The 144,179-nt window shown below is 41.8% G+C and overlaps 5 protein-coding genes across 6 annotated transcripts; 3 read left to right on the top strand and 2 right to left on the bottom strand.

Moving 5' to 3' along the window:
- The first annotated feature begins 59,423 nt into the window (after nt 1–59,423).
- Nucleotides 59,424–109,807, top strand: LOC134203591 (mannosyl-oligosaccharide alpha-1,2-mannosidase IA-like). Its single transcript, XM_062678470.1, is given in 8 exon segments — nt 59,424–59,681; nt 67,336–68,074; nt 97,871–98,269; nt 108,633–109,071; nt 109,138–109,421; nt 109,488–109,604; nt 109,659–109,740; nt 109,743–109,807. Coding segments are annotated over 7 exon segments (1,803 nt in total). The 5' UTR covers nt 59,424–59,681; nt 67,336–67,642; the 3' UTR covers nt 109,793–109,807.
- A 9,469-nt stretch (nt 109,808–119,276) lies between these two features.
- LOC134203597 (adenylate kinase isoenzyme 6 homolog) lies at nt 119,277–120,186 on the bottom strand. Its single transcript, XM_062678478.1, has 2 exons — nt 119,972–120,186; nt 119,277–119,866 (listed from the first exon to the last, which is right to left on the bottom strand). The coding sequence occupies exons 1-2, from the start codon at nt 119,997–119,999 to the stop codon at nt 119,367–119,369; spliced, it is 528 nt and encodes a 175-aa protein (XP_062534462.1). The 5' UTR covers nt 120,000–120,186; the 3' UTR covers nt 119,277–119,366.
- Nucleotides 120,187–120,641: 455 nt separating this feature from the next.
- LOC134203592 (26S proteasome regulatory subunit 8) lies at nt 120,642–122,255 on the top strand. Its single transcript, XM_062678472.1, has 3 exons — nt 120,642–120,815; nt 120,901–121,589; nt 121,650–122,255. The coding sequence occupies exons 1-3, from the start codon at nt 120,798–120,800 to the stop codon at nt 122,152–122,154; spliced, it is 1,212 nt and encodes a 403-aa protein (XP_062534456.1). The 5' UTR covers nt 120,642–120,797; the 3' UTR covers nt 122,155–122,255.
- Nucleotides 122,256–122,951: 696 nt separating this feature from the next.
- LOC134203598 (protein artemis-like) lies at nt 122,952–132,550 on the top strand. Of its 2 annotated transcripts, XM_062678480.1 has the most exons (3): nt 122,952–123,266; nt 123,321–124,325; nt 132,446–132,550. In XM_062678480.1, the coding sequence occupies exons 1-2, from the start codon at nt 122,957–122,959 to the stop codon at nt 124,322–124,324; spliced, it is 1,314 nt and encodes a 437-aa protein (XP_062534464.1). In that variant the 5' UTR covers nt 122,952–122,956; the 3' UTR covers nt 124,325; nt 132,446–132,550. The 2 variants fall into 2 exon arrangements, with proteins under 2 accessions (XP_062534464.1, XP_062534463.1); XM_062678479.1 differs by lacking the exon at nt 132,446–132,550 and having other exon boundaries at nt 123,321–124,409.
- Nucleotides 132,551–139,644: 7,094 nt separating this feature from the next.
- LOC134203599 (pyrimidine-specific ribonucleoside hydrolase RihA-like) lies at nt 139,645–141,237 on the bottom strand. Its single transcript, XM_062678481.1, has 4 exons — nt 141,004–141,237; nt 140,719–140,915; nt 140,198–140,644; nt 139,645–140,145 (listed from the first exon to the last, which is right to left on the bottom strand). The coding sequence occupies exons 1-4, from the start codon at nt 141,122–141,124 to the stop codon at nt 139,825–139,827; spliced, it is 1,086 nt and encodes a 361-aa protein (XP_062534465.1). The 5' UTR covers nt 141,125–141,237; the 3' UTR covers nt 139,645–139,824.
- Nucleotides 141,238–144,179: the final 2,942 nt, after the last annotated feature.

Genomic DNA, 144,179 nt, shown 5'->3' with positions numbered 1-144,179 from the left:
GAGGTTGTAAATTCTTTGATTACCGGTAAAAGTCAACGTTGATTTCAAGAACTTGCTTCGAGGAAATCCGAAAAATAATCGAAGAATTATAGTTAGATACAGTGAAGTATTGTAGTCCGGGAAGATATTTGTAGTTTAGTTTCACATATGATTCATCGTCCATTATTAATTTATTATGCACCCAGATTGTTTTCAAAAAATAGAGTCATACAGTTTTCGGGCCCATGGTTTCACACATGTGACTTTCAGATTCCGGTAGATTTCGAGCCCCAGTTGCTCCTTGGCACGCATCGCGTTCGACGTCGAGGTTCCAACTTTTTCGCCACATCTCGAATGGATGCCGATGTCTTTTGCTTATCTTTCCCTGATCTTTCTATTGATGATAGGACTTACGGGGACCTGATTTTCGGCCACTCATCGGCGCATCTTCAAATGTTCACTTTTCTTCATATTTTCTTATAGCAGTTCGTTCCACTCTGACACTCATATCCTCTTCATCAATTTTCTTAAGGAGAGTCCACTGACAAGCAACTAGAAAGTAGCACTTTTTTATGTTACAAGGTAGTGATTCGAGTCAATGTTCGGACCTCTGAAGGACCTTACATCTATAACATCCGAGAAATTTCGTCCGTCGACCAGCACGTGGTCTATCTGTGAGCAAGTTGCTCCACTCAGATGTTGCCAGGCGTGTTTGCGTATATTCTTACGTGCGAACTATGTAGGTACTGCTGATTGCCATCCCTCTAGCAGCAGTAAAGGTTACAAGTCGTAGACCATTACCGTTGGTAGCGGAATGAAGGCTTTCTGTACCAATGACAGGGCGAAAAAAAACTTTCTCTTCCGATCTACGCATTTGCATCCCCGATGGCAATTTTTACATCGTGTGTTGGGCACTCTCCGTAGGCCTTATCAAGGCTCTCATAGAACTCATCCCTCACGTCATCAGGCTTATCGTTCGTTGGGGCATAGATGCTGATCAGGCTATAGTTGAAGAATTTGCCCTTCATTCTCTTGAGCATGTTGATCCTCTGGCAGAATCTGAATTTGATGAATCAATCCTTCAAATCGGTACAAAACGCAATCTGCTTCTCTTGGAATCCGAACAGTTGCCAAGTCCTTTTCGGATCCGCTGTTTTGAGTTCTTTAGAAGCCGCTTTATGAATAAATCCTTTCGCTTAATATGCGAATTATTGCCGTATCACCAATATTCGCCAATCACCGAATCTTTTCGGTTACGTCGTTCTAGCCACTGTAAACACCAAACCGCCATGGAGTAAATGTTTGGGGGCTCGAAGCAGTCGAATTTCCACAAAATCCTGGTCTCGAAGCTTTCACCCGCACGATTGTTGTTTCCTGCAGTATCCGCTCCGCTCGATGTACATCATTTGACTCCGGTAACCGTGCGACCTCGACTCCAATACCTTTTATCGAAAAAAAAACTGTTTCACCAACCCCTGTGTACTGTCGTAATCTGAAAAAGTGACTTATGTGCCAAATTACAACAAACAAATTTTCCATTTTTCTGTTCTACGTCACTATTTCGCCTTCCATTGCAGACACAGAGATAATGATCCTGACCCCAAGGTGATTTACGATCTCCGCATCCACCAAGGTTTTAGCTGATCCATCGTTCAAAAATGCGTAGGTCGGAAAATGGATGGTTAGTGATTATGTTAGATCTAGCCGTCGTCGAATTGGAAATTCCTTTGGGCGTAACCAAGATTTCGATTAGGGGGGGGGGGGGCACATTTTTTAGGTCTTCTGAATCGTAGTTTTATAGTAGTTTTATAAACACATGGATATTAGTGCTTGGTACTTTTTCCTTCTAAGCTCCAAACACTTTGATACCAAATCCACAACCAACAGTAAAGGCTGAATCACAACAGCGCGTTGCGCGTCAGCGTTGAAGTCAGAGTTTTGTACTAAAACGCAATGCCAATAAACGTGACGCATTCACGCCCGGATTCTTCAGGAATGCCTCCAGCCATTTCTTCGACAATGTCTTCAGGAATTGCACCATCAATTTCGCCGGGAATTGACCGAAAATTCCACCATTATTTACTCCACGAAATCCTCCACGAATTCCACGGAATTTTTCAGCTAATTCTTTTGTGTTGTTTCTCATAAAAAATCTGAAAAATTGCACCGTAGAATTCCTAAGAATATTCCGTGGAAATTCCGCAGAAATTCCAATAAACATTACTAATAATTTCCAATAAACATTCCTAAGAATTTCGCGAAAAATCTTCGAACTTCCTTGTAAATTCCATATTTTTTTCCGTGAAAGTTTCGAATAATTTCTTGTGAAAATTTCAAAAAATTTCTCCAGGAATTACACCGAAAATTTATACAGAAATTATACCGAAAATAAATCCTCCAGGAGTTTCTTCGAAAATTCTTTCAGGAGTTCCTCCGGGAATTATTCCAGAAGCTCAACCGACAGATTCTCCAAGAATTCTTCCAGGATTTCCTCCGAGAATTATTCCGGTAGTACTATTGGCAGTTCCTACGGGGGCTCTCTGAAAATTCTTCCGGGAATTTCTACAGAATTTTCTCCGGGAATTATACAGAAATTTCTCCAGAAGCTCCTTCGAGAATTTCTCTGGGAGCTCCTCAAGGAATTCTCCGGGGGTTCCTCTGATGATGATGATGATGGTCCTGCTACATACCCCTACAAAGGTTTCAGCTAGACGAGATTTGTCTATAAGATGAATTCTCCAAGATTTTTTCCGAGAAGTGTTCTGGTAGATTCACTGGCAGTTCTTCCGGGGGTTCATTTAAACATTCTTCCGGGAGTTTCTTTAGAAATTCCTCCAGCAGTTCGACCAGTAACTCTTCCAGGAGATCATTCAGGCTTTTTTCGGGAAATCATTTAGGCTTTCTTCAGAAAATTTGCTGAAAATTCCTCCTGACGTTCTTCCGATAGTTTCTCTGGGAGTTCCTCCGGGAGGTCCTCTGAGAAATTTCCAGGAGTTTCTTCTGAAATTCCTCCGGGAGTTCTTACGGGAGCTCCTCCGGCAGTTCTTACGCGAATTCCTCTGGGAGATCCACCAGCAGTTTTATGAGCATTTCTCCGGGAGTTTCACCGGCAGTTCCTCCGGGTGTTCCTCTGAGAAGGAACTCCCGGAGTAATTTCTGGAGGAACTCCTCGACGAAGTTCTGTAGGAATTCCCGGAGAAATTATCAGAGGAATTTTCGGAAAAACTGCCGGAGGAACTTCTAGATGAATTTCTTGAAGAACTACAGGAAGAATTTCCGGAGGAAATACCCGAGGAACTCTCGTAAGAACTTCTGGATGAACTTCCGTAAGAATTCCAGGAGAAACTCCTGGAAAAAATCTTGAAGGACCTCTCGGAGGAACTCCCAAAGAAATTTTTCGAGGAACTTCTGAAGGAATTTATAGATAAATTCCCAAAGAAAGCCTAAATGAATTCCTGAATGAATTTTCGGAGGAACTACTAGAGGAACTCCCGGAGAAATTTTCAGAGGAACAGCCGATGGAATACCCGGAGTTGAACTTCTAGAGGAATTTCCGAAATCCCATTTCCCTTGAAATTCCTGCCAAATATCCTCAAAGAATCCTCTGTGAAGTTCCTGGAGGGATTACTAGAGGAACTTTTGGAAAAACTCCTGGAGGAGCTCCCAGAGGAACTCCCACAAGCAGCTCCGGAGGAATTCTCACAAGGTAGTACTGAACTAATTATTGGAGAAGCTCTTGAAGGAATTTCTGGAGAAATATCTGAAGGAATTCCCGAAAAAATATCAGGAGGAATTAATGCAGAAATTCCCAGATGAAATCCTGAAAATATTCCCAAATAAATTGCTGTTCTTTGTTTGTTATGAAGCATTTTCTGGAAGAATCCTAGGAAGATATCCTGGAGTAACTCTCTAATTAATTTCCGAATGAAATTCTGGAGTAAATTCCGAGTGAAGTGCGGAAAGAATTCTAGGACAATTTCGCGGAAAAAAATGCCGGAGACATTCCTGAAGTAATTCCTGGAGAAGTACCTGAAGGAATTCCCGGGAAAATACCGAGAATTTCCAGGGAAATACTTGGACTAATTCCTGAATTCCTTTCCTAAAGAAATTTCTGGAGGAATTCTTGAAGGATATTCTGAAGTAAATGCGGAAAGAATTCCAGAATGTAATCCTAGAGAATTTCGCTATTCAATTTATAGAGGTACTCCCGGAAAAATTCCTGGAAGTTATCCCGGAGAAATTTAAAGAAGAGTTCCTGGAGGAATGCCCGGAGCAGTTTCTAGAAGAATTTCCGAAGAAATTTCTTATAGATTAGCAGGTGAAATTATGGAGCAAAATTGGAGGATTTCCGTCATAAACTTCTGAAGAAACTTCTAGTGGAATTTTGGGAGAAAATTCCGTATGTATTCTTGGAGGAACTCTAAAATGCATTCCTGAAGGAAATTCCAGAGATTTTCCTGGAAGAATAGCCGAAGAAATGTCTAGAAGTAAAACTTGAAGAGAAGAAATGAAATCTTCAAGAAATTTCCTTATGAATTTCCTAAAAAAAAATAGTTGTGGGATTCTATATAAGGGGCGATTCAAATATGACGTCCACTACTTTTTGAGATTTCTAGACCCCCCTCCTTCCTCCGTTACGCTTTTTTGTATACCTAGTATATGTACTGTCACAAAATCTTAGACCCTCTTCCCCCCTAAAACCTGTGACATCATTGTTGAACGATCCCTAAAAAGAAATTACAATTACAGGAGAAGGATTTTCGAACGATTTAAAGAGGAATTTGTGGATAACTTTCTGGAGGAATTTAGAAGTTCCCAGGGGAGCTTGTAGAAGGATTAATAGGAGAATTCTTGAGCCCGAAATGTTTCGAGTTGTTTTGAACTGTCATATAGTATGGATCCTGGATATCCTTTTAAGTTTTTTGGGAATCTTTTGAATTTCAACCTCCTATTGCTGAATATGACTTTCGCAGGTATGCTCCGATAGGCACAAGTACGTTGGGCATAAATGCAGTCAAGAGTTGATCCGGGAGCTTACCCGGTAGAGGATATAAGTATATGTTGTCCCTTCTTTTGTGACTGTTCATGTAACAATGTTATTTAATATTTCTTTCGAAAAAAAAAATTTGGCTGATGTCATTTTCGAAGAATTGTTTTTTTCGTGGAAGTAGGGTAAATCACTACTTGGGCCTATGGACCCGGTTCCCGGCTCACTGCACAGAAAACTAATGATTTATACTGTTTGGAAGCCGTAGGTTTATGATTGACAATTTTTAAAAATTCTCCCATTTATTTTTCACAATACTCAATATTTTTTAATCACTTGTGTAACTCCTAATTGATCCAATTGTAGAAAATAAAAATGTAGATTTCAAAATTTCGCTCTCCGATGCCACACCACTGAGCCGAAGTGATTCTTTCCACTTTTACAAAACAGTATCATCAAATAAACACCTACCTGAAAATCGTCACAGTGCTCGATACAATCATTGCTTCAAGCTTTTAATCACCACACCATAATGCTAAACACACGCACTTTAATCTTATCACTAGAACATATCACTAGAACTTATATAAACACACTAGAATACATTTGAAAATGTATTCTCAAACCGAACAAAAATTCACCTCGGCCCAAGAACTTCTAGCCGCACCGTGTTGCCAAAAGGCCAGGATTATGAAATGGATCTTTCATCGTTAATAGGAAAACTGTCTAATACGTTAACGCTATCATGTTATTTATAATTCTCTCGATTTCAAAAGGTGAAAAAAATATTGTTTTTAAGTATGTGGAAGAAATTTGGATGAGTAAATATATCTTCTCGACCAAATAAAAATGATTATAAATAATACCATCTGGCATCTTGTTGTCGTGAAACGTGCATATTTTTGTTTACGTCGCATTTTCTACCGTCCCGAGAGAGAATGAGAGTAAAATGTTGAGAGATTGAGTGATATTTTGCTTAGGCCGGGAACTGGTTTTATGTATGCCGGAATGGCAATCGCTATGACTGAAATTAGTGCTGCACCTCGTTAATTTAAATCAAATAAAAGCTTTTTTGAACGATATTTAGCACGAATAGCTATTTTTTAAGCAGAAGTGAATCCCAATGCAGTATTATACAGACCACAAAATTCAGGAAAAGTTGCTTCCTGTCATACATATCAATTAAATAATGCAGTCGTACGCATGTTAGGCCGGGAATGGGGTAAGAAACCCTATTAAATATTCTCGGGAACTGAGATTATTTTCAGAGAAACTTTCAATTCTGGGAATTGTATTTCCTTTTCGCTCGAGGTCACCTAAACATTATCCTAATCTAACTCAAATCAAATCCAAACACAATGTTTGTACATCTGTTTTAGCGATTTGGAATGTGTTTTCCGGGTGTACTTGACAAGAGCAATAATCCACAAATAGGTCGCTTTAAAAGTTCGAATCGCGTGTAACAACACATCATTTGTAGCCATTGATTGCTTCATACTTCAGTTGAATTTAATGACCCGAAACCATTGGAACATTTTCAGAAGAGCTAAGTGGCCGGTTTCATTGGAGCAATTTTCAATCAGCACAATGTAGCAACATCAAGATACCCCGTCTAATCTGCCATCAGTGCCGAATGATATAATTGCACTAGCAACTGGCAAGTCGCGTGCAGTCCAGCAGTGTGGCTGATGATGTCGGCATTCTGATCTAACTCTACAGAGGTCCGGTCAAGTACCGGTCCATTGAGCAACTCAAGTTCGTGACAACGAAACGCCTACGCGCTCTTACCATTGCGAAACTTTCAACGTGACAACAAACTAAGTCAACCTAATAGTCATTCACTCGTGAATCATCAATCTCTCAACGTGGAGACGACGGGATGGCGGTACCCCTACTTCCCGTTTCTATGCTGGAAAAGTTCGTGACTTGTACCGCTTACCACACTTAAAAGTTATCCAATTAGTGCGCTTCTTTTAGCATTTTACATCTCGTTGGCGCTAGCAACAACCAAAATAGGCGATCAAGGTTAGATGTGTTTGTCAACTTCTATGTAAAGGAAGGAAAATTACCTGAATTAATTCACCTAAGGCGAAATGGTGATTCTTGCTATGTCTTAAATTGCGTTCAACTGGTAACTTCATTCATACACAATTCTAATTGTAGACAAGTGTAAATTCAATTGCCGGATTCATACAGATATTTTCGAAATAAGGAAAGACGTCAAATATCATTACTAATTAGTTTACTTTGAATAAGCATGTTTCATTTCAATAACTTCTAACTATAATTGATGAATCCACCTGATCATTCCTCTATCCTTCCCTTTGTATTTGTCATATGGTGAGTGATAGTTATTTCATCGGTTGGATGTCCGGTATTCTAAAAATGTGCCCCGCGCTTAAAGATAATAGGGGTATTCACTAAATAGCGTACGTTGCTACGTATCTGTTTATACAAATGTTTCATAGGCGATTTGAAATATGTCCCTTGTGATTGTGTATGAAACATTTCAATAATCAGATACGCAGCTGCTTACGCTGTTAAGTGAATACCTCTAATATCTAATAATATTATTAACTATTCTCTCTTAATAGGAACTCAAACCGATTTACATTTCTTTCTTGGTTGAAACAAGAATAAAAACGTCTCACAAAGTAGGTTAAAACAATCTTCCGCCGAACGAACGCGCAAGAAATCGCATTCACTTTCTCCATAGTTACCTTCTTAGCAGCGGATCGATTGAAGCACGCTACATTATTGTCTTCTTCGTCGGCAGTACAGATATTGTGTTGCTAGTTGGCATGATTGGCGGTGTGGTGCGCCAAACTCGCGCGTGTGTCATGACGCATATACGATAAATAATAAATTCCTCCGATCGGCGTACTGCGCCGAGTACCGGAAAGTACTCCCCCAACCGGCCTGAAAGGAAAAATTACCGTTGGTTGCAGTTTATTTCGCGTTTGAGTACGAACTTGTTTGTACAAGCGACGATGAGGGCACGGGTGCGACTAGTGCGGCGGCGGCGGCATTTGGGTGAACAGACAAACGAGTGGAAGCAACATGAGCGCTTGATGGAGATGTAAACAAGCTGCAAATTGGCTGAGCTGTTTGAGTTGTTTTGGTCTGTTTCAATATTTCAATAGATGCTTTGTGCGCTGGAGCCCCGGTTCATGGAAATGTGGAGCAAACATGAATTTAATAGAGCAGTCTGATTGTTTGTCGTGTGTTTTTCATTAATCCAGTCTTGTTATATAAATCTGCATTTTTAGAAGGTCAAAGCGATAAAATCATAGAGACATCCATCAGGAGAAAATTAAAAATAGACCATCCTGCTTCTACAGTGGATTTCGTAAACAAACAAACAAGTGTTTGCCATTTTCTACGAGCCAACTTTGGCGATAACTTCGAAACACTACCATATTCAATCAAGCGTTTTCATGAAAATCGCCCGTCAGTTAGGCAACCCACCATACACAGTGTTCTTCGTGCGCTTTTCAAGCTGATGATGTTTGTCAACAGCACAGTTCACGATTCACACTTGGTTTGATAGCGGTAACGTGTTTGGAATTAACTCATTTCGCATTGTTTTATTTGCGGTCGCGACGCGACGTCTCTGTCCAGCAATAACCGGCCAAACCGGATGGACACGAACGATTCCGTGTTCGTTCGTAGGTACACTACTCTGTGTGACGGTCAAGGACTCTCGTATGATGATGAATGCATTTACATATTTTACGATGGCAACGATCATGGCTCATGGATCTGTTTAGAACGGAACCGTATCACCGGCATGACATTATGACATCAGTCTCTGCAATCCGACTTGCTAGTCATGCTATAGCTTTAATAAGCACTATAAATATAAATATAATGATTTGACTAAGCTTTGCATTTAGAGGAATGATAGTCTCAAGTGTATAGATAATTTATTGAAAAAAAAAACATATATGCAAATATGTTATCTCTCGATAAGGAAAGCACTCACAGCTTGTTATGAAGTGTATAGCAATAGTAAATACACTGAGAACTTTGTTCAAAAACTCGAACTAATATGCTGACCAATGGTGGCTGTAGATCGAGAATCCATCAAAACTACGCAGAGATATGGCCATTTCCGTAAAAACGGTCCCGGGAACATGATGAAATGATAACAGATCGGAATAATGCAAATATGAGTATCTAACTTCATGGCTTTGCGAGACGATGATTACAGAAACATTTCCAAAATGATAGTATCCACTGCCACCCTTATAGCAGGTTCCAAGGGCCTTCCTGGAAGAGCCGGTTTTGGCATCATCTGGAACCATGCATATATGGGTGTCAAAATTCATGTTTTCACAAGATGATGAATATAGGATCGTTATTAAAGATATATTTTGAGAACTATAAGACTCTCTGGCCAATTTGTAACAGGTTCCGGATGTTCTGCGAAATTGATTTTAATTCAGGGTGTATGGCCAGTCCCGTACGGTTTTCACGAAAATGGCCATATCTCTGTGTATACCTAATGGATTTTGGATCTGCAGCCAGCATTGGTCAGCATATTAGTTCTGCAAATTAGTTCTGGGGAAAGCAAAAAACAAGATGTCAGTAAACGTCACATAAAATGACAAGCAGAAGAAAAAAAATGGATTTTTAACATACCTTCGGAAAACCCGGAACATTTCCGGTGGCCAAGAACCTATCTCAGGTTTTGCATGGGGATAATATACTAGAATAGTTTCCGCGTCCGATAGTCTCAATCTCATCGAAATCGGATTTTTCCACGCAAAGTTATGCTGATTTGAACTTCGACAAAATTTTGCCTATCTCAGCCTTTTTGTCTAACCCCTGTATATTCGTTTTCTTCTTCAATTCACGGGGAAACATGTTATTATTACCCTTTTTTTTAAACCCTTTTCGTAATGCTGGGTAGACACCTATACGTGGTGTATTATGGGGTAAGATCTACCACGGTCATATTGCCATCTACGGGCAAATCCTGACCCAACGAATACCTTCCCAACATCCAACTCCTTGGTACTTATGAGGGTATCATTGTGTCGAGAGCCTCTCTTTGAGTATCACACCAACATTTCCTTCATCTCCCCTAGTTGCGGTACAGATGGGCGTAGTCAGGAGCAAAGCCTGAGAGCAAATTGATAACTTGTTTTAATGTTATGAAATCGCCGATTCTTCTTCTTCTTATTGGCATTACATCCCCACACTGGGACAGAGCCGCCTCGCAGCTTAGTGTTCATTAAGGTGGTTATACAACAAAGCCACAAATCGGCCATCTTGGAAACCACGTGCTTTTTCTAGTGATTTTTCAAGAGCACGAATTGAAAGAACAACAACGCCCATGGGGATCGCAACATCTGTAGATCGTTTGATTACTCATACTAAGCAATCGACTTTAACTTCAGCATTGTACAACAAATATTACGCTGGTTTTGAACTTTTGATAATAGGAGTAGAAAAACGTGTGGTGAATTTGAAATTCACCACATGGCTTGATTGTATAATCACCTTAAGGTGATTATAGAATAAAGCCCGTGGTGAATTTCAAATTCACCACACGTTTATCTACATACATTTCCAAAAGCTTAAATCTGGCGTAATAGATTTCGTACAGTGCCGAAACTCAAATTATGATTGTTCAGCATAACTAAGCAAACGTTCTACCATTATTTCAGCCCCATACGCGTTATGGTTCTTTCATCTCGTGCGCTTGAAAAAAATATTGGAAAAGCACGTGGTTTACAAAATGGCCGATTTCTGGTTTTATTCTATAATCACCTTAAGCACTTCCACAGTTATTAACTGCGAGGTTTCTAAGCCAGGTTACCATTTTGCATTCGTATATCATGAGGCTAGCACGATGATACTTTTATGCCCAGGGAAGTCGAGACAATTTCCAATCCGAAAATTACCTAGACCGGCACCGGGAATCGAACCCAGCCACCCTCAGCATGGTCTTGCTTTGTAGCTGCGCGTCTTACCGCACGGCTAAGGAGGGCCCCTCCGATTATGATTACCTAATTTGATATCGTTTTGGTCGTTACTCGTTACTGTGATTCCTGTTATCGATGAGAGCAAATCGAAAACTAATTTTGATATTGGTTTCCGATAACAAAATAAGTTCACAGTATGACATCAAAATCATGCAATTTATAAATCTACAGCAGAATGAAATCAAAATATGTAATCAATCATGATGATTCATATTTGAAAACAAATTATGATTTCAATTTGATGTGGGGCCCGCCTTAGCCGTGCGGTAAGACGCGCGGCTACAAAGCAAGATCATGCTGAGGGTGGCTGGGTTCGATTCCCGGTGCCAGTCTAGGCAGTTTTCGGATTGGAAATTGTCTCGACTTCCCTGGGCATAAAAGTATCATCGTACTAGCCTCTTGATATACGAATGCAAAAATGGTAACCTGGCTTAGAAACCTCGCAGTTAATAACTGTGGAAGTGTTTAATGAACACTAAGTTGCGAGGCGGCTCTGTCCCAGTGTGGGGATGTAATGGCAATAAGAAGAAGAAGAAGAAGAAGTCAAAATCAAAATATGTTTTCTATATGGTCTCATTATGTTTTACCTATTACTTTGCTCGGGTAGCAGTAATCCTCAAGCTTTTGTAATTTTTGTCGAATAAAATCAAGGACTACACCTACCTTGATTTATGATAGCAATCTGGAAAGAGATTTCAAAACATGACTATTACTAGTGTTCAATCTATGATGTATAACTTACAATGCTTCACTTTCATTTTTTTTACGTAGGACTTACGTCTTTCTTTACTATATAGGATGTCATCTAAATTTTCGAAAATCGAGAGCGTTACGCTGAAAGGGGAAGATTTCAAAAGTTACCATCGCCTTTACCTTTCGATGGATTTTGAAGATTTATACTGCTGTGAATCGCATATCTGCCCCATATTTGCATGGTTTCCATTCCATATGGGACAAATATGCGATTCACGGCAGTATATATCAATCAAAAATGTCAATTCAATATTATTAAAGATAAGCTATTGAAATTTTCAATTCTTGTCAAATCCAATTCAAATTTCATATATAACCAATACCGTGCATTCCTAACACGGACATCAGAATGCAGTATGCTACGGGCCTTTGGATCCACCGCAATATTTTGTTTGTGTATAATAGAAGCTGTACCAGCCGTGTGTGAGTCGATTCCAGTTTGTGACAGCAGCGCGTACGGACGTGCTTTTTTTGGTCGCGCATTTTTTCCTGTTTTTTTTCTCGCTTGTTCGCTGTGTTTACATTTTCGCTTCGTCGCGTTGACGTTATTTTCTCCCGGACCCGTCATGGTAGCTACCGCGGCCAATTCGGTCGCGAATAGAACGCGAAAGCGTCCATCGAAGGAGGTTGCTCCCAACGAGGGAAGTGAAAAGCTTCTCTTGAGCAAAAAGTACTCCTCGCTCAAGGATGGTGACGCCGGCAATCTGTTGGGTACCACGAAAAAACGGAAGAAGCAACAGCCTCTGTTCCACGATAAATCACCAGAGCGGAAGGAGAAGTGCCCGCCGATTTTCATGAAACGGGACCCGTCGGATCTTCGCCCAGGCCTCCAGAACTGATCGCCTGGGGCCTGAAGTGCAGCTTTCGACGTTGCGTCGAAGATGTGAAGCTAATGATCGAGGGAAGGTCTCACTTCGACAAGGTGCTGGAGTACCTGAATGCGAATTTTACACCCATGACGTTCCCGGCAGCAAACCCATCAAAGTCGTGTTGCGTGGCCTCGACGAAGTGGACGAAAAGGAGCTGGAGGCAGCTCTGGGGAAAAGTGGTCTGAAGCCGACCAACATTTACAAAATCCGCCGGCGTGACACTTCCCGGGCCTACCATGATCAGCTCTACCTGGTGCACCTGGAGCACATAACTACCACGATGAAGGACCTCAAGCAAATCAAGACCATCAACAGCACTGTCGTCGAGCGGTCAAAGTACAAGCCCGTGCATCGTGACGTCACGCAGTGCATGAACTGTCTCCGATTCGGCCATGGCACGCGGAACTGCTTCATGAACGCACGATGCACCCAGTGCAGCGGTGACAACGGCATCGACGAGTGCGAGCAAGTGGAAGAGGCTAACCCCAAGTTTGCCAACTGTGAGTAAAAGCATCGGACCACCACGAAGGCCTGCCCGAAACGCGCGGAGATCTGCGAAATCCGCAAGAAAGCTTCCACAAAAAATAGTCCAGCCCGATGCTCGCCCCAATTGCTTCCTGAGAATCCCGCTTCTCCGGCGGCCGATCCCGGTCGTTCAGCTGCTGCAACCGCAAAGATGACTCGCAGCTGCTGCTGCCTCGGTCCCACCGGAAGTCAAGCCAAGCAAAGAAACATCCAGCCCGTCCACCAGCGAGTGGTCGCCGCTCTCTCCCCAAGATTCCGCCAGTAGCGAGATGAGCACCCTCTACCCCGGAGGATTCCGCTTGGCTCTACACCCCGGAGCAGCTAACTCCGATATTCAGCCATTTGCGGCTCGGCTTCGAAGCTGCAAATCCCGGTTCGACCAGATTTACACTCTGGGCCTTTTCGTAATTGAAAATGGCTACTAGGTTGGGTCTGGTAAATTGGAATGCTTGCTCGCTCAAGAGCAAAATCGTCGAGCTCAGCTATTCCCTTCAGGAGAAGGAGATTAACGCGGCTTTCATCACCGAAACCCACCTGAAGCCCGAGGTAAGCGCAAAAATTCCGGGTTTTAGGCTGGTGAGGTTCGATCGAACAAGCTCCAGCGGGGGAGGAGTGGCAATCGCCTTGCGGTGCAACATCGCCTGCCGCCTGCTGCCGGATTTCAAGCTCAAAATCATCGAGGCTATTGGAGTGGAAGTCACCACATCCGTCGTAGTCGTCACGTTCATCGTGGCTTACTGTCCCACACAATCCAAAGGCGACGACGGCACGTCGGCCGAACTACGAAGGGATATAGTGAAGCTCACTCGGCGGCAGGGGCAGTTCATCATCGCTGGAGATCTGAATGCAGAGCACCAATCGTGGGAAAACACCGTCTCAAACCGGAACGGTCCAACAACGAGCAGGAAGACCACTACACCATCCTGAGCCCTGACAGCCCTACCTGGTTGACACGGTCCGGGGCCCATGCAACACTCGACATCTTCATCACGAACATGAACGCCGAACGGTCACGTCTTCCAGGAACTCAGCTCGGACCACTATCCGATGGTGGCGGAAGTTAAAACTTCGGTGAATCGGCACGAGCTAACCCGGCGAAACTACCACCAAGTCGACTAGGGTCGGTTTCAACGGTGCGTGGACGAGAACATCGATTACCAGCGGCATCCGGTGTCATCCGAAGACGTCAACGAGCAGCTCCACGCAATCCAGGAGGTCCGCGAGCAGAATGTACCAAATGCCCAGCATGTAAGCAACACCCTGACCATTGATGCACTCACCAAAGATTTAATCCGTCTACGAAATGTCACTCGCAGGCAGTACCAACGTACTGGGCTGCCTGCGCTTAAGACCCGGTGCAATCGCATGACTAAAATTATCCAAGCCAGAATGGTGGACCTCAGAAATAGTGATTTTTCCAGTAAGATCCGCGCTGCCCCAGAATGTGCTAATCCGAACTGGAAGTTGACCAAAATTCTAAAATCCAAGTCTCGGCCCATTCCACCTTTCATCCCACTAGACAACAATGACTCTAAGGATCGCTTGATAACTCCTGCAGAGAAGGCAGCCGAAATAGGTCGCCATTTCGTCAGCTCACACAATCTTGGACATCATCAGTTCACATGAAGCAGCCGTTAGCGAGCTTGCGAACAACACCCATCTGACTCCAAACGACTTTTCTGAGGAGTTAGAGATCTCAGCTGCCGAGCTGACGGCATATATCGGCCCCAGGCTTCGGCAGCGTCCTAAAACTCGAGCTCAAACACATGAGTGCTCCATTCTTTGAGCACCTTTCGCTGATCTTCAATCAGTGTATCGTCCTGGAAGTCTGCTCCCATCAGGAAGCCTGGGAAGGATCCTTCCTCTCCAAAAAGCTATCGTCCCATCAGTCTTCTCTCAGGGTTAACCAAGCTGTTTGAAAAAGCCATTTACCACTGTCTACTCGAGTCTGCCGAACAACATAACAGCTTGCGCGATGAGCATTTTGGTTTCCGACGTGGCCGGTCAACCGTACACCAGAAGGGAGAAACGCCTACTTTTAAAACAGGGATAACATTCACCTTTGAATTTATTCAGAGCAAACGCCTATTTTTAAACAATGGATCACTGGCGTTTCTAACCGATTGTGAGCTGCAGATGAGACTCAAGCAACCTATACCGTCATTCGTAACTATCGAAAAGGACATCTGCTTAGTGACTTAATCGAATCAACCTGGAACTTGTAGGAGTCCAGCTAACACAAAGTTGCATACGTTAGTTAGCATACGCGAAAAAGTATACAAGTGGTGGCGATATAGACGCATGTCTACATTTGATCACATGTAAAGTATACGTGTATGGCCTCCACTGTATACACTTATTCGCCCTGCTATACGATCTTGCTTTTGCTGAGCCAGTACACCCGCAGCAAAAATGCCAAAGATCAGGGAATGCAAGCATAGCGAAGAGCCTCCACATTAGGGTATCGCAAAAAAACAATATGTTCGAAAAGTCATGGTGTTCAAACCTAAAATGAAAGATTATCGCATCTGAACTAAAGAATTTCTGTAGAACAACCAAAAATTCTTAAAAATAGTTTAGCGGTTCCGACAGAAAGATCTTTGACAAAAGATGTTTTTTCGCACTTATTGTCCCAATATGCTACGGTACATTTCAAACCAGAATTATTCCACCAGCCAGCTTGCTTACTTTTGGTTTTGACGCCAAACAGCGAAACACGACGATGAATGTCCACAATATCTCATTTAAACCAGCGAAAGTCTACCTACCTACCTACTATCAGGAAACCTAGAATTATCAGGGATTTTTTTCTCACCAAGAAAAATCTTGGAATTGTCAGAGAAACTCTGACACAATCAGGGAAATATCAACAACCGGTGGTAATCTATATAGCATGAGTGAAACTCTTTCAAAGGGGCCCTCCTTAGCCGTGCGGTAAGACGCGCGGATACAAAGCAAGACCATGCTGAGGGTGACTGGGTTCGATTCCCGGTGCCAGTCTAGGCAATTTTCGGATTGGAAATTGTATCGACTTCCCTGGCCATAAAAGTATCATCGTGTTAGCCTCATGATATACGAATGCAAAAATGGTAACCTGGCTAAGAAACCTCGCAGTTAATAACTGTGGAAGTGCTTAATGAACACTAAGCTGCGAGGCGGCTTTGTCCCAGTGTGGGGATGTATTGCCAATAAGAAGAAGAAGAAGAAGAAACTCTTTCAAAATATGAAAATGATTCACAACTTTGCAGTGGCGTTTCCCTAACCTTAAGCTATTTGTGCACTGGGTTTAAATTAAAAGAATTGGTGTGCGGAAATGCATAGAATAACTAGATTTTGATTAGCATAAACGATTCTGATAATTTCATTTTACATCTTGAGCTGTAAAAATATCTAAAATTTTAATTTTTTTGTATCAGTGCGCTATTGTCCATAATAAATTCTTCGGCAATTCCATGGGAAATCATTAAAAAAGGAGGAAGGGTCGTTTAGGTGAAAATCATTCGGCGGAAAGCCATTTGGCCATATAACACGTTAAGTCGAAAGTCATCTACTCAAATTCCATTTGGCAGAAATGAACGAAACGGTTATTAGATCGAAAATGGTTTGGTTGAAAATTTCATTTGGCCAAAGCGTTTGCCCCAACAAGTCGTTTGACCGAATAAGTCATCTGGCCAAAAATGCCGTTCGGTTGAAATGGACGGAAATTTCATTTGGCTTAAAATGTGATTTGCCCAAATGGGTCCCACAGCTGAAATGTAATTAGCTGAACGGGTAATATGATCGAAAATGTCGACCCATTTGGCGAAATGACATTTTCGGTAGAATGGCTGTTCTGCCTATCGACCATTTCGGCTTTCTCGGCCAAAGTATTATTTTGGTAAACGACTTTTTCAACCAAATGACCAGTTCGACCAAACGGCATTTTTGGCTATGTCCATTCCGTCAAACGACATTTTTAGCCGGGTTTCGGCCAAACACCTTTTGGCCCTGTGGCCTCCGCCCTTCCCGTCGTTGGGCCGAAAGTCATTCACCGGAAAGCCATTTCTTCGAATGCCACTTGGCCGAATAACACATTAAGCCGAAGGTCATGGCGAATTTCATTTGCCGATGTTGGCAACACGGTCTTTCGCATTCAGATTGAAACGTCAACTTCAACTGCAGGAGCAGCAGAAACGTTACAATCGAGCGGAAAAGAAAAGTGCAAAATCATTGTTAGATGTGCCTTCAGTTTGCTTTCTAAATAATCCTAAGTTTTCACAAAAATATTCCTAATTTCTTATTATATTGAATTCGCTCTATTGTAAGTACCTAAATTGATTATTATATATACAATTTGTTACCCTATACACGTTAAAACTTGCAGTCAACATAAAATTGGAATAAGGCAAAGACAAAGGTGCTGTTTGAAAAAGATGGCGCCACAACATTTAGAGTAAAACGAATTTCCTTGTATGGACAAATCATCCGTTCTCATCAACTACGCATCGCATCAATATGAAAGCTAGATTAGATTTTTTGTACCTACGACTTGTTTTGCAGTTCTAAACAATAAAAGAGATTTCATTGTATCTCCATACTAAATTCTAGCTGTTTACTTTCGATTTCTTCAAGACTGTTCTCCCCCTCGTGTGTGTGGAAGGAACATTAAAAACTTACGATATCGAACAGCAGATGTCACTAGTGTATATGCAATATTACATTGATACAAATACGCAGCAACACCACCTGTCGCCTGATAATGGAAATATTGCAATTATACCATCAGGTGTAGTGGCTGTTGTTAAAATGTTTTGAAAGGGCCTCAAGCGGAATTTTTGCTAGAATGCAACTGACGATCTCCTATTACGTTAGAATACACTACAGCCTCAAATACAGCTATAAGAACTCGGATGAATTATATTCGAAGGACTGTTAAATGTAGGTAAACATTGTATTTGCATCTCAAACTGAACTAATTAAATTCGATTTTAGCTTAAAGCTAACTCCAACACAACACACGAGTTTGTCTCAAAGAGGTCCGAAAGTTTCATCTGGTCGCGTAGCAACAATCTTTAAGATTTAACAACACAACGATAATATCACAACACAATATCTTTCGGATGCTTCGATTTGCAAAAAAAGAGAGCTAACCGCGGTGGAGGTTGGTACTCGGATTCTGATGGCTTTTCCGCAATCGTGACCTTTAAGTGGCCTTGTTGTGTAGGGGTTATCACGCCTATCTAGAGAGTAGGAGGTTGAGGGTTCGAGTCTCTCCAAGACACGTGGATTCTTTTTCGCAAATTTCATATCAATTTGTCCATTTCGAAACATATGCTGTGCATATGCACAGCCAAGATATTTAACAAAAAAATGGTTTTCGTACGGCCGAGTTGCCGAATGATATGCAATTAATTAAATTTAAAAGTCGAAAGAAAAAGCTATGGTCAATTCTCATTTGTCTGAAGCGCAGTTAACGAATGTTTACAGCCAGAAAGAGATTAAGGTATAAGAATTCTCCAAACAATCGGGAATCCAACGTCCTTGTGTGATTTGCGAAACGGCGGGACATAAACCGAAAAAATGCAATCAGTTTAAGTCGAAATCTTTGGAGGCAAAGTGGTGTATGACACAAGATAAACACCTTTGTAGACGCTGCTTGTATCCGCATGGGAAATGGCCGTGTAAAGCACCGAACTGCGGTTTCGAAGGATGCCAGGAACGACACCATAGACTGCTACATCCAGCAAGGATGTTATCGATCATTTAGTAATTTGCGTTCGATCATTTAGTAGTTTGTCAATAACTCTTTCCAGAAGCGAAATTTCAAAATGTGTCGTATGGTGGACTTCTAGGGCGAAGGTTTTTCTTCAACTCTACATAATGGTTCGTTGTTTGAATTTCGTTACTAACGGAGTTAAAGCTATAGTTTTATTAGCTTAGACTAAATGATAACACAATTCCAATCATTTAGTTTAAATTACTACAACTAGCGTTAAACACCGTTAGTAGTTGAATTCTAACAACTAACTATTAGGAAGAGTTATAGAAAAACCTTCGCACTAGAAGTCCATCATACGACACATTTTGAAATTCCGCTTCTGGAAAAAGTTATTGACAAACTACTAAATGATCGAACGCAAATTACTAAATGATCGATAACATCCTTGACATCCAGGCGATCATCGAGTAGGCGCAGAATCAAACTCAATTCCAGTTTCTGGAATAATATCTGTACATCAACAGCATCATCGCATACTCTTCCGCATAATACCTGTTACACTTCATGCCAATGGACGCTCAATTAAAACTTTCGCCTTTTTGGATGGGGGTTCAGATGCAACGCTACTAGATCACTCTTTAGATCTCTTGACAGATTAGGGGTACAAGGACCAATTTCTCCGTTGTGTATGCAGTGGACAAATGGAATAAAACTTGTAGAAGAAGAATCACAACAGGTTCAACTGGATATTTCTGGATCGTCGAAAGGCAAGCATTTCACTCTGTGGAAAGTGCAAACCGTTAGTGAGCTAGAGCGTCCACAGCAGTCCGTCGATATTGAAGACCTCAAAACTAAATACCCCTACTTAAGTGGCTTACCGATCGAATGCTTCAAAGATGCAACAATAGGTATCCTTATTGGCTTGGACAACACAAGGCTATAGACAATTCTCAAATTACGAGAAGGTCGCGAACACGAACCAGTGGCGGCCAAGACCAGGCTAGGTTGGGTACTGTACGGCCGTTCCGGGAAAGATGAAATTTCTTCGCCCCAACGTGTTCTTCACATTGGAAGCCAAACACCAGACGACAAGTTTCACGAACTCGTTGAAAGCTTCTTTTCTATGGAAAGTGTGAGTGTTTCCGTTCAGCAGTTGCAGGAATCAGCAGACGATAAACGAGCGAAGGAGATTCAGCAGACGACCACAAAAAGAACGTCAACAGGTCAATTTGAAACCGGCCTTTTGTGGAAATTTGACAAGATTGAATTCCCCTGTAGCAGAAAGATGACCTAACGGAAACTTATGTCGTTTTCGTTTTTGTTTTTGTAGCTACACTTTTGCACCGAAAATGTTTGTTTTTTTTATTTTCGTGCTACACTGCCGCTAACCGCAAGTCGAGCACATCTGTGTATGGGCCTCCATATACAGATGTGCTCGACTTGCGGTTAGCGGCAGTACACCAGTGTAGCATTTTTCTTGCACTGGAACAAGCAGTGTAGCACCAGAAAAAATCATAGTGTGCTGCGTAGTGTAGTTTGTTGTCAAGTTTCTGCCGTTGTTATTGTTTTGTTTTTATGGTATCTATCAGGTATCCATAACAAACAAACCCAACTGCACTCATAACGTTCGTTTTTGCCGTGCAAAATGCTGCACTAAACGGTGTTGCTACTCCTCAAAAACGAAAACGACATTAAATGTTTAGAGAACCGTCTACTTCGATCACCAGATTTATATGCCAATGTCAGACAACCGATAGCCGAATACGTATCGAAAGAGTGCGCTCACAAGTGCGTTTTTACCACTAGGCCTAGTGGTGAACCCAAAAAATCCCAATAAAGTGCGGGTCGTATGGGATGCAGCTGCATCCGTACATGGAATATCGTTGAACTCCGTTCTTCTAAAAGGACCAGACCTGTTGACTTCGTTCCAAGCCGTTTTATTTCGCTACCGTCAGAAAAACATCGCCATCAGTGGCGATATAATGGAAATGTTCCATCAGGTCCAGATAATCCTTGAGGATAGGTCAGCTCAATGGTTTCTATGGTGAGATTACGTCGCCATATTTGGGGCAACCTGCTCACCAAGTTCAACGTAATTTACCAAAAATTTGAATGCAGAGGAGCATGCCGCAGAATTTCCAGCAGCTGCTACAGCGATTAAGGAGAACCATTATGTCGTCGACTATCTGGACAGCGTCAACACTATCGACGAAGCTGTGCAGTTGGCGTTAGTCGTCAAGAAGGTACACAAGAAAGGAGGATTTATGATCAGGCATTGGATGTCGAACTATCCAGAAGCACTGGAACGAATCGGAGAACAAAATACGGAGGCGATAAAATGTTTCACCATGCACAAAGGTAGCAACCTGGAACGAATACTTGGAATGGCCTGGCGGCCACAAGATAATGTGTTCGTATTCTCCCTGACACTTCGAGAAGATCTACAAGGCTTACTGGAACGCCAACTTTTAAGTCTTGTCATGAGGGTGTTCGATCCACTGGGATTGGTCGCACCATTTGTGATTCATGGAAAATCTATAGTACAAGATGTGTGGTGGTCGGGTATTGCTTGGGACCAGCTATCAGCTGATATTATGCCTCCATGGGAACAGTACATTACGCTTCTCGGAAGGTTAGAAAAGGTGCAGATATCCAGGTGCTACTTCCCAGGCTACGGGCAAAAGGCTTATGATTCGTTGGAATTACACGTGTTTGTAGATGCCAGTAGTACATCATATGCTGCCATGGGTTATTTTCGAATTGTGGATGAGGGCAAAATACAATGCAGTCTAGTTTCCGCAAAAACAAAAGTGGCACCGATTAAGCTTCTGTCCATTCCTAGGTTGAAGATCCAAGCAGCTGTTATAGGGACACGCCTCATAAAATCCATCGTAATGAATAGGGGTGGTGGAAATTCACGGCAAAATTTTCAAAATTTCGCGGCATCCAATTCAGAAAATCTGAAAATTCGCGACAATTTCGCGGTAAATTATATTTCGGCTCAAAAAATTAAAAAAAAGACAATCTAGATTACATATTTATATCAATTGTTGCGTTTATAAATTTCAAATTATTTTTTTATTATTTCTTTGCATTACTGGTCAAAAGCACTTGGTTGGCCATTTTTTTCCGTTTTGGCGCTTGATTAAATTGTACTGGCTGACACTACGTTCAGCATCTACCGAGTTTCCAGGAACAGACAGATATTTCACCGCTATTTTGAAGAGCTGAGGAAAGCGGTCTCGGTTTGCAAACCAAAACGTGAGTGGATCGGCATTTTCCTGTATTTCCGGTGCTACATTGTCTACATTGTACATTGCTGCCGATAGCTCATCCTGTATCATAGACTTGTTGGTTGCACATTCTGAAATTCCATCGAATCGGACCGATCGTAAAAACTTCAAACCCGGTTGGCTCACCATTCGACCAATTTCGGACTTTGCATTAAATTAATTTTCGAGACATTAAAAAATGCGTAGTTTGTCGAGTGGTATTGACTAGGTCAAGAAATCACTGAGGCAATAGAATGGAATATAATTATTGACGGAAAAGGTTAATTTCGCGGTTTTTCGCGAAAATGTTTAAATTTTGCGGCAGACATAAAATTTCGCGGATTTCGCGGCTTCCGCGAAATCGCGAATTCCCACCACCCCTAGAAATGAACCATACATTACCGATTCGTCGCAAAATCATGTGGAGCGATTCATCTACAGTTTTAAGCTGGCTACGAAGCGACCCGAGAAAGTACAAACAGTATGTGGCATTACTATGTCCCATTACTAAGATCCTGGATGAGACCAAGGTTGAAGATTGGAGTGCCATCAAGAATGAACGTAGCCGATGAAGCCGCTAAGTGGGGCCGTGGTCCGTGTTTCGAAGAAAATAGCAGGTGGTATAAAGGTCCTGAGTTCCTCTACCATCCTGAGCGCGACTGGCCACATGGGAGAGACTGACTGCTACTGCTGACTGTTTGTGTTGTGGTTTTGCAGCAAAATAAGGAAACCGAAAACTGAACTAATTAAATTCGATTTTAGCTTAAAGCTAACTCCAACAAAACACACAAGTTTGTCTCAAAAAGTTTCATCCGGTCGCGAAGCAACAGCCGACGTTTGTCCGAAATTGTTATTATGTCAAAACAAGTTGGCTGAAGTCAACATACAGCTGAGAGGAACATTAGGCCAAGCCGGTAGTTTGTCATTTGGCTGAAAATGCCGTATGGTAGAAATAATCTTTTGGCAAAAAGTGAAGTTTGGCTTTAAAATGTCCTTCCTGCCTAACATCCATTCGGACAAACGGCATTTTCGGCCTATTCCCTATACATACAGTTGCCGTTCAATAACTGCAACGCATTCTAGTCGTCAAACGGTAGTCAATCGACCTCAGATGCAATAAAAGTGTATCTAAATGTGCAGTGCAATGCAAAGTCTGACATCAGTTTGAAGTTTAGCGGTACGATAATTGAAAAACTGTTGCAACTATCGAATTACAGTTTAAAAGCATTGCAGTTATATGACTTGCAGTTATCGGAAGTCTACTGTATTCATTTTCGACCCATATAAATGACATATTTGGCTAAACGACTTTTTCGACACAACCAAAGGAACTGTTGGGCTGAACGACATTTTCGGCCGTACGTCCCTTCCTACCAAATGACATTTTCGGTCAAAATTTTTATTACAACCAGAAATTCTTTGGATTTCAACGGAAAATTCTTCGTAACTTCTGGAAGTTCGTCTAAGTTTTTATGAAGAGCTTTCCGAAATTAGAACTGAAAATTTTATGGAATTTTCAAGGAAATCATTAGTATTTTTAACAAAAACGTGGCGTCAAAAATCATACCTAAATTTCAAGACTAAAGACTCAAGAAGAAATAAATATGTGGGGCTGTAGTCTAGATAACAGGGCTACCTTGCCATTGAATTTGGAATCGAAGAATACAAAGCAAGCACCATAGTTCTTAACAAACTTGAAGTATCAAAGAAAACAATTCTAAATATTTGCGTTTCAGGTTCAAATCCGAGCCATATTGCTCTAAAATGATTCATTTCAATATAGCTAGGGTTTCATTATTCATTGCCGTGCGTGTAACGACCTCTACTGATACTGCATTATTGATAGTTGGGATTCCCCACTCATTCAGTTTCTAATTCACAGAGTGGTTTTTTGCTGCCTTCCTTTCGCTGTTCAAGAACCGGATATCAAATTGCTATTCAGATAAAAATTTGAAACCTCAATAATACGAAAACATGTTGTTTTGTAATGACATAAAAAAGCTTTAATTTGATTACTACGTTCTGGAAAACTTTGCCATTCCTATGAAAAGATCTTTTTAATATTGTTGATGTTGGCGGAAATAATGGAGCGACACTGCAGACAAATTCAACTGTAGGTAGTACAAAAGTGGAAAGGTTTTTTTTCCACTGATTGCCAATTTTTCACAATGTGAATTTAAAACGATCAAACCGTTCACCGGCCAATGATACCCGCATTTTCACGGTATATAAAACTGCCATTAAAATATAAACTTCCTTTCACAATGAAAGGGATGTTACTGACGGTCGGTCATCGGGCCGGGCTTCGGCTTCGACAACAATGGCGATTCCGTGGACCGCGACAACATGACAGACTGCGAAACGATCCATTTATTTATGAACCGGAAGATTTTTTTTTGTCTCGTTCAACATCGAAAAAGATTATCAACGTCATGAGTGAAGCGCATTCAATGCTTTCAATTAAATTCCGTGTGGATAATTGAGAGAAATGCGCTCGACCTCAACCCTGCGCAGCATGCTGCTGCTCCATCCAAAGCTTCACATGCTGCCACTCTCTGCCAGGCTGAACAATGTCAACAAATGGATGGAGCTATGCAGCGACGATGGTTTTCCGTGATCTGAAGTTGTTAGCAAACTTAATTGATAGGTTCCGGTTTTTTGCTAAACTGGTCGCACTCAATTTTCGTGTTTTATTGGTAGAGATTTGTTTTGGTATGGTGAATTAGAAGGGAGGCCTTGTGCAGGGCAAGCGAATCGCTGGGTTATGTGCGAGGTTTCAATCTTTGCTTCTTTTGCGGTGCTTATAGAAGGTCTGTAGCGTTGGTAGTCAACCGAATAAAGATAAAAATTGATCAACTGTCCGAAGATCATTTACAGATGTTTTCATGGTTGGTGAAGCGACGATTATTGCATTGGCTAAAACACATTCAATTGTTGTACAATCGATAAATAATGCACGTGTCAATCCTGCGCAATAATTGGAGTTTTGCCCTGTCATTGGAAAGTGAGTTGGTATTCCTTCATAAAGGGTGACATAATAAGTCTAGGGGTCACCGCTCACATTAATATACTATAGACAAAGTCGTAAGACCTTACATAAAGAAGTTTGTAATGTTTAGTTTTCTTTGTCTTGATTACATTGAATTCGCAATTCAGATATTTCAAGTTTTTCTTTAAAATGATGTTTCCGAAGAAAACGATGATAAACCTTGAATAAAATGGTTCTAGGGATCCCAAGTGAATAATATTGTGACAGAAATGGAAATATGCCTAAATACCTTACGAGAGCTGATAATTCTGTTGGAAAATGCTCAAAACCTAATCACTAAGATCTCCAATAAATTGAAATACTCTGCGTACACGATATTTGAAGGCACTCCAACAGAGTAATTTTATTAGTTGCAACCAGCTTATCATCTCCGCTTTGATAATACATCACCATTGAACACTGTAGAAATCATTAAACAACTATTATGTTTTTTTTTTCGCAGAATATGTTCTAGATTCTAATAATAATTCACCTTTTTTATTTCTTTACAGGTTTGTGATAAGCTGCTTTTTGATGTTCACAGTACATAATATTAGAAGGTAATTGTTAATGAAGCCTGATTTTCTATGCCCACTATTATTGCATGAGTATATTACTTGTGTGGCATGCACAATAGATACACTATGCCAGGGGAGTCGAATACGTTGCCCAGCCGAAAACACTCGGATTGACAATCCTACAATTTTACTCGCTAGGCTAACTGGAAAATATACACAGAAAGACCAAAATTTTGAGGTGAATTGGGCAGAAAAAGTGTTTAAATAAAAAGCCGTTTTGTTTGAAGCTTGACCTAGAACATTGAACTACACTAAACTTGTTTCGAAAACAACTTTCATCTACAAACGGCTTACTGCACAAATTAATCAAATAGCCAACGTGTTTTTCGACATCGAATCAGTCACGGCGACGGCACCAACCATACAGACAGGTTGATCGCCCGATGGCTTGGGATCATTCCTAGACGCCCCAAGTTTATGTCATCGCTGATAAATTTGGTGCATAATAGTGGAAAAAATACGAAAACTCGTCGGACCGGCAAAGTTAAACTAGGCCTGCCCGAAACGATTAATACTATTGATAGCTTTGAGTAAAATATAAAAAAAAACTAATAAAACTACATCAGAGAACTTGATTGGAAAGTTAACCCTTTCAAGGCGATTGGGTTATTAGGCTGACTTAGCTTAATTTACGTAAAGATAATTTACTGCGACGCACCATCCCCATCTAACTATGATCGTTTTATGATCGAACCACAAAATCGAACCCTTTTCTGCACTTTCAACTACTGGCAGTCCGTCACCATGGCATTATAATCTTTTGTCAGCGAAGTAATGCACACCAAAGAGGTCAACATTATTATCGCGTATACTCGAGCGACTACCCCTCTACAGCGTTTCCACTTAGAATGTCAACGACGCAAAACTGACAGAACAATGACTAGGATCGTGCCTGCTGTCGTGTGTTGGTACACACAGATTGTAGTTTTAATTGACCCTGATGCTGAGGAACAACATGCTTCGCTACAGAATCGTGTTAATTAGACATTGAGCGATGACCGTTAGCACAAGCTATGTTTCTGATTTTTCTTATGGTGATCGGCTTCATCAGTTGTTTCGATTTTTTTTCCACATGAGCTCAAAACCTTGAATATTGCAGACACATCTACGGCAGCTCTGGTTCGAGGACCAGCCTCTCGTTCCGAATATTTTCGGAAACCAGTTCTCCGGGCATATTCGCTTGGGCATTTGACTGTCGATTGCGTTATGAACGATTAGTACTTCCAAATGCGGAAGTGCAAAAACCGGTTCAGTGCGGTAGTAGAGCTGACGCATGGAGGAGGATGGTCACTGTCTGCCAACGTCTTCTAGCAAAAGAATACAAATGCATCATACGAGATTCGTTTGATTTGGTGAATCTAAGAACCTGAACTCTAGGATTTTTGGGACCGATATTTGATTTGGGCGTTGGTACATGATTTTATAAACAAAAATTCGAAGGTGATTTTTAGCAAACGTTTGTTTTCAAACCCTTCAAACCTTTTGGACAAAAGGTCGAAATGAGAAAAGGTCGAAGCAAAATAAGGTAGAAAAAATGACAGAAGGTTGCATGAACAGCAGGTTGGAAGAAATAACTGTGTCAAAGGTCGAAAGGACGAAAGATCGAAGAGACAAAAGTTCGACAGAACAAAAAAATCCAATAGATAGAAATTGGAGGTTTCATTCTATTAATCATTGACTGTTCTAACCAGGGTTGTAAATTTTCGGCAGCACTGGATGAAGGTGATGTTTTTTTATATCATGTTTTTATTTTCTTCCTGCTTTGAAATCAACATCACATTCCCGGAGAGGCAGAAAAGTAAACAACAGAACTCACATCACCCACTTCGCCGCGAAGATGAAATCTACCACAGCAAAATGTACACATTCACCCAGCAAATTGAAAAAATTCACCACGCGTTTAAATGGGCCACTCACAGTCATATGGTAAGGAGCGAACTGAGCAGCATGTCAGAGTGACTTGTGAGTGGCTGAATGCGAAATTGAAAGGTCGGTGTTGGAAATGATTTTTCGGCTGCACCCAGTCGCACTCACCACGGCGGCGAAGAAGGCGACTGCAGATTATACTGAGATCCATGTTTTTCACTGCATTGACTGTGAAATATTTCTACCCTGGTTCTAACAAGTTATGCCTTATATTTTAAAAAGGTGCTATTCTTTAGAGTTTACTTAACCCTCTAATACCAAAATTTCTGTTTCCGCTCAAAATCAATACCGTAATACCTCGATATAACGTAACTCCATTTTTATTTTTGTTACGTTATATCGAAGCAATTTTTTTTCCTTCATTTTTTTTTATCTTTTTGTTTTATAACGGAATAACCAAAAATCAATGTTATACACGTAGCAGGATGTTTCAACCTTTCTTATATATTTTTTTTTCAATCCTTTGTATTTTTTTTTGTTTTCTAATTTTCTGTATTTCATTGGTTATCACACATTTTTTTTATTTTTAATATTTTTCAGTTTTTAATATTTTCTTTTATTCTTAGAACAGCTGTTCTCAACCTGGGGTACTGGACCCAGGGGGTACCTCGGATAAAATTATCGGTATAGTTTTGATAATTGTGTAATTTATTTAATTATAAAACTTTTTATTGTACATAATATGCATTATTATTATTTATTCAGACTAAGGTCGGAGTGGCGTGTGTATATAAGAGTCTTCTCCATTTGGCTCGGTCCATGGCTACACGTCGCCAACCACGCAGTCTACGGAGGGTCCGCAAATCATTTTCCACCTGATCGATCCACCTAGCCCGCTGCGCACCTCGCCTTCTTGTGCCCGTCGGATCGTTGTCGAGAACGTTTTTCACCGGGTTACTGTCCGACATTCTGGCTACGTGCCCGGCCAACCGCAGTCGTCCGATTTTCGTGGTGTGAACGATGGATGGTTCTCCCAACAGCTGATGCAACTCGTGGTTCATTCGCCTCCTCCACGTACCGTCCGCCATCTGCACCCCACCATAGATGGTACGCAGCACTTTCCTTTCGAAAACTCCTAGTGCGCGTCCGTAGAGGACTACCGGTCTAATGGGCGTTTTGTAGATTGTCAGTTTGGTACGGCGGCGAACTCTATTCGATCGGAGCGTCTTACGGAGTCCAAAGTATGTACAATTTCCTGCCACTGTGCGTCTCCGAATTTCTCTGCTGGTATCATTTTCGGCAGTCACCAATGAGCCCAAGTACACAAATTCTTCTACCACCTCGATGTCGTCACCACCGATTCAAACTCGCGGTGGATGGCTCACATTGTGTTCTCTTGAACCTCTTCCTATCATATACTTCGTCTTCGACGTGTTGATGACTAGTCCGATCCGCTTGGCTTCCCTCTTAAGTCTGATGTAGGCTTCCGCCATCTTCTCAAAGTTATGTACCATAATATCTATGTCGTCGGTGAAGCCAAATGGCTGGACGGACTTATTGAAAATTGTACCATTCGTGTTAATCCTTGCTCTTCGTATTACCCCTTCCAAAGCTATGTTGAATAGCAGACACTACGCACATCACCCATCCGGAAATCCGTGTCCGTGCATTAGCACATTATCCAAAAATCCGTGTTCGTGCATTAGCTGCCATAGCTGGTCCCGATCGATTGTATCATATGCGGCTTTGAAGTCGATGAATAGATGATGTGTGGGCACGTTGTATTCGCGGCATTTCTGCAGTACTTGGCGAATGGCGAACACCTGGTCCGTGGTGGAGCGTTCGCCCATAAAACCCGCCTGGTACTGCCCCACGAACTCCCTTGCAGTTGGTGCTAGTCGACGGCATAAAATTTGGGAGAGTACCTTGTAGGCGGCATTCAGCAATGTGATTGCGCGGTAGTTGCTACGATCCAGCTTATCGCCCTTTTTGTAGATGGGACACACGACACCTTCCATCCACTCCTGCGGCAAAACTTCCTCCTCCCAAATCTTGGTAATGACCCAGTGCAGCGCTCTAGCCAGTGCCTCACCACCGTGTTTAAATAGCTCTCCTGGTAGTTGATCAACCCCAGGGGCTTTGTTGTTCTTCAGCCGGTCAATCTCCTCCTGGATTTCCTGGAGATCCGGAGCCGGTAAAATTATGTCCTGCGCGGGTTCTCCCAGGTCCATCACCATACCGCCATCTTCGTCTGCCACATCGCCATTCAGGTGTTCTTCGTAGTGCTGCCGCCACCTTTGGATCACCTCACACTCGTTCGTAAGAAGGTTCCAGTTTATGTCCTTGCACATATCAGGCTGTGGCACGTGGCCCTTACATGAACGGTTTAACTTCTCATAGAACTTTCGTGTGTTTTTAGCGCGGTACAGTTACTCCGTCTCTTCACGGTCTCGATCTTCCTGCTGGCGCTTTTTTCTCCGGAAAATCGAGTTTTGTCTGCCCCGCGCCTGTTTATATTGTGCCTCGTTCGCCCTCGTGCGGTGTTGCAGCAATCTCGCCCATGCTGCATTCTTCTCTTCTACTAACTGCTCACATTCGCCGTCATACCAGTCGTTTCTCTGATCCGGGGGCACCGTGCCAAGTGCAGCGGTTGCGGTGCTACCAATGGCGGATCGAATATCTCTCCAGCCATCTTCAAGAGATACTGCGCCTAGCTGCTCTTCCGTTGGGAGTGCCACTTCCAGCTGCTGCGCGTATTCTTGGGCTAGTCTACCGTCTTGTAGCCGCCCAATGTTAAGCCGCGGCGTCCGACTTCAACGCGTGTTGTACACCGTCGAGAGTTTTGAACGCAGGCATACTGCAACGAGGTAGTGGTCGGATTCAATATTCGCACTGCGGTAAGTGCGGACGTTCGTGATTGCGGAGAAGAATTTACCGTCGATTAGAACGTGGTCGATTTGATTTTCCGTTTCTAGGTTAGGTGATCTCCATGTGGTCTAGTGGATATTTTTGCGGGAAAAGAAGGTGCTTCGGGCTACCATTCCGCGGGAGGCTGCGAAGTTTATCCATCGTTGGCCGTTGTCATTCGATACGGTGTGCAGACTATCCGGTCCGATGACCGGTCTATACATTTCCTCCCTTCCTACCTGTGCATTCATGTCACCGATGACGATTTTGACGTCCCGCAGTGGGCATCCATCGTATGTCTGCTCCAGCTGTGCGTAGAACGCTTCTTGTGGGCAGTGTGCTTCGTGTGGGCAGTGCACGTTGATGATGCTATAGTTGAAGAAACGGCCTTTAATCCTCAGCTTGCACATCCTTGCGTTGATTGGCTGCCACCCAATCACGCGTTGGCGCATCTTACCCAGCACTATGAAGCCGGTTCTCAGCTCGTTGGTGGTGCCACAGCTTTGGTAGAAGGTAGCCGCTCGATGCTCGCTTTTCCACACTTTCTGTCCTGTCCAGCAAATCTCCTGCAGCGCCACGACGTCGAAGTTGCGGGGATGTAATTCATCGTAGATCATCCTGTCGCAACCTGCGAAACCTAGCGACTTGCAATTCCATGTTCCAAGCTTCCAATCGTGATCCTGTATTCGTCGCCTAGGTCTTTGCCGATTATATCGAGTCGCATTATCTCTTATATTATTCGTAATGATTGGTTTTCCAGGCGGCTTATTGGGCCTGCGCAAACCTCCTGTCTCGTCGGAGGGCCGTCGTGTCAGGGCTGTTTGTCATCCCACCTAACACCAGCCCATGATCGCATATTTGTAACAATCAACAAAAGTAGACATGGAAGAAATGGAACAATGAAGTTTATGATATGCATAAGTATGCAAATCTCAATGATTTTCTAAAAATTCCTAAAAAATGCACAAACACTTTTTCCAGATGGATTCTTTGGTCTACACATTTCCATTACTTGATATTTGAATGCAAACTAATTTCGAAAATGTTTGCACGCAGCACATGGCGTACCGACAATAAAGTTTTCTAGTGTTACAGTTATGCGGTCACTTTGCTCAATGTTACAAAACAACTTGGTAGTTTTTTCGAGTTTTTTGGAACAAACTTTCTTATTTCATCTGATCAGCTGGAAGAACAAGCAATTTGGAGATGATTCATGAGCTTATCTCAAAATCGACAAAAATGCAATTGTTACAAATAGCGTTATTTTGAATAATTTCTTGTACAATTTGTTGTCAGAAAAACAAATGAACTTCACACTCGGCACTCTGACAACTTCCAGAACTAGTTACATGGGCCTTCCCCAAGGTTCATGTTTAAGTCCCTTGCTTTATAATTTCTATGTCAAAGATATTGACAATTGTTTGGAAGGACAATGCACGCTGAGACAACTTGCAGATGATGCCGTGGTCTCTCTAAGAGGTCCATGTGCAGCTGTCTTGCAAGGACCATTGCAAAGTACCCTAGATAATCTGACTGTTTGGGCCAGACATTTAGGGATCGAGTTTTCACCGCAAAAAACTCAGTTGGTTGTGTTTACTAAGAAGCGGTACCCTGCTCAACTGAAACTAAAGCTGTTGAATGATGACATCAACCAACCTTTATCTTCTAAATACCTTGGGGTCGTGTTTGATTCCAAATGTACCTGGAAACTCCACATTGAGTATTTGATACAAAAATGCCGGAAAAGGATCAATTTTCTACGTTCTATCTCCGGAACATGGTGGGTGCTTACCGGAAGACCTCATCAAACTCTATAGAACGACTATTCTCTCTGTTTTAGAGTATGGCTTTTTCTGCTTCCTCTCAGCAGCTGATTGCCACCTGATCAAATTGGAACGAATTCAGTATCGTTGTTTGCGTATTGCCCTTGGCTGCATGCATTCAACGCATAACATGAGCCTGGAGGTGCTTGCTGGAGTCACTCCTTTAAAGCACCGTTACTGGGAGCTCTCGCTTAGAATACTCATCAAATGTGGAACAAGTAACACACTTGTTCTAGATAACTTCGATAATATGCTTGAACTAACTTGTCGTTCAAGATTCCTGAGAGTTTATCTCAACTACATATCATCAGATCTTTGTCTTCCGTGTTATAATCCCCTCGAGTTCACTTCACCAACGATAGTTCCTCGATTGTATACGATCTGTCCATGAAACATGCTATTCAAGGAATACCAGATCATCTTCGACAAATATCTATTCCCTCACTTTTTCTGAAAAATATTAACATGTCAATTGCAACAACAGATATTTCACTGATGGTTCTCGCATCAACGGATCCACTGGCATCGGTGTTTTCAATGTAACTTCAACCACCTTCCGAAAACATCAGGAACCGTGTTCGGTTCATGTTGCTGAGCTGGCAGCAATTAACTTCGCTTTGGGGATAATTTCCAATCAGCCCGTAGATCATTATTTCATCTTCTCGGATAGTCATAGCTTAGTTCTATCGAGGCCCTTCGGTCGATGAAACCTGTTAAGCACGCATCTTACTTTCTTACAAACATAAGAGAGCAGATCCGTGTTTTGGTCGAAAGATCATTCAAGATTACCTTTGTTTGGGTCCCTTCTCACTGCTCAATCTACGGCAATGAGAAGGCAGACTCGCTGGCAAAGGTGGGCACACAGGAAGGTGAGGTTTATGATAGACAATTCTCGAGTAACGAATTTTTTACCATTAGTCCGTCAGAGTACTCTTCAAAGTTGGCAAAGGAATTGGACACACAATGAACTCGGACGGTGGCTATTTTCCATAGTTCCAAAAGTTTCTGGGCGAGCGTGGTTCAGAGGTGAGGACTTAAGTCGAGGCTTCATTCGCGTGATGTCGAGACTTATGTCCAATCACTATTCACTAAACGCACATCTGTACAGAATAAACCTTGTCGATAGCAACTTATGTAGGTGCGGAGCCGGTTATGATGACATCGATCACGTAGTTTGGTTCTGCTCGGAAAATGACGCCTCCAGAGAGCGACTATTGGATACCCTAGTGGCCCGAGGTAAACAACCCTTCAGGGAAATTCGAGGTGTTTTGGGGGATCGTGATGCGGTCTATATGCAGGCCATTTATAGTTTCATTTGTGATTCTGACATCAAAATCTAATTTTTTTTTCTTCTGTCAAAGTTTTTTTTTTGTACTGTCTCTGTCTCTATGTTCCGTAGATCTCCGTTACTCAGGCCATCCGGAAGACGCTCCCAGTAGAACCAATCCTCGAGCACGACGACACGCCACATCGTTCCTTACGCCAAATGCCCGGATCAGCAGCCGAAATTCCTTGATTCCGAATCCTAAGCCTCGTCCATCCTTTAATATTGTAAACTAACCTCGAGTCACCACGAGTACGCTGGCTCTTATCCCTCTCTTACTAACTGAAAAAAATGACATTGATTGTATATATCACAAAGAAATATGGCTCCGTAAAGTGTTATACACGCCTGAGCCTACCAAATAAACGAACTTGGAAAAAAAAATAGCGATCATGGGCAGAACAGTAGTCGATGTGTCGCCAATGATTGATTCTCAAATTGTGGACTTTAAAGAAAACAAACAAAGAATTATCATTTAAATATAAACCTAACTAATGCCTGCTAAATGCGAACAGTTGCTTTAAATCTTCTGTTAAGCCTTATGCTTTCATGGTGGGAAGGAAAAGAATTAAAAATGTGAAAGTAAATGATTCGAATCAACATGCATTTTCAAACGATTCTTACTCGCCGGCGACTTTTTATAAATGGATAATTTAAATGTAAGATCATGTATAAGTGTTGATCAACACAGATTATTTTTAAAATTGTAGTTTTCTCGTCCCTGGTTCGGAAGCATGAAGGCCTTTTTCGAAAACCCCAGTAGCTCCAACCTCCAAGCCTCCTTCCAGCTACCGAGACGCTCGTAAACTTTCTTTTGAGATTCTCCAAAGCCTTCTTTTAAAAGGCTCAAAAGCCTCCTTTCAAGAGGTTCGGAAGCCTTTTTTCAAAAGGCTCAGAAGCCTCCTTTCAAGAGGTTCGGAAGCCTCCTTTCAATAGATACGGAAGCATCCTTTCAAGTAGTTTATGGAAAGTCTGATGAGTAAACTTAATTTGAATTGCAAAGTTTTACAGAATAATAAAGCTTTCTGACAACTTTTGGAGAGCCATATATTCCTTTAATTTTCAGGTCCGTTTTCCATATATCTTATGAGCTATCCTATTTTCATTTACAGTGAAAAAATTGGAGGTACCTCAACCCAAGCAGGAGCGACGACCTCGATAACAGAAATTGGTATGAACTGGCCTTGGGTCCTCCTTAGCCGTGCGGTAAGACGCGCGGCTTCAAAGCAAGACCATGCTGAGGGTGGCGATTCCCGGTGCCGGTCTAGGCAATTTTCGGATTGGAAATTGTCTCGACTTCCCTGGGCATAAAAGTATCATCGTGCTAGCCTCATGATATACAAATGCAAAAATGGTAACCTAGCTTAGAAACCTCGCAGTTAACAACTGTGGAAGTGCTTAATGAACACTAAGCTGCAAGGCGGCTCTGCCCCAGTGTGGGGATGTAATGCCAATAAGAAGAAGAAGTCTTGCATAAGAGGTAAAATACCAAAAAACAATACCAAAAACTTAAATGCAGAATACTTGAGGCGTAACATACTTAGGTATTTCTATACCATACGAATAATAATTGGTTATGCATTTGGTATTGAAATTCAATTTAATAACTGAGCATGTTATGGCTAAAGTATTGTGCATATTAGTTTTTGGTATTATTCCTTTGGTATTTTATCTCTTATGTAGGGCTAGTTCATAACAGAGTATGGTGTCAATAACTGAATTAGATATTATTGATTCAATTTCTCCTGCTCGGAAGTTAATATAAAAGTTCGAAGGAGAACCTCTCAAGATAAAGGTTGAGAACCGCTGTATTAGAATATTATTTTTACAATATTCTTTTAATATTAAGCCCTGGTTAGCTTTAGCTTAGACTGACTGTTTCCTATTTCTATCCTATTCTTCCCTTCCCTATTCCTATAATATTATCCACTATTACTATACATAGTGATGTAACCCTTTGAAAGACCGGGACGACACACACCTTGTTTAAAGGGCTCCGCGTCTTTGGGGATAAGTACTTCAAACATTATGGACGTAAGCATAACGGACGATAGGCATGATGTACGTTAGGTATAATGGACATTTGGCATAATTCTGGCTTCTTTATATCATAGGCTGTTCTTTGGGTCATTTTATGCCTAACGTTCATTATGCCTAACGTCCCTTATGCCTAGCGGGGTATACCCGTTTAAAATGCTGCCTGACGACTGGAATGGTCATACCTCAAGAACAAGATACTGCAGATTGCCAATTGAGGTTACTAGCTCTTGCAAAACAGAAAGCCAGCGGAAGAAGAACTATGCAAGTTGGAACCAAAACTGCTTTTCATTAATTTCGGAATGTCATCCAACTTCACTGAGCGCCTGATGTTTGACCTTTTCTGCCCCTGGCTTCTTTTCCCAGAATTCCGCAGTTGCCCTGGCTAAAATCGCGTGAACTTAGAGATTGTTGGCAGCTTCACATAGTACTCGGTCTGCTTGGTCAAGCAGGAACTCTGTTTCATTGTTCGGACAGAGTAGGTGCAGCCTTCCTGCGAATGGCCATATTGACATGGTTCCAAAAAAGAAGGACGCCTAGTCCCATGAAGGACGGCGATGGGTACGAGTGATAACTGCTGTAGGTAGGTGTCAGTATTTTCAACCGTTGCGATGGCGATAAAGATGTTTGTAATTTATTGAAAAAGAAATAAATGTTACAATTCATACACAATTTCCGGAAATTCCCTTTGTTGCTTCTCATCATCTGTTACCATCTGGTTCCGTGTCAGTTGGCCGACCGGATCACATGGCCTAAAGTGTCGTGTTCAGTCGAACACATGTTAAAACCAAACATTCGAATAAATCAAATACGTTGTTTGACAGAATAGGCTATTTTTAATCACTACCCTCTTGATTCGGTTCTGATTAGATAAAACCAACCACATTGTAATCCAAATAAGGTAGCAGAGCAACAGAGAGCACCCCAGGATAACATAATCATATCATGTTGTGTTACTGAGTTCAACAATTTTTCAATCAAAGGCAGTATAAACTTGATTCAGGATCAGGATGTTTTTAAATTAACTAAATTTTCCATCAAACTATAACTAATGCTGTTAGGAAGTTGTTAGAAAAAAATGTGTCAAAATACTCAAAACAATTTACCATAACTCAACTATTCCAACGGTTATTACAACTAGTATTCAAACTTGGACATCTTTTCTCTTTTGAATATCAGGCTGTACCTTAAACAGTCACAGCTTTTATTTGTTTATACAGAACGCATCTAGAATGGCTAGTTGTAACCTAAAAGTGAAATATTGTTGCTATTACTATATGTTGATTAGACTGGCCCAGATTATTATGGGGAGAAAAAAATGTTGTCGAATTCCACGGGGCACCCCCCAGAGTTGTGTCTTTGGGTGAGAAAATCAATCTCTGAAAATTTCAGCTAAATCGCTTGTTGCATAAGCTGGCGCATTTGATTTGAAGTTTGTATGGAGATTTCAGCCAAAATGTATAGGAAAATACAACTCCGTCACTCATTCGATCTGGAAATTGGTTATGGTTGCTCGATTGACCTCAGAATTGCAAAAACAGCAGTTGGTATGCTACAGAACAATTTCACAGAACATTGCATGATGATTAAATGAACTTTTATATAGTTTTCGGCTGATTTATTAGGAGCTGATTTGTGTATTTTTGGGTTTTTTGATCGAATCGCATCAGCCGAAACCTATATAAAAGTTCATTTAATCATCATACAATGTTCTGTGAAATTGTTCTGTAGCATACCAACTGCCGTTTTTGCAATTCTGAGGTCAATCGAGCAATCAGAACCAATTTCCAGATCGAATGAGTGACGGTGGTGTATTTTCCTATACATTTTGGCTGAAATCCCCATACAAACTTCAAATCAAATGCGCCAGCTTATGCAACAAGCGATTTAGCTGAAATTTTCAGAGATTGATTTTCTCACCCAAAGACACAATCCCGGGGGGTGCCCCGTGGAATTAGACAACTTTTTCATTCCTGGGCCAGTCTAATGTTGATACTTTCCACAGAATAAAATTCCGTCAAATTACTCTGTGACAAATAGAATTGTATTAGTTTATAATATCCTTTTATCTTTAGCATCTGTGACTTGGATTTTAATTAAATACAATAGTTTTTTTTTGTTTGGAACTTCTACAGACTAAAGACATAAAATTGTATTCCTCATGCTTTCTTACTTCACCGATTTTGATTGTTTGAATTCGATGATTCGAATAAATGATGAAATTGTTATTGCTGTTCCAGAGAAAGCTTTCCCTTTTCCGGTGCAATTTATAAACTACCGCAGCTGTCACTTCATACATTTTCTCCGTCGTTTCGCATGGCATACTACGATGACAACACCAAACATCTGCTTTTTGTTTCAGTGTTTCGAAGGTTTTCAAGCCTGCGGAAGAACTTTACGGAATCCGCAGAATGGAAAATTTTCAAAAGATCCGCAATATTATTTTTTTCTATCTATTTTTCTAATAGCTTCATTTATCAAATAACTCGAACGTTTTGAATGTTCAAATGTTTGTACTTAACCAACATAAAATGCCAAATTCCAAATTCCAAATTGAAAAGAAAATGGAATACAAATAGTTATGAAAAATGTTATTATGTTTGATACTGCCTTCCTTATTTTAATCTCATCTTTTCAGAATTCAAGAATTTTATTTTACAATTCTTGAACTCTTGAGCAATTCAAGATAAAGACTCAATGCTATGAACGCACTTGATACAATTTTAAAGAATCAGCAGCCATGATACTAAAAGGAACTTCCACAGCCACTGAAACCACGTGAACAAACGCAGCCTCCGAATCGGCCATAGTTCGGCATTGCGATCACGTCTCCATTGGAAGCAAAGAAGGATGCAGGATGAACTCTGGATGAACTAAATTGGTGAGCACGTTCCAGTTCTTTATTCTTTTTTTCTCTCAATGGTTCACCAAATAACGAATTCATAAAATATTCAGCTAAATACGTACAGAGCATTGTTTGTTGCTATTGCCGCGGATATTGTGGGAGTCCTATAGGTATCCGGTTCACGCTTTAGTTAGCAGCGGTGCCTCTTCTCGACCTTCTACTCCCTGAGTAGTTAGTACGAATAAGGGCGTCCTTGTTAAGTTTTGCTGTACTTGTTATGAACAACTAGTACATCCCATTCCCTACATTTTCTGAAGAAACCATTCTTGTCTTAGAAGCAGGGAATCAATATTCGAGCAACGCCTAACAATATACTCTTTGTCATCAACAGAGTTTGTTACTGACAAACGCACCTAGCGACAAACCTTTATAAGAACCCGAACACAATATGACAAGAATCATTTGCCTTGCATGCTCTGATATCTCCGAAAATACGCTGCTTATTTTGTAATCATTGTTCGATTCTCGAATATTTCCATAAAAGCAGAAACTATGATAACATAAAACCGAAATTTTCACTAGAAATAATGCAAAATAACGGGATGAAAAGTTAGCAACAAGATTGTCTTCTTTTTTGTTGCTGACAAAAATGTTCGGATCTTTGTCATTATTATCTCCGACAAAAACAAAGCTTTGTCACGTTGAAACTCCAGAGAATTTTCCTTGAAGATACCAATTATTTCCATAAAAATTCCATACAATATCTTGTTGAAATTTTGAAAAGCTCTTCGTAAAAACTAAGCGTGAAAATTTGCGAAGGAGTTCCCGTTGAAATTAAACAAAACTATAATTGAAATTTAATTTTTGAACAGAAAAGAGTCGTTCGGGAGAAAGTCACAATGCTGAAAGTTTTGTTAGGCCGAATATGTCGTTTAACCGAAAAGACTATTTGGTAGAAGCCTTCCCGAGCAAACCGATAACTTTTATTCAATGTTGTGAAATCATCGATTATGTTTACAATTTGATATCTTTTTGGTCGTTTTAATGGTTAAAATAACAAAACGTAATAGCAGAAATATCTTACTGTGACATTCAATCATTAACTATTCTTGCTGTCGATGAGAGCAAATCGAAAACTAATTTTGAAATTGGTTTCCGATAACAAAATAAGTACACAGTTTGATGTCATATCATTCAATTTACTAATCTACAGCAAAATGAGATCAAAATATGTAATCAATCATAATGATTTATACATATTTGAAAACGAATTATGACTCAATTTGATGTCAAAATCAAAATATGTTTTCTATATGATCTCATTGTGTTTTCAGACTTCATTTGGATATCTAGCCTAAAGTTATTTGGCCGAAAATGTCATTTGGTCGAACAGTTCCTTTGGCTAAAAATCATGAATATGTCCTTCGGCCGAAATAGTCGTTTGGTCGAAAGTGTTGTTCGGCTGAATTGGTCATTTTGGATATTTTCAAGACAATAACGGGAGAATCTTTTGATTTTCGCCTCAAATTTTTATGGAAAGAAGATAGTTATTCGAAAATAATTTTCAGATTTTCCACGGAAACTACTTTCAAGTATCGATAACTCTTTGGATTTATCAAGGAAAGTTGTTTGGTATTCACATGAGAATCTCTTCAGATTTTTCACGAGAAGTTGTTTCAACTTTCTATAGGAAAATGTTCGGAATATCCACGGAATGTTCCTATTGAGTTTTTGTTGAGTATTCTTTGAAATTCACACAGTAAATTGTAACTGGTAAAAGAGATGTTTTACGTTGACTTCCTCAATCTAGATTATATGAGACGATTAGTTTTTCTTATCCTTTATTAGAGTGATTTTTTCGCAGGGAGAAGTTCATCACTAAACGGCCTGTTTGGCATAGCCAACTTTAAGACATCGAAAAAATGCTCGGAATTTTTGAGGTTTTTTTTGGATTTCTTCAGAAAATTCTTTCTATTTTTGATTAGAAATTCTTGGTAAGTTCCATTGACCGAAAGCGACAGACGGCCGAACTGTCAATTTGGCCGAAAAAGCCGTTTGCCCTACCAGGTTGTCCGGCCGAAACGATTGTTGGCCAAAAATGCCATTTTGCAGAAATAGTTTTTTGACAGAATGGGCCATTTGGCCGAAAAAGTAATTTGATCCAACAATACAGCCAAATTTCTGATCCTCGTACTGAACGGGTAATATGATCAGAAATGGCCATTTGTTTGGCGAAATGGTCTTTTTGTCTATTGACAATTGAACAAAATTCCATGGCCTCTCTATTTTTAAGTCGATACTGGCCTTTAGGCCAAAATACATCTAACCAGATACCAATTAGCAAAACTAAACGTTTCACGGAAACTGTTATCAGGTCAAAACTGGTTTGACCGAAAATGTAGTTTGGCCGAAAGCAATGGCTGTGACAATGGCAAAATGAAAATGTTGGAAGACTTGTAAAAAGTTGTTTACCCTAACTATTTGAATGAATTTGCCGTTTGGATGGAAAAGCCGTTTGACCGAATATAGATATTTTACCAAAAATGCCGTTTGGTAAAAAATGTCATTCAGTAGTCGTTTGACAATTAGCCTTTTCAACGTAAATGTTATTAGTCCAAATCGATGGATGTTTTGGATTAAATTACCCGTTCAGTTATTGACATTTGGCCGTATAACCTGTTGGCCTAAACTATATTTTCGGACAAATATTCCATTCTGCCAAACGACCATTTCGGCCAAACAGCATTTTTGGGCTGATGACCTTTTCGGCCAAACGACCTATTAGGGCAAACGACTATTTGGACCGAATTACAAGTTCGGCCGTGTGTCGCTTTGCGGCCAATGGGATTTTCCAACAATTTCTTATGGACAATACATTAGTCGTTCGAGAACTGCAACATGTTTTCATTTCAGCTAGCCAATGGCGTTCGATAACTGCGACGCATTCAAGACGGCAAACAATTATCAGACGGCGTCAGAATAGAAGTGCACCTGATTGTTCAGCGCTATCCAGCTTTCCACGCTCGGTAATGGCGGCTTATCGGTGTATTGGCAGTCTAATGTTGCATGAAGAAGAAGAAGCAGAAAAGAAGATATTCGAAAAAAAAAACTGCACTGGGAAGCATACGTAGAAAATTTTGAAACTCTTTTTAAAAATTCTAGAAGCAATTTAATTAAATATGGTTAGCAGTACGGGGTCGGAAATTTCGTATATTGTATAAAAACCACATCATTTCGTATAAGAAATTTCCGACCCCGCACTGCTAACCGTTTTTAATATTACTTCCAGTTATCGAACGTCTAATGTACAAAGAATTTCCCGTAGAAACCCAATAATTTTAAATCAATTTTTCGTGGAGACATTTTGAACAATCCTCCGCGGAAATTCTAAAGAAGTTTCCGTTAAACTTACGAACAATTTCTCGTGAACATTCCAGAGATTTTTTCTTGAAAGTCTCCCGCGGAAATTCTTAAGAATTTACTTTTTTATTGTTGGCCATGCCAAGCTAGCCGTCTTTATTATTCTAGACTGAGAAAGCCAACGGTTAAACACCCATTCCACCAACCGCACTCTCCTACAATTATCAAGAATTTTCTGAGAATCTGCTGAAATACCAATCAATTTTATTTAGGAATTACAAAGACCTTCTCTTGGTACTTCCAAAGATTGTTCGAAAATATTCTCGAAATTATAAAAAAAAACTTATAGATTTTTCTTGAGAAGTTCATTAGATTTTTCATGCGAAATTCAAAAGATTTGAAAATCTTGAAATATCCCGAAACAATGCAAAAACAAATCTTAGAAAAACGTAATGGAAAAATCGCCACGGCGATGCACGCCGCCGCCGGCTAAAATGGCTTTCGGCGTGACGCCGAAAACGCCGCCGACCAAAATTATATCAAACGCCGCCGCCAACGAATATCGGACCAGCGCATACCTCTAGTTACAATGGGTTATAATTTTGTTTTGATTTTCTAGACCATCATTAGCTTAGTTTGAAGAGCTACGAATTGGTCGCTTTTTACACGGCTCTTTAAGGACCAGCCTCCCGGAATCCAAAACTAAATACACTAGCATTTCTAAAAGCACCCGATTAAAAACGGAAAACACGCACAACTGTCATTTTTATTATTCCACGCATGCTGCGACGCTTGAATGTTTAAAATGAGAAAAGGGCAGAGAAGTAAGGAGACTAAAGTGAGATATAAGCAGTGAGAAGTGGAACGTCTTACTGCAAGAAACGTGTTGTAAGAAGAAGATGTGAAAAATTATAAGTGAGATGTGAGACGTCGCATCTCTTATTCTTCAATTTTCACATCTTGTTTTTCACATCACACTTCTTACTTCTCATTTTTCATTTCTTTCCCTCACTTATCACAAGAGGGACGTCTCACTTCTCACTGTTCACATCTCTCTCCTGTCTGCTAACTTCTCATTCCTTGCCTTCTGGTTTGTCACTACTCACAATGTGATGGATTTTGATGGATTTTAACTATTCGTCGAAACGACATTCGTCCGGGTATTTCTAGCATAGCTTAATTGACCGCCCATTGTTGCTACTCCATTACTGTTCTTGCACAGAGAAGCAACAGATGTTTGCTCATCTTCAATGTTCAAGTACCGAGGATCTCAATTGTTTTGTCACACTGGCGCCTGCCACGTCAGCATTTAGATGTGTCAATGTGGGCAGGGATATGAAATAATGATACCGTCACTCGCCCACTGCAACCCGTGTATACCTCTGCACTTGTCATGAGTGCGGAAAATTGAAATTTTGGGATTACTGCTGCACTAGAAAATACTGCGAAAATGTTTTAAATTGAATATTGGGTTATTTCGAGTAGCTAGTGACTATTTTCTGTTGAAAGTATATTTGTTTATGTTTGCTTGCAAATGCCGCACCGAGAGATTGTAATTGTTTTATTGCAAGTTTTTAAAAATGTACGCCGAATACGATTGCTATGGTGGTAGGATGTCTTTTGGCCACAGTTTATCGCCTTAAAATGTCTCTGCATGATGCGTCAAAGCAGCGGAAGCCGGAAAGTGGACGTCCGTGCTTTGCACGTACGCAAAACGTGATCAAATCGACTCGTGGAATGGTTGCTCGCAACCTGGTGCGTTCCACCAGAAAACTTGCCTAGAAAGTCAAAATTTCTGATGTTCTCGAGAACGTGATGTTTGACTTGGTGGCGTCCAACGGTTTGAAACTGCCGCCTGTTTTCATTGATGTTTATCGCTATTTTAAAGGACCAAGTGATTCCAGGGGTGAAGGCCGAATTCTCCGAGGATCAAAACGTTGTCCTACAGGATGGAGTGCCGTGCCACACGTCCAATCGATCCAACAAGAACAACATGAAATTTGGTCGAAAGATTTGTGGTCCCTAGCAGTCCGGGTCTTAATCCGTTGGGTTATACGATTGGGGCGTATGTTGAAGCACAAGCCTGCAAACCATTGCACCCTTGTGTGAAGACCCTAACGTCAGCCATAACATGCACATGGCAGTCGATGTCGGAGGACTAGGTTCGAAAGGCGTGTTCTAGCTCCGGCGTCGTCTTGAGGATATCTTTTTCTGTATACATGAAAATGAATTTCTGTCTGTCTGACACGATTCATACCAAATCATGTCAGATTTGACTCATTCATTTGAGTCGTTGTATAATTTCTGTGTTTTCCGGTGCTGAAACCAAGGATTTAGAGACGAGCCAGTCCTGAACTGGAAGTCTCTGAAATAAAGAAAAAACAGGATTTTACGTTCTTGTTTGATTGCTATCGGCTTTGAAGAGACATGAAACTACCCTTATGAACTTTAATTTTACAGTATAATCGTTATAGTTCGCTAAAAGTGAACTATTTTTCGTATCATACTTTCCAATTTTCATTCGGTTTTGTTTTAAATATATACATTTTTTATCGGGAAAATTTTCAAAATACCGAGAGAAAACCGGGAAAAACTGGGGATTCGAAATCCAATATTTACTGACCACTCTGCAAATGCTAGTAATGGAGTAGTGGTTGATCATTTTCATGGGATAAAATGGTGGAGAAAAAATACTTTACTTAGAAAAAATCAGACTGATTATTTAGTTCCACCCAAAAAATATAATACTGAATATAATATGACTCAGGCTGAAAGTGAATCCCTCCTCGCACTGCTGATTACCGATGAGCCTTCCAGGGACATGGCATTGCCACCATTCTCATCGTGTGTTTCTAATCTTTGAAGCGCCAAGAAATGCACACCAAGAAGGTCAACGTCATTATCGCCTTACTGGTGCAACCCCCTGTTGAAGCGTTGACCACCAGCTTCGTCAAACGCTGCTGCACGGTGCCACTCAGTCAGATCAGAATGCATTGCTTACCGGAGCTGATAGAACCTCGTCTGAATATAGAATCATAATACATATCTGCTCTCGCGTGTCAAACACGTCCAGTTTTACTTGACCCTGATGCCGAGAAAGACCGCACGTCATTGCCGTCGCTAAAAATTGTGTTAATTAGGCATTGAGCACAGACCGCTAGCACCGGCTGTTTTGATAATATGTTTCGAAGGTAATCATCGTTTCGGTGTTCTTCCCCAGTTGATATCAAAACCTCGAAGATTGCCCAATCATCACAACCGCTCTGGTATGAGGGCCTGCCGTTTTGCAATGAGCAAACAGGTTAATCATGCTTTATGTGCTGAATAGGTTTCGTTTCGGCCGTCAAGTGAGTTATGAACGGTTTTGAGGAAAAATATTGTTTGTTTGAATCCGTCCGTGCCCATTTCGATGCGTCCGCCTATCGATAGCGGAAGAGCAGAAAACCGGTTCAGTGCTCTAGAAATTGTTACCTGTCGGCAGGCGCGCGGGGAACGATTATCGTTCTCTGCCGTCGTCGTGCCGAATTCACGTATTGCGGAAGTTAATTGGAGCAGATGATAAGCGTTGGATAGTTTGCGTTCTCTTCCTAAACTGTCAGCGGTTCTGTGAAGGTTTATTTAAATCGGACGACGGCGAGTTTCACCTTCAGGCGGCTTTTTCATTCCTCAGAATTTCTCGCTTGAGTACTGGTTAGTGATTACAAGAAAAGCTGATGTTATCAGCTGTCACGCTTTTGACACGTTGTGTAGACTTCCTTTGGAAAAATAATGGCAAGGCAAAATAATAAAACGATGTAACATGGAACGATTTCTGTATAACGGAATGCTTATTTATTTGATGATAAGAATGTTTGCAATGCTTGAATCAAACAACTTGACAGTATTGTAAAAATTCATTATTGAAATTTAGATATGAAGATATCTATTGTCTGACAACACATGGTATAACGAAACTATATGGCCATCATATTGTCTTAATATGCAAGTCGATATAAAATGCAATGTTATAATTTCCATAATATTTACACTCTAACATAAAAATCAGAACAGAATATGTTGGTGTTTGTATAATGTTTTTTTTTTGTTCTTAGCCACTTGATATGATAAGGTGGTACTTGTTCGCAAATACAATATTTTTAGATCCGAATTGACAGGCGATCGTATAAAAATAAACATTCCACTGATGCTTTAACATTGTCTTCCACAATAGTAATGGAATTTGCCGAGCTCACATGACGCTGCTGATATTGGGGTGTAGGTTTATCGCAGGGGCTGACCCGTAGCATCATGCGATGTGAAATCTGTGCGTTTGTTGTTCAGGAACTGCTTAGCCCAGAACAATGAATGGCACATGAACAAAGCCACAAAATGATCAACACTCGATTGATGATGACCTCTTGACGAACCAGCGATCAGTTAAAAAATACATGCCTATCCCCCCATGAGTTTTTACAAAAAAAAAGTAGCACATAGACTCTCTCACTAACTGGGCTTGATCGGTTTAAACTTAATCATACAAGTTGACCCAAAAAAACAGAATCGGTTAAAAATAACCCTCTAATGCCCTAGATCGTGTTTAGATGGGGTTATTTCAATTATTTTTGTAATTTTCAATTGTTCTGATTTCGAAATTTTTTTGATTTTGATCAATAACATAAACAAAATAAATTTCAAAATTCTACACATTTATAAAAAGAAATCTATAGAAGTGGAAAATTAAGTCCATTTTTGTGAAATATTTATAGTTTAGAATTTGTTTTTCACAACTAATCTATCAAAATAGTAGGCCACCATGAATGATATACCCAATTTCTCCAACTTTTTACACTGAAAATAAAAAATTAACTATAAAGATTTAAAAAATTCCAATAATTTAGCATTTAATAAGAATATTCAAATTCTCTATATATAGAATCAAAAATCATTAAATATGAAAAGGTACAAGAAATTATTTTGTTGGATAAATAACTGGAAAAAGAAAATTCTAAAAATTCAGAAGAGAACGAGGATTCCTCTGCATCTCCGTAAGCGCCACTGGAAAGGGATAGTTGGTAGTAATCTTCTATAGGAAGTCGCTTTGACAAGCAACTAAATAACTTAACTATTTCGTACGCAGTTATACGTCAAAGTACAAGCAGAACCAAGTATCTCGATGGATGCGCGATCGTTCGGCGTCCGATAGAAAAGACGAGCAAACGCGCATTCAAAACATGGTCGGGCGCGCAATGATTGATTTACTTTCCCACCGCACAAAACAGAACTAGTCGCCCGGATCTCGCGAAAGTTCTGCGTCCGCTACGAAACATGTTTGCACGTGCACTCGGATAGTGAATAAATACAAGCGAGTTTCGTCCCGAAAATGTTTGTCAGTGGTTTTATTGAAACCGACCAAATTTTGGAGCTTGAACAATTATGCTACGAAATTGGTCCTCGTGATGTACGCAAACTTGCGTTTGAGCTAACGGGGCCTTTTTCTCAGGATTGCAGAACCCATGTCAGCTGCTCGCCTGCAAGACTTCAACCAAGTTGTTGTTGACAAATGTTTCGCCCTCCTTGAAGAAACAGAAAGCCCACAAAATTTCCCCCGGAGCAGAATGTTCATTGTGGACGGAACATCAATTTGCACGGTAAGAATAAAACCACGGTTGACTTTGTATTTTTACTTAAGTTATGCAACGGAACAAACCAAGAAGTCACGGGTTCTGGCGCTGCGAGGTAAAAGGAAAGTTGGCGGAATAACATCAGCGGGACATAGGCCTGCTTCGCCACGTCAGCGAATGGAATTTTCGTCCCACCAATGCTTTTGCAAGAGTTCGAATGACGGGAGGCTTGAAGAAGGGCGCCTCATCGGGAACGTTATTTCATTGCAACAAAAGTGGATGGATGACGGCCCTTAACTTCGACAAATATTTCGATCACTTCAGCTCATTGAAACATGTCACGCAGGGCAGCAGGGACTATGTCCAAGGGCTTAACGACCTCTTTTCCAAGCGTCTGCGAGTAAGGGAGAACTGCCTAGGACGTGGTGGGGTCTAGAAGTGGGCTCTGCTAAATCCCTCCCAAAAAAAACCCAAGTATTGGTAAGCAGACTCTATCAAAGCGACTGTGTGCCGCTTACGAAGCACAAGCCCAGGGAGCGCCATCGGTACATCAGGGTTGATCCCAGTAAGATCCTGATTATGGTATATTGTATGTATGTTATTGAACTATGTTTTTGGATATTGCAATATTGTGAAGCGAGAGCTGGTAGTCTGGTTATTCTATTCTCTATTCTTTAGGCCGGGTGGCAACGACCTGAAACGGCGAATGGGCTACCGACCAGGCTGTCTTCCATCCCATAAAACCATATCGGGCCTTGTAGCACGCGGTACAATCTTGCCACTTAGCCGCCAACTGAGTGGGAGTAGGCTCAGATGCTCTTTCCTGACTAGCGCTGATCTGGCTCTGAACACGAAAGTGTTCATACCTGCATACCGCAAGGTATGTAAAGCTAACATTGGGATCGTGAAGGCGACTACACCAGCAGGATTCGATAGCAGCCGCAAGAGGACCTAATAGCGATGATTAAGTCAACTACAACTAAAACAACGCAGGATGGAGGAGTAGCGACTGGCAGCAACAAGAATCCTTTCGCTAAGCGCAGTGGTCTCGAGAGGTCACCCCAAAGGTCGTCGGGAGAAGGCGAAGGAGAAGGCCGTGGAGGATCAGAGGAGGTGTCGGTCGAAGTAAAAATGGACGGCCCTACCCTGACCAGAGTCATCAATTCGGTGATGACCAACCACGATGAACGCGGTGGCCAGACGATGGAGGTGATCACAGACGTGTCGGATGTGATCATGTCGTTTCTGGACAACCGCGTTAAGTACAGCAAGGACCTGAAACTTGCTGTACAGGAGCTCTGCGTCCTAGTAGTGAAAGCGAAGTCTGAGTGGAGGACCCTACTAGAGGGTAGTAAGAGTGCGGAGCGTGAAATCCGCAAGCTTACGGAGGAGCTGTAGCTGGCGGAACGCCAGGTGAAGAAGGTCATAGAGGTGGTTGAATCGAAGATTTGTCTCCTTGCCTAAGGAAAACGGCTGGCGGAGAGCTAGACCGAGGAACTCCGTAGGCGGATGGCCATTACCTGGGCGACTCCGAAGCTTAGTAAGGTTACGCAGGAGGCTGACCTGAAAGTAGCTACCGAGATGTCAGCGTTCCTAAGCGGGAAAGACGGGAGAGGGTCGAGCGGAATGCTGGCCCTACCAGGACGGAGCGACCAGTGCCTTTACCAGCGAGGACCACTGAAGCTCGAACCTCAAAAAGGCGAGGAGGAGTCGGCAGCAGGCCGCAAAGAGTGCGGCAGGTGGAACGGTGCGCACCACTGCTAAGAAAGGTAGAGCCCAAGAGAAGACGGATGCCCCTTTCAATGGCAGAGGCAAGGGCAAAAACAGAAGTTAGTGACTGACGATAAAAGCAACGCTGAAGTCTTGAAGGCCATGAGAGTTACCGATAAGCTCTCTGGCCTAGGAGGGGATGTCAACTGCATCTGAAGGACGTGGAAAGGCGAGATGATTTTCGTCTTGAAGCGGGATGCTGCTCAGAAGAGTTCTGAGTACAAAAAGTTGACGGAGGAGGTCCTGGGTGATGGGGTTCAAGCAGGGATTGAACTGACAAGTTTTCAGCGAATGATTTGGTTTGCAACATGAGAAACAAAGCTGTTTATCGGCAACAAATTGTCTTCGTTTCTCAAAAGTCATTTTTCTAAATTCCAAACAGGTCGATAATTTATGGTCTTTTCCACACTTCAGACACTTTCTTTGTCTTGCGTTATGGGAGTTCACTCTGTTTGGTTTATCATATGTTGTTGTTCTTTCGAAATAAAATCTATCATAGTTTGAGGAAAATCAAACTTCGGGTTTTTTAAAGCTAGAACATTTTGTAAAAGACCCGCGTATATTAATTCAATGTTACCAAATTGATCTTCTAGTCTTTCCTTAATTGAATCCACGTTACAAGAGTCTATGAGGAGTGCGTTCACTGAACGCAATGCTTCTCCTTTAAGATTCTTCTGTAGTCTGTTCAAATTTTCTAAATCTGAGAAATTTCCTTGCCTAGTTGTTTCGAGGAAAATTTGTTTGAATCTAGATCACACCCTGTAATTTCCGTCAATGTAAGGCTAGTCCATTAAAGACTGTCTTACCATGTGTCTTTCCACAGTGATGTTCCCTGTTTTTCCTATATTATTAACTTTGTCCACAATGGCAAAGTCGGCTTTAATTTTATCACATTTGAAACATGTCCATGGCTCTTCTGCTGTTGGACGATGTTTTAGATTAACATAGTGTAGGTGGAACCAGCGATCACAATCATCGCAGGCCACCATACAACCCTTGTCATCTTTGTTCTGGCAAAGACGACAATGCCCATTTTTGTTGATGGTAAATTTAAAATCCATCTTTTTATTCAAGGATATGCAAAACTGTCAACCAAATGTAATTTATATCGTTCCTGATCTGGATTAAACGTGTTTGAAAGGGTAATTAATTTGACTGATTAATAACTTCTTGATGAAAAAGAGAATTGACTTTTTAACTATCTATTGCTTCTTAGTTTATTATATTGCTTAGTTTATTTTACTTTGTCGTTACTTACTTTTGTCGCATCGACTTACGACCTCCGGGAAATAGTTGACCGTGACTGCACCAGCAGATGATGTTTCTCCAGATGATAGTTGGTCTGTACAGCCACCAGTTCCAGAATTTTCTCCACTCCGTCGATACTCGTTGCTCTGACCTCCGTAGACGCTGGTTATATCGTTTGGTGTTATGCAATTTTTAGCGAACTATGCGCAATCACTTTTTCACGATTTACAAAACAAGAGTCCTTTTCCGCCAGCTCCTTTCGAAATTTTGCACAAAACTCTTTTCGCGAATTACTTATCACGATTTTTTAAACAAGAGTTCTTTTCCGCGAACTACTTTCGCTTGAGTCTTTTCGTGAATTACTTTACTCGATTTCCAACTAGATTCTTTGCACTTATCGTGAATTACTTTATACGATTTTCAACTAGAGTCCTTTTCCGTGAACTCCTTTCGCAATTTTCCACAAAACTCTTTTCGCGAATTACTTTTTACGTTTTTAAAACAAGAGTCCTTCACACTTTTCGCGAACTACTTTTCACAATTTTCAATAGGAATCCCTTTTCTACTTTTCGTGAACTACTTTTCACGATTTTCTACAAGATTACTTTCACTTTTCGCGAAGTACTTTCTCGATTTTCAAAACAAGAATCCCTTTTCTACTTTTTGTGAACTACTTTTCACGATTTTCTACAAGATTCCTTTCACTTTTCGCGAAGTACTTTCACAATTTTTAACAGGAATCTTTCCACGCTTAACAAAGTCCTTCGCAAAGTTCTTCACGCGATTTTCACTATTTGGCTTGACGCCACACTAGAACAGTCAGATTTCAACTGACTGGAAGTTCACAACTCCTAGACGGCTTGTTAGAGAGCTACTTACTTCTCCTATCGTGGAGATATTTTTCGCTTACGAACTGTTAATGACCGTCCTCCAAAGGTTCCTCTCTGGAGCCACCAAAATGTTGACTCCACCGTTCGCCTAAAGCCTTGTATTCTGTTCCTCCGTGGATGACAAGGCCTTTCGAAGCTCCTGGGCCAACGTTTTGCCGCCGATGATCTTGAGTAGTTACTTGGTTTCCAAAGAAGAACACTTTCGCTACTGGACGGCCTTAGAATTGCTTTTAGCTACTTTTTTTCCAGTCAAGGAGAGAAGTTTTCACTAAAGCAATTATCACTGAACTTTATTTACCTTCACGATGTCGGGAGTTGTTCGGATTCAATTACGAGAACCCTGGAGTGAGTTTTGAACTTGATTTATTTCCAGGCAGTATGTACAATATGGGTCTGTCTTAATCCTACATGGTGTAACATCGATATGTATTTTAAATAATGGTTTTATTTCAGCTGGTAATTTTTCGAATCCCTTTCAATACCAGCTTTTTAGTCTATTTCCCTACTGTAATCTAAAAATAACACTATGGCCTCATAAGGGCTAAATTCTTATTACCATTTTCCTATTTGCTTATGGCGTTTCCAGATCAGGAGAAGAATGCAACACATTTGTAGAGCTTAACGTATCCTTGCTAAAGGATAAAGAGAGATGGATAATTTATGCACGCGTGTGTATGGCGTGGGCGTGTTTTTCTTATCTCATGCGCTGTCTTAAGCCAGTATCTGCTAAGCATAGAAAATGTTATGCAAAGGAGAAGGTTCGTTTTTCCTCTACCTTTCATTTCATTTTCTTAATAACTGCATCTGCATCTAGTCCGGACTAGAACGTGCCAGTTCGTTCTGATTTTCGTTTCTAAATAAATTATCTCGCGTCTACAAGTATATAAAATGATACTAGCGTTTCCCGCAATGAATATTAGACATAGAGCAATGTACCCTTAGACAAAGTTGTAGAGGGGAATCAGCGCTGAAGTCCGCCATACAACACTTTTCGGAATTCCGCTTCTGGAATAAGTTATTGGCTGAATACTAAATTATATAGAAATGATAAGTTCAATCCCTGGGTTCAAGTAAGAGCCTTATGCCCAATCTCGAATATCCAGTGCAAGAACCTGGATGCAGTGACCGAGGCCAAATACATGGTCGACGCACTGAGGGATCAGTGGAATGTCGAGATCCAGGAATTTGCGGTTCGGCTACGCAAAAGCTACGCGAAAATCAGGATGCCTCATTCCAAGTACCTCTGGCCGAGGCCAAGAAGGTAATGGATAAGGCTAAACTGAAAGTGGGTTGGTCAGTATGCCCGCTGAGCATAAGCCAATCGCTTCAGGCCTGCTTCAGGTGTCTTGGCAACGGTCACAAATCTTATGACTGTAAAGGCCCTGATGGCAAAGTAAGCTATGCCGTAGGTGTGGAGCGAAAAGCCCCCAAGCTCGCACAGACAACAGACACCTTACCGGTGTTCAGGCCTATCCGGGCTCTAGAAGGATCCAGACACGCAGGTAACACAGCTAACTAAACCTAAACCACTGCAAGGCGGCTCAATTGCTGTTACAACAGTCGGTTACTGAGTGTCAAGTTGATGTAGCCTTGCTGTCCAATCCATACCACATCCCTGCTGGAAACGGCAGTTGGATTGCGGACACGTCTCAGCAGGTATGGGAAAAATCGGTTCATTTAGCGCTAATCTTTCACTCACAATCGCAAATTAGGCAACTGTACACGAGCCCTTCCAAAATTTTCAATTTCGATTGTCTGCCGTTTAGCTTCAGTTAGTAACGAATCATGCCAAAAAACAAACAGACAAAATTCATCACCGAATCTTTCCCACAGATAGCAAACGATGCATAGCCGAGTATTTGTTTACATTCGGTTCGTAAACGAATGGAATCGCAATTGAGTGGTGAGTGAGGATTCGGCAGAAAGAATCAGGCCGCAAAACGAATCATTGAGTCTAAATTGAATCAATCTTCTGAGTCCAACTCAGTGTTTTCTGCTGCACTCACTACACATCGGTTCATTCTCATCTCTCGATTTCTTTTCGCACTATCTGTGGTTTCACTTATTCCTGCTGGGGGGCATTCAGTAGGTATGAATCGTTTGTTGGTTCGCTGATGGATAGGGATTTTAAATCGGTGTAGTTCGTGTGAGTGAGTAAGTTTTCCCATAGCTGTAGTCTCAGATGGTGGCTATCTGGACTTGCGGGCTGATACCCCATCCAAGAGATATTATCATCACCTGATGATGAGGATTTCGTCATAGCAAAGGTAAACATAACATTCCGTAAATTCCGTACCAGATCCTTAAACATGCTATTCTTGCTGATCCAGATATGTTCATGAGCTGCCTCCAGAGATGAATGGATGAAAGAAAGATCGCTGGAACTAGACTGGCCCAGGAAACACAAAGTTGTCGAATTTCACGGGGCACCCCCCAGGATTTCGTCTTTTGGTGAGAAAATCAATCTCTGAAAATTTCAGCTCAAACGCTTGTTGCATAAGCTGGCGCATTTGATTTAAAGTTTGTATGGAGATTTCAGTCAAAATATATAGGAAAATACACTTCCGATACTCAATTGATCTGGAAATTAGTTCTGATTGCTCGATTGAGCTCAGAATTGCAAAAAGGGCAGTTGGTATGTTACAGAACAATTCCACAGAACATTGTACGATGATTAAATAAAGGCCTTGCAGAATGTTGTATAATTTTATTTGTCAAGTACATTTGTTGTTGAAACGGAATTTAATTCACAAAAGTACATATTTTCATAGAAATTTGGTATCCCTCCTCGGCAAAGCTGAATTTCGGCTTCTCACTTTGTGAATAAAGTTTAAATTTTGTAAAATGGGCCTTGCAGAATGCATATAGGCTGTTGATTTTTTTTTTGGTACGTCACACTTAACTCATTTCACCGTATTCGGTAAATTTTACCGAAATCTCAACAGCAGAACTGTTCGGTAATTTATTTTACAGATTTTTTGTATTTTTTTCCATTGCTCAACTGTCAAAATTACCGAAAATCAGTTAAATTATTTACCGAACAGTTCTGCTGTTGAGATTTCGGTAAAATTTTACCGAATTCGGCGATTTATTTTAAGTGTGTACACTTGTTGTGAAAAACTGAATTTCGGTTTGTCACTTTGAGAATAAAGTTTGCATTTCATAGAATGGGCGCTGCAGAATGCATATGGGATGTTGAACTTTATTTAGCACAACTCATGTGCATTCTGCATGGCCCATTCTACAAAATTTAAACTTTATTCTCAAAGTGAAAAGCCGAAATTCAGCTTTGCCTATGTTAATAATATATTTTTAGAAAATAATGAGTAACGTTGCGGAACGGGTTTTCCAAAAAAAACATTGTTTTTACAGTAATTTTCATACAAGCTTCAAACTTCACGTACTCATGAGCATGCGCATGATGACCGTGCATTTCGTACACAGAAAAAAATCCATGGTAAGAGTTACTATTTCGTAGACTACGCCGTGTTCTTGAAACTACTATAAAATTTCAGTTAAATTAACTATAGTTTCAGAGAAATTTACCACTGATTCAGTTCATGTGACAACATTCCGCAAGGATCACAGTTGATTTTTACTGTGCGCATGGTAAAATCAAACGGGTTTGTTATCTGCTGAAAATCGTAGATGCGTATTCTTAAAATAACCCTTGAGCTCCCTTATTTTTTCTGTAAAGCCAATATCTAGATGAACAATTTTGCTGAAGAAAATGGTGGCCTAGTTCTCTTTTGTGATTTTATAGACAATCTAAAACGCTGGGCACTTATAACACTATTTTTTAACCTAGATTGTTTTAGGAATTGGAGTGTTTTTTTCTGGAACACTGCCACTTTTTTTTCATATCGCAGGAATCTCCTTAGTTCTAAGACCCTTTTATGAATTTAAAAAGCATTTTATTTAGAATTTCATGTTGATTTTTTAAATGCAAGCTTCTCTATGTCATATCCTTTTTCATGCGCACTACTAGAATTTTGTGCATTTAGAACATTTTGGTGCACTATTAATTTTTTCGATCATTAATTATTCAATGTCATAAAAACTAGGCTTCTTAAGCCTAAATTATTGCCTACATTTATTGCTTGAATTAATTTTAAATTCCAAGATCTTCTTGATTTTCAAGAATAATTATTCTGGAGTTGCAAGGGAAACCCTTCGGAATATTGATAAGAAATTCTTCGGAGTCTCCCCGGAAAATCTTTAGAATTTCAACGACATTTTTTTCCGAAATTCTGTGGAAAAGTTCCGAAAAATGTTAGAAATTTTGAAGAACTAGAAGAATCCGTAGAAGGTTCCGAAATGCATATTTACGATGAAAATTCCAAAAAACATCAAATTCCGAAGAATTTCCAGTGTAAATTAGAAAAAAATCCAGAATCTCTGAAGATTTATTTCAAAATCCTGAGCAACTTTAATGAATCTTCAAAGGAAATTCTTCTAAATTTGGATGGATTTTTTTTTTTCGTTTTCCAAAAGAAATTTTCAGCAGTTTTTTTTTTTAATTTCCAAAAGAAATTATTCGGAATATGCCAAAATATTTCCGATGGAAATTCCTAAGATTTTCCAGTAGAAGTTCATCTGGAACACCAATAATGATTTTCCCGAGGAAATTCCGATGTTTTTACAAGTGGAAATAATGAAAAAAATGTGCTTTTATAGTACTTGTAAAGGTTGTACTGTTGAAGCATTTCCAATAGGAATTCCTTAAAAAATTAAATCAAAATTTTAAAGATTTTCTGATGTGAAAATTCTTTGAACTTTCTAAATCATTTCATGTGCATCTTTCCATGATAAAGATTTAAAGCAATGTTTAGCTGAACCTACAAAGAAATCAAAATGACATTCCGAAGAAAAATGAATTCCCGATGACATTTTGAAATGATTTCTGGTTCAAATTAAAAAAACATGAACCTTGAGAATTCTAAAGTTTTATTCTTTAAAAATCCAAAGAATTTTTTGAAGATAATCCATAGACTCTTTTGTGGAAATTCTAAACAATGCCTCGAATAAAAAAATACTTGGAAAATTGAAAGAAAATGTGATATAATTCACAAAGAGCGTAAAAAAGTATTCCGAAAAATTTTCATTCCAAAATTGAAAAAAAAATCAACGAAAATATCAAAGTGTTCCATGTGGCATTGGCTCCATATTCCAACTGGAAGTTGGTCTGCTTTTCAACTTAGTATATTCTATTAGCATTTCCTCAGTTATAAATTAAAAGCTTTTATATTTATGCATATTTATATGCATATGCACAGCCAAGATATTAAACAAAAAAAAGCTTTTATATGCCAGCCATTGCACGATTATATATCTTGTGTAGCAAGTACGATGGATACACTATACCTAGGGTGTCGAGAATGTTTCCGACCCGAAAACATCCTAGACAGGAACGAGAATCGAGAGAATCGAACTCGTCATCTTCGGATTGGCAATCCTCGCAAGGCTAACTAAAATCTTCGAAAATCTTCTTTTGTAAATGAAGAAGAATTTCTGGTGAAGATTCGAAAGATCTTATCGAAGAAATTCATTAGAATGTAAAAAAATATGAAAATATGTACATTTTTTTCCACCGAAAATTATATGTATTTCCCACGGGACTGTTTTGAATATTCAGACAGAATTCACATGGAATTTTTTCCGGAGTTTTAAGGGAAATTTTTCGGAATTTACACTGGAGATGTTTTGTTTTTTTTTTTTCATTATCAATTTGTAGTGAAATTTCCAAGCAAAATTTTTCAGAGAGAATTGTTCAAAAACAAATTTGAATGCCAGCACTTCATACAATCCTGATAGTAATGTCAAAGTTTTTACAGGAAATTTCTTTACTTGATTTTTCCTGAATATCCACAAGAAATTCTTTTGAATTTTTCTTCTCAAGATTTTTTCTTGGATTATTGTAAAAACATGAACATTTTTCCAAATTGTAGCTGCAGTCCGCTGATGCAAAAGTGTCGGCAGCGTGATGCCAAAAACCATCTGCGGCGGATTTTTTTTTTTTTATATTTTTCCATTTTTCCTTTCCATTTTTTTTTGTGGAAATTGAGACTGAATGGCATCTTGTTTTTTCGTTTATTTTTGTATAGATATAGGATCTTAGGCTAAGATGGTCAAATACTGCAGATATGCATCGGCGTTGCGACCGACGCTGCGTTATCGATTTTTCTCGATGCACACCTACGTCTTATTAACGCTGAGTTGAAAAGACGCTACGTGGGCATCGGCCCTTAGATGCGCTTTGCGTTTAATGATTAAATCATTGAATTTTAATGATTTGTATTTTTTACACCGCTATTGTTATTCACCAAAAGTTTTTCGTGTAAAAAAAAACCACGTGGTTCGAGAGCAACACCCCCTCCCCCCATGTGGCTTATCGTGGTCATTTTCCAAACCCCTCCTCCCCCCATATATGACCACGTGGTTTCTGGACGGCCCCTAACGGCGCTGGCCATGTCCTCGCGATCTATCGAGAATGGGAAGGAATCGATGATGCAATCACTCGTCCACTGCAAGCCGAGAACACCTTTGCACTCGCCACGAGTTCATGCGGAATTTTGTTGGAATTTTAGGGTTAGGTTCTATGGCAGAGGTTCGTCTTGGTTAACGGCTTGCCTATGTGATAGTAATGAAAGAGTGATGTATATTCCAATATTCCAAAACAGTTACCTGTTAGAACTAGTCAAGTTTGTAAATATAGGCCCATTTTTAGAAATATATGAAAACTAGAAGGAAGTGAACGGGCCTGGTATTGAACCCACGACCTCCTGCGTATAAGGCAGACGTGGTGGCCATATGACCACCAAGCCTGTTTTACAATCTTCAAACTGCACGTGCGCAGTCAAATTACTATCAAATTAGCCGAAAATTTAGGAAGATTCTTAATACAGCAAATATTAGCGTTTAAGCGTAGAGGAGCAAAAAGTTCCAATTTAAATCACTTTAGTGACACACTTGCCCCAAACTTCACTATGTCGAAGAACAAGAACCATACAGAATTGAGTTGAATCGACTTATGTTTTCATTTTTATTTAAACCCACTATATCAGCATTCTACCCAATAGACCCGACGGTGGGACTTGATCTGACATTGCACGAAGCTATTGGAACCGTAGTGGTTTCAGCCGAAGGAGGTTAATCAACTTAGCTTTCTTGTACTTTGGATATGACACGAAGCAAACATATCGATGGTATAACAAACATATCGATGGTATAACATGCCCCATTGACCAGTGACAAACAGACGTAACACTTCCCATTTCAACATCGTTCGCATGTTTTTACGGAAATACAACTGTGCTGCGTTCAATCGCTTAGATCTGAATCTGATTAGTATACATGCTGCTGAATCTTCTCTGCTTTGATGCGTTTGGAAACAATACGCGTTCTGCGTATACGTCAAATGGGAATCAATAATAATCGACTGTATTGCTCGCGATTACGATAATAGATGACAGTTAGGTTTTCTGTAAATCGAGTGGCGATACATTTTGGAATTATTCATATGAAGAGTTACGTATGTTTGTCTGTGCCTACACTGAGATCAGCACATTTATTTCAAGGTGAAGATGATATCAAACACAGCTGCAATTCCTTATTCTTAAACCGCATTTCATTCTATTAAGAATGTTTTCAGAGAAGCTTAACACATCATTCTGCAATCAAAAATAATTTAAATTTTTGCTCGAAATGAAATCAAGCTGCTTCCAGACCGAATCAAATTGATCGCGTTCCGCGCGAATCAATTCTCCATATCATATGCAAACACATATCGCGCTTTATTCGCCATCACCGTGCATAGTAAGCAGTTCAAATATCACTAAGTCAACTTCGACTCACATATCGACCAATACCCACATGCATTTAGTAATAGTTCTTCGTGTGATTCGTGTTGCCGGCAAACGACATGTTTTGAGTTGTTGTTCCCCGTGGTGGGCCAATGGAAGAATGATCGCAGCGACGATCAGCTGAGCTTTGTCGTACGCCGCTCGTTTCGGCAGACAGGCAGCATGTTTCCTCCTTCTTTATTTCTCGCGGAGTCAGTCTTGGATCGATCGCGTATGGCAACGGGTCGTGTCGGCGTAGTGCGGGACCGTCCAGAACTATAGCCAGTGGCTCAGAACGAGTTCAATTCCCATATAGTAGGTAGTTGTTGCCTTCGAATCGAAGAAGCTGAAGCGAAAAAAAAAGCCAGCATAGCGAATCTCATTCGGGTCGTCTTGCGCGCGCCGGTCGATTGTGTGGATTGTCATTGGGAGCTGCCTCTCTGATCTGGAACGGGACGGAAACTTGTCTGCCCTATCATCGTAGTAGAGTTGAGTGACGGTTTAAGCACAGTGAGGTTGGAGATTCTGTTTTCAGAAAGGTCGACACCTGACCATGACAGTGCGTTCACCGGTTTCTGCCAGACCTCGATTCTATCGATCGAGCTTTAACGACCTGCCAACCGGTTTAGTGAACTCGCAACGCAATGTGCCGCACCGATGCAAATTAGCCGCAAATCATATGCTACACTGCAAAAACATAAAGCGAGTTGAGTTGGGTGTCGCGTGTGTGTGGTAACGGGACTGCGGTGCTGAAGTCCCTCCTATACTATGGGTTGGGTAGTCTGTCGAAAGTGAAACTGATTGTGCAATCAACCGCGTCGCGAAAGTTTCGTATCGCTGACTACTTGAAGAGCATAGTAGCACAAAGAAGACCGGAACGGAAGAATATGTTAAGCAGGCAATAAAAGCAAGCCTACTTTGGTTGAAGCGAAATCATAATAAAACGAGAAAACGGCCTACTTGACCGGCCAAATGGATGATGCTGATGATGATGATGTTGATTAATGATGTCGAGTCGACGGCGACACGACGATGAAGATTTCTTGCGTTTTGTGTTCGTCTACGGAGATCGTCTCAAACGGCATAAAGTGACCCATTTTTCCCTTAGTAGCCCTGAGAACTGACTACCGCAGTAGAGGTGCGGTGGCCGTCGTTCGTTTGAGTTATTGTTCAATTGTACTTAGTTGGCGCGAATTTGAACGCAGATATGGCACCCTGGTAGTTGAAAAAAAAAGTTGTTTACGTAGACGATGAAGGCGACCGTTTTGAGCTGACTAAGATAATAACAACAGGGTGCTAGAGTTCAAAATGAGACGTAAAACAACCGAAAGAGCGACTTATATTTTACGCTAATCAAGAGGACGGTTAGCACCGGCTATTAGTTTGAGTTGGAATTTAGCAGTCATGTGAAAGTTTCCAAGCTAATTGAGTCTACTGTCTACTGTAGGGTTCATTCGCATTAGCAACGTTCGATTTTGACACGGTTTAGTTTTGTGTTTTACTTACATGAGATGACAGACAGGTTGCCATGAATATTATCGATTGATTACAAATGATGTTTTGGATACGGATGGTTGCAAGTTTTTAGTATATTTTAGTATTTAAAAATATTTTTTTTATATATTTCGAATATTAATTTATTTTCGGGCCCCGAAAAACGGTTCCTCCATAAGTTCGGATCAATGTTGGAGCAGCAACCACTGATATATATGTAAGTCTTAATTAGGCTGAAAAAGATTTCTTAGGAAAATAATTGAGTGGGTTACCAGACGTTCGAGGTAAAATGATTTTTTGAATACGGAAGTTCTACGAGAAATTCTACCAGATGCACTAACGAAGTGTATGTATCGAGCAATGTCCATTCGAATGCAGACATATACTTTTTTTGTTGAAGCGTAGAAAAGAAGTTTCTTCAAAAATTGTCGAAAGGACCATCAGAGTAACTTCTTCTTCTCTTTCTTATTAGTAGGCTTCCGAGCCTCTTGGAAGGAGGCTTCCGAGCCTCTTGGAAGGAGACTTCCGAGCCTCTTGGAAGGAGGCTTCCGAGCCTCTTGGAAGGAGGCTTCCGAGCCTCTTGGAAGGAGGCTTCCGAGCCTCTTGGAAGGAGGCTTCCGAGCCTCTTGGAAGGAGGCTTCCGAGCCTCTTGGAAGGAGGCTTCCGAGCCTCTTGGAAGGAGGCTTCCAAGCCTCTTGGAAGTAGGCTTCCAAGCCTCTTGGAAGTAGGCTTCCAAGCCTCTTGGAAGTAGGCTTCCAAGCCTCTTGGAAGTAGGCTTCCAAGCCTCTTGGAAGTAGGCTTCCAAGCCTCTTGGAAGTAGGCTTCCAAGCCTCTTGGAAGTAGGCTTCCAAGCCTCTTGGAAGTAGGCTTCCAAGCCTCTTGGAAGTAAGCTTCCAAGCCTCTTGGAAGTAGGCTTCCAAGCCTCTTGGAAGTAGGCTTCCAAGCCTCTTGGAAGTAGGCTTCCAAGCCTCTTGGAAGTAGGCTTCGAAGCCTCTTGAAGCAGGCTTCAAGCCTCTTGGAAGTAGGCTTCCAAGCCTCTTGGAAGTAGGCTTCAAGCCTCTTGGAAATAGGCTTCCAAACCTCTTGGAAGAAGGCTTCCAAGCCTCTTGGAAGTAGGCTTCCAAGCCTCTTGGAAGTGGGTTTCAAGCTTCTTGGAAGTAGGGCTTGAGCCTCTTAGAAGGAGGCTTGAGGCCTCTTGGAAGGAGGCTCTGAGCCTCTTGGAAGGAGGCTTCCGAGCCTCTTGAAAGGAGGCCTGAGGCCTCTTGGAAGGAGGCTTGAGCCTCTTGGAAGGAGGCCTGAGCCTCTTGGAAGGAGGCTTCTGAGCCTCTTGGAAGGAGGCTCTGAGGCCTCTTGGAAGGAGGCTCTGAGGCCTCTTGGAAGGAGGCTTGAGCCTCTTAGAAGGAGGCTTGAGGCCTCTTGGAAGGAGGCTTCCGAGCCTCTTGGAAGGAGGCTTGAGGCCTCTTGGAAGGAGGCTTCTGAGCTGCTTGAAAGGAGGCTTCCGAGCCTCTTGAAAGGAGGCTTCCGAGCCTCTTGGAAGGAGACTTCCGAGGCCTTTTGGAAGGAGACTTCCGAGCCTCTTGGAAGGAGGCTTCCGAGCCTCTTAGAAGGAGGCTTCTGAGCCTCTTGGAAGGAGGTTTCCGAGCCTCTTGGAAGGAGGCTTCCGAGCCTCTTGGAAGGAGGCTTCCGAGCCTCTTGGAAGGAGGCTTCCGAGCCTCTTGGAAGGAGGCTTCCGAGCCTCTTGGAAGGAGGCTTCCGAGCCCCTTGGAAGGAGGCTTCCGAGCCCCTTGGAAGGAGGCTTCCGAGCCCCTTGGAAGGAGGCTTCCGAGCCCCTTGGAAGGAGGCTTCCGAGCCCCTTGGAAGGAGGCTTCCGAGCCCCTTGGAAGGAGGCTTCCGAGCCCCTTGGAAGGAGGCTTCCGAGCCCCTTGGAAGGAGGCTTCCGAGCCTCTTGGAAGGAGGCTTCCGAGCCTCTTGGAAGGAGGCTTCCAAGCCTCTTGGAAGGAGGCTTCCAAGCCTCTTTGAAGGAGGCTTCCGAGCCTCTTTGAAGGAAGCTTCCAAGCCTCTTGGAAGGAGGCTTCCGAGCCTCTTGGAAGGAGACTTCCGATCCTTTTGGAAGGAGGCTTCCCAGCCTCTTGGAAGGAGGCTTCCCAGCCTCTTGGAAGGAGGCTTCCCAGCCTCTTGGAAGGAGGCTTCCAAGCCTCTTTGAAGGAGGCTTCCAAGCCTCTTTGAAGGAGGCTTCCGAGCCTCTTTGAAGGAGGCTTCCAAGCCTCTTGGAAGGAGGCTTCCGAGCCTCTTTGAAGGAGGCTTCCAAGCCTCTTGGAAGGAGGCTTCCAAGCCTCTTGGAAGGAGGCTTCCAAGCCTCTTGGAAGGAGGCTTCCAAGCCTCTTGGAAGGAGGCTTCCAAGCTTCTTGGAAGGAGGCTTCCAAGCCTCTTGGAAGGAGGCTTCCAAGCCTCTTGGAAGGAGGCTTCCAAGCCTCTTGGAAGGAGGCTTCCAAGCCTCTTGGAAGGAGGCTTCCAAGCCTCTTGGAAGGAGGCTTCCAAGCCTCTTGGAAGGAGGCTTCCAAGCCTCTTGGAAGGAGGCTTCCAAGCCTCTTGGAAGGAGGCTTCCAAGCCTCTTGGAAGGAGGCTTCCAAGCCTCTTGGAAGGAGGCTTCCAAGCCTCTTGGAAGGAGGCTTCCAAGCCTCTTGGAAGGAGGCTTCCAAGTCTCTTGGAAGGAGGCTTCCAAGCCTCTTGGAAGGAGGCTTCCAAGCCTCTTGGAAGGAGGCTTCCAAGCCTCTTGGAAGGAGGCTTCCGAGTCTCTTGGAAACCATAGTTTCACAGAAACAGAGATTAATCGTAACCATATTCGAAAATAATTTTCAAAATATTCTGTAGTACTGCTGAAAATTTTACAGGCTTTCTAAAGAATTCAGAGTTGAATTCGAAGAAAAAAAAAAACTGAAGAAGACTAGAAGTTTCAAAAACCAAAAACCATTGCTGTGCGGCAGACATGAAGATTTTTATATAAAAGTAGATTTAAAAGCGAGCGGACGGCAATTTCTGTGGTGATATAAATCTCACGACCTACTTCACTTCATGCATAAGTAATATACTCCTCGTATTGATTATAGTGTACTACCCCTGATGGGGAAAGTAATAATACACTCATCTCATAATGGGTGTCGAGGATTTCAGTTAGATCCTTCGGGATTTCCTACAAGATTTCCCCCGTAGAAAACCCTGCGGGATTTTCTTCGTGTTTTCTTCTAGTAATTTCTACAGAAATGCCTTTGAAAAACTTTCCGTGTATTTCTTTGAAAATTTGGGAATTTCTCAAGGATTTTCTCAGGGTATTTTTGGTATTCTTCTGTGAATGTCTCCTGGATTCCCTCCGCGATATCTTCCAAGAATTACTTCGGAAATTTCTCCGCGGTTCCCTCCGGGATTGCACTATGGTCCAGGATACAGATTTACGCGGAAAGATGAATTTCACGCCAAAACTATATTTTTTAGAAAAAACTGTTGTTCTACAAAATTGTTCGAAATAGTAAGGCCATCATTATGGTTTTACCAAAAAATAGGGTGGCCAATCATATAAAAAAATCAGGTATTTTTTTTTTTATTTCTTGGAATATTGACATGTTATGTTCTACAAAGTTGTAGCGTAGCTCATTCCAATCAATTTTGCTAAAAAAACTTTTTCTGTAGCTCTTAAGTTGGCTGATTTAGAGCAATTTTACCTAATTGGATTAGGGTGTACCTCAAAAACATTATTTTGATCTAATTTTTTGTTTTAAATTTCTCGATAAAGTCGTCTTCAGGTGACTTTTAGAGCTCAAAAATGCAACTTTTGATGGGTAAATATGCACAATATCTTTTTCCGATCAAAAGTTATAATCGTTTTTCTGTCAAAATTACATTTTTTTCATAAGTTGATATCTCCGGTTAGGGCAGACCAAAAAAATATGTTTACACGGCATTTGAAAGATAAATTAATATTCTTTATTATGTCAAAAAATTGGGGATATGTTATTTTTTTATCTCAAGTTTTACCAATTTTACTAAAACCATGTTTTTTCAATTAAATTGATATAACTCGACAACGGAAAAAGATACAGACGATATTCTTATAGCAAAACACGCGTTATGAAAAGCCCCAAAAGTCTTCAGAAGATGACATTCGTGAGAAATGAAAAATAAAAAATCTACAGCTCTAACAATTTTTATAAGTTTTATCATTATCATCGTATTGCAAGATTTACGAGAAAAGATGCATTTTCGGTCTGAAGCATACTTTTAAGAAACAAAATTTGTTCTACAAAGTTATTCTGCATACTCGGGCCCTTATTATAGAGTTACCGAAAAATAGGGTGGGCCATTTTATAAAAATGTAAAATTTTCATTTTTTTTATTTTGCGGAATATTGACGTAAAATGTTCTACAAAGTTGTAGCGCAGCCTTTTCCAATCAACTTTGCTATATAATTTTTTTATGTAGCTCTTAAGCTCACTTGTTTAGAGTAATTTTATTTACCAGGATTAGGGTGTCCCTCAAAAAACAAGATTTATGATCTGCTCATTTCATTTTTTATTTTTCTAGGATGTCATCTTTTGAAGACTTTTGGGGCTTTTCATAACGCGTGTTTTGCTATAAGAATATCGTCTGTATCTTCTTCCGTTGTCGAGTTATATCAATTTATTTGAAAAAAACATGATTTTAGTAAACTTGGTGAAACTTGAGATAAAAAAATAACATATCCCCAATTTTTTGACATAATGAAGAATATTAATTTCTCTTTTAGATGCCGTGTAAACATATTTTTTTGGTCTGCCCTAACCGGAGATATCAACTTATGAAAAAAATGCAATTTTGACAGAAAAATGATTATAACTTTTGATCGGAAAAAGATATTGTGCATATTTATCCATCAAAAGTTGCATTTTTTTGAGCTCTAAATGTCACCTGAAGTAGACTTTTTCGAGAAATCTGAAACAAAAAAAGTAGATCAAAAATACTGTTTTTTTGAGGTACACCCTAATCCAATTAGGTAAAATTGCTCTAAATCAGCCAACTTAAGAGCTATAGAAAAAGTTTTTTTTAGCAAAATTGATTGGAATGAGCTGCGCTACAACTTTGTAGAACATAACATGTCTATATTCTGAGAAATAAAAAAAATATTTTCTAATTTTTTTTATATGATGGGCCACTCTATTTTTTGGTAGAACCATAATGATGGCCTTACTATTTCGAACAATTTTGTAGAACAACAGTTTTTTCTAAAAAATATAGTTTTGGCGTAAAATTCATCTTTCCGCGTAAATCTGTATCCTGGACCATAGTGGATTGTCACAGAAAATTCCATCTTTAATTCTTCCAGTAATTTCTACGGAAAGTCCTGCGAAACATCTTCCATGATTTCCTCTCAGTATTCTTACGCTTTTTTCCTCTAACCACACCTTACGTAGGGGCGGAAATGAAATATGTAGACAGGCAGACCCAGAGGCTGATGGCGGCGCAGCCTCAATAAAGAAATAAAAAAAAGCCGACCGAAATCTAACTTGGCAATAAGTTAAAACGATAGCTGAATAGTTAACAGGACAGAACAGAACAGCTCAGGATGGAGATTTTTCAAGTCGGCCCTTTGCACCACTGAGAGTGTACAGGTCCCATAAGTAAGGAAGTATTCTTTCGAGAATTCCTCGAAATTTATCCCAAAATTCTTGAAATTCTTCCAGGACTCCTCTGGAAATCACTCCGGAAAGTCCTCAGAAAATTGCTCCGGAAATTCCTCTGAGAATTCATCCTGAAAATCATTTTAAAAAAACATCTCTGAGAATTTTTAAATTGTTCACTAAACTTCACTTGGAACTCTACTGGAAAATGTCTTTAAAAATTTTCCGGAAATTCCTCAGAGCACTACTTTGGGAATTTCTACAGAAATTCCTTTTTGCATTTCGACGAAAATTTTTCTGAGAATCTCTACTGCAATAGAGATAATGTGAAATAATGTGACACTTCCTACGGAAATTCTTCTGAAAATATAACGGGGAGTTCTTTTGGTTATTCTTACGGGAACTCGTCTAAACATTTTTCTAGTTCATTAAAAAAAAAATGAATACTACGCAAGTTACCTCGCGTTTTTTCGAAAATAACTTCCTTCGAAAAACCTATTGGAAATTGATATATTTTATCCAGGAAGTTCTCCGGAAAGTTTACGAAAAGTTTCATACAGCATGTTATCGTTTGATTCCAAAATTTGAGAAGCTTTGGCCGAGGACAACACGCCTACGGTTCTAATTTGAAAAAAATTCTCAAACAAAAATTGTAATCATTATCGTCTGAGAATGATTCAGCACAACACTGGTTATAATACTGCTGACTTCTGACAACATAAGGACCGTAAATGTATCGAATCAATTAGACCCCTGTATCAATCAACTCTTAACTTCTGAATCCACGCAAATTTAATTATCATCACCGGCGCTGGTTGACGTTGTGCGTGACATGCAACTTTCGATACCCAAGGCATAAAAAAAGTGGTAGTGGACCTCGAAACTCCATTCCTGATCTCTGCTCTGTCAGTGGTGAATCGATGAACGTGAATCTCACTCGTCATCCAATTCTAAGGTCCCAACCTTGTCAGCATCATCATCATCATCGTCCAACACGCAGACACCACCAATTTAGACAAAACCGCCGCGCCGCGCCAGTAGCTGTGGACCGGATGTTTTATTGAGCGACGCTTGTTGTGCATTCTTCAGTGAATGTATGACACAGAGACAGCCAGCAGCAGCAGCAGCGTTGTCGTCCAGCAGTCAGCATCAGCAGCAGTGCGGTGTTGTCACCGCCAAAGAAGATTGAATTGAATTAAATTGAATTGGATAAGCGCAACGACGCAAGTGAAGATCTCAAAAACCAAAACAACAACAACAGTGCGGGAAGTGACGGGGCGAGTGGGGAATCGAGTGAGCTCAGTGCTATGGCACCGGCCTTGAGTGGGGTCGCGACAGCGCTGTTTGTGGTGGCCGTTACCGGTGTGACGCTCGTCGTTCACAAACGATCCAGCGACGATCGGGCAGCCGAGCGGTATCGGACGTACGACGACTACACAAAGTTCAATAGTTTTGTGGGTGGGGGTGCTGGAGGTGGTGCCGACAATTTAATTGTGGACGCGGACGAGTTCAGCAAAGGTGGTGGCGTTGGTGGCCGTGGGGGGCCATTCTACAGTTATCAGCACTGGTCCCGCCTAACCGTGGACTACGATGACGGGGAAGAATACAGCTGGCGGAGTCCGGCCTTCCAGAACGTGAGCTATCTGCCGGCGTACAATCGGTCGGCGAACTGGTTCCGAATAGAGGAGCAGAATGACGGCGCTGGCACGGATCATGATAAGCGAGACAGGGTTAAGCAGGTAAAGTTGATCAACCGAGTGATAGATGTGGGCATCACTGATGGACAGTCATACAGTCATAAATGTGATCCAATGCTCATGTTGATGTTTCGATCTTTTTCAGATGTGTTAGAAGAGCTAATATGTTGTTAAAATGATATAAAATAAAAAAGACATCATAAGCTTAAGTCGTTAAATCGTTATCATCAGAATCGAGAAATCAAGTTTATCGCCTGAAAACAAGGTTAATGTATTCATTTACATAGTCATTCATGAAACTAAACAATAAAATGTTTTAATCGAGAAGTTCGATCTACGATATAAATATAATGTGCGGTGTGTATTCAAATAAAAATGAAGCGTTGATGAAGGTCAAATCAACAATTTATGTTGCTCCTTGGATTTCTATTTTTATAGCTGGATTAGATCTACCTTGCTTGGAATTATTGGTTTGATCAGTAGCAGTTACAACTTGAAAAATGGCAACACCGATGTGTCTTCGTTGTAGGACTTTGTTTTTGTTGTTGAAATGTGAATTAATATAAAGTACATATCACTTGATAGTTGTGTGGATGGAAATGGAGGATTTCTTATTGTTCAAAATCAAATTCAATTAGGATGATCATCAGAGCCATGGAGCCAATAAAAAATCACACCTATTATCTATGTACAGGGGTTAGACAAAAAGGTTGAGATAGGCAAAATTTTGCGGAAGTTCAAGTCAGCATAACATTGCGTAGAATGATCCGATTTTGATGAAATTAGGACCATTGGACGCGGAAACTCTTCTAGTATACTATCTCTATGCAAAACCTGAGATTGGTCATCGGCCACCGGAGATGTTCCGGGTTTTCCGAGGGTACGTTCAAGATGCATTTTTTTCACTGCGTGTCATTTTATATGAAGTTTACTTTCATCTTGTTTTATGCTTTGTCCAGAAACTAGAACTAATATGCCGACCAATGGTGGCTGTAGATCGTGAGTCTATCAAAACTACGCAGAGATATGGCCATTTCCGTAAAAACGGTCCCGGGAACATGATGAAATGATAACAGATCGAAATAATGCAAATATGAGTATCTAACTTCATGGCTTTGCGAGACGATGATTACAGAAACATTTCCAAAATGATAGTGTCCACTGCCACCCTTATATCAGGTTCCAAGGGCCTTCCCGGAAGAGTCGGTTTTGGCACCATCTGGAACCATGCATAAATGGGTGTCAAAATTCATGTTTTCTCAAGACGATGAATATAGGATCTTTATTAAAGATATAGTTTGAGGACTTTAAGACTCTCTGGCCAATTTGTAACAGGTTCCGAATGTTCTGCGAAAGTGATATTTATTCAGGGTGTATGGCCAATCTCGTACCGTTTTCACGAAAATGGCCATATCTCTGCGAATACCTTATGGATTTTGGATTTGCAGCCAGCTTTGGTCAGCATATTAGTTCTAATTTCTGGAGAAAGCATAAAACAAGATGTCAGTAAACGTCACATAAAATGACAAGCAGAAAAAAAAATGGATTTTCAACATACTCTCGGAAAACCCGGAACATCTCCGGTGGCCAAGAACCTATCTCAAGTTTTGCATGGGGATAGTATACTAGAAGAGATTCCGCGTCCGATGGTCCCAATTTCATCGAAATCGGATTTATCTACGCAAAGTTATGCTGATTTGAACTTCGACAAAATTTTGCCTATCTCAACCTTTTTGTCTAACCCCTGTATACACAACACACATCTTTTCAGAAAGGTATTTTACATGCTGCTACGATAATGGGGTCTTCCTTAGCAGTGCGATAAATTGCGCGGCTGCAAAGCAAGACCATGCTGAAGGTGGCTGGGTTCGATTTCCGGTCCGGTATAGGGAATCTTTGGGTTGGAAGTGCTTAAAAATCTCGCAGTCAATAACTGTGGAAGTGCTCAATGAACACTAAGCTGGCGACAATGTCCCAATGGGGGATGTAATGGCAATACGGAAAAGAAGAGCTGCGATACCCGGATAAAAAATATCATTAAAATATCATAAATTTTATTGTTACAACACCATTTAAAACATAATTTTTACCATTGAATATAATGGAATTTTGACAATAAAATCACATGAGAAATAATGGTTTTCCACGATAAAATTAATGGTAAATGGGACTTTTACAATTAAAAAGGGGGGTTGTTATGTATCTTTACAATAAAAAAATCGAAAATTTTCCATACAAAATTCTGAGCAAAACAATTGATTTTACGGTTCTTCAATGGGATGATTTCGAGCGACAAAACAATAGAAAACATTGTGTTTTAAATGTTTCAATTACTGTTTCTATTGTTTTACAATAGAAATACAACAGGATTTAGAATACATTATACTCCAATATTACAATAAAAATACAATACAATTAATTGTTTTACAAATTATTTTATTTTCCTCCGGTTGTTTAGCATATCTTTAGACGAATCCAGCGCACTACTTTCAAAGTTAAGTGGGTTGCCTGTATCTGGAGAAAAATCCAACATTGGTTTAAAAAGCGTACTAACTTTGTTCCGAATAGACAATACATATAGATATAAACCTGTGAAAAATGTAAATTATAAAAGAATGTCAGTTTTATTAGGAAAAAAATACGTCGAGAAGAAAAGGGAAAATTACCTGCATCAGTTCTTATTATATCCCGTTGGTGAGATTGGCCAATGGTAGCCACTGAACGATCTTCAATCAGTGACCAGCAAGCAGCAGTATTTTATTTATCATAAGCTTCATTTCTGTAAAGGAACAAGGATACATGTTATCAGGCATGTCATCAGATATTATGATGATAAAATTTTCATTTATTTTTTGTTCGGGATGAACCACTGCGTTCATTATGTTTTCAATTGTTATTTCATCAATATAATAAATCCATGAAATATTCCAAAATTATATTAATTCAATAACATTAGACAGATTTCCAGATCATCCAAACCGAATACTTTTAAAAATTGTTTAGTTTTTGGATGAGCAATACTAAACATAAGCGAACAATAAAAATATAATAGAATATATCGGAAACATTTAAATATATTTATTTTAATGTACGCACAATAAAGATCTTTTACAACCGTGAACATTTTACAATAAGCATACAATAGTTTGTATTGTTTGCCATACAATCTATTGTATTTCAATGGGTTATGTCATACAAGTTACTGTAAATTTTTATCCTGGTAGTGACCTGATGAGAATTCATTCAATATACCAATTATCTTCCAAATAAAAAAAGTTAGATTTCAATAAGTCTGCTAGTAATATAATGGTGAGGATATCGGGACGATTCTGATCGGAATCCTTACAAGATTGTAAGCATCCCGCCCAGAAACATTAGAAAGTTCTGGTTTTATTTTCCAAGGAAAATGCTGAGAATTTGACAGGTATTTCAGTTACGAATTATAGTCAGATATTCATTCATTTTTGCCTTTCTCGTATACTAAGTATATTTTAGTCTACATCTAAACAGATAACACTGAATCAACAATTTGACGCCACATTACACGGTTCGAGGCCGCATCTCTCCATCCTCGAATACGCCCCATGCTCGCCAAGTCGTTTTGCACCTGGCCTGCCCATCTCGCTCGCTGCGCTCCACGCCGTCTCGCACATGCCGGATCGGAATCGAACACCATCTTTGCAGGGTTGCTGTCCGGCATTCTTGCAGCATGTCCTGCCCATCGTACCCGTCCAGCTTTAGCTACCTTCTGGATACTGGGTTCGCCGTAGAGTTGAGCGAGCTCGTGGTTCATTCTTCGCTGCCATGTCTAAGCACCCGTCTCTCGAATACTCCGAGTACTTGCAAGTCCTCTTCGAGCATTGTCCATGTTTCATGTCCGTAGAGGACAACCGGTCTTATTAACGTCTTGTTACATGACACATTTGGTGCGGTGGCGAATCTTTTTTGACCGCAGTTTCTTCTGGAGCCCGTAGTAGGCCCGACTTCCACAGATGATGCGCCTTCGTATTTCACGACTAACATTGTTATTAGCCTTTAGCAAGGATCCAAGGTAGACGAATTCCTCGACCACCTCAAAGGTATTCCCATCCATCGTAACACTGCCTCCTAGGCGGGCCCTGTCGCGTTTGGTTCCGCCCACTAGCATGTACTTTGTCTTCGATGCATTCACCACTGGTCCAACTTTTGTTGCTTCACGTTTCATGCGGGTGTACTGTTCTGTCAGCTTTGCAAATGTTCGGCCGACAATGTCCATGTCATCCGTGAAACAAATAAATTGACTGGATCTGTTGAAAATCGTACCCCGGCTGTTACACCCGGCTCTCCGCATGACACCTTCTAGAAATGTTGAACAACAGGCAAGAAAGTCCATCACCTTGTCTTAGTCCCCGGCGCAGATTTGAACGAACTGGAGTGTTCGCCCGAAATCTTCACACAGTTTTGCACACCATCCAGCGTTGCTTTGATCAGTCTGTTAAGCTTCCCAGGAAAGCTGTTCTCGTCTATAATTTTCCATAGCTCTACGCGGTCTATACTGTCGTATGCCGCCTTGAAATCAATGAACAGATGGTGCGTTGGGACCTGGTATTTGGCACTTTTGGAGGATTTGCCGTACAGTAAAGGTCTGGTCCGTTGTCAAGCGGCCGTCAACAAAGCCGGTTTGATAACTTCCCACGAATTCATTCACTACTGGTGACAAACGTCGGAAGATGGCGGAATTAAGGATGGTGATCGCTCGATGGATCATATAACCCCTTCCTTCCACTCCTCCGGTTTTCCAGTTTCCCAGATTCTAACTATAAATTTGTGCAGGCAAGTGGCTAGCTTTTCCGGGTCCATCTTAATGAGCTCAGCTCCGATACCATCCTTACCAGCTGCTTTATTGGTCTTTAGTTGTTGGATGGCATCCTTAACTTTCCTCAAGGTGGGGGCTGGTTGGCTTCCATTGTCCGCTGAACTGACGTAGTAATCTCCTCCGTTGCCTTGACTTTCACTGCCTGTACTCTCAGCGCAATTTAAATGTCCCTCGTAGTGCAGCTTCCACCTTTCGATCACCACACGTTCGTCCGTCAAGATGCTCCCATCCTTATCCCTGTACGTTTCGGGTCGCGGCACGAAGCCTTTGCGGGATGCGTTGAGCTTCTGATAGAAGTTGCGTGTTTCTTGAGAACGGCACAGCTGTTCCAACTCCTCGTACTCCGCTTCTTCCAAGCGGCGTTTCATTTTTCCTAAAAAGGCGGGTATGCTGTCTTCGCTTTCGTCCATAACGTTCCACGTTATGTCGGGTACCTTGCTGCAGCGCGACCGCCCGCGCTGCGTCCTTCTCCTCCAGAATCTGTCTGTACTCTTTGTCGAACCAATCTTTCCGTCGACTTCGTCCCAAATACCCGACGTTGTTCTCCGCTGCGTCGTTAACGGCTGCTTTGACTGTATTCCAGCAGACTGTATTCTGTATTCATCTTCCGGCAACGCTGCCTCGAGATACTGCGCGTATGCAGTGGCGACATCAGGTTGCTTCAGTCGCTCTAGGTCGTACCGCGGCTGTCGTCGGTACCGAACATTGTTAATGACGGATAGTTTTGGGCGCAGTTTAACCATCACCAGTGATAGTGATCAGAGTCGATGTTAGCGCCACGATATGTCCTGACGTCGATAATGTCAGGGAAGTGCCGTCCATCAATCAAAACGTGGTCGATTTGTGATTCTGTCTGCAGTGGTGATCTCCAGGTGTACCGATACGGAAGGCTGTGTTGGAAGTAGGTGCTGCGAATGGCCATATTCTTGGAGGTGGCGAAATCAATTAGTCGTAGGCCGTTTTCGTTCGTCAGCCGGTGAGCGCTGAACTTCCTAATAGTCGGTCTAAACTTCCAACAAAGCTCCTGCAGCGCTACGATGCCGAATGCCATAGTCCTTGAGCACATCGGCGAGTATTCGTGTGCTCCCGATGAAGTTGAGAGATTTGCATTTCCACGACCCGACTTTCCAATCGCTAGTCCCTTTTCGTCGCAGTGGTCTTCGCCGATGGTTCCGGTCCGTACTCTCTTGTTGATTGTTCGTTGTGTATGTTTTTTTAAATTTATAAATTTAATTTTTTTTTAATTTTATAAATTTATGTATAATTATTCTAGTGTAAAGCATGACAAAACATCATTTATTTTTTTAAATGGATTGGCCTTTCCACTTAACGTTTGAAACTATTTGAGGAACTATCCGGCTGTGTATTGTGAAAATGGTATTGCTGTAGTGATTATGAAAGCAACATGCCACCTACGCTTCGGAAGGCTTCTGAGACCAAGGAAATCTCCGAGGGTCCTAGAAAGAGATAATTAGCATTTCGTTGCAGCTTGTAGATCCCTGAAGAAGATGCTTGTTCGATATTTTCTTGAAAGTGACTCGAGTTTTGCCTGGAAACTCTATGGACCGTAATCGAGTATATCCAATTATGTTCGATTCCAGGCGCACATCTCAACAATCTCTCGTCATTCGTTGTTAACATCTTGTTTTATCACATGGTAATGATGTACAGGAGAAGTGTTTTAGATTATAGAACATAATTTGGTCGTAAACCAGCATAAGGGTGAAGCAGAGACTGGCATAAACAATAAAGTATGATGCTATAATAATATCAGGATGTGTATCAATAGTAAAAATAATCAAATCCATAAAAAATCTGTAGTCAAAGTAAAATAAGTCTCATTAGCTCAAAATAGATGAGGCAAAAATAAGAGATAGGTAACAAGCAATGAAAGACATAAAGGTTATAATTATTATTATCTTAATTGAAAAGATTTAAGCCCTGGACTGGCTTAAACCACGAGTGAATCACGAGATTCAAATATTTTTCGTTTGTTTCCAATCCACTTTGATCCACAATTCGCCTTTTTAAAGAGCAATATTTTTTTTTCATGAAATGGAGAATTTTTCAAACACGAATAGAACACTGCTGGGGGATACCAGCGAGTTTGTTCTATTTCACTCATGATTTGAAAAACGTTCAAAAATTTGCAATGAAACTGAATCATTGCTGATTTCATTCTTAGAAGCCTTAAAAAAATGAGCTTTAATTATTCAAAGAATTGGCTGAGACACTAAAACTTGATAAAATTTTTGACAGTAATTGTCGAGAAGTAGGAGGTTGAGGGTTCGAGTCATACCAAGACACGTGGATTCTTTTCCGCAAGTTTCATTTCAATTTGTCGATTTCGAGACATTTGCTGTGCATATGCGCAGCTAAGATATTTAACAAAAAATGTAATCGTCAACTCACTTTTAGAAGAAATTATGACTATTCACGTTTTTTTTAATCTTCAAAATTATATCGGGAATTTTTCAAAAATATCGGGAAAAAGTCGGGAAATATGCGGGAATTTTAAAATGTAAGTCAAGTGGTCACCCTGCCGGTAGACCATGGTGCACAGTTTCACTTAGAGTCCCTCGCTGGCACTCGGACGATGATCAGCCGCCCCTAACATAGAGAACAGACGCTATTGTGAGCCGATCCTGATATGGAGAACAAACGCTTAGCAGCATGAGCATGAGCATGATTGACCGCCCACGGTTGCTCCTCCGTTATTGCCAGGTCAGCTGTAGTTACACAGAGAACCAACAGATGAAGTTTGGGACTAACATCATCTTCAATGTGTAAGAACTGGTGACCCAAAAAATAAGCAATACCAGCGCCGGCCGTGTCCGAATGCAGGTCAATTAGGGAATGGGTAGGAAATTGTTGACGTGATACTCGCTTTGATAGAAGCCGACGAGTCATCTGCACTTCCACGAGAGATCACTGGGATGTTGGTTATATGGGGTAGGGAGTGTGGCAGGGTTCGTTTTGGTAAACGGTATGCCGTGTATAGCGTGTAGTTTGATCGATATTTTTTTAAAGGCCGCACAAAGCAGAACAAAATTCCGGTGATCGGCTGATCGTTCTGCTTACCGCACAAAGCAGAATAAAACTATGATGACCGGCCGATCGTTCTGCTTACTGAAGAAAACATGTCTAGACGCGATTTAAACTTTTACTATCTAATTTATTTACATACACGCACGAAGCAGAACAAAATTTCGGTTACCGGCCGATCGCTCTGCTTACCGCACAAAGCAGAACAAAATTTCGATGACCGGCCGATCGTTCTGATTACTGAAGAAAACACGTCTGGAAGCGATCTCAGATCTTTCTACGTACAATACAAAACACGAACAAATCTGCACTGAACTGATTGTTTCACTTTCCAATTTACTCGCCCACACAGCAGGATCAGATAACCGCGCGACCGTACTGCGTCCAAAACAAAATACGAACACACTTGCACTCTTCACGATTTATCAACTTATATTTATTGTTTATGACGCTCTTCAACAATATCTAAAAACTATTTCGATATTTGAATCATAAGTGTTGTAAATTTGCATAAAAAGATTAGCACGTAGTAGAAAACGACCAGAGTTGATAGGAAAGAATAGAAACGTAGATTTGTATATGAAGCAGAAATGATGAAAAATGATAACCATATGAATATGTTCTATGATAATTCAATAAATGAGCGACATTCATAACTACAGTTTAAATAGATCACAAGAGACAATGAGTGTGTGTGTGTTTCCATTCTATCTCCCACTGTCCGGCAGTGCTTTTATGGAAGAAACGTGTCTTCATCTATTTGTTGATATTTTTTCATATCCATAGATTAAAACATTTTTAGACCTGGAGATAGAAGGTGATAGCTACTGTGCAACCAATAACCCTTCAACAAGAAGCTACAGACCACATCTTGAGGTAATTTTCAGCACAGCAAGCCCCGCATAAATACTCTCAGATATCAAATCGATATATGCAAAGTATTTATACTTCCGGGATCTTAAATTTATATCAGTGATACATATCAATGATATTGTCGTGTGACTTGAGAACCTCTGATCACCTAAACCCAAAAACATAAACAAACCCAAACACCATCCAATACAAACCGATCAATGCACTCGAAAAGTGCAAGAGAATGAAATTACATCCATATGCGACAAGTGTGGCTCATCGCTAGTTGCTATCTATCCATCCTTCCTTGCCCCGCGTGAGGTCCGAGACCAAGCGCACTTGAATCGATAGGTGTCAAATTGCACAACCGGCTAGGCCCGAAAATGCACCAATTTTACTGACTCAGTATTGAACATTTTTGGTAGTCACTCCAGCTGTCTCATTCTATCATACATAGGCATTAAGATAATCAAATTGTGAAAACTCTATTTAAACCATTGAACGACAAAAATAAACACTCTTTTCAACCGAGAACTCTCTGGCAGTCATTCGGTCCGAACCGGAGGTTACTTTTCGAAGCCCTCCTTAGTTTGGATACCGACTCGATTAATAGAAAGCCTTCTCCAAAACGCCATGCGCGTTACAATATATATATCTTTGATCCTAGCACGTATTTAGTGAAATCAATTTAATATAATATAATTATGGAACGGACTCACCATTCTGTAGTTTGAACTATAAGTCATTCCGCTCTTTCAAATTTTTGTTTTTCAGTATTGAAGTTAAATGTTTCTTAATCAGCAAATCCATCGTAATAGTTTGTCCTTGAAACACTTGTAATGCAGTGCACTTCCCTGACTTCTGCCACAGGTCCCATTTCCTAGATTGCATGGGTAAACATTCTCGAGATTCTTGAATTTCCACGAATCTCCAATATATCTTAATCGTACAAATTTGATTGGATTTCACTTGAATGAAAATTAGAAGAATCAATATGAATACGAAATAATTTCCGATAAATGATCGAAATAATTTTCTACGGAAACTGAGATGGATTTCCGGAGGAAAACAGAAAAACTTTTGTGGAAATTCTGAAAAAGGTAGATAGTAAAATATATATTGGACAAACAGTGCCATATATTCCTAAAAACTCCTTATGGCTTTCCTTAAAATATATAGTATTTGTTTTCTCGTACAACAAAGTTAAAATTGAAAGGCTATCATTTCACCTGAGTACGAATCTTTTATATAAGTTTCGGAGACCCATAGTGTTATATATGAATCGACTCCGCTCGACGAGATAAGCACATGGCTGTCTGTCTGTGTGTATGTGTGTGCACAAAAGCTAAGAAAAACATTAGACAACTTTTCATGTAGTAAGCTTTAACCGATTTTCTCGCAACAAGTTACATTCGACAAAGGGAAAATTCTAGTTGATCACTATCGAATTTGGTAACGATCGACCGTTGCGTTTAGAAGTTATTAAGAAAATGGTACATCGAACCATATTGGTTCCATATAAGGTTGGTGTCTTGGCTAAATGCGAGAAAGGCAGTATCACTACTCGATGAATTAAATTGGGTTTTTTGTAAAATTTCCGCTATCGGTACGTCAGGGCATTCAAACAGCGCTGAATAAACTTAAACAGCAACTTTTGCAATACTCTTCTTCGGCTTTAGTTCTTTTTTTATCTTATCCACTTCGGTGTGGAACTTAATCTAGAATAAAAAAACACCTTAATAAAGCTTTTAAAAAAATCTTGTCCACTTTTCTGATGGGCAGCTCGTGTATTATTCTTAAAATTGACTGCGTAACTAGAAAAAATAATTTGGAAGAAAATTGACACATGAAACAAAAAAGTTTGATCGCACCGAAAATGGAAATCTGTAATACACAATTAGCAGAAAAGACTTGAATTTGAACAAAACATACAACAGTGATTTAGTTTCGTCATATTTGAATTCGAAAAGTTGAACTAACGGCATAATTTCATTAGAAAAAAAAAATCGGTTATTGTTCCACTACCGCCACCATAAAAGTTAGTGACTAGAAAAACTACCCTATGTATGAATCTACCCTATGTATGGATGCTAGGTTTTAAAATTTACATGTGGAAAAATTTATTACCAACTTTTTATAGTGGCTGGTGTGATTATGTTTATAAACATATAATTTCATAAAATGTTATTTTTCTGATGCTTCGTCAATAAATCCAAATTTTAGATGATACACATTTAGAACATGTGAGCTTGTCATCTCACAATGCCAAATGCTCGTAAGATACTTAGCATACAACTGAGCAGTAAATTTTATTTCCTTTTCAAAATATCTGTTTTTATATCGATAATGATTAAAAAGTTTGCACCAGAAGATCAATGACTTCCTTTATACATAATTGTAAAAATAAAAAATTATAAAAACTATAGTTTACGGACTTAGAGATTATAGCTAATAGATACTAAGTAATTGACGAAGAAATAAATAAATACAAATGATACTTAGCACAATCCTGACTCTGGAACAAGAACGAACTCGTAATCCTGAAACAGGAGCTTTTTCCTTCGTCTCCTTGTACACTACAATCCATATTCAACGAACAAAGCGTTCTTAGCAGGAAATCCTATGACAATTTTTCCAAAATCTCGTTTCATAATCTTCGATCTGAAAAATAGAAAAATTTGTCAAGTTTTGAAAAACACGTCTTCTGATATGGAGAACAAACGCTTAGTAAGATTTATACCTCCGGAGAATCGAATTTTTATTGTTGATGCCAAATGTTTTAGAAATGTATGAAACGTTGAGATCTTGTATTATCACGAAAAAAAGATTTAGAAAAAAAATGACTGGGAAGAAAATGTTTGGGATTTTTTTTTCGAAATAAAAAAAAAATTGTTGATGCCAAATGCCTTAGAAATGCATAAAATTTCGAGATATGGAGTTATTTTTTTTTAACTTTCGTTTATTTTGGAGGTTCAATTGCCGTGAAGTGTTACAGAGCCGAAATTATTTAACAATTCATTTCTTAAATTTTATACATAATGTTAGTTTTGGGGAACCGAAAGACTCGCGGTTTGGTCGAGGCTAGGGAATACAATAATATAATAGGAAAGGAAGGGAATTTAGGGTGCTTAAGTAATTACGATGCTGATGTTCACATAGTTGACATTCTTGGCGATGTTTCACATCTGTAACGGGACAAACTTTTTTTTTTTGGGAGACAACAATGAGAGGAAGACATACGAAAGGGGTTAACGACAGACATTGAAATATACAACAAGAGGAAGACATTCGATATGGGGTACGACAGACAAGGGGGTGGGGAGACTAAGATCACAATCTTACATCAGCAATTTTCACAAATTGGTGGACGAGGGACATGTTGGCGTTGTGCATGGAGAGCGCTGTCAATAACCAACTGAGATAGAAACTGGTACCGTCATATGGGGGGAAGATGATCATTGAGGTTTTGGTTACGTTTTTAAAATTAGTTAGAAGCTTCAAAAAATATGGATTCTTTGAGAAAGTTGACCTTAAAAAAGCCAAGGAATCGACTGAGACAATAAAACGAGATGCAATTTTTTACGGGAAATAATATAAAACTGCAATGGAATATAAAACTGCAATGGAATTTTTGAAGGTTTAGTTGTCTTGTATCGGAAAGACCCGATCATAATTTTGCCACGCCGATGACTAATCGCAATAAAAAAAATCAATCAACTTGAGTCGAGTCAATTGCGAAACACTGATGAAGACGGCCTAACAGTTGAGGTCGCAATACGTATCTGTAAAGCAATACAACGTGCTGGAATAAAATGGAATAGTATTAAACTTGTTTTATGACAATTCATGTTATTCCACCTTATTTTTAATTTCAAATTTACCTCAAGTGATATTATCTCTAAGTCGATGAAGTGACATATGTACATTGTCATGGTTGATTACTTTGAGAGTTTGAATGAGGCTTTATCTAGTAAAATAATACATAACTTGTTTACCTGGTTGTTGGAATTCGTCAATTCGTCTAAGCCAGGACTTCATTCTGTCGGGCACTTAAACTTGTAGGTGACTCGCAAAACATGTTTGTAGTAGTAGTAAAATTCTTCTTTATTTAAACATTTTTTTGTTCTACAATTATTTTTAACCATGTACATCGGCCGGCTTGGCCCTCCAACTTCAATTTTAAATATTATTATTATTAATTTTATGTTTTTTCTTAATTTTTAAAATATAATGTATCATGACGGCCTTCATGAAGCGCTAGTATGTTTTTTTAATTCGATAACCTAACTACTATGTACACTAATATTTACAATAAAAATTTGATAACCTAGATTGGAACTAGCGCCCTAATTGAAGCCTGATCCAAATGCAAGCAACGGACCCTAAACTTTTCTTTACACTCACCAAAGCGTTCATGTAAGGTTTTTATTCCGGCCAGACGGTGGACCTCGGATGTTCTTGTCCTGGGAGGGGTGTTGAGGATCATCCTCAGGAATTTGTTTTGGACCCGTTGAAGTTTGAGGTGGTGGGTTTTAGCGCAGCTCTCCCAGACCGGCATGCCATATTCGATCACAGGGAGGATGATTTGCTTGTAGACTGCAAGCTTATTTTTCAGGGACAATGACGACCGGCGGTTGACCAAAGGGTACATTAGTTACTACAAAACGTTACACTTTGTCACCGTTTTGTCAACCTGTTGCCTGAAAATAAGCTTGCTGTCGAGGGTCAAGCCAAGGTAGTCGGCCTCATTGGCCCATTCCACAGTCGTGCCATTGAGGATGATTTTACAGTCCCCAGGCGGAACATGTTTAGGGGATTTAGAGTGGGGGAAAATGATGACCTGGGTCTTCGCTGCGTTGATACAGATCTTTCAACTGGTGAGGTACTCTTTCAGGACATCCAGGCCTCGTTGGAGTTTTGCCACTAGCGCTCTGATCACTCTACCGTTGTAGACGATGGAGGTGTCATCTGCGAACAGAGACAGAATGCCGCCTTCTGGAGGTTCTGGCATGTCGGAGGTGAACAGATTGGAAAGCAGGGGCCCGAGGATGCTGCCCTGGGGGACGCCTGCGACGATGTTGTGCGCATTGGAACTCGCTCCGCTGATTGAGACCCGGAATGTCCTTGCCGACAGGTAATTGTTGATTATTTTCACCAGGTAGCTGGGAAGATTGTAGCGTTGTAGTTTGTACACCAGGCCATCATGCGTCAAGGTATTGTCAAATGCCTTCTCGACATCGAGTAAGGCCATGGCGGATGTTTTTGAGACAAACTTGTTCCGTCTGAGGACGTTGGTAACTCGAGTCAGTTGGTGTACAGTTGATCGACCGCGTCGGAAACCAAACTGTTCCTCGAGCAAGATGTTGAGATTTTCGGCAGACTCAAGTAACCGATGATGAATAGCTTTTTCGAATAGCTTGGATAACCCTGAGAGAAGGCTGATGGGACGATAATTTCTGGGGGATGAAGGATCCTTCCCAGGCTTCCGGATGGAGATGACTTTTGCTGACTTCCAGGACGATGGGAAGTAGCTGAGCCGGAGACACTGAGAACGGAGCACTCATGTGTTTGAGCTCAAGATTCAGGATGCTATCGAAGCCTGGGGCCTTAATGTTCTTCGTTGATTTGATATAGGCCGTCAATTCGCCAGCTGAGATCTCCAACTCATCCGAGAAGTCGTTGGGAATCAAATCGATGTTGTTAGCATGCTCGTTGACGGCTGCTTCGTGTGGGCTGCCGATGTTCTGCCCAAGATTGTGTGAGCTGACGAAGTGACGACCTATTTCAGCGACCTTCTCTGCAGGAGTTATCAAGCGATCCTTAGAGCCATTATTGTCTAATGGGATCAAAGGTGGAATGGGCCGAGGCTTGGATTTTAGTATTTTTTTCATTTTCCAGAACGGCTTAGCATAATCTGGGAGAGTGCGGATTTTATTTAAGAAATAGTTATTTTTGAGGTCCACCATTCTGGCCTGGATAATTTTTGTGATTCGATTGCAGCGTGCCTTAAGTTCAGGCAGTCCAGTACGCTGGAACTGCCTGCGAGTGACATTCCGCAATCGAATCAAATCTTTGGTGAGTGTATCGATGTTTAAGGAGTTGCTTACCTGCCGAGCCGTTGGTACATGTTGCTCCCGAGCCGCCGTGATCGCCTCCTCAATAGCGCAAAGCTGGCGGTCGATACTTTCCGGCGTCTCCGGACGCACCTCGTAATCGACGGTGTTATCGACGCACTGCTGGAACCGCTGCCAGTTCACTCGGTGGTAGTTTCGCCGTAACTGCTGGTGCCGATTGACCAAGGAGCAAAGTTCCGCCACCACCGGATAGTGATCCGAACTGAGCTCCTGGTAGACGACCGGCTGCGAGACGTGGTCACTCAGGTTTGTTATGTAGAGGTCGAGGGTTGCGTGGACACCGGACCGACTCAGTCGAATGGGGGAATCCGGGCTCAAGTTCGTGTAGTTGCCTTCCTCCATATCGTTGCTCCAGATGGTGGCGTTTCAATTGCCGCGACTGTTGCCCCAGGCTTGATGTTTGGCATTCAAGTCGCCGGCAATGATATACTGGCCTTGCCTCCGCGTCAGCTTGACGATGTCCCTCCGAAGGGCAGCCGATGATCCATCGCCGGCTTTGGCTTGCGTTGGAAAGTACGCCGCGATGAGCGCGATTGTGCCGACCGAAGTAGTGTTTTCGACACCGATGGCCTCGATAACACTGAGCTGGAAGCTTGGAAGCAGACGACAGTTGATGTTGTAGCGAAGAGCGATGGCCACACCGCCTCCCCTGGTCGGCCGGTCGAGTCGCACGATGCGGAAGTCCGGGATGTTGACGTTCACCTCCGGTTTTAGATGCGTTTCGGTGATGAACGCCACGTCTATTTCCTTCTCCTCAAGGAAATCCTTCAGCTCAATTATTTTGCTCTTGAGCGAGCAAACCGTCCAGTTGACCAGGCCCACCCTAGCAGCCATTTTCAATGATGAACATGCCAAGAGTGAAGACCTGGTCGAAGCGGGTTTTGCAGCTGCGTAGCCGAGTGGCGAGCTGCGCGAAGATCGGCATCAGTTGCTCCGGAGTGTACAGCGGAGCAGATTCTTCCGATGGGACGGCTTCGTTCTCCGACTGCCGACGGAACCCAGGAGGAGGGAGAGGGGACCATTTGCTGGTGGATGGTGCCGACGATGTTGGAGCTTGGACCGATGCATCTGCCGCTGCCAGTCGCTTGTGCGGCTGTAGCGGTGGGAGTATTGGAATCACACGACGGGGTGCCGGGATGGCTGGAAAGTTTACCTCGTTGATTACAGGAACACGGTTCTTCTTCGGAATGGTCCTGGTGGAAGCCTTCTTCCGGATTTCCAGGAACTCGGCTCGCTTTGGGCAGCCCTTTGTGGTGGCCCGATGTTTGTCGCCACAGTTGGCGCACTTGGGATCGGCCACCTCCATTTTGTCGCACTCGTCAGTCGGATGGGGTTCGCCACACTTGTTGCAGCGCGGCTTCATGCGGCAGTTCCTGGTGCCGTGCCCGAAATTGAAGCAGTTGGTGCATTGCGTAACATCGCGGTGCACTGGCCGATATCGCTCCCAGTCAACGACGGTGTCATTTATAACGCCAACCAGCTTCAGGTCCTTCCAGGTAGTGGAGCCGTGCTCCAGATGGATCAGGTTAAGCTGGTCGCGATATCTCCTCGCCTTGTCGTGACGAGCGATCTTGTGCACGGCCACTGGCTTCAGTCCGCAACTTTCAAGCTCTGCTTGGAGCTCTTCCTCCTTCATGTCGTGAAGTCCTCGCTGCAAAGCCTTGAGGTGCCGGGATGGCCATGAGTGTAGTACTCATACTTGTGTACCTCGAGGAACTCCACGACGGATTGATGATGGTCCTTGTTTGCCGGCATCATTTTCACGCCCTCGCTGCAGAGCCGAAAAGTACATTTCAGCCCCTTAACGATCAGCTGGCGAATTTTTGGGCGCAAATCCGGTGGATCGCCCTTGACAAACACGGGCGGGCACTTCTCCTTCCGCTCCGGTTGCACCTGCGGCAGCTGCGATTGCTGCTTCTTCCTCTTTTTCGGCGGATTGCCGGCGTCATCGAGCGGCAACGGCGAGAACACGTTGCTCTGCAAGAGCTGCTTGGAGGGGTTACCCGCACCTCCAAAGAGCAGTGAGCTTAGGCACTTTTCCAGCGCCCGAATCGGCCACCGAGTCTCCCATGACGGGTCCGGGAGAAAATAGCGCCAACGCGACGAAGAAACATGTTTGTTGTGGCACATAAGCTTTTGTAAGGGCCTGGAAACATGTCCAAAGCGCCTCCCAATTTTCATAGGATCTGGCATTGGTGTAGGTAATTCATTGCAGTTCAGGAATATCAAGTTTAGTAGTACAGTCATTATATTGACAATATTTACTTTTTAGTTATTAAAATCAACCAGGCCAGTTTTCTCTTTTTTTGGATTTGTGCTATTAGGACAGTTAATTTTTTTGGCTAAATTTAGCCAAATAATTAAATCCCCACTGTGAATGCTTTTCAAGTTTTTTTTTGTCTCGAGTACCTACTCTTCGGAAAAGTCTCTTCCCGCGATGGAAGTGTTTCTATCGACTGTATGCCAATGATGGTCTCCCCATATTTCCCCCAATCGATGTGCTTTATGAGGTCATATGAGAGGTCGATAAAATTGGAAATTAAAACTTCGATCGGCAAATGATCACTACCATGGGGATCTTGGACTACCTTCCAAGTACAGGCCAACGATAATGTGGTCGAACAAATGGAAAGATCTAGACGGCTATCTCTTGCTGGAGGAGCCACTCGTGTAACTTCTCCTATATCGAGGCGATACTTAGGTCTTTTCCTCGAATAGTCATCTGACATGCGACAGCTTCGGTGTCTGACATCGGAAAAAAAATCGACCTTATAGAAGGAGTGCTGTTTTTTTATCCATAAAAGCACCCCTCCATATGGATTTACCCGATCGCGGCGAATGATGTTAAAATCGGGAAAATGAAGGTTTACATCTGGTGTTATAGCCATGTTTCACATAAAGCAAAAACATCGCATTGTAATTTGTTAACTAAAAATTTAAAAATATCTAATTTTGGAAGAATACTTCAACAGTTCCACTCTAGAATCGAAATCATATGAGCCTTATCAACGTAATTAGTCATCGAAGCCGAAGGATACGAATGACTCGAGGTGGGGCATTTTTGAAGCTAGCTGCTTCAGGAGAGGAGTCAGAATAGGAAGAACAGTTTCGGCCATGGCCTGCACGAGGTCGGCAGTTTCGATGAAGTTGAGGATGAGCTTCACCATACCAGAAAGTGTGAACATTGGAGCGCTCGGAGGTAGTACTCGCTCTCAATTCTCTCTCTCTCTGTGCCAGAGACATCGAAAAATGGGGCATCTGGCAGGCCTGGTAGCGGGTCACTTTTTAGTGACTTGGTCACTTTTTTCGGGTCGGTCACTAAAAAGTCTCTTTTTTCGACCTTAAGTCACTAAAGTCACTTTTTCTCGGAAAAAGTCACTATTTTTAACTATTTTGAAGCTTTTGGCTATGTTCCGTGAGCATCGTCGTAAAATGAGAAAAAATGTTGAAAAAATTGAAACTTTATCCGTCGAAAGATGCTTTATTCAAGACGGACTTGAAATGACGAATTAAAAAAAAAATGACCACTTAGTACTTTTTGACCCGAACGCTGTTCGGAACTTCGTAACTCCAGATTCGCTGTGAATCTCGGTGTTGTCATTAGATTTTCAACAGCGATTAATTGAAGAGGTTTTGTGTTGCAGTTTATGATTGGGTATATAGTAATGAAAGGCAGGATGGGCACAGAGGATTGAGGGTCTCAATATATACACAAAGCCAATAGCTGACTCGGATGAGTTCTAAAAACCTCTTTCAAAAACTGTTAAACTCTACACTTTATTAATTGATAAAGTTTAGAGCTTAACAGTTTTTAAAAGAGATTTTAAACTGTTGAATATTCAGATTGATCTTTTTAATTTCAAATGCATATTTTCTGTTGTTTCGGAGAAAACATTAGTGAGCGAAGGCTTGCTCTAATATATTTACTGAGATTTCTGTCAAAGTTGCTGAAAATCACATATTGTAGGGTGCTGTCAATACGATACACCGCGCGGCTGTTGTAATGTTTCCAAAAGCGCATTTGCACAAGATTCCACGCGGCGTTTCACATTGGAAAGGAACAACCGCACCTTGGGAAACGCCGCAACGTTATCTCCCCATAAGAATCGAGTATACGGGTAGAGAAAAGCGCGGCGCGTCGTTTCCTGAGGGGAGCACCGCGTGTACTTTTGGGCAAATGCGTTAATATTTTTTCTGAGATACACGGCTGCGCGGATTTTTTGCCGAGGTGCAGAAGTAAAACCTTAATGTGTAAGGGATCCCCATATAAAGATTAATGTTTCCGTAAGGAGCAAAATGGATCGTTTCTCGACATCTGCTCAGATAAATATTGAAGAATTTTTCAAAATATATTCTGATTTAAACATTTGAAACTGCATAAACTTTGGATATTCCATCAAGGAAAATCGGTAATTTATTGGTTGCTGGTTCGAACTTCTTGTTTAGCCCCTGTCATAAGACGAGTTTATACAATCCCATTGAATTCCACCACTTAATTGTATCTTGACAGATACGTATTTCGACCTCAAAAGTAAGGCCGTCTTCAGTGTCTCGTACTTGACTCGACTTCTTGTTTAGGCTTTTTAAAGTCCTGAGAAAATTCTTTAGGTTTTGAAATAATTCTTGGGTTTCAGATTCATAATATATGTGAGTCGAATAGATTTATGTCTAAAAAAGTGCTATTTTTGAACACAAGCGAAGATTTTCCGAATAAGTTCGAATCCATAATAAACATTATTGCACATTATTCTGCATGCCTTGCCTCAAAGTTGTGCTTTTCCAGAGGTGAAGGGGGTGCAAAATTTAAAAAAAATATTTAAAATAATCAAATAAAACAAACTTATCAAATTTCATTTGTCAATTTCCTTTTCATCGGATTTGTTGAATAATGTTTTGGCAAATAATTTTTTTTTTGAATTTATTGCCCATTCAAATTGAAATTTTCGCCCAAAAGAGAGGGAGACATAATTTTTGAAAATTATTTGTTTCAGCTTTATTAACCTTAAATAAAAGTCAATTTCTGTCACTGAAAATGAAAATAAAAGTCACTATTTGGTCACTTTTTCTGCAGATGAAAGTCACTATTTGGTCCCTTTTTTCACCAGTGTTGGTCACTAAAGTCACTATTTTGAGCAGCATTGATCGCTACCAGCCCTGATCTGGGATTTCAGATGCCCCCGGAACTCTCCTTCACCCTGATGTGGAACCACAAAAGTAGAACGTGTTTTAGTTCCACCTGTGTTTGATCTCGCCATGTTGGAATGGGGCTCACTTTGAGGCTGTTTTCTAGGCTTTTTCGAGGGACGCTGGCTCGTTTCCTCGTTGAGTCTTTGAAAACAAAGGCCCCATTTCCAACTTCGGAGTCAGAGCTACCTTGATCGTCCAAAGGAAGAGACGAGTAGATGGTGTCAGAAAAAACTAGTGACGTGGCCTTCCTCAGCATTTCGGCGTAGCTACATCGAGAACGCTGCTGAAGATAACGCTTCTGGTGGATTCGGCGCTGTATGTACGTCGGGCAAGCTTCAAGAGCATGTGGAGGGCCTTCGTTACAATCGACACGTTTCGGTGGCGTATTGCACGCGCCATCCACATGCTTCTCTCCGCACGATGCACAGCGAGGTTTATTGCAGCAGTACAGAGCGGTGTGGCCCAGCTGCATGCAATTAACACAATTCATCACCTTCGGTACATACAGCCGAACAGGTAGACGAAGTTTGCCAATCACTACTTAGTCAGGCAGTGCGGACCCGGAGAAGGTGACGCAGAAAGAATCAGACGGCGAATAAATCCGCTTCTCTCTCTCCTGCGACACCGAATACATTTGCTTGCAATCCAGTATCGCAACAGGAGGCAAAGAAGCGTTCTTGCAACGACCGAAACCTTGTTTCAAATCGTCGCATGTCATACTTCCCTCCGTCACCACCCCCGCGATCTCACAAACTGCTGACGATAAAAAGACCTTATATTCGAGAGTGAAAATCTCACAGGTGGCAATCTCGTTGGCCTGTTTGCGATCACTGACCGTGACGCGAAGATTACTGGACCCAACTAGGTCAATGGTCGTGACAAACGAGAATCGCTTTTCCAGATCTTTGCTGATCTGACTTCGGGTCGGAAGAAAACAACATATGACCCACTAGAGTCGGGGGCTTTGAGGCGGGGAGTTGTGTGGGAAAGATTGGTGTTGCTAGTGCCTTTTTTATTTTGGTGTGGAGCATCAGAAGCCAACAAGGCATTATTTGACGAGGAACACGATGTACCCCCGCCATTATCGCCTTCGCGCATTGCAGACTTTAAATGTCTCGCAGCAGCGAGGCACACACAATTGAAAACTTAACACAGGGGAAAAAATAAAACAAAACTATTAACAAACACACAGGGAAAACGGACTATCAAAAACAGACGTGGTTCAAATTATCAAAAGAGGGGAAGAAAGGGGTTACAACGAGAGAGAGAGAGAGATCAAAAATATACTTAGCTTAGCCTTCACACTACTATGTCACCGGCTGGGACTTGTAGCAGCACACACCGCGATCGAGGCTACAGCTGCAGGTGTCGGGACAACAGCTCCTGTGTTGGTGGAGGCGCACGATCAGTGATGACGATGGTGGGACTGTCGGCTTTGAGCGCGATGGCGACTTCGCCTGCGTGGCGATGGGCACCGATGAGTTTTGCCCTAAAAAAAGTCTGTTTTTGCGAAAAACGACGAAAACTTTTCAAATGATTGCTTCAAGCACACACTTTCACTCTAGTACTTCAGTTTCGGTAAAAAAAAACGGAAGAAGAATCGACCGTACGCGGACGATGCACTGTCTCGCACGGATGCTCAACGTGGAATGAGATCTAAAAAAAAAGATTTTGAAATAATTTGGATTTTTTTTTTTCGAAATCGATTTTTTTTATGTCAAATGTCTTTGAAAAACCCTGATTGATCCACCTAGTGGTGTTTGTGCCTTTCTCGTACATCAGATATACTAAACAAAATTGAGTGAGAATTTCTTAGCGTGTTTTTTTTTGTATATAAATCGTATTTTGGCCATAACTTTTGATCCCATAGTCCGATCTGGCCAATTTTCAATAGGAAACAATGCGACAGGATTCCCCAATTATTGCAAACAAATCAGATAAAGATAAGTACCTAAGAGATGAATAAGTTTTATTTTGCGCAGAAAGATAAACACACGCACACACATACACACAGACAGACATCATCTCACTTCGTCGAGCTGAGTCGAATGGTATATAACACTATGAGTATGCAGACCTTCTATCAAAAAATCGTCTTGGAAGTGAATATATAGCCTTTTCGTTACACCTTGGTGTACGTGAAAGGCAAACATTTGTTTAGGAGATAACATGTCCAGTGGCGTCGCGTAACCTCACTTTCTACCTGTGCACTGATACAAAAAATTGAAATTTTGATATTTCTACAGCCCAAATGGGAAATAAAATGATCAGAGTCGTTTAATCTAATCAAAATCTAGTTATTCCATACATTTTCGCACGAGAATCTCTTAATTTAAGTCCAGTGCACAGGTAGATTGAGGTTAGGGAAACGCCACTGAACATGTCATATCGACTTTGCATGCATTTCTAAAACATTTGGCATAAAAAATCAATTAAAAAAAACTTTTGAAGTCCCAAAAAGTATTCCTTTCTTTTTTAGATAACACCAGATCTCAGGGTTTCATGCATTCTAAGACGTTTAGCATTAGCATTAGCATTGAGCAATTCGCACAAATTCGCTGGACTATTGTATGAGAGTAGCATCAGTTTCATCCCCGTTACCACAGATATTGATTTGGGACTAATCATTATCTCTTAGATCAGTGATCCCCAAAGGATTTCAGAATATACACTACATGTGGCCCGTTGTTAATACGCATTAGATCTCACGAAATGTTTTTCAGCATGCCCAGTTGTTTGTTATATTCAAGGAATCTGTCGAGTTCAAATCATTATGATGTTTAAGCACCATCATGATTAATTTAATTCATCACTTCATAGATGTTACGAAGAACAACAACAAGCAAGTGTGACGGTATTTATGAAAACAGAAAATTCGTCCTTTTTTCCACAGATTCAAACGAACTAAAGGATGGACTTGAGGTCAAAATAATGTTGTCATATACTGCTCTGAAATGAGAAATCTTTCAATAGAAGTTAGGATTTGGTAAAATTTAAATTGGTTTTTTTGAAACTCAGAAAACTTTGCTTTACTGTACTCACACTTAGCAAAAATTACTGACTTCGGTAATTCGTTTACCGAATTCTCAACAGCTGAACTGTCGGTAATGACTTCGGTAAATGGGAATACTACCGAAAAATTTGTAAATTGCAAGAGAGGAGCTAGCTGTCAATTTTACTGAGAGATCGGTAATTTTTCCCGAAAAATATCCCTGGCTCTGTACTTCAGATAGCCGAAAAACTGTAATTTAGATGATAATATTCACCGAAACTATTGTAATTTTAAATCATTTGTTTTGTGATATGTGGGTTTCTTTTCAGTTGATAAATGCAACTACATATTTGATTGCTGTGGGGCCCTCCTTAGCCGTGCGGTAAGACGCGCGACTACAAAGCAAGACCATGCTGAGGGTGGCTGGGTTCGATTCCCGGTGCCGGTCCAGGCAATTTTCGGATTGGAAATTGTCTCGACTTCCCTGGGCATAAAAGTATCATCGTGCTAGCCTCATGATATACGAATGCAAAAATGGTAACCTGGCTTAGAAATTTCGTAGTTAATAACTGTGGAAGTGCTCAATGAACACTAAGCTGCGAGGCGGCTCTGTCCCAGTGTGGGGATGTAATGCCAAGAAGAAGAAGAGAAGAAGATTTGATTGCTTATTCATATTTTTATTTTCATTAACCTACACTTTATACTTAACATCCATGGAGAACGACACAATTATTTCAAGTAGAAAAATCTTTGCTTTTCCCGGTAAAATGGCGGCATATCCTGTGTGGGTTTCGTCGTCCCTTTACCAAAATTTGCCGTCTATTTTGGCATGGGAAACTTGTGTCGTTCCCCTTGGTAAAATTTGATATATCTGATGGGAATATTTTTTTATCAGCAGTACTAGTAGACTAGTCGAGCACTAGTAGAAACCCATCAGGTGAAGGATGCACCAGAAAATCATAATTCCATGTATTTCCACCTTCGGAGGCACGTTGGCTACAAAGTAGATACGTCGTCTGATGGTCGGAATCTACGCGAAAAAAAAAACAAACAATAACAGCATTCTCAGCTGAGCACTTTATCAAAAAAATCATCATTACTTACACAAATCTCCAAGAAATTGTATTTATTTCTGTATATTCCTTGAAACAAAGTTTTAACTCTTAAATTTTTAATTTTCATTTTTCTCCACGCGTCACCAACTAAAAAACAATATGGCGTGACCGATGCCGTCTATTGCCGGGGCACTGCGTTTCAGTTTACCGAAATTTCAGCAAAATAATTGACCGATCTCGGTAATTCAACATCCTTACAATTTTTTCGGTAAAATATTTCACGGTTTTCGGTAAATTCGCTGAAAATCGACGAAATTCTGTAATTTTGTTTACAGTTTTCGGTAAGTAGATTAAAAATTACCGAAAATCGGTAATTTACAAGATTACTGATCGAAATCGGTGAAACCCAAGATCGAATCTCTTTTTAAATGTGCGTTACACACCTAAATCGATAATTTCACCTCGGTAAAACTTTTTACTGATTTTACCCGGTAAACATTAATTTTAACCGAGAGGTCAGTTAATTTTGAAGAATTTACTGATTTTTGTAATGAACTATACCGACATCTCAGCAATGTACCGCAGTTTACAGAACATCGGTTAAATAAATAACCGGGATGCTCAGTTCATCAAACTCTGTTTGCAGTTGACAGACAAAAATACCGAGCAATCAGCAAAAAGAATACGGTTTGCTGAGTTTACAGTAATACGTTTACCGAAGTCAGTTCAGGACTCATATGACACTCTATGTGCCGCCATATTGTGTGTGAAACCTTTTCGCAAGCCTTTTCGGGTTTTAACGCTTAGTTTTTTACGTGATTTAATAAGACCACAAAAAAAACAAAATATTTTCTAGAGGATATTTCGGTAAGTTGAAGCGATCCAATTTGTAGTCAACAAAACATATAATGTTAACCTTCTTGAATTTTCAGAAGTTTTGCTGCATCTGTTGAGCGTCCGTCTGCGTACCAAGAACCGAAGAAGTATGTCGCTTGGTCCAAAGTGGCGCTTCATCAGTCGTCAACGGAAGTTCTGATCTTTTGATCGACTCACATACTTGATGCACTCCTTTGTATACTCGCCGGATCCAGCACCGAACGCAATGGGACGGAACGGTGACGGTAACGGCAGAATTTGGCATGAACTATATGCGTTAACTCTCAAATCCTGCAATTCTTTTGAACCGGTTCGGTCAGTTTTGATAAAAAAAAACGCTGCGAAAATAACCATTGCCGAAAATAAATAAACATTTCGATCGAAAACGGTTTTCTTTTATTTTTTTTATCAACGAAGAAAACTAATACTAAATAACCTTGTTCTCGGTAATATTCGTAACCGAGATCTGTATTCTTTTTACAAATTTTCCAGTAAATTTTTACCGAGTGCTCAGTATGATTTGACATTTCATCATCGAGAATGCAAACTGAGGACTCGGTAAAATGTTGAACTTTTTACTGAGTGGACTACCGAGAGCTCAGCTGTTGAGAAATCGGTAACTCGTTTACCGAGCCCGTCAATTTAAATTAAGTGTGTACGCTACCTAACTTTTTTTTAACAAAGTCAAGATTTTGTCCATGATGCATAAAAGGTTTCAGTAAACTTCAATTGACTGGAAATCTGGAAACACGATAAATAGTGTGGAATTCAGATTTATTCAATTTCTATTCAAAGATGCTGGCAATAAGTTCACCTGGCTCCGCAACTTGTTTGACATTTTTTGACACGACAAGTGACGATCAGTGGAATCTCGAATTTATCTATTCAATGACACAGAATTGGAAGATTTCAATATTTTAACTGCCCAAATAGGAAATAAAATTATCAGAGGCAAATCAAAGCTAATCAAAATCTCTTTATTCCGTGCATTTTGCATATTAAAAGTCTTTGAGCCGATACAATGAGGTTAAGGAATCGTTACTTATAATTATTGAAAGGCTACTCAGTTTTACAATTTTTACAACGAGTTTATTATTTACCCGAAGTTTCAACACGGTATTGTGTCTTTTTTAAGGGGAAAATATTTTTTGTTTTTTAAGATACAATCTCCTTGTACAAACGTCGGGTAAATAATAAACTCGTTGTAAAAATTGTAAGACAGAGCAGCCGTTTAATAAATATACTTAAAACGTACAGTCGATCCATAAACAGGAATCGTTACTGTTTTGTAGTGAATAATAATCCTTCAACAAAAAATTCAAATTCTTAGAATCGGACGACATTATGATAATTTGGAAAAATTGCTTAATATATGTTCTGCAAACTATGCTGAAAAAATGTTTCGAAAAGAATTTTCTCGTGTCAAGTCCGCTACCACAAAAGTATCTGTTAGTATCAACTAAAATAACCCGTAGAATAAAATGTGCTTACAAGACTTATTATGTTATTTGAAGAAGATTTTGTTGCGATCAATCTTCATTTCATTCAAATGTGAAATAGATGTATATAAAAAATAATATTGATTGAGCTTCAAAATTCATGAAATGAAAAACAAATGTTGCAAATGTACTGCGGCCCGCTTCAGCAGTTCAATATTGCTATGCGGCCCTTGATAGTAAGCATGCTGGGGACCACTGTCTTAGATAGAAGCAATGCACTCTCCAACAGTGCAGATCTGTCCTGGCTACGTCCTTGCGAATGCTGGGGAAGGGGAAGTATGGTTAGTCGGACACCTACTTAAGAAAGATGCAGAGAACTCTATGACCTCTCATATGTGCCACGGGAGGTTTTGGAATTGTTAGTGTGGAAGGGTATTACAGTAGGAATCGTGTTAGTAGAACGTAAAAGACAGAAAGAATTATGATAGAAATACAAAGTATAACGATGACTACGTCAGTTCAGCGGACGATGGAAGCCAACCAGCCCCCACCTTGAGGGAAGTTAAGGATGCCATTCAACAGCTAAAGACCAATAAAGCAGCTGGTAAGGATGGTATCGGAGCTGAGCTCATCAAGATGGGCCCGCAAAAGCTGCCCACTTGCCTGCACATACTGATAGTCAGAATCTGAGAAACCGAACAGCTACCGGAGGAGTGGAAGGAAGGGGTTATATGCCCCATCTACAAGAAAGGCGACAAACTGGAGTGTGAGAACTTTCGAGCGATCACCATCCTTAATGCCGCCTACAAAGTGATATCCCAGATCATCTTCCGTCGTCTGTCACCATTAGTGAAAGAGTTCGTGGGAAGTTATCAAGCCGGCTTCGTTGACGGCCGCTCGACAACGGACCAGATCTTTACTGTACGGCAAATCCTTCAAAAATGCCGTGAATACCAGGTCTCAACGCACCATCTGTTCGTTGATTTCAAGGCGGCATACGACAGTATAGACCGCGTAGAGCTATGGAAAATTATGGATGAGAACAGCTTCCCTGGGAAGCTTACCAGACTGATCAAAGCAACGGTGGATGGTGTGCAAAACTGTGTGAAGATTTCGGGCGAACACTCCAATTCGTTCGAATCGCGCCGGGGACTAAGACAAGGTGATGGACTTTCGTGCCTGTTGTTCAACATTGTGCTAGAAGGTGTCATGCGGAGAGCCGGGTGTAACAGCCGGGGTACGATTTTCAACAGATCCAGTCAATTCATTTGCTTCGCGGATGACATGGACATTGTCGGCCGAACATTTGCAAAGGTGGCAGAACTGTACACCCGCCTGAAACGTGAAGCAACAAAAGTTGGACTGGTGGTGAATGCGTCAAAGACAAAGTACATGCTTGTGGGCGGAACCGAGCGCGACAGGGCCCGCCTGGGAAGCAGTGTTACGATAGACGGGATACCTTCGAGGTGGTCGAGGAATTCGTCTACCTCGGATCCTTGCTAACGGCTGACAACAACGTTAGTCGTGAAATACGAAGGCATCATCTGTGGAAGTCGGGCCTACTACGGGCTCCAGAAGAAACTGCGCACCAAATGTGTCATGTACAAGACGCTTATAAGACCGGTTGTCCTCTACGGACATGAAACATGGACAATGCTCGAGGAGGACTTGCAAGCACTCGGAGTATTCGAGAGACGGGTGCTTAGGACCATCTTTGGCGGTGTGCAAGAAGACGGTGTGTGGCGGCGAAGAATGAACCATGAGCTCGTCCAACTCTACGGCGAACCCAGTATCCAGAAGGTAGCTAAAGCCGAAAGGGTACGATGGGCAGGACATGTTGCAACAATGCTGGACAGCAAGCCTGCAAAGATGGTGTTCGCTTCCGATCCGGCAGGTACGAGACGGCGTGGAGCGCAGCGAGCGAGATGGGCAGACCAGGTGCAAAACGACTTGGCGAGCGTGGGGCGTATCCGAGGATGGAGAGATGCGGCCTCGAACCGTGCATTGTGGCGTCAACTTGTTGATTCAGAGTTATCTGTGTAGATGTTAACTAAATAAATGAATGAATGAATGAACAAAGTAGGAAAGGGACGAGCCTGGAATTGAAACCACGACCTCCTGTTTGTTAGGCAGAAGCGGAAGTCACAAGACCACCGAGCTCGTCTGTTTCATGCATTTCTATGACATTTGGCATCAAAAATAAAAATTGAATTTCGAAATTTTCCTGGAAATTTCCGTGTTTGAAAAAAACAAACTTCGACCACTTTGGTCAAACACTTAACAAAGTCCGATTGAGCTGAAATTTTGACTTTTTTTTGACGTTATAAACAATGAAACAATGAGTTAACCCCACGAAAAAATTCACAAAAAATCAAAGAAAAGCTGTAAAAGTTCGGTTTTACCGAGAAATTAATGACTTCCAACCGCGTGAAAAAAAAACCTGGGTATACAATAAGGATTAGCTCGACGGTCGACCAAGCGTGACTAAGTAGGGCGTGAGGGCTGTATAACTGTAGGCCGAGATTGTAGTCCGAGTGTCATACAACCACTAATGCTCGCTTAACTTTTCAAAAGGATCTAAGTAACATTTTTTCATGAATTGGTTTGAATATTGCAATCAAATTAATTCATGAAAAAAATGTTACTTAGGTCCTTTTGAAAAGTAAAGCGAGAATGCCCGAGCAGCACAAGTCAGACAAAATGGTTACAGCAACTTGATTGTGACTAAAACTGGTTACACATGCGTTGCAGTAACCTATGTGGAACATGTGTGCTGTTAGGGTGGTCCTCAAGTGATAGAAGATTAGCGAACTTTCCGTCGATTGTGTGGTAGACATTGTGCGGCTGTGATAACAAGCCGACTTTCGGCAGGGTTCCTATGCGCTGTAACGGTTACTTCAGTCATAGCTAGAATTGTCCTCGCGATCATCCGACATACGGCTGGATCCAGAAAGTGCCATCTTACTCTTTAAGAAGCAAAACTGGAGAACGCTAAATATGGCGATTTTGGACTCTCACCCACCCCTCGTAATTTTTGTATGGATCGTTAACGCTTTCCCTCCCATTTGTTTGAATTGACCCTCTTCCTCCCTCAACAGTGTTAGGTAATTTGTGAATGGTTTCCCCGTTAGGTCCATGTGAATCCTCGGGACACGCCTGATCCGTACATCAAAAATCTTTTGCCCAAAACTTTTTCAAGACATAAAATTAGTTAGCACTTTCACGTGCCTCGTTTTATCCGGAACACGTTGGCTATCATAAGCCGCTATTTTCCAGATGGATATATGAAAACTATTAATTATTAAACATATTATAATATTTGATATTTGAATATAATCGCTTTCAAAATTTTACGTCAAGTATATTGAATGACCACTAATCTTATTTTTTCTCCCTTCCCCAGATGATGGTTCACGCGTGGGACAACTACAAGCTGTACGCCTGGGGCAAAAACGAGCTGAAACCCATCACCAAGCGGGGCCACTCGGGCAGCATCTTCGGGGCGTTCGATCTCGGTGCGACCATCGTCGATGGGCTGGATACGCTCTACCTGATGGGGCTGCACAAGGAGTTCGACGAGGGCCGCGACTGGGTCGAGCGGAAGTTCACCCTGGAGAACGTGGGCAGTGATCTGTCAGTGTTCGAGACCAACATCCGGTTCATTGGGGGGTTCTTGACGTGCTACGCGTTCACCGGCGACCGGCTGTTCCTGGAGAAGGCCAAGTACGTGGCGGACAAGCTGCTGCCGGCGTTTCAGACCCCAACCGGTATCCCGTACGCGCTAGTCAATCCGACGAATGGGGTAAGTGTATGCTTGAAGGATTTTTTTTTCAGATATTTTGATCATTCTCTGAAAGCTATTCCTGTATTTGAGTCTACATGGTTCAAACCTTCTGTACATACATGATAAATCGACAATCATCTTTACATTTAGATGGGGATGGGATTCGAGATGATTGTAATCGTTACTAGATCTTAATTGTTTGTCAATATCGGTGTTTGAATTGGGCTATCAAACAAATTCCCATTTAACTATTGAATCCCATGCCTAGTTACCTTTCGCATTCTACTTTTTCTATTTAGTCATAGATAGAACCACATTCCACAGATCAATGCACTCTTCCCACATCTAGATTATGAAAAGTTTCTCTATTTCGTCTTCACTACTGTTATACAAACAATATAAAACTTTTTCAGTTTTTGACAGTTGTATTATAAAGCATTAAAAGTAGTTTATTTTAGGCCCTATTCGCCGCTGTACATAACAACGGAATCAAGCATGGTTCTTAGATCACTTCTAGACATAGTTTGTAGTAATACTTTTTTCTTCTATTCAACTTTTCAATCTAATCAGCATCAAATTGTTAGCTAGACAAAACCAACCAACTATCACTGTGATCTCTTTTCTTTTCTCCCCCTCTGTCTGAATAATCTGTGTGGAATTGTGTGTGCGATCAATTGGTGGTGCTTTTTGTGGGTTTGTTATCGGTGTATAATTACCAAATATTTCAACCATTGTGCAGCCTAAGACCATGCTCGAGCGGGTCGTCAATCATATAGAAATCTTTTTTGTCAATCTATTCTACAAGGTTAGTACAAAGTGTTCCCTCCCAACTGTTTTGTCATCTTTCGCCATCCCAAGCAATAGCACTAGATTTAAGCTTCTTTTCGTCCTTGAATTCGAACGAGGAAATCATACACATGTTGCCTTCATCTACCGCCCCCAACAAAGGTACGACCCGATGCGAACTGTATGTGGTTGTCATCGTCCCCCCTTCCCCCATTCATTTCAAAGTGTAGTTCCGTTTCATATACATATGTAGATAGTTATCGGTGTAGAAGCAGAACGACCCGGGTCCGGTAGAGAATTTCTGCCCCGTCATAGAGTGTTGTAACTGAAAAAACCTATTGGCCATGCGGAACGAACAAATCGATCGAACCGGAGCGGTTTATCGCTGGCTGGCGGAATAGCAAATAGTAGAATGCGGCAAAGCCCGAACCAGAAACCACGATATTGGATTACAATCATCTCGAGTTCCATCGTTGCATTCAACCAGTGCACATTATGTAGTTGTTAGTATTTATCTTTTTTTCTTCATTTCTCATGTTCAGGTCCATTGGATATTGATTTTGAAATTCATTGTGAAATGCCAATTTATTTCGATTTATATTATTCAACAAACAATGATGTTGGTGAAAAACATCGGTAACGAATTGCGAAAAAAAACGCGCCTAATCAATTTGATGATAAGTTGTCAGGTTTGCTACTTGAAACTTCATCATGTCTACACGTAATAACGATTGGAATTCGTTCCATAAAAGATGTCGTTTTTAATTTGCTCCACTGGTGTTGCTTTTGTCTGGTATTATTACTTTTAATTGAGACAAGTGAAGCTTGTAGAATACCCTGATGTAAACAATTACACGAATAAGATGTGTTGCTACAGTTCATTTAATTTTATTTTTGAAAGCTACAACAGCGACATCATGTTAGAATTTAAAGAGAACAAAATAAAACACATCTCGATTTTTGAGAAAATTCTGTTTTCACAAATTTTGGTTTTTCGAGTTTCTCCGGAAAGTTTGTTTTGAACTCGGACACATCTAATTGATGTCGAATTATATTCAACAGTGATCAATGCTGGTTATAAGAATCTAATTTCATATATCTACAGTAATTTCGTTGAAGTTAGTACGAATTTATGCCGTTTCCAGCAGGTCCAGTTTCGGTTGAATCATTCACTTTTGAATCATTTGCTGAGAACAGCGAAATAGTTTTTTTTTCAATTACTTAAATAACGTGATTTTTAATACATTATGAAAAGTTCATCACGGAACATTGTTCAAATCATGAGGTTATCCACTATTTTTTTTTATTGCTGGTGGCCTACAACAAAAATAAACTATAAGGTCAGCATTTGATAATAATCGATGACCGGAAGATATATCCGTCGAAGCTTCAATATAACACATATGCAATAATTTGTTAGAAACTGATGCTAATTTATTGATTGCACAGTCTGTTTTAGTTCAGTCAGTACGAGACACATCAGCAGGAAAACTTAAAAACAGAAATTCTTGAATAATCTGTTTCATGCGTATTCGAAAAGACACATATTATATAAGCATTTAGCATTTTCTTTCATTTCTATTTTTTTTCTGAACAAACGGAACAAAAGCATTGCGAGATATGTTATCTTCATTCCACTATTATAATCGTATCGTAAGTATACCCCAGAACATCAGATTTTGAAGGTCTGCAAGCTCAATAATGGTATATTTCGTAGCATTAAACAAGAGTTTCGTGGAACATCAACGCTTCATGATCGTAAATTTGATTATTTTTCAAAAATGATTTGCTAAACTTTCTAGGTCCAGTCGTGAGGCCACCAGGCTCGAATTATAAAACATAGAAATCGGTTGATGGATATTTTCCTCATCTAGATGATATCTGCTGATACACACCACGTTTCACTGGCTTATAACAACACGGATTTCACTTTAGTATTCGGTACGACCGTGTGCCGCTCAAAGCGCACAAGCCCAAGTCCTGGTGTTAGGTGGGACGCTAAACAGCCCTGACACGACGGCCCTCCGACGAGACAGGAGGTTTGCGCAGGCCAAATAAGCCGCCTTTAAAAACAACTATTACGAACGACATAGAAGATAATACGACTCGATACCATCGGCAACGACCAAGGCGACGAATAAAGGATCACGATTGGAAGCTTGGAACATGGAACTGCAAGTCGCTAGGCTTCGCAGGTTGTGACAGGATAATCTACGATGAATTACATCCTCGCAACTTCGATGTCGTAGCGCTGCAGGAAATCTGCTGGACAGGACAGAAAGTGTGGAAAAGTGGGCATCGAGCGGCTACCTTCTACCAAAGCTGTGGCTCCACCAACGAGCTGGGAACTGGCTTCATAGTGCTGGGAAAGATGCGCCAACGCGTGATTGGGTGGCAGCCAATCAACGCAAGGATGTGCAAGCTGAGGATAAAAGGCCGTTTCTTCAACTATAGCATCATCAACGTGCACTGCCCACACGAAGGGAGATCCGACGACGAGAAAGAAGCGTTCTATGCGCAGCTGGAGCAGACATACGATGGATGCCCACTGCGGGACGTCAAAATCGTCATCGGTGACATGAACGCTCAGGTAGGAAGGGAGGAAATGTATAGACCGGTCATCGGACCGGATAGTCTGCATACCGTATCGAACGACAACGGCCAACGATGCATAAACTTTGCAGCCTCCCGCGGAATGGTAGTCCGAAGCACTTTCTTCCCCCGTAAGAATATCCACAAGGCCACATGGAAATCACCTAATCAAGTAACGGAAAACCAAATCGACCACGTTCTAATCGACGGTAAATTCTTCTCCGACATCACGAACGTACGCACTTACCGCAGTGCGAATATTGAATCCGACCACTACCTCGTCGCAGTATGTCTGCGCTCAAAACTCTCGACGGTGATCAACACGCGTCGGAGTCGTCCGCCGCGGCTTAACATTGGACGGCTACAAGACGGTAGACTAGCCCAAGACTAAGCGCAGCACCTGGAAGTGGCACTGCCAACGGAAGAGCAGCTAGGCGCAGCATCTCTTGAAGATGGCTGGAGAGATATTCGATCCGCCATTGGTAGCACCGCAACCGCTGCACTTGGCACGGTGGCTCCGGATCAGAGAAACGACTGGTATGACGGCGAATGTGAGCAGTTAGTTGAGGAGAAGAATGCAGCATGGGCGAGATTGCTGCAACACCGCACGAGGGCGAACGAGGCACGATACAAACGGGCGCGGAACAGACAAAACTCGATTTTCCGGAGGAAAAAGCGCCAGCAGGAAGATCGAGACCGTGAAGAGACGGAGGAACTGTACCGCGCTAATAACGCACGAAAGTTCTATGAGAAGTTGAACCGTTCACGTAAGGGCCACGTGCCACAGCCTGATATGTACAAGGACATAAACGGGAACCTTCTTACGAACGAGCGTGAGGTGATCCAAAGGTGGCGGCAGCACTACGAAGAGCACCTGAATGGCGATATGGCAGACTACGGTGGCGGTATGGTAATGAACCTAGGAGCACGCGCGCAGGACATGCGACTTCCGGCTCCGAATCTCCAGGAAATCCAGGAGGAGATCGGCCGGCTGAAAAACAACAAAGCCCCTGGAGTTGACCAACTACCAGGAGAGCTGTTTAAACACGGTGGTGAAGCACTGGCTAGAGCGCTGCACTGGGTGCAGAGGTGCAATTTATCAACAATGCCTGCTGAGTGTGATTCTTTTGTTTTGTATTTTTCTCTGCTCCTCTTCGCCTATGACGGTGTCTTTCAGTCAGTAAGACAAAGCAGGAGTAGATTAGCTTACTCGGTTTGCCAACAGCGGGCTGAAGCTGATGATCAATTGGCACAAATTTCCTGTCACTGTCTTTCAAGTGATAGTATTCACCCATGCATTTATATAGGGCCGTCGCATTCACGCAGCAGCGAGTGAACTGAATGGACTGTCACTGCGGGCTGCGTGTGCAATGAGAAGAGAGGTCTTTTGTTTACTCTTTCTTTGATTGTTGCTGCTAACCATTTTCAGTTTTCACTTTTAGGAAGTGAGTGTGAAGAGGATATGGTATCAATTTCAACAAATTTCAGTCACTGAGATTGATAATTCGCACCACTGACTGGGTGATTACCAAGGTTTGGGAGGATGAGGTTCTGCCGCAGGAGTGGATGGAAGGTGTCGTGTGTCCCATCTACAAAAAGGGCGATAAGCTGGATTGTAGCAACTACCGCGCAATCACATTGCTGAACGCCGCCTACAAGGTACTCTCCCAAATTTTATGCCGTCGACTAACACCAATTGCAAGAGAGTTCGTGGGGCAGTACCAGGCGGGATTTATGGGTGAACGCTCTACCACAGACCAGGTGTTCGCCATACGTCAGGTATTGCAAAAATGCCGCGAATACAACGTGCCCACACATCATCTATTTATCGACTTCAAAGCCGCATATGATACAATCGATCGGGACCAGCTATGGCAGCTAATGCACGAAAACGGATTTCCGGATAAACTGATACGGTTGATCAAGGCGACGATGGATCGGGTGATGTGCGTAGTTCGAGTTTCAGGGGCATTCTCGAGTCCCTTCGAAACCCGTAGAGGGTTACGGCAAGGTGATGGTCTTTCGTGTCTGCTATTCAACATCGCTTTGGAGGGAGTAATACGAAGGGCAGGGATTGACACGAGTGGTACGATTTTCACGAAGTCCGTCCAGTTATTTGGTTTCGCTGACGACATTGATATCATGGCACGTAACTTTGAGAGGATGGAGGAAGCCAACATCAGACTGAAAAGCGAAGCTAAACGGATTGGACTAGTCATCAACACGTCGAAGACGAAATACTTGATGGGAAGAGGTTCAAGAAAGGTAAGTAAGCCACCTAACACGAGTTTCTATCGGTGGTGACGAAATCGAGGTGGTTGAAGAATTCGTGTACTTGGGCTCACTGGTGACCGCCGATAACGATACCAGCAGAGAAATTCGGAGACGCATAGTGGCTGGAAATCGTACGTACTTTGGACTCCGCAAGACGCTCCGATCGAATAGAGTTCGCCGCCGTACCAAACTGACTATCTACAAAACGCTTATAAGACCGGTAGTTCTCTACGGACACGAGACCTGGACGATGCTCGTAGAGGACCAACGCGCACTGGGAGTTTTCGAAAGGAAAGTGTTGCGTACCATCTATGGTGGGTTGCAGATGGCGGACGGTACGTGGAGGAGGCGAATGAACCACGAGTTGCATCAGCTGTTGGGAGAACCATCCATCGTTCACACCGCGAAAATCGGAAGACTGCGGTGGGCCGGGCACGTAGCCAGAATGTCGGACAGTAATCCGGTGAAAATGGTTCTCGACAACGATCCGACGGGAACAAGAAGGCGAGGTGCACAGCGGGCAAGGTGGATTGATCAGGTGGAGGACGACTTGCGGACCCTCCGCAGACTGCGTGGTTGGCGAAGTGCAGCCATGAACCGAGCTGAATGGAGAAGTCTTTTATGTGCAGCACAGGCCACTCCGGCCTTAGTCTGATGATAAATAAATAAATGATATGTTGCAATGCAACCGTTAGTGCATGAGTTATACGTTCAATCTCCAAATTAAAATTCTGCCCCATTTTGCCCCAAAATGCTCATTTTTGAACAAAAAATCGTCAATAACATCGTCAATATTGAAAATAAGAAGAAACTTTCTTCGAAAGGTTCATGTTTTTTATCGCGACGGAGATCTTTGTAGAACATTTGAAAAATCTAAAAAATATATTGACAAAAGTATCGTGAAAAACCTGTTTTTTTGTGGTCGTTCATTAATAACGACCCATATCTCGACTTCTATAGCAGATAGAAATAAAGTTTATATAGCAAAATTTTTCCTAGAAACTTTTTCTACAACTTTTTCGAAGACACCAATGATGTATCTTCATAATTGGAGGAAAGAGAATTTCCATCTCACTTTTAGGGGGATCAGTCAAAAAAATTTTTTTTTCCGAAATATGGAGCTTAACATACTGAAACTTTTCTTCGAAGTCACTGAGCCTCTAAAATCAACTTTTCATGGCCAAAACATTTTCAATCACGAATTCCTGGGTTAGAAAACACTGTGCGCGGTGTCAACCCAATTTTTTTCTTCTGAGTATTAGTCTTTCACTTGCATCTCAAATTTTAGCATGTAAGATGTTGTAAAATTTCCAAATTGTCCTGGAGTTTGAATCGAATGGTTTACCAAATCAACCAAGGCTTCCATGATATCTTCAGTCGCGGTATCAACTCAATTATGTCCTTCGAGTATTTGTCTTTAACTTGCGTCTCAAAACAAGACATATAAGGTGTTGTATCTCATATGCCAAGATTTGAGACGCAAGCGAAAGAAAAATACTCGAACGACATAATTGGGTTGAGACCGCGGCTGGGGACGTCATGAAAGACTTGGTTAATTCGGTAGACCATTTGATTCAAACTCCAGGACAATTTGGAGATCTTAAAACAACTCATACGCCTGGATTTGAAACGAAAGTGAAAGACAAATACTCTGAAAACATAATTGAGCTGATACCACGGCATTGAAGCCTTGGTTGATTCAGTAGACAAGTCGATTCAAATTCTAGGATAATTTGGAGATCTTACAACATCTCATATGTCTGGATTTGAGACGCAAGTGAAAGAAAAATACTCGAACGACATAATTAAGTTGATACCGCGGGTGGGGACATCATGGAAACCTTGGTTGATTCGGTAGACCATTTGATTCAAACTCAAGGACAATTTGGAGATCTTACTACATCTCATATGTCTGGATTTGAGACACAAGTGAAAGAAAAACACTCGGAGGACATAAGTGGATTGATATCATGGCTGGGGATATCATGGAAGCCTTGGTTGATTCGGCAGACCATTTGATTCAAATTCAAGGGCAATTTGGAGATTTTAGAATAACTCAGGACATAACTGGGTTGTTACCGCGGCTGGGGACATCAGGAAAGATTTGATTGCTTCGGTAGACCATTTGATTCAAACTCCAGGACAATTTGGAGATCTTAGAACATCTTATATGCCTACATTTGAGACGCAAGTGAAAGACAAATACTCGGAGGACATATTTGGGATAAAACCGCGACTGAGGAGTCTAGGGAATTCTTGGATGAACTGGAAAGGAACGGCTGTTTAAGGCGTATTGAGTTTGGTTGATTAGATCATAAAGGGTTTGATTTTTCAAAAAGAGATAACAGCCCTTCGGACACGTGGGTAGACCTCAAGACCTATACTCCAGGGAATTCTTGGATGACCTGGAACGGAAAATATCAAATAGGGCATGTAAAATTTCCCAAAAGAGATAACAGCTCTTTGTTACGCTTGTAGACTTTAGGTCCTTGGTTACGCGTGTAGACTCCAGGAAATTCTTGAATGACCTGGAATGGAACAATTGTTGGGTGTAAATTATGAATATACAAAGCATCTACTTTGTTCTTTGGGTTTTTAAGAGTGCCTTCTTATAGGCTTACTTTTGGTGTAATATTTACGGAATTATTTAGAAATGAAGAGCACCCTTTTCGAGTACTGCAGTGTGAAAAAAGATAATCAGTTCATTTTTGAAGAATTTTCGAAATCAATTTTGTTTTGAAGCGGTACTTGACTCCTCTATGATAGGTCCTTTTAACCCTAGGTGTCTACTGGATGATACCGTCTTGTAAAAAAGGAAAGAATCACTCCGGCTCAGTGGTGTGGCAACGAAGAGCGTAATTTTGAAATCTACATATTTATTTTATATAATTGGGTCAATTAAGAGTACAACAAATGGTTGAAAAATATTGAGTATTGTGCGAGATAAATGGGAGACTATTTTTTAAATTCTACCTACGGCTTCCAAGCAGTATAAATCTTCCTTATTTTTTTCCTCCTTATTTTTTTTCTTTTTCCTTCTTCTTTCTTCTGTCTTTCTTCCTTCTTCTGCCTTTCATCTTCCTCTTTTCCTTTTTTCTTCCATATTCCTTATTTTTTAATTTTCTTCCTTCTTTTTTTCTTCTCCTTAGTCCCTTTTTCTCTTCTTTCTTCATTGCTATGGAGTGTGGGTTCTATTCCCGCCCTGGTAAGGAGATTTTTTTTCTAAAGCGGAAACTTCTCCACTGGGTGTTGTACTAAAGTCCTGTCCGTTGTCTAATGTTAAGTGTTAAGTAATCAGTCTGTCCGATCTCTGGTCTTTTGTTCTTCCTTTTTCCTACTTCCTTGTTTTTTCTTCTTTCTTCATCTTTTCCCTTCTTCTTTCTTCCTTCTTTTTTCTTCTTTCTTTCTTATTTAACACAAAAAATGTCCTCGACTACGAAGAAGAGTAGAAGAATGTTCTATACGGTTTGTGAACAGTTAAAACTGCTACACGTAAATTTATGCGAAAACTGGGCGATTTTTAACATGCACGGATTGGCAGAACCCCGACCACATGAGCTAGCAATTCATAGATATTGTTCCTATATAAACGATAAAATTACATACGCAATACACAATTTTTGTAAAAATCTTTGAACGAATCGGCACCACATTTTATAGCGAATACCTAGATCCATGCCATTCAATAAAATCAAATTCTAACTATCATGAAAACTTTCAGTAGAAGTCCAGAGTACCGGCGGTATCCCCGAGAAGTCTGACATCACAATGAGATCAAAAAAGAAACTTCATTTGACATCGATATCAAATTGAAATTATAATTTGTTTTTTTTTTCAATTTTCAATTTTATGTTGATTTCAGGATTATACGAACAAACTGATTATTTATTTCGTTATCCAAAATCAAAACCAAAATCAGTTTTCAGTTCGCTTTCATAGAGAGCAGAAATAGTTTTCAATTTGATGTCACAATACGATTTTCCAACTATACGTTTTGTCATTTAAATCGGTAAAACGTCCAAAAGGATATCAATCTGAGTAATCAAAATCAGCGATTCAACATCATCAAAACATCAGGTTATCGATTATCGATCTCAAGCTTTGCTCGGGTCCTAACAAGTATAAGTGTTACAATGTTATCACTACCTATAAAATGCTTCAAATGTAATGACGATATATCTTAAAAATACCTGTTAACTAATTCGAAGTTATGTAACATTTGAATATGGTTATATTAGTTAAATACAATGGAGTGTTTTTTTATTCTAAAAATTCTGAAGTTTAGTTTTCTTTATTTAAAGTAACATGTTTCTCATACTCGTAGATGTTATGTTTGACTGTATCAACCCGTAGAAAAGTCGATTTAGAAGTGTTCGATAAGCGTAACTATTAGGTTTTTTTTTACTTAATTTAAATTAGTTTACGTGGACCGAAATACATGCATTTTGGATTCAACCTCAGTTTGAAGAATAGATTCAAAATAAGCATTTAACTCAAAATTAAGGAAAAAACAATTGGTGGAAACAATATTTTGTATCCCCACACCTTTCTGATTCATAGCTGAGCCGTTTAGAGGATTATTAGAATCAACATATTGGATCACGTCTCATCGTTAAATCTAGGATTTTTCACATCATTAGCTCTATAATTTTCAAAAAAAAAAACTCCTGTAAGGTTCGGACTGAACAGTTCTACAGCTTCAACTATTTCCTCGAATTTCTCCGTACAGATCAGTAAGAACTACGGCTGGGCCAGTGGCGGCAGCAGTATCCTGTCGGAGTTCGGCACCCTGCACCTGGAGTTCGCCTACCTGAGTGACGTCACCGGTGATTCGGTGTACCGTGAGCGCGTCCAAGCGATCCGCAACGTCCTGAAGGAGATCGAGAAGCCCAAGGGTCTCTATCCGAACTACTTGAATCCGAAAACGGGCAAATGGGGCCAACAGCACATGTCACTGGGTGCTCTCGGGGACAGCTTCTACGAGTATCTGCTCAAGGCTTGGATCCAGTCCGGGCACGAGGACGAGGAAGCCCGGGAGATGTACGATGACGCAATGCAAGCCATCATCCAGCACATGATCCGTACCAGTCCCGGCGGGTATATATACGTGTCGGATTTGAAGTTCGAACGGCTGGAGCACAAGATGGACCACTTGGCGTGCTTTGCGGGTATGGCTGTTTGGGGACGGTTTGGTGAAATTTAGTATGTCTGTAATATCTGTGTTGAACCAACAGGTGGCCTATTCGGACTCGGTGGAACCACGTTAAATAATCAATACTCTGAGCGGTACATGGAAATCGGAGAAGGTCTAACCAACACTTGTCACGAGAGCTACGTGCGAACATACACAAGGTTAGGCCCAGAGGCGTTCCGCTTCAACGACGGCGTTGAAGCCAAGGCGCTCAAATCCCAAGAAAAGTATTACATCCTGCGGCCGGAAACTTTTGAGAGTTACTTCGTTATGTGGAGACTGACACACGAACAGAAGTATCGTGACTGGGCTTGGGATGCCGTACAGGTAAGGCTCGGTTGAAAAATAAAAAACTACGGAACCGAATAGTTGCAATGATATTTTCCGTTACAGGCACTAGAGAAGCACTGTCGAACACCGAACGGATTTAGTGGATTGAAGAACGTTTACCTGACTGAACCCCAGAAGGATGACGTGCAGCAGAGTTTCTTCCTCGCGGAGACACTTAAAGTAATTAAACTTTTCTTTCTTTGAACGTGAAATGTAATCAGTCTTCTCTTTTAGTACCTTTACCTTATATTCTCGGACGATTCGCTGTTGCGGCTCGAGGATTGGGTGTTCAACACCGAAGCCCATCCTCTGCCGGTTAGGGACATAACCTGCTGTACCGTGCAGCAGCAACCTCCAACGCTCCCTGAATTACTCTCAACTAAGTCTGGTCACCGGTACGTGGAGACGAGCTTTACCATCACCGCGCTGGTAAATCGGAGGATCTCCACACAAGTACTGATGAAAATTACCACACTACAACCACTGGTGAAGTTGGCATACGCGGGAGAAGAGTCATCCTTAGCGAAACAAGGACCGGAGCTGTAGATCATGTTGAGACTTCTTCTCCGCTTTCCCGTGATAACATCCCCCCCTTGAATCCGAAACGACATTCCGAAGGAGGATGGGGCAACGTTAGCGATAAGGGGAATGGAAAACGAGTCGTGTTTCATCTTCTCGTTATTATTATTATTTTGTTGCGCGTCTGTGCGTGTGTATGTGCATGTTCGTATGTATGTGTGTAAATTTTTTAGTGAAACAAATATGTCTCTTCCTCGATTGTTCGGAGGAAGGAATTCCTTACTTGTAATAAAACTAGCCAGTCGTCGAGTTGTGCGTGAGAAGTGGATTGCCGAAGCGAGTCATGTTAGACGTGTATATTGATTAATAAATGTAGGCCACTAAACAAAACAGAGAACATTTAAATGAAGAATTATTAAGAAGGCGCGTTCGCGAGCGAGATGGAGAGTGATTCTTAACTTAATTCTTGAATGATTGTAGTTAATTATATAGGGAAAGATATATATATAGGAAAAGAGCAATTAATTGTGATGAAACAAAGGAAACCTATTAATTTATGGATGACGACAATTGTTCTAACTCTAGAATGTGTTGATATTAGTGAAATAAATAAACAAACAGAATACTGCGAAAGATAAATAAGAAGAGTACGTTATGTTACAGTTGGATAAAATATGAGAACATAGTCTTGAATTGCCACGCGGCAGTATAATAGTTCAATCTTTTTCTTTCCATCGATTATCTTCCATTTGATAGCTATCCTATCGAACCGTAAACAAAATTGCACAGTGCAAATGTTTAGTAGAGAAGCACAATAGGATGCACTTTTTTTCTTACTGAAGACCCACCTTATCTAATATCACAGAAGAATAAATTAGTAATAAATTTGGATCAAACAAACCGGAAGTAAATCTTCCACCATGTTAATGAACCAGAATCCTAAAAAAAACAATATTTTTGTCCGTTTTGAAGAAAACATGGAGAGCATGGTAAGTATTTTCTACGATTGAATCCTGATTCCTGGGCGGCTGCTGGATTTAACATTGACCTGGGCCCAGTTCATATTCCTAATAGCTTACTTTATTTCTTTGTGAGGTTTTATCGGCTCGAAATCCTGTGTTTGTATTTGCTACGATGTCGTCTCTGCTGTTTAGTCATTTGTAGCGAGATTTTAAGGGCATCCTTGATAAGCTCTGCATTCAGTTGTGAGACCTCTAGGCTAAAAGTATAAAACGATATCTACTGTCAATTGATGAATACTAGTAGTTTCTGTTTATACTCTCTGCTGTTACACACCACGTCTCACTGGGGTACAAACCACCGATTTCATGTTTGATTTGAATATTAGAATATTGGTGCGACTAATCTTTTCAGATTTCTAAATATTTCGTAAGCATGCAAACACATCCCTAGCCTTCTTGGTCGTGACGTGATCCTCTATCGATCTTAGTTCCGTTGTCTGAAGCTTGGCCGGCTACCGTAAAGTTGAAAGAGTTGCTCGTGTTGACATGAAACCATTTGGTCTTGCTGCCGTTACTGCCGTTACTATAACCGTATAGAACTAGATATTGAAGTGAAATTAATCGCCCGCAGAAAACTAACCGGAGAACCGGAAGAAAACATAAATAAATTAACGGCAAAAGAGATTTCGGAGCAGCAGGAGAAGCCTTGAAGCCGTTTACGCCAAGAAGTCTGTCTCGTCGCAGACGTTCATCAGGAAGCAACTTGCGAATGACCGAAGCTTCGTCCGTGAAAGATCACCTCAAGACCTTAGAAGAATTGATTCGGCAGCTCAATTTGCTCAAAGCTTGAAAAGAATGATATCGTGTCTCAGTTTGCTACTCTTCCCGCATCGTTCGATCCATTAGTTACTACGTACACCCAGTTTTTTTATACGGTTGGAATTCTTTAATTTCTCGGTTAACCCGAACTTTCACAGCTTTTTAAATACCACCTGAATTTTCTTTGATTTTTTGTGAATTTTTTCGTGGGGTTAACTCGTTGTTTCATTGACGTTGAAGGTCTTAAATGACTAAAACCAAACCGTGTAAAAAAAACCTGGGTGTACGCTGAAAAAATTGGGTGAGGAAAATTTTAAGCTGGATATTGTTCTTGAGCGTTTTCTCAAGAAAACGAACTTCATCAGCGAACTCAAGAAAACTGACCGGGTAACGGATTTTTGCCAAGACAAACCTACAGCATTTTAAGGGCCAAAGCAGAGGCCCAGTTAGTTCACCTGAAAGTGCAACCGCTGCCAGAAGAAGGGACACAAGGCCAAAGACTGTCGCGTGAGAAGGCAACGTTGCTTCAGGAGGTAAGACGGTGGCCTTCATGACTGGGAGGCGCTTTCATAAGCAAGAAGAAGGAGTGGTTTCATTCAACCTGAATTCTGAAGCCTCGGACAACCTTGTAAATGTGAAGCACAGTTTCGCCAACCTCAGAACGCAAGAGCATCCTGCCTTCTTCAACGTGGCCAAAGATGACTAATCCCTGTTTTCCTGGCACCGAAGTAAGATTAAGGGCCGATGTCCACGTAGCGGTTTTCATAGATGCGTGGACGCGGCGTGCACGCAGCTTAATAAAACGCAACGTGGACATCAGCCCTAAGGACGTCAACGTTCACGACAAAGGAAGCTACCCTGAAGCACAGTGGTGAGCTGATTGTCCCATGCGGGGCGATTTTTATGAGCTTGATATGCGCGTCGATACTGTGGCGACAAACATGTGTGGAGCTGCGAGCGGTAATTTGTGGCATCGTCAACTTGCACGTTTAGCTTACAAATATCATGCACGACATGGCAACAGGTAAATCACAGAGCAGGAGAATGAAAAAATATTCTTTGTTGCGGCGCATGAAGGCACTGAATTTTTAGAGCAAATCAAACACTTGTTGTTTTGTGGATCAGCTTAAACTATAAACATTTTTTTATAATTATATTCAATACATACAATATAATTACTCACAATTTTCAGTAAATCACTCCGCACTAATTTTTAATTTTGATTCAATTATGTTAATATTCAAGCAAAATTTTTCATACCGACGTATGTAACAAAAGTAAACAAAACGGGGTTTTTAATACAACGTGACAATCACACGCGGCTTTATATAATACGCATCGATTTTACTGATTTCAGATCTTAAAATTCTTTAATTCGATCTTTTTGCGAATCGGCGTATGTAAAAATTTCTATTTTTGAAGTCTCAATGTACACCGACGTACGTGTAGCATACCGGTGTATGTATAATTTTATCGTTTTTCACAGTGAATTTGAATGAACTGAGCTTTGCTGTGAAGCACGCTTATTACGTGTCATGTAATGATGCATGCCAGCGGAAAAAAGTATTGAAAAAGGATTTAGTTTTAAAACAGTTTTAGAAAAAGTTTTGCCAACTTTCTGCAAAGGATTTCTCGAATCCTCATAATTGTTACATACGTCGTTATGAAAAATTATGCTTGATATATGTTTTTATATTTAGATTATGCTGCACTTATTCTATTCGGTTCAACCAAGGGCCTCATACGCCTGTCACTGGCGAACAAAGCTCGTGTACTCTGCATCGAAGCTTAGAACCGGTGTTAGGGCGCAATCGTTAATGTGAACATTTTTATATTCGGTTAGTTACTGCAAATAAATTCTTTTTCGAGTCCCTATAATCAAGCAGGTATCTCAAGCATACCACATCGTTATATTGCTGCATGATTGAGTGTTTTAATTTTGATAAAATATCGAAACCAAAAGTGTGCATAAAAATTGCCTCGCCATAACAAAAAGGTGGTAGAGAATTAACACTGTTGTTTACAGTTTAGAACCAAATCCAGATGTCGCACATGTTGGGGTAGGGATTCAGTGCTCCACCTTCTCCCCCTGGGTTCAACCAAACTATTGTCGGCGTAGCACCAAGTTAGAATTCGGAAGTCGGGACTTCCGAACCGAACTTTCTTCCGAAGTTTTATTTGTCAAACCAATTGATGCGTTGTTTAGCGCATCTTTAGGCGAATCCAGCGCACTACTTCCGAAGTTGGGAAAGTTGCCTGTATCTGGAGAAAAATCCAACTTCGGTATAAAAACCGGTATAAATTTATTCCGGATACACAATATTTACTCTCCTTTCCCGCTTCTTCTCGTCTGAACTGACATTTAAATTTCAACGCTCATAGGGTTATCAGTCGAACCGGTCGCGCCAACATTCTTTGAAGTTGTAATAGAAGAATTAATATATCTTGGAACACTCCTTACATGACGTTAGTTGACTATCGAATGCTCGGAGTGTTTGAGCGGAAAATATTGCGCTCAATATTTGGCGGCATGTTGGAAAATGGTAAATGGCGCAGACGTATGAATCACGAGTTGTACCAACAGACAGGTATCAACAGGCTGATAAAATACGGCAGACTACAGTGGGCTGGAAATGTACTGCCGGGAGATAGACTAGCAATAGTCAGGTTTAGAAGAGAACCTGGTAGAGTACGTCGGCGTACTGGCGACTGGCAGGCCAAGAAAGAGCGACATTACATTCGGTTTTGCTCCGGACAACACGGAGTGTACGACCACCATAGGTAATGTTCTCGGAAAACAGTGCCGATAACCATTCACTGGTAATAGACCCTGTGCTGTAAGACCTCTTGAACGTTCCAGTCACCCCAGCGGCTTGGGATGGTTGTCAGTACTTCGTCACCGTCGCACTTCGAAAATTCTATGCCTCCGAGGGGATCAAAGTCGAGCCAACCGCAGCTTACACACCACAGTAAAGTGGGTAATCCGAAGGGTTCAATCGGACAATCGTCGAAAAAGTGGGTTCGATGCTGATTGGAGTTCAAGTTTAGAAAACTCTGTGAAACGAAGCGGTTTTAGCAGCTGTTTACCTAACTAACAGATGTCCAACCAGTGCAACATCTGGCTGGAAGACTCCTGAAAAAATGTGGACTGTACACAAGCCAGACCTGACCAAATTACGTGTTTCGGCTGCAAAGCGTTTGCGTGGATGCCTACGTCATAGAGAAAGAAACTGAATCCGAAAATCAAACCTTCTGTAATGGTCGGCTATGCGCTGAACGAAAAGATATTTTAGTTACTAGATAAAGATTGTCGCTGTCGTCGCTGTCCGAAACATCTTTTGCTGGCGAGGATAGGGGAGCTAAATGTCAAGGAAGGAAAATCCATACGATTTGACAGCTTGGTACCCAACATGTTCCGGACAGCAGAACAAAGGGAACCGAAGCGACAATCTTTATCTAGTAACTAAAATATCTTTTGCTGAACGCCTACTGATTATGGAATAAAGAGAAGAAGCAGTTATTCCCACGGGACTGACACTTGTATACCTCCACCACAGTTCGTTTCGTAGCCAACATTGAAAACAGACCAAGCTGTGGAGATATCGCAAATGGAGAATGGGCTATACCTGAGAGGCTATACCAGGGCTATACTGGCATCAAGGTGTCAAATCATGTATCGACAGGGTACTCTCGGAAATCAGTGAGCCTATTTCTATTTCCTTAAAAATAAATATCGATGGTCTACCTGTGTATAAAAGTTCAAAGGACGAGTTTTGGCCGATATTGATGAATATCAACGAATTTCCAGATGTCGATCCGATGATCATTGGCATTTATGCAGGCAAACAGAAACCATCCAGAGTCTATTATATAAAGAGTTACGCAAAGAGTGAAGCCAAATCTACCTATTGAACTGTCAAACCGTCTATCTATCGAGCAAAGTAAACAAAATTTTTCTAAGTAATTTAATTGAAGATGCGGAACATTTTTATACTATTTATTAGTAGCTATTAGAGGATGCTATCGAAGGGTGTTAAAATTGAATTTGTTTACTTTTCATTGTAGGCCCTAATCAATTGTTAAGCGAGAAATGTTTGTTGGTAAGGCGGAAGTATTGTTATCGCCTAATGATTATTATGGCAAATTAAAACGCATGAATTGAAATGTATTAGATTTGTTATAGAAACAGCTTCAAAAACTTCAATACACCCCCCAATAAAGTAGCAACAAGAAACTCACGTGTTTGCACTCTGTGGGTGACTTGATTATCGAATTCAAAAGCTTTAGCAGTGAACACTCCCGTGAAGTCACTTCAAGTGTTGAACAAAAATGAAGGTGCAAACACAATAACAAGAATATTATTCAGAATAAGTGTAAGAAGATCCTCTTTGCGCAACTCTATATAATAGACTCTGAAACCATCAAATGTGGTTTCGTTTTTAACGCCCTTCGTAAATGAGATGGAGAGAGTATGCCAGGAAGGTATAACCACAAGACGTCTCACTCAACATATGTTCCATCGTACACCTTTTTAACGGTTTATTTAACTTTTTGTAGGTGGTCAATCGGCCACCGATGGCGCTTTCATCGATTTTGCTTGTGTTTGACGTTTGCACACTACCGCCATCTGGTTGCCGCTTGGCCACTCGCCGGGATTTTAGCATTGGGCGACAATGTTTTCGTGACGATGATTTTGATTGCAATTCTGTTTCTCTGTGGTATAACCACAGAGAAACAGACGTCTCAGCAAAATCGATGAAAGCGCCATCGGTGGCCGATTGGTCAATCAAAAAGTTAAATAAACCGTTAAAAAGGTGTTGAGTGAGACGTCTGTTTCTCTGTGGTATAACTGTAAATGGCCATAAAGTTACGGTGACTATTAAGCCCCAAACGCAATACAACGGAACGGCGACGGAAACGGAAAATTTGACAGTTAGCCCATATATTTTCTGTCAAATTTGCCGTTTCCGTCGCCGTTCCGTTAGATTGCGTTTGGGGCTTTAAGTGTTTTATCTGTGATTCCCCGGCAAGAGCTTTCATCAAAGGTATGTTTGAATACAAGCACGTTATATATTGGAGCGTATATTCACAGTATTATTATGTTTTAGGAACTGCTTACTTCAATGCACAACACGGTTGTCAGAAGTGTACAACTGTCGGTGAATACTCGTACATATCTCATACGAACTATTTTCCTCTGACAGTATGTCCTCCAAGAACCGATGAAGACTTTCGCAACAAAAAATACGGATCGCATCACAAGAACGATACTCCTCTGTTGAGGCTCAACATAGACATGATAAAGGATTTTCCAATCGGAGATTCACTGCATCTTGTAGACTTGGGAATTATGAAAAAGCTCTTGTTGGGATGGCGAGATGGGAAATTCGGCAAAATCAACACAAAGTGGCCTGCCAATGTCACAACTGATCTTTCCAAAAGATTACTTTAGCTTAGACTGCCTCGTGAGATCCATCGAGCTGTTCGTGGCCTAGATTGTGTAGGTCATTGGAAAGGTCTCGAGTTTCGTACATTTTTACTCTATGTAGGTATCAATTGTTGTTCTCAAGCCAATTCTCTCGTCAGATGTGTATGAACATTTTCTTTCCTTTTTCTGTGCTGTTACTATTTATATGCTCACCTTTTGAAAATTGCCCACATGTTAATAATGCACTTTCTGGACCATTTCAAAGATTTTTACGGAGAAGATTATATTTCTAGCAACGTACATAATCTGAGTCACCTAGTAGATGATGTTGAACGGTTTGGTATATTGTCAAAGTTCAGCGCGTACCCTTTCGAAAACAAATTATTCCAAATTAAGAATCTCATCAGATCTGGTAGAAACTAGAGGCCTCTAGTAGAAACCCGCTCTCACAAATTGCTAAACGATTAAGTGAAATGAATAAAATTTCGAAAAACATTGATCTAAGTAACTATAAGAACCATTTGTCACCTGTGCTAAGGAAAGAGATGACAGATTTTGATGTTAAGGATAATCCAATCCACAATTCTTTGATAGTGAAACCAGGGCATATAAGCAAATTGAGTTAAACAGTTTTATTTACATTGAGCAATGATTTTACGAACCAGTGGTTTTTAACAAAATCAAACGAAATTGTAGGTATGAATACCGCGTTCAAAAATGGAAGAGAGGAAGTGAAAATCAAAGGCAGTTGCTTGCGGCAACAATCCATTTTTCATACCTATACAATCTAATGTGTTGCATATTTATCGTTCACTGCGTTCAGAACATATTCACCATAAATTCTAATGCGCATATGTTTCAGAGCCAACAGTTGGCTAAAATATCACATTCTTTTACATCATCATGGCTGTTATTGAAAACCAAAATACCTGGCAAACTTCATAACAACATTACTATCTAACAAATATTTTTTGTTTGTATAGTAATTTTTCTTTCAAAGAAAATTTATTTACTCTGTACAAGACCAAACCAATGAGAAAAAAATACAAGAAAGGCAAAAACAACATAATTTATGGGAGCAGCTGTCACGCCGCCATAAGTACACTATACTTCTGATTGCTCTTATGATAGTTGTGCTAACCTTTTTAAGATAAAGTGCTTGCACAGAAAATAGTTTTATAACAGATTTATTAGTTTCTAGATATTTGCTTTATTAACCTTCTCAGGATTGGTCCACTTGGTTAGAAAGTGTTCTTATAGCGGTTCTCAATAGGTTATGATGTGGTTATCGGTTTTATTGTTGGTTTTATTGAATTGATCTTGAAAACCACTATTAGAGCCACATAAAACTAAAAATGTTACTTGGGATGGACCGAGCCGAATGGAGAAGACTCTTATATACCGCACAGGCCACATAGGCTTTAGTCTGAATAAATATAAATAGGTATACTGACAAGTGTTGAAGAGAGTGGTCCGTTACGTAAAGGGAACGGAGAACCTGCAGCTTCTAATTACAAGCGAAACGACGATGCTGATGCATTTTACGGGTACGCAGACACCGACTGGGCATCGAATGCTGAGCATAGAAAATCCGTTAGCAGCTACGGTTTCAAGGTTTTTGGCAACACCGTGCCCAAAGCGGATTGGAAGAGGCTCAACAGAGGACAATGTTAGCCATCGACCACATTTGTATCGGTGATGACGAAATCGAGGTGGCTAAAAAAATCGTGTATTTGGGCTCACTGGTGATCCCGAAAACGATACCAGCAGACGACAATATGATGAAATATGACGATACCTACATAAATTCCTTTTTTCCCCGATGTAAACGGGATGTTTGACCATCACATGGTATAGGTAGGTTAACAGCAAAGTTTTCTCTAAACGTAAAAGAAAGTCCTTCAAATTTGGGGTGTAGATTGTATCCTAATAGTTTATTAATTTTTCATTAATATTCTTAAAAAAATAGTAAAATCAATAGTCGCTTAACAATTTTGAGGCCAAAAACCGTTCATAAATACATATAAGCGCGCGCTTATTCAGTAGCTTAAAGCAATCTTACAGTTCGGGGTGTTTTAGCACAATGCTCAAAAATATTCTGAACACAAAATTCCTAACTAAATATTACGGCGTTTTTTTTAACGTTTGTTTTTCTTTTTTGGATGCAAAACGGTGGTGATCGTACTCTGTGAGCTGTAGCGGGTATGTTTCCGTTTACTGCTTTTTGGCCTCGTTGGCGCTTCGCCACTTCTCCAGCCAGTCGCAAATCAGCTTTACATTCCCTTCCAGATCGGACTCGGTGTCACTCTGCAGGTCGACGATGATTTCACTCCGGTAGGAATCTTTGGCTTCGTCCAGGGGTATTTGGAAGATCTCGCATTCCATATTGGATTTCACCTTCCGGTCGTTGTAACCCCGGGCTTGCAGCCGCTCGTACAGCAGCGAGGTCGAACAGCGCACCACATAGACTGCCTGGAACCACCGTTCCGGGAAGAACTCCGAGCTGTGGTATTCCACTACGTTGCCACCTTCCTGCATGATCGGTTCCAAATGGTCCAACAGTTTGTCCTCGTCCAGTACCGGGCACTCGAATTCTTCGTCGTACTCCTCGACGAACCCATTTTGGTTGGCTATTTCCGACACGTTTTGCCACTTGAATCCGAGCTGCTCGGCCACTCGCTTGCTCAGATGCGTCTTGCCAACGCCGGGAGTGCCTAAAAATAGCTATTCCGTGTCATGGGGAAACGCACACACACCCATCATCCATCACCAGTTTCGTTGCAGACAAAATGCTGGATTTTTTCGGTGTCGTTTCTTACCTGTGACTAGAATGTTTGGCTGTTTCATCCCGATTCAATCTGCTTGCCGTTCCGGATTACATGCACCGCAAATAAAAATCCCGTTTCCGGCGTATACGCCTATCAAAAAAAGAAAGAAAGCGGAAGGGTTTCAGTCTGCCCACGGCTCCACGAGCTTTAAATATGATGTTGACTCCAAAACGTCAGTCTGTCCGGCCGAACGAAAGAGGTAAAGAGACATGATGAAAAGAGGCATCCATTGAAAACGTAACAGGTGAAATGGTACGATGATGACGATGATTATACTGAATGGCTTGAAATATTTCAACTTTAAGTTTTAGACAGATAGATTTTATTTCAAAAGAGCTCTATATTGAAATAACCCAATTTTGCATCTGCGTTTGCATACTGAGTAGAAACAAATTTCACTCGACTATATATAGTGCAACACTATAGTGTTGCAGAGATATGAGACTTTTTCTTTTCTCTGCTGGTCACCTTTTGAGATCAATTTAGATTTATAACAATAAAGAGTCATGGTTTCAAAAATAAAAATCAATATCGCTCTTTTGAAAATATCGTCCTGCCAATAAAAAGAATAAAAACAAGACACCAACTCGACATCTAATTTCCAACGCTGCCAACTTGAACACTGAACAAAAGCCGAAAAATGACACAAATTTGACGTTTCATTCCGCCGTCATCGTTTGGGGTCAAACATTCAAACCGATGAGTTTGCTATTTTCTTGAAACGCAGTCGGAGAAATAGTGACCGCTCAAAAAATCCTAAAATTTGCGTGAAATCGTTGAAAAACTCGGTTGAATTACTGTGGACGATTTCGCCAAAATGACCAACTCATCTAAGGTAGGTGCAAATTTGTGGAAAATTAATTACTTTGCAGCCAATGCGGCGTTAACATTTTCTTTGTTTTGGTTATGTCGATCCTCAGATGGAGGTGGACTCCCAAAAGGGGGAAGGCTTCCGTTCGTACTACATCCAAAAGATTGAAGAACTGCAGTTGATTGTGGCGGAAAAGAACCAAAATTTGCGCCGCTTGCAAGCGCAGCGTAATGAGTTAAACGCCAAGGTTCGTATGCTGCGAGAGGAGTTGCAGTTGCTGCAGGAGCAGGGCAGCTACGTGGGTGAGGTTGTAAAGCCCATGGACAAAAAGAAGGTACTGGTCAAGGTGCACCCGGAGGGTAAATTTGTGGTTGATATTGATAAGAACATCGATATCAACGATGTGACTCCGAACTGTCGGGTGGCCCTGAGGAACGAAAGCTACACGCTGCACAAAATTCTGCCGAACAAGGTCGATCCATTGGTGTCGCTTATGATGGTGGAGAAGGTCCCGGATTCGACCTACGAGATGGTCGGTGGATTGGATAAGCAGATAAAGGAGATCAAGGAGGTGATTGAACTGCCGGTGAAGCATCCTGAGCTGTTTGATGCGTTGGGTATTGCGCAACCGAAGGGGGTTTTACTGTACGGGCCGCCGGGAACGGGTAAGACGCTGCTGGCCCGAGCCGTGGCTCATCATACGGAATGTACGTTCATTCGCGTTTCCGGATCGGAATTGGTACAGAAGTTTATCGGCGAAGGCTCTCGTATGGTGCGCGAACTGTTCGTAATGGCTAGGTGGGTATTTATTTCAATAAAGCATTGAGAATCGTTGAATTCATAAATTCTCCATTGCAGAGAGCATGCTCCCTCGATTATCTTTATGGATGAAATCGATTCCATTGGATCGTCACGTATTGAGAGCGGTAGCGGAGGCGACTCGGAAGTGCAGCGAACTATGCTGGAATTGTTGAATCAGCTGGATGGGTTTGAGGCCACCAAAAACATCAAAGTCATCATGGCTACTAATCGTATCGATATTTTGGATCCGGCCCTGCTGCGTCCCGGTCGTATCGATCGTAAGATTGAATTCCCGCCACCAAATGAGGAAGCTCGATTGGACATTCTGAAGATTCACTCGCGGAAGATGAATCTAACGCGTGGTATCAACCTGCGCAAGATTGCCGAACTGATGCCGGGTGCTTCCGGAGCCGAGGTGAAAGGAGTATGTACAGAGGCGGGAATGTACGCCCTCCGAGAGCGCCGTGTTCATGTCACGCAGGAGGACTTTGAGATGGCAGTCGCTAAGGTGATGCAGAAGGACTCCGAGAAGAACATGTCGATCAAGAAGCTCTGGAAGTAGAGTGTTTCATGAAATACTAATTAGAATATGTAATCCACACTTTTGGGACTGTCCGTATTTTGCTTAATATTATGCTAATAAACTATATGAAAATACTGAAATTGCTCTTGGGAAGGCTCATAAAGTAATTCCAAACCGAGTTTCTCGCAACGCGTTGCATTCGAAAGGTTGTAAACTGCCCATGATCGCATATTTGTAACATTCGCATTTTTCTTCATTTTGTAGAAAGCCTGTGAATCGTTAAGAGTGGTTGTAAAAGATATTTTAGTTATTTACCAGATAAAGATTGTCGCTTCGGTACTGTTACCCAGATTGAGTTAAGGAGACTGACCCGCAGGCAAGCTGGCGGCCATTACAGCTCGCGGAAAACTGGATAAGAAGGTGCTGATTCAGTGAATTCAAGCCTTCTTATATACCACATTGATCAAAATGATCGAATGGTGGGTGCAGTTGACCTCCAGAAACGTCAAATCAGAGACTGACCCGCAGGCAAGCTGGCGGCCATTACCGCTCGCGGAAAACTGGATATTTGCTGCATTCAAAGAAAAATTTCAACATTTTCTCCGGCATGCAACGTCGACGCCATGTTGCTATTTACGAAAATGTTTAAGTCCCCAGTTACCCATGGGTAAATCTGCAGATTTCGGGTCCGTCTGACTCGGATTCATTTTGTTGACATACCCAGATTTTGACAACTGCTAATATCAGAAAAATCCGGGTACAAATGACCCAGCCACTGAGTTGTTTCAGGTTAGCGTGTACTGTTTGTTCGCCAGGTAGCACCAACTATTGTACTGCATCGATGCACTTTAGCACCAGCTTTATTTACTACGATCCGTTTCTTTTGTTGACCTTTTTACGGCAGTTAAAAATGAGTACTTTTTCCGGATTTTTCGCGGAAATTCCCGGCATATCCGCCGACCGTTTCGAAGAGGTGAATCGAGTGCAATCGCGCGTATTTTTCCTGTCTCATTGCCACATGGATCATATGCAAGGACTGCACCTGGAGGATGCGCTTCCAGGCCCGCTCTACGCCAGCCCGATTTCGGGTGTGTTCCTGAAGCACCGTTTTCCACATATAACCGAAACCGTCCGATCCATTGAAATCGGAGGTAAGTCCCTTTTCCGTTATAACTTCCGTACTAAATTAATGTGTGTCTTTCTAGACACCATGTCAATCAGTTTGGAATCGACCGAAGACAATCAAACCCCCCAAGAGGTGCAAGTTACAGCCATCCCAGCCGGACATTGTCCCGGCTCCATCATGTTTCTTTTCCAAACCAATAGCCACAAGGTGCTTTACACGGGTGACTTCCGCTTGTCACCTAAGGATCTCCGAAACATAATTCCCCTCCGGAATCTTACACTGGACGTTGTCTACCTGGACACCACCTTTTTCCTTCCGCATTATCTCCATTTCCCCTCCCAAACCGAAAGCCTGTCAAAACTAATCGACCTGTGCCAGGAATGGCTATCGAGTAATCCGCAGAACGTAATCACCCTTAAACTGCCCGCCCTGTACGGGTCCGAGTTCTTGTTCATGGAACTATCCCGCCGCCTGGGGCACAAAATCCATGTCAAACAAGAAGAGCTCCGATGCTACCGTTTCCTGGCCAGTTTGGATAATGCCGTCACAGCTCACCATGTCACCGAGACTCGGATTCACGCCTGCCAGGGAACGCGCTCCGATCAGTACTGGAAGTTGCCCTGTCGACCGACGTTGCATGAGAAGCATATTCGGGTGATACGTCCGTCGGCTCTGCGCTGGCGGCGGTTGAAACCAGACGACCCAATCCACAGAAGGTTGCGCAACGACAGGGAGGAGTACTCCGTCTGCTACTCGAATCACGCCAGCTACGGGGAGCTTGAGGACTTCCTGCAGTATCTTCGTCCGCGTGCTGTTCGGTTCAACGTGCTGTGGAAGGATGACCCGGGCGGAATTAAGATGAGTCAGCTGTTGAAGGATGTTTGTCCGTGGCTTGGTAGTCAAGAGGAATGTGTGAGTCAATCAGAGGAATCTTTTAAATTCGATGGAATCGTGTATCAACGGACGGATGATAAAAACAAAAACAAGCTGATCTACGATGAAGACAGCGACGAGGATAAAGCTGTGATAGAACATTTGCCTAAAAGGATTCGCACAATGCAAGAGAAAGCAGAAACCGATTAAGGTAAATATTTATGATACTGGGTTTTACTTTGATGACCTGTCCCAAGATAAATGGAGATACATTGCACTTTGCTGTAAATAAGAACATGGTTGAGCATTTTTTTTTTCAATTATAAAAGGGGAATTCCCCATACATACGCTAAAAAGACGCTCATATCTGTGCTTATTTATTTTTTATTTTTTGAAACATGTTTGAAGTTGAAAACGTACCCAGTCGTATGCTTTAGTCAGCGGTCTATTTTTATGCCGCTTATCTAATGTTTTTCCCATGAAGTTTCTTATGATGACTAAAACTAAATACGCAATGGGTTCGAAGAATCAGAAAACTTGCTTATGGATTCATTATACAGTTGATAATGGTAGCATGCACAGACGGGGCTTATTGTAAGCAAAAACACTTTCTAACTCCCGAACTGAATCCGACTGTAAAGTTATGTGAAACAGGCTGCTTCCATAACATCACTACCAGCCAGTGGAGGTTAGTTTGTACGCACGCACGCACGATCGCGTCAGACTCATCAGATTTCCAATGCGTATGCCCTCACAAAACACATTGACTGGGGAGAATATGCTGCAGTCGGTAAGTCGAGTCAAGTACGAGACACTGAAGACGGCCTTACTGTTGAGGTCGAAATACGTATCTGTCAAGATACAACTAAGTGGTGGAATTCAATGGGATTGTACAAATTCGTCTTATGACAAGTGAAGACATTCCACTAAAAAGTTCAAAATAATTCTTAACGAAATCGTCAAATATTTTAAAAGTTCATCCAGACATAGCAGACTGATGCAATAATAGCATGGAAATAAAAAAAAAAACAGACAAATATTTGCAATCATGACAAAGAAAGTTTATTAAGCACTTCCATAGTTATATAACTGCAAGGTTTCTAAGCCTATAGTTCTTGGCTCTGAGACGGTACAGGAGGTGCAGAGCGGGCAGGCAGCGTTTCGGGAGTTTCCTTACGAGGCTTCAGGTGAACTAACGATCTACGGTAATCCACACCATCCACATTCACTACGTAGGAACGATCGTTGAGGCGGCTAGACACTTCTCCTGGTGTCCACACCTTGGATGTATCCGGTCTTAACTGGACATAAACTGGCGAACCAACACTTAACTCAGGTAACTGTTTTGCCTTCTTCTTCTTCTTCTTCTTCTTCTTATTGGCATTACATCCCCACACTGGGACAGAGCCGCCTCGCAGCTTAGTGTTCATTAAGCACTTCCACAGTTATTAACTGCGCGGTTTCTTAGCCAGGTAACCATTTTTGCATTCGTATATCATAAGGCTAGCACGATGATACTTTTATGCCCAGGGAAGTCGAGACAATTTCCAATCCGAAAATTGCCTAGACCGGCACCGGGAATTTAACCCAGCCACCCTCAGCATGATCTTGCTTTGTAGCCGCGCGTCTTACCGTACGGCTAAGGAGGGCCCACATTTGCCTTCTTATCATAGTATAATTTTAATTTAGCCTTTCTACGACTTGCTTCAATTGCAGCTCGAACATTATCCACCACTTTTGGGCGCAATCGATCAACCACTGTGGGTACACTACAACGGGTAGAACGTAGTCGAGCAACTGGACTAGAACCAATTTTATTTGGAATATTGCACCAATGCAATAAGGCGTACCAATAATCCGTTCCACTTTCCTTTGTTTTTTTAAGCAATTGCTTAGCCACTTTCAGGGCGGCTTCGGCTTTACCGTTGGCCTGCTGATGATATGGTGCTGACATCACAAGCTCGAAGTCCCATTCGGAGGCAAACTTCGTCATCTTTTGATTGACAAAGTTAGTACCGTTATCACAAACAACACGCTGTGGGTTCCGGGGAGTAAGGAGTTGTAAGGAGTAAACTCTCAGTGGATACAAATACGTCTGGTTAGAATGAACAAACAAATGCGAATGATTTATTTTATAAATATTAATGACAATAATTATTCTTACGCCTACTATGACCGTTTCCGTTTTCTCTACAACAAGAACGTCCATTGAAACGAGCTGAAATGGATAAACTGGGATTTCGTGACTTCGCATCGGTGGATTCGACTGAGACGCATCAAATTTTGCGCAAATTCCACACTGTTTAACGATGTCCTTGATATGTGAGCTCATCCCAGGCCAGAACAAGTTTGCTCGAGCCATTTTCAATGTTACCTCGATTCCGTTGTGACTTGCATGGCATGGCAGCCTTGCTTTAACCTGTAAAGCACAAGCAGAATGGAGGGCGGCAATGTTGAGCGAACTGAAGTCACATGCGGAAAATGGAACTTGGGAGCTTGTTCAGTTACCTGCTGGACGGAAGGTGGTTGGTTGCCGTTGGGTTTATAAGTTAAAACGGAACGCAGCTGGAGAGGTGATCAAACATAAGGCTCGTCTGGTGGCCCAAGGCTACTCGCAACGGTTCGGTGAGGATTATGACGAAGTTTTTGCTCCGGTCACAAGTCACACCACTCTTCGCGTGCTGCATTTCGACATAAAAACCTAAAAACGGCCTTACTTATACGGAGAGCTCGATCAAGTTTTGTTTATGCGGCAACCACCTGGATACGAGGAAAAAGGCAAGGAGCACTTGGTTTGCCTTTTTGAAAAGAAGTATATACGGACTCAAACAGTCAGCACGTTGTCGAAACTAGAAGTTACACAGTGTTCTTTTGAAGATGGGTTTCAAGCAAAGTGGTGCTGATCAGTGCTTATACACGAAGGTCGAGAACGGAAAGATGGTGTACCTTTTAGTGTATGTGGACGATATTATGGTTGGATGCGTAGATGAAAAGAAAATTGACTCTGTGCACCAATAATTGAAGAAACATTTTGAGATCACCAATCTCGGAGATACAAGTTATTTTTTAGGACTAGAAATAAAGCGAGAAAATGGTGATTACAGTGTGAGCCTGGAAGGCTATATTGATAAACTAATTGATAAGTTTAGCTTAAGTGATGCAAAAGTGGCTAAAACACCGATGGACGAAGGTTTTTTGAAAGTAGAAGACACAAGTTCATTGTTGAGTAACGAGACGAAGTACAGAAGATGTGTGGGTACTCTTTTGTACATATCGGTGTGTGCAAGGCCGGATTATTAGGGGCAGCAGGGACTTTGTCCAAGGGCTTGACGACCCCTCCCCATGGCCACTGCGAGTTAGACTGGGACCATCGTCTCTAACCCCTAATCCCAAGGCGTCAAGCGACCCGTGCCGAGGGGATGCATGACCAGGGGGGTGAAATAATAAGCTAGGCCTCTAACGGAGCCTGTGGGGTACATGGGCACCCTCCACAGTAATTGTCCCTTACTGCGTCATGCTGGGCTCTGGCGTGGTGGACCTCTTTTCCCGAGCAACTCGTGGGACCAAAATGGAAAACCAACTCAATTCTTCAATTAGTGGTAGTAGTGTAGGCGACAACCCCTTCGCAAGAGGTGGGTTGTTCAGGTCTCCGCCTAGGAGGCCAGAGGCAATAGTCGGTAGCTCAGTGCGCAGCGCCAGCGTGGGTCACTCAACCTTCCTCTCGGCTAAAAAAACGCCGGTAGGGGTTATTGACGGCCCATGGCTTGTGGAGGCGATGAACCGCAAACGCGATGGGCTTTCGGCCTTCGAGGTGGCGACGGAACAGCTGGACGCCATCATCGACTTTGCGTCATCGATGCATAATATCAGCAAGGACTTCAAGAGGAGCTTGCAGAAACTTCGAAAGTCGATGCTGGACGCCGAACTGGAGAGGGCGGTCGGGACGGCCAAGTGTAAACCCGTGAAATCGGTGGAGTCGAGGTCTACCCAGACTGAGGCCCAAGGATTCGCGGACTCGAATCGACCGAAGGCGTGCCAGCGAAGACGGTGGTACCAAAGTCTACCCAGACTGAGGCTCAAGTATTTGCGGGTACGTCGGGGGTGACTGCTCCAACGGAGCAGACACAAAAACGGGGGAGACAGTTTCCAGGGGATGAGCTCCCTGGGGGCCGCTACAAAACGCGGAGGGTTACTACCCCGAACAAGGGTAGTGGGGCTGGGAAGCTGAACCCCGGCCAGGTACCTCCAAAACCGGGGGATGAAGGACCTGGAAAGGTCCGTCCACTCAGGAAAGACGGTGGTAAGGGGTTACGGCAGGCTGAAAGTTCTCAGCCGCACCAGACCAGGGAAATAGAGGGGGATGACGCCTCCTGGACCCTGGTCAAGAACAAGGGGAAACCGAAGACGTCAATGTGGTGACGGAGGTGAATCTAAGGGTTAAAGACCTGGACGAGATCACCGAAGTTGAAGAGCTCGTCACGGCACTGCGGCGACAGTGTGAAGTGGAGACGCCCACCGCAGCCGTTCGGCTACGGAAAGGTCCAGCAGGGACGCAGGTAGCATTGGTTCGGCTATCTGCAGTGGACGCCTCCAAGGTAATCAAGTTAGGGAGCGTCAAGGTGGGATGGTCGGTGTGCCCTGTGGGCATATTTTTTTTTTCTGTTGGGTGATTATCACTGCGACCATTCTTTAGATCTATTGTGATATACCAACCGTTTAATATTTACCTGTTCAAGGTGATAAGTACTATAAGAAGTGACTTTCAACACATGATTTTAGGTATTATCCCAGCATGGAAAGATGTGACGTATGAACCGCACCACCTTACATGGCGATAAAGACCATATTTCAGATGGCTGTAAGATACCCTTATCAAAGAACTTGATTCTTCTGTTGATAAGTGCAGCACAACTGCATAATAAATGCTCTGAGGTCTCACAGTCCTCATTACAAAAACGACAAACATCATCTTCGACCTTCTTCATTAGTTTTAAATGATATTTCGCCGAGCAATGTCCTGTTATTAAACCTGTATAAGTACACAGATCTTTTTTTTGACAAAGCGAGAAGCTTTTGTGTGTTTAACGCATTTGGTGTTAAAAATCTTTTAGCTTGACGGGCTATTGTGGAATTATTCCAGTTCCTATTTATCATCATTTTTTCCCAGTTCCTGAGTTCCATTTTGATAGAGCTTGAGGAGACTCCACAAAATGGCTGTGGGCATATACGAGCAACCCGAAGTTTCCTTCAAGTGCCTGGAACCGGGGCACAAGGAACGGGACTGCGAAGGCCCTGACAGAAGCAAGCTCTGCCGACGCTGCGGATTGGAGGGACATAAGGCACAATGCTGCAGGAATCCTCCCAGCAAAGCTGTGAACAGCAAGCACCCCATGGGGGGTTCGATGTGCCCGGCGTTTAAGCATGCTGCAAAATCACAGTGCAGGTAACGCAGCTGGCTTGCTCGGCCTCGCCCGAGTGTTTGGTGTGCGCAGGTTTAGAGGAAACGGTGGAACACGTGTTGTTCGTGTGCTCACGTTTTCGCGCAATGCGTGACCACATGCTTGCCACATGTGGTCTGGACACTACCCCGGACAACCTAGTTCGGAGGACGTGTAAAGATGAAGTTGGCTGGAACGCCGTTTTATCGGCTATCGCCCAAATCGTCTCGGAGCTACACAGAAGGTGGCGCGTGGACTCAGGGATGGCTGGTGTTGTAACAATAAAATTTATGATATTTTAATGATATTTTTTATCCGGGTAGTTCAGGCCCAAATAAGAGGTGGTCCAAGGGATCGGAGTCGGCTTCATGGGTCATACCGGTGGTCATGCTCTGTGGTCGAACTCGATCCTTTTATCGAACAAGTGGCCGCGCGAAGAACAACATGGTATCGTCGCTTTCGCGGCGTCTGTCAACCGGGTGGGTTCCGGGCCCGAGGACGGACAGGGGTCCTCGTCAAGGCTGGGGCAGGCGTAGGCACCGCGTCGGCAAGTCTCTCTGTGTGCTGGCGAATAGGCCCTATCGCCGAAAGGTCAATTTGGGGTGCACGCGGCATCATCATTCTTGATACTAGTCGTGCAGAGGCAAGCACGCGCGAAGTCGACCCTTCCCACCTTCCGAGGACATAGGGCGTGGTAAGGCCACCTGGAAAGCTGGCAACGCGCTGGCACGATACCGTGGTGTTCTTCTAAAAAAGCGAGTTACGATGTTCGGTGCTGCAAGGACACGCAGCTAACCTCGAGGGTGCGTTGTGCACTGGCCCCCCTTTGGAGCATTACTTTCTGGTTGTACCGAAGGGACTATGGGCTTGGCGGCAATGGAAACGGTTTAGCGGGTCGGGGATGTAGTCCTACCTCCCTCGGTGATCCCTAACCCCGCACTTCCTGGTCAACCCAGGATGTCTGATGAGCAGATTCCCCCTCCATTGCTTAGGAAGATAAAAAAAGGTCGGATATTGCTGTGAGCACGGCCATTCTTGGTCGAAAAGTGAGTGCCCCTACAGCGTCATGTTGGGTAGCAGCGAAGCAAGTTTTACGATATTTATTACGCATTATTACGCACTGGAAGCTGACGTATAACGGTTCTGGTAGTGGTTTGATCGGTTTCGCTGACGCCGATTAAGCCGGCGACGCAAGCTCGAGGAAGTCTACTACCGGATATGTGTTTTGCTATGCAAACGGTGCTGTTTCATGGGCCAGTCGTAAACAAGCGTGCGTTACATTGTCTTCCATGGAATCAGAATATGTGGCTCTTAGCGAGGCTACTCAGGAGTTAATTTGGCTTCGCAAACTGATGGTGGAGTTGGGCGAATATGACGATAGGCCTGTAAAGTTGATGGAAGATAATCAATCAAAGCTGTATTAGTTTTGTGAACTCTGAACGAATTAATCGTCGTTCTAAACATATTGAGACCAAGGAATACTTCGTAAGACAACAACGTGAGCTGGGGCTTTTGGAACTGGAATACTGTCCTACAGAGCACATGGCTGCCCACGTTCTTACCAAACCCCTGGGAACTATGAAGCAAAGAAAGTTTTCAGGAATGCTGACGACCGACAGTGGTACTGTACGTTGAGGAGGAGAGTTGAGACCGATGCCCACGTAGCGTTTTTTCAACGCTGCGTGCACACGGCGTTAAAAGGACGCATGTGTGCATCGGGAAAAGCGGTAACGCAGCGTCTCCGCACCGATTCACACCTGCGTTTTTCCAACGCCACGTGCACGCAGCGTTCAAAGAACGCTATGTGGGCATCGGCCCTTATGAGTGCAACTACCATGCCACCCTATTTGTCACTACATTGTTTTTCAGTGTATCTTTGTTCTCAGTAGTGGCAACACTGTACAGAGCGGATGCGCAGTAATCGCCGAAGGCGCCATTGTTCATAAGTGTGCTATTCGTTGCAGCGTCAACATCGTTTCTTTCAATTAAAATAAATCTCTTTCGTTTGTGAACTAAATTCGTCTTTTAATTTCGCTGGTGATCTCTGCCCAAGACAGATCATATCAAAAAGTGGGGGAACAAGGTCCCCGAAATGCCGCAGAACCTGTCCAAACCCACCAAGAAACCTTGTAAGACGCACTATTGAACATGTATCGTGATTTCATGAAGTAGAACACATCAAAAAATTAATTTTAAAATTTTTAGCAAGGTCATTTGATTTGAGAAAAAAAGGAATTATTCCGGAACCAGGTGGCCAATACCGATTCTCTTCTCAGGTTTAAAAACTAGAGACCTAACCGGTCCGTTTGGTAGGGGAATCGTCAAAAATCGGTTAAGAATTAACGGAGTTATGATTTTTGAAGTCATTTTTTAGTTCCAAAAAAGTATCAAGGGAGGATCCACACTTTTCTCTCCCAAAAAACGTTTTGTATGGGTGGCCCATACTGCCCCAAATACATAGTGGCTCATATTACCCCGTATATACATTTTCAAAACTGCATTCCAACAATTTCCAAACGCATTTTTCATCATTCATCAACGTAATATGAAAGGTAACACTCCCTAGTATAAGTCAATTACATTTGAATGATGATTCTCAGCGCTTTTCAGCGCTTTTCGGAACGATTTCCTTAGGTGACCCATATTGCTCCGATCACCTCTATTCGTATTGAAAAGTGTGAAATTTTATGTATTTTATGTTTTATTTAGACTTTCGCTTTGTGCGCGAAATTAGGCACATGAGAGTAATTAGGTGCCCAATTTCGTTTATCGTTTTTGCTTAGTTTCATTTGCAACATTCTAATGAAACAAAAGCAATATAATGCACAGGACAGTTTTACACTGAATAGAACCCGAAGAGTTCATTCTTATACGCTTTTTATCTAATTTTCAGGCGGATAACCACCGACATCGACTAATGTTGACTTGAAAAATCTTATAGATTAGTGCCTGCAATAGCTATCAAATCCGATGTGTAAAATGATGCTAAACTTAAGTCGAGGATAAAACTACTACATTCCGAACAAATTTGGAACAACATTTTTTATAAAAAATATAGTTTTGGCTTGTCATAAGACGAGTTTGTACAATCCCATTGAATTGTACTTAATTGTATCTTGACAGATACGTATTTCGACCTCAACAGTAATGCCGTCTTCAGTGTCTCGTACTTGACTCGACATAGTCCAGTCAAGTACGAGACACTGAAGACGGCCTTACTGTTGAGGTCGAAATTATTGGGAAACAGGTTATTCCGTGATAATAAGGATTTAAACTTTAATATTTAAGGAGAGAAATAAAACACGTTTTTATTTATACGCTTGGTTATGTTGTGTTTACATTTGATATACAGTAATGACAGTCTGCTCAAAAAGGGGTTACGACATAAGGTCGAATATGGGGATTGTTATCCTTCAACATCCCTGCTCAATCCAGCTTTCCACGCTCGGTAATGGCGGCTTGTCGGTGTGAAAAAATCAATCGGTCACTGTAGCATTTGACACTAGATGGAGGAAAACTCACCGGCGAAAAGGCCTTTTTTCCCTTCTCCTCTCCCAGGAACGCCAATGAGCTTTCCTCCAGCTAGTGTCAAATGCTACAGTGACCGATTGATTTTTTCACACCGACAAGCCGCCATTACCGAGCGTGGAAAGCTGGATTCCTATATTCCATTAGACCAAGCATCTCCCGTAACTTCACGAACGCTGCAGTCGGTAATCCCTTCGTTAGAATATCGGCTAGTTGATCCTCAGAACGAACGTATTCCAAATGAATGCTCCGATTCTTAATCAGGTCACGAATGAAATAGTACTTTACTTCTACATGCTTCATCCTTCTGCTGTCGCGAGGTTCCTCCGCTACTCGTACACAAGATTGATTATCCTCATAGTAAGTAATCGGACGATCAATTTTGATTCCCAAATCGGCTAGAAGACGAACTAACCATATTCCTTCACAAGCGGCTGTACATAGTGCGACGAACTCTGCTTCTGTTGAAGAAAGGGATACGGTTGGCTGTTTCCGGGTTAGCCAAACACTCGTGCTCCCGAAAATCTTGAACAAATATCCGGTCACAGAACGCCTATCGTTCACGTCGTTTGCCCAGTCTGCGTCGCTGTAGGCAGCCAGGGCCATTTCTCGATCGTCACCACGAAACTCCAACACCAGGTTCAACGTTCCTTTAACGTACCTCAAGATCCTTTTCAGGTGCACCCATTGCTCTTCTGTTGGACAGCTTTGATACTGGCTCATGTAGTTCACAGAAGCTGATAAATCAGGTCTGCTTGCAAGGGTCACGTACATCAAGCAACCCACTAATTCACGTTAGGGCTCATCGGTACGTCGACTTTCTTCTCCTTTCTGCAACTTAAGATGACATTCAATCGGTGTGGACACCGGTCGGCACTCGTCCATGCCAAATCGCTTCAACAATTCCTTCAAATATGCCTGTTGACCAATTCGCATAATCCTTCCGTCCACATCGCGCTCGATGTGTATGCCAAGGAAGTTGCTCACAGCACCCAAGTCCACCATCTCAAACTCTTTTGATAGGAGCGATTTTACTATTCGGATCACCTTCAAATTATGGCCGACGATTAGAATATCGTCCACATAAAGAACGAGGAACACCTTCTCCAGTCCAGATTCCCGAATGTACAGGCATGGATCGTTGTCACTGCGCTTGAATGCAATACTGGTCACGAACCGGTGAAACCGGTCGTTCCAGGCCCGCGAAGCTTGCTTTAGGCCATAAATAGACCGATTCAAACGGCACACCAGGTCTGATCCCTGCTGAAACCCTTCTGGTTGGACCATATATATTTCCTCTTCCAATTGACCATTTAGGAAGGCGGTCCGGACATCCATCTGATGCACTAATAGTCGTTGCTGATTTGCTACTGCTAATACCGCTCGTAGGGTATTCAGCCTGGCCACAGGCGCATATGTTTCGGTATAGTCATACCCATAGCGCTGAGTGAACCCACGGGCCACCAATCTTGCCTTGTAGCGGTCCGGTTCTCCATTTGCACCATGTTTTACCTTAAAAACCCATTTGCAAGATATCGGCTTCCTCCCAGCAGGCAACTGCATCAGCGTCCATGTTCGATTACGAGTCAATGAATCCATCTCTTCCTGCACGGCCTTCTGCCATTTAGGCCAATCGTCGCGTTTCTGCATTTCCTGCAAGGTATCCGGAAGATCCTTAACAAATCCGATAGCACTCAAAGCAAATTTCGAAGTCCTTGTGCCACACTGGAGGCCTCCGAATACGACGACTTCGCTCCACCAGTTCCGGCTCTTCATTCGCTTCTTGATCATCCTCTAAAACTTCATCATCGTCGCAGCTTGTGAATCCACAGAACTCTTCATCACTCGCGTGTACTTCACCTTCCGACAACCGCTCTTGATGATCGGGTGTGCCACCAGACACTTCGGTAATAACACTATCTAACGAGTCATTTGACTCACAACGATGAATGCTTAAGAGGTCGTTGCACACTTGTTGCTCCTTATGAGCAAAAACAGTACCACCGCCATCGCTATCGATTCTCTCGTCGAAGACCACATCTCGAACGATCACCACCTTCATAATCTTCGGATTGAATACATGGTACCCATTCTTGGCATACCCAACGAATGTACCTTTCCACGATTTACTATCGAGCTTCTTCCTGTGCTCCTTGGGAATATGGCAGTGCGCAATGCAACCAAATACGCGCAAGTTGGAGATATCTGGCTTCGATCCACTCCACAGCTCGAATGGCGTCTTTTTACACTCTATCGCGTTCGCCGGACTCCGATTTGTTAAGTAGGCAGCAGTTTCAATCGCTTCACTCCAAAACCCCTTACTGATTCCGCATTGGGCTAGCATCAAACGCAGAGGCGTCGCGTGATCAATTCTTCAACCTGTGCACTATTTTAATATTTCGAGAAAAGCACATAAAAGGGACCTGAAATGATAAACGAGTCATTTTCCAGCGCGTTTCTTAATATGTTTGCTTATTTTGTTGCATCTAACTGGTTCTTAGCTACTTCTTATTTTCTGAATTAACTCAAACTTAACTAAGCTTAAAAGTGATAGTTCGTAAAATTAAAAATTACTATCATCAGAATCGTCCCTAATGAGACAAATAAGACATATATCTATTCGGAAATTATTGAGCTGACACTTTCAATTCTAATTTGAGTTATTCGTAAAATGAGACGAAGTTTTAAATAGAGAAAAGGAAATTGGAATATATCAATCATGCAAAGTTACTAATAATAATTTGTAATTAGCATGTCATATCAGAAAAATAAAGTCTGTACAATAAAGAGAACAATGAAGTTCATAGCCTTAACTCTTCTCAATTAATAATTATTCTATTTACAATTTATATCTTTGAACAATAATCTGGACTGGACAGATGTCGAACAGTTTTCCTTCCATCAGCATGGACATTTGCTCATGAAAATTTTCATAAATTTGTGTGGACCATTGACATTTGACGTACTCCCCTCCCTAACTAAAAATATTGGATTTCTCGAAAAAAAAACCTTCAGAAATAAATTTCTTTGAAAATGTTGACCCGTTTCATATTCGCTAATTCTGCGACAATAAAGATTTTCATCAGAAGATGAAATGTCTGTTCACATTATGTTAATATTGTCGGATACTTCAATGTCGAATATAATTATCGTATTTGTAAACAGGCTTTATTGCAAACGCTTATTAGCAGATGACAATTTCTGTTTAAATTGTCGCGCTAGTATTATCCGACAGTACATTGTCGCCAGGATTAGTGGATATGTAAACGGGCCATCAAATATCAAAAGCGCCTTTGCTTCGCGGTGCTTATTCAAAGCGGAACTTTCGTCATGGAACGCTTTGAGGGAGCAGAAATGCGCGCGCTTTACTCTTCTCTTTCGATTTTATTCCGATCGCGCTCTCTTCGCCGAATCGCGCATGCGCTGTTTGAAGCGGTTCTTGTTAGGCATCAAACCGTGCACTGCCAGGGAAGAACGCTTTGACTACCTATACATCGCCGATTGCGATTAGAGCAGATGTTCAACACATACAAAATGATGCGTGTATGATGCATGACAAACCGTGCTCGGCTGAAAGTTCCGTGTTGGTACAACATGTGGTGTCGGTGGGTCGCGTCGGTTCGGTATCGGAGAGAAAAATATAACGCGTCCCCATCGCAGCATTTGATTGTCCCACATCACATGCCGCCTATAAAAAAACATACATATTTTCCGTTTATGTATCTAATAGTCAAATTTGCATGAAACATCTATCAAATGCTTATAATTCAAATATATGCTTGGATTAGAAAGACAAGAAATCTATCTAGAGTTTAAATGTTGCGGATAAAATTGCCGCATGTGCAGTGCACGGGTTGCACATGCGGACGCAACGCCTCTGATCAAACGAGCTTTTTTAACCAAGGTGCGGTTCATGCGCTCGCTGACCCCATTTTGTTCCGGCGTATAGGGCACGGTATACTCCACCTGTATGCCCTTGTAGCGACAAAACTAGACGAACGCGTTGCTTCGGTACTCGCCACCATTATCACAGCGAATACGAGAAATTTTCTGGCCAAACTGCGCCTCTGCAACAGCCGTGTATTCTTCGAAACACTGTAGTACTTGATCTTTCGTCGCAATAGGGTACACTTTCACGAAACGACTCCAATCATCAATAAAGGACACGAAGTACCTTGCACCATGATGACTTATGGGAGTGACCGGTCCACAAACGTCGGTATGCACCAACTCGAGAACTCGCGACGAACGCTTCCCGACGTGTGCCTTTTCGAAAGGCTTCCGGGTTTGCCGACCCTCGACGCACGGTTCACAAATTACGACCGATTCACTGTTCTTCTTCTTCAGAGTTTTGTCCATTCCTTCGACCATTTCGTTTTTAACCAGGCACAGCAAGTTCTTCTGGCTCAGATGCCCATACCGACGATGCAACAATTCGTCACATTTACGAATCTCACCGCACGAGTACAGTGACGACGCTTTGGTCAACTTGTCAACTGCATAGAAATCAAGTTCGTACAACAAATGTCCACGTTTACCAACCGCGACCACTTTCGAATCGTTTGAGATTTTTACCGTTCCGTTTTGAAAAACGACTAACATTCCCGCACTTTCAACTTTTCTTACTGAGAATAAGTCGCACCGTGCTTCGGGCACGTAGAGCACATCTTTTACTTGACATTCAATCTTCTTCTTATCAACGACGGAATTTGCGACGATAGTTCCCGAATACTTGGCGACGACACTTTAACCGTTCTTCACAACAGCAATTTCCATTGGTTGCTCCAACCGACGCAGATGTACAAAAAGTTCTCGATTGTTCACTATGTGTTCCGATGCGCCCGAATCCACGAACCATTGGATTTTATTGATCGCACACGCTTTTTCAACACCGACGAAGCACACACCCTTACTTTCCCTGGTGAAATGAGCAGTCGGCTTCGGTTTCTGCTTCTCTTTCGGTTTTTCCTTATCCGGGCACTCCGAAGCTTTATGGCCAACTTTCTGACAGTAAAAACACTTGAATTTCTTCCGTTTACCGGAAAACTTTCCTTTTGGATTGATACTGAACGCCGCCGAGTCCTGTTTTGCCATCGTACTAGCACCACCGGATGCATTCTGCTTTATTTCTTGGTCCAGCAGCCGGCATTTCACAAAATCCAACGTGAGCATTTGCTGCGGCAGCGACTCCATCGTCGTCACAACAGTTGAATACTCTTCACCCAGGCTGAGCAGCAATCCACAGACAACATCCACATCAGCCATCACCGCTCCGATTTCGCGCAGCTGCCGAACGAGCGATTCATATTTCATAAAATGTTGCTGCAACGATCCGCCCTCGTGTTTGAGCTCCTTCAGCTGTCGACTCAGATGCATTCTTTTCGCAACGCTTTTACGATCGAACACACGGGATAGTGCACTCCAGATTGCTTTTTGGCGTATCGTGCCCCTGCACATACTCGATTTGACTGTCACATATCCGCGAAACGATGAGCGATTTGCATTTGCGCTCCCGCTTTTTCACCTTGTCCATCTCCTTATCCTTGCGATCCTTTTCCTGTGCCGTGTCCTCTGGTTTGACGACCAGATCATTCCGCTCTCGTGCCTCCGTCGTGATGAAATCCAGAAGATCGTGTTCTTCCAGAACTACCTCCATCCGATACTTCCACGTCGAAAAGTTGGTCCCGTCAAACAGGTGCACACGATGCACATCCTTTTCCTCCTCCATTTCTCACGGATTCTACGTTTCCCGACCGATAAACACTACCGAACCGATAACTCGCGTAAACCTGGGCCAATAACCTATTGGGAAACAGGTTATTCCGTGATAATAAGGATTTAAACTTTAATATTTAAGGAGAGAAATAAAACACGTTTTTATTTATACGTTTGGTTATGTTGTGTTTACATTTGATATACAGTAATGACAGTCTGCTCAAAAAGGGGTTACGACATAAGGTCGAATATGGGGATTGTTATCCTTCAACAGAAATACGTATCTGCCAAGATACAATAAAGTGGTGGAATTCAATGGGATTGTACAAACTCGTCATATGACAAGTGAAGACATTCCACTAAAAAGCTCAAAATAATTTTCTTTTCATAGTTTTGGCGTTAGGGCTCATTCACAAATTACATAACGCATCAAGGGGTGGGTGGGTACACAATATTGCGTTACAAAATGTTACGGTTTGGCTAGGGGGTGGGTGGGTTTGTTCAGTTCTGTTACGGGTAACAGATAATAATAAAATAATATAAAAAACTTAAATTCAAAAAATTAAATTCAAATTTGACAATATTAGTTTGTACCATAAAGGAATTTAGAAAGAGTTCACTAAAAATACCAATTTATTATTTTTGTGAAATTGGGGTGGGTGGGTGTAAAGGAAATGTTACAAACAAGTCACGGAGGGGTGGGTGGGGGTTCAAATCTGCGTTTTTTTGCGTTATGTAATTTGTGAATGAGCCCTTAAACGGATCTTTCCGCGTAAATCTTACTGTATCCTTGACTTGACCATAGTGCATTGGGATATGTTATACAAATGGAATACAATATATCTATAATTAATGTTCTGGAAAGTTGTTTGGAAATCGACAAATTGGGTTATATGTACTGCCCACAATCGTATAAATATCCCATATTGAAAGGAAATCCAGCAAAGATGGGACCATAGGCAGTATATTTAATGGACCTTTCTTAATTTTGAAGCGAAATACTCATGTCAATAAGCAATTGCATTTAGCTTAACTTGTATTACTGTTTGCCAGTCCTACTAACATCTGCACAATCCTTTCGTTATCCATATTGTCTATGATGACCATATCGCCCTGTCCTTCGTTCATGTGATCCAGCACCAGCTGACCTCTGGTCAACCATCCATGCAGTTCAACATCAGCTCGGTAGCGCTTCGTTTCCGTAACGAGTTCAGGATGCGTGAACGCCATCGCCACTAGCAAATCGCAAGGCATCCAGTTGTCATTCTCCCCCAATGGTTTTTTCTCCACAGGGTTGAGTATCTGAATTAAAGGATGGGAAGCACTTCCGAGCACTTCAAATCGCCACGTCTATAAGTATCAATATTAGAATTAGTATATCTATGAGGAGTCGAAAATTCACCTGATTTGCAACTAAGTTCTCCCGTGATGCCGTTTCCCATGGAAGAACTGTAATATTTCCCTCGTACTTGTTGATCACGATGTGTGCTGCCTCAGGATCGCTGTAGAAATTGAACTCAGCAGCCTTCTCTGTGTTGCCAACTCCGTGTCGATTGCCACCCATTATGAACACCTCGCGAATACGGTGTCGCGTTTCTGGGAAAACATTGAACAACAGAGCCAAATTGGTTAGGGGCCCCAACTGAATGATGGCTATTTCATTGGCATATTGCTCTATCAGGTTGTTCAGATCATTGAGCGTCGAGGTTCTAAGAAGTGTCATATCAGGATCCGGCAGATCGGGAAACTCGATATCGGAAAATCCATCTGACCCGAAGAAACCACCGTTTGCACTAGATGGTGGTTCAGGAGTAATAAGTGGCTCATTTGAACCAAGGTAAACTGGGATCTGTTCATAATAATAATAATAAGAATAGATTAATCTTGTAATAAAGATCCATAAAACTCCACAATCAATCGCACCTCACTTTGTTTCCCAAGTGCGGTCAGCACCCTCAGAACGTTACGCGCCACATTGGTCACATTTGCATTGCCCTTGACGCAGCTGATGGCCTCCACGCGCACGCTTGGATCACTCAGTAGATGAAACAAGGCCCAAGCATCATCAGGGCCGGCATCGACATCGACGATAACGCGTCTAATAGCTTCCACCGGCTCAGCTGCGCGAAATGATAAGAGCATTCAACAATCAGTATCCATATCATAAACCGATCATATGATAATGGCTGTATACAATCCACATGATACCTGAGTTCGTCGATGATCCAGCCACTCCGATGATGTAAACGCAGAAAAGAGCCAACAAAGGCACCGCGAAAAGCGCGACTTTCACCATAATGCTGCACCGGTTGTACGTATCGCTGTTCATGTGTCTATTTCTACACGATTTTATTCGCTTAACTCTGTCCAAATGCTATTCTGACCAATCATCCAGTTTGACTTTTAGTTGAGGGGTTGAGCTCAACCCAAACACTACTGATTAAGCTGATTAAGAGAGAAGAGAGACTTTTCATCATCGCTTGATTTCTTACTCATCGACAATAAATAGCTGTTATCTGGGGTGCAAAGATGATTGAAACAGCGTTCTTTGTGCGAAAATAAATAGGATTTAATCTGCAGATAGTCATAACATTTGTTTGTATTGAAGCGATGATATGCCATCAAATTTATACTAAAATAATGAGTCCGGATTTTGAGGAGCATGGCATTTTGCATGTGGAATGAATGGACAAGAATAATTGTAGATTTGTTTGAGTTTTTTGTGTGCATGGAGCGTCAGAAACGTTTTTAATTTATGTCATAGTTTGTCTATTTATGTACTTTGGTATTTTTTAAATGAACTGTAAAGAAAGCCCTAAATCAGCTAAAAAACAGTAAAGGTCAGGGTTTGCAGAAATCGCTCTTAAAAGATAACGAACAACGATAAAAGAGAGGCAAAAACTGTTCCGAGTCATAACAAGCCATGATAACAAATTTATCAAACCTGTATATAAGTGCGAAAAAACAGAATCGGATAGGCAGCCCCCACAGAAAAAATTGTGATTCTCGCTTTGTTTTCGCTCCTTTCGTGTTGATTACTGCACAGATGTGTAGAACAAGTTGAAATGCATCATCAAAACCAGTGCTCCCCGCATTTGGAGCTTTCTAAAAGAAATTTATCATGGGGTATAGCATCCCGAATCAGTTCTCTATCATGACAGCTTGCGAAAAAAGTTTCTCGCGGTATGCTACATATCGTATATGTATACAGAGATGATAAGTGAGAGACTTGCTCTTTCTCTCTAGGATTTAATCCCTGGTAAAGGTGTTGGGAAGGACGAGACTAGAGTTCCAATTACAGGGGATCACCCTTCTGACCTCGGCATACAAAATTCTGACGCGTGTTCTGTTTAAGGTCACTCCTGACGGAATCCAAGTTTCAAAGTGCTTGCGTTTTCGAGGGCACACCACTCGATACGAAGGAGGCGCACAACTGTCATTTTTGTTGATTTAACTTTGCTACGTCGCAGCATGCGTGAAATAATAAAAATGACAGTTGTGCGTTGCTTCCGTATCGATTTGTGTGCCCCCGAAAATGCGAGCACTTTGAAACTTGGATTCCGTCAGGAGTGACCTTAACATATTGAGATCGCTAGAAGCAGTCCTTCGTCGACGAATACCAGGCAGGTTTTCGCCAGGGCCGATCAACAACGGATCAGATGTTTAGCTTGCGGATGATCCTTGCGGGGAGTACAACTTGCAGGCTCACAATTTTTATTTATTTAATCTCAGACTAAGGGACAAGCCAGAGTAAACGCGACGAGCGATGCGATGCGACGCGACGCGACTCAAGTGAAAGAATAACAATCATCAACAGGCTGTCAAATGGCACTGTCGCGTCGCGTCGCATCGCACGTCGCGTTTACTATGGCTTGCCCCTTTGGGGCGAAGTTGCCTTTGCAGTATATGGCTGCACGTCGCCAGCCACACAGTTTACGGAGTGTCTACAAATCATCTTCCACCTGATCGATCCACCTTGCTCATTGCACACCTCGCCTTCTTATGCCCGTCGGATCGTTGTCGAGAACCTCCGGGTTACTATCGGGTTACATTCTGGCTACATGCTCGGCCCATTTTTACGGTGTTTGTAACCGTTGGTTCCAATTTGTAGCTTGTTAGCTCCTCCACAAGCATACCCATGTCTCGACCCCCGCGCCAGTATGCACGCCTAGTCCGTCCCGAATCGATTTAGTAGGAGCCCAGCTGTCCGAAGAAAAGACTTAATGTACTTTCCGTAATTTCTTCAGCACCAGTTCTATGAGCTCCCTCCACACTTTGCCCTCCGTGGTTGAGATAGGATCGCCCCCAGCTATGACCAACCTTGTAGAAACCTCGTACAAAGCTCGACGGACGGTCTGAAGCTAAAATTCGGACGTTGCGAACCCAGGACCTGGTAACCACGCGGACTGACACGACGCAATTGGTCAAGCCGGACTTCAATTTCTTTTCCGGGATTCGAAACGACGCGGCTGGTGCACTAGTAAAAGAAATTCTGACGTCCTTCGTGGCCACGTTCCACCTTCATCCAGCGACCGTAGTCCCATCGATCGGTCCGTGAAAGACCTCCACAACGTTCAACCAGGCAGAGTCCCTAGATACGACTTGCCGCCGTAAGGTAGTGAACCGTTCCGCCTTCGTCCAGCGACCGTCGTCTCCTCGATCGGTCTGTGAGTGACAGCCGCAAGATGGCCCTGCTAGCCAACGTGAAACATCGAACCATACGCAAGTACCCTTGTCCCTCTAACCATGAAAAGGCTTAATGGCCTAATAAACCAATAATGTTAAGATAGTTATTGCGTAACGCCATTTCATTTAAGAACGCACTCCCTGGTTATATATAAGTAATTTTGCTTTCGATTCGTGCCCAAAACCGGTATTCAAGCCTCTGTCTGTGGTAGTCCACCTTGGAAAAACGACCATTTCTGAATTTTCATCCTCTTTTGTCCGTGAACTCGGTTGGCTTTCTCCTCCGTGACGTGACGTGGCAATAGATGCTCCTACCAAGGTAAGTGCTAGGTGGTGCAGTAAATATAGCGGTGCTAATTAGCTTACGACACAGTGCATGACAACTTTCTTCCTCATTTCCATGCTGAGCAGCCGAGAGACTACATGTTGGCGATGGATGGTTATTCCGACAGCTGATGCAACTCGTGGTTCATTCGCCTCCTCCACGTACCATCCGCCATCTTCACCCTCCCCCCATAGATGGTAAATAATCATGCAGCACCTTTCTTTTGATAACTCCTAGTGCACGTTGGTCCTCCACGTGCATCTCGTGTCCGTAGAGGACTACCGGTCTAATAGGAGTTTTGTAGAGAGTCAGTTTTGGATGGCGACGAGTTCTGTTCGATCGGAGCGCCTTGTGGAGTCCAAAGTACGTACGA

Source organism: Armigeres subalbatus, unplaced genomic scaffold (assembly GCF_024139115.2).
Source record: "Armigeres subalbatus isolate Guangzhou_Male unplaced genomic scaffold, GZ_Asu_2 Contig1981, whole genome shotgun sequence".
Lineage (NCBI taxonomy): Eukaryota > Metazoa > Arthropoda > Insecta > Diptera > Culicidae > Armigeres > Armigeres subalbatus.
This window is presented reverse-complemented; position numbering and strand designations above follow the sequence as displayed.

Excerpts from the sequence above, each read along its gene's own strand:
- LOC134203597 (XM_062678478.1), bottom strand. The coding sequence starts at position 119,999 with ATGAAACAGCCAAACATTCTAGTCACAG. Across the intron at positions 119,867-119,971 it reads GCCAAACATTCTAGTCACAG|GCACTCCCGGCGTTGGCAAG; the intron begins GTAAGAAACGAC and ends AGCTATTTTTAG.
- LOC134203592 (XM_062678472.1), top strand. Across the intron at positions 121,590-121,649 it reads GAACTGTTCGTAATGGCTAG|AGAGCATGCTCCCTCGATTA; the intron begins GTGGGTATTTAT and ends TCTCCATTGCAG.
- LOC134203598 (XM_062678480.1), top strand. The coding sequence starts at position 122,957 with ATGCACTTTAGCACCAGCTTTATTTACTACGATCCGTTTCTTTTGTTG. Across the intron at positions 123,267-123,320 it reads CCGATCCATTGAAATCGGAG|ACACCATGTCAATCAGTTTG; the intron begins GTAAGTCCCTTT and ends GTGTCTTTCTAG.
- LOC134203599 (XM_062678481.1), bottom strand. The coding sequence starts at position 141,124 with ATGAACAGCGATACGTACAACCGGTGCAGCATTATGGTGAAAGTCGCG. Across the intron at positions 140,645-140,718 it reads CACTTGGGAAACAAAGTGAG|ATCCCAGTTTACCTTGGTTC; the intron begins GTGCGATTGATT and ends TATTATGAACAG. Across the intron at positions 140,146-140,197 it reads AGAACTTAGTTGCAAATCAG|ACGTGGCGATTTGAAGTGCT; the intron begins GTGAATTTTCGA and ends TGATACTTATAG.